The sequence below is a fragment of the Clytia hemisphaerica genome, unplaced genomic scaffold, assembly GCF_902728285.1.
Source record: "Clytia hemisphaerica strain Z4C2 unplaced genomic scaffold, Clytia hemisphaerica genome assembly, whole genome shotgun sequence".
In the NCBI taxonomy this organism is placed as follows: Eukaryota; Metazoa; Cnidaria; class Hydrozoa; order Leptothecata; family Clytiidae; genus Clytia; species Clytia hemisphaerica.
The window spans coordinates 432611-576789 of record NW_027104500.1 but is presented as its reverse complement, the minus strand read 5'-3'; the positions used below and the strand labels follow the sequence as shown (position 1 = coordinate 576789).

At 35.2% G+C, this 144179-nt stretch overlaps 8 protein-coding genes across 9 annotated transcripts; 5 read left to right on the top strand and 3 right to left on the bottom strand.

Annotated features, from left to right (window-relative positions):
* The first annotated feature begins 261 nt into the window (after nucleotides 1–261).
* On the top strand, nucleotides 262–2752 carry LOC136821744 (uncharacterized). Its single transcript, XM_067077956.1, has 3 exons — nucleotides 262–397; nucleotides 817–921; nucleotides 1802–2752. Exons 1-3 carry the CDS (start codon nucleotides 346–348, stop codon nucleotides 2011–2013), a joined length of 369 nt encoding a protein of 122 aa, XP_066934057.1. The 5' UTR covers nucleotides 262–345; the 3' UTR covers nucleotides 2014–2752.
* Nucleotides 2753–6502: 3750 nt separating this feature from the next.
* LOC136821776 (uncharacterized) lies at nucleotides 6503–7804 on the bottom strand. The gene has a single exon (XM_067077989.1). It carries the CDS (start codon nucleotides 7802–7804, stop codon nucleotides 6503–6505), a length of 1302 nt encoding a protein of 433 aa, XP_066934090.1.
* Nucleotides 7805–14304: 6500 nt separating this feature from the next.
* LOC136821774 (uncharacterized) lies at nucleotides 14305–15566 on the bottom strand. The gene is made up of 2 exons (XM_067077988.1): nucleotides 15023–15566; nucleotides 14305–14477 (listed from the first exon to the last, which is right to left on the bottom strand). Exons 1-2 carry the CDS (start codon nucleotides 15564–15566, stop codon nucleotides 14431–14433), a joined length of 591 nt encoding a protein of 196 aa, XP_066934089.1. The 3' UTR covers nucleotides 14305–14430.
* Nucleotides 15567–23778: 8212 nt separating this feature from the next.
* LOC136821773 (G-protein coupled receptor GRL101-like) lies at nucleotides 23779–24537 on the top strand. Its single transcript, XM_067077987.1, has one exon. The coding sequence runs from the start codon at nucleotides 23779–23781 to the stop codon at nucleotides 24535–24537; it is 759 nt and encodes a 252-aa protein (XP_066934088.1).
* Nucleotides 24538–68572: 44035 nt separating this feature from the next.
* Nucleotides 68573–81411, bottom strand: LOC136821756 (uncharacterized). Of its 2 annotated transcripts, XM_067077967.1 has the most exons (10): nucleotides 81124–81411; nucleotides 74103–74239; nucleotides 73767–73847; nucleotides 72056–72197; nucleotides 71577–71769; nucleotides 71132–71162; nucleotides 70831–70894; nucleotides 70515–70579; nucleotides 69404–70014; nucleotides 68573–68845 (listed from the first exon to the last, which is right to left on the bottom strand). In XM_067077967.1, exons 1-9 carry the CDS (start codon nucleotides 81341–81343, stop codon nucleotides 69406–69408), a joined length of 1542 nt encoding a protein of 513 aa, XP_066934068.1. In that variant the 5' UTR covers nucleotides 81344–81411; the 3' UTR covers nucleotides 68573–68845; nucleotides 69404–69405. The 2 variants fall into 2 exon arrangements, with proteins under 2 accessions (XP_066934068.1, XP_066934069.1); XM_067077968.1 differs by lacking the exon at nucleotides 68573–68845 and having other exon boundaries at nucleotides 69319–70014; nucleotides 71589–71769.
* A 19785-nt stretch (nucleotides 81412–101196) lies between these two features.
* LOC136821782 (agrin-like) lies at nucleotides 101197–106089 on the top strand. The gene is made up of 8 exons (XM_067077995.1): nucleotides 101197–101252; nucleotides 102141–102272; nucleotides 102829–102912; nucleotides 103373–103492; nucleotides 104128–104241; nucleotides 104439–104690; nucleotides 105072–105227; nucleotides 105784–106089. Exons 1-8 carry the CDS (start codon nucleotides 101216–101218, stop codon nucleotides 105903–105905), a joined length of 1017 nt encoding a protein of 338 aa, XP_066934096.1. The 5' UTR covers nucleotides 101197–101215; the 3' UTR covers nucleotides 105906–106089.
* Nucleotides 106090–111411: 5322 nt separating this feature from the next.
* Nucleotides 111412–120406, top strand: LOC136821752 (agrin-like). Its single transcript, XM_067077962.1, has 7 exons — nucleotides 111412–111509; nucleotides 111918–112055; nucleotides 117951–118037; nucleotides 118348–118467; nucleotides 119044–119157; nucleotides 119531–119779; nucleotides 120005–120406. The coding sequence occupies exons 1-7, from the start codon at nucleotides 111473–111475 to the stop codon at nucleotides 120124–120126; spliced, it is 867 nt and encodes a 288-aa protein (XP_066934063.1). The 5' UTR covers nucleotides 111412–111472; the 3' UTR covers nucleotides 120127–120406.
* A 10698-nt stretch (nucleotides 120407–131104) lies between these two features.
* Nucleotides 131105–136756, top strand: LOC136821755 (uncharacterized). Its single transcript, XM_067077966.1, has 10 exons — nucleotides 131105–131391; nucleotides 131621–131710; nucleotides 132742–132938; nucleotides 133253–133308; nucleotides 133557–133707; nucleotides 134083–134213; nucleotides 134807–134904; nucleotides 135793–135852; nucleotides 136025–136104; nucleotides 136596–136756. The coding sequence occupies exons 1-10, from the start codon at nucleotides 131233–131235 to the stop codon at nucleotides 136678–136680; spliced, it is 1107 nt and encodes a 368-aa protein (XP_066934067.1). The 5' UTR covers nucleotides 131105–131232; the 3' UTR covers nucleotides 136681–136756.
* Nucleotides 136757–144179: the final 7423 nt, after the last annotated feature.

Genomic DNA, 144179 nt, shown 5'->3' with positions numbered 1-144179 from the left:
AGGCAAGGTGTGTTTTTGAATACGAAAGAAAGGATGCGTCATGTTTGTTCCTATTATCGATAAAAGGTAGAAGAATAGGTTTTTACAATTATGATATAAACATTAAAAATTTTATTAAAACCTTTTAAAACCAGAGAAAATTAAATGTTTTGGAAATGGGAATTAAAAGAGGCGGATATTAAATATTATGAAATGAGAAAAGAGTTTTAACTTAACCAGCCAGATGCACACATGGACATAACTTAACCTAATCCGTATAAAACCCAAGGTAGGTTCCTTCCAAAATAATCAAACACAAATCTTCATAAAGTAGAACGAAGACTTGTAGACCTTGAAGAAGAAGATATGGATTCATCATATTTGTTACTGACTGGCTGTTTGTTGGCTTTTATGCAGTGTAAGCATTTTTATTGATCTTAATTTGTTATTATGTGTATTCTCATTATTAGCTTTGTTCAGGCCCGGTGGAACCGGGGAGACTGGGGAGACTTCAGCCTCCCCACTTTTGAGCAAATGAGATTTTCTTTCTCAAATTCCTAGCAGTTTTTAACTCATTTTGAGCTTTCACCCTCCCCACTTTTATGATTGTTCTGCCGGGCCTGTCGTTGGGGGTGTCTATCTTAGGTAGAGCCTGTGCCCTGTGATAATATAATGCTTATGTATGTCTGCCTTTCGTTTTCCATTCTCAATCAAACAAGAAATCTAAAAATCCAATAAACTACGTCTTGCCAAAGTTATCAAAGTTTTCTTTCTATATTCCATTTTCAGCTAATGTGAATGCTTTTGATGATTTTTGAACACGTCTTGTGCTTTTAGTTACTTCCTCCGCAAGCCTACATACAAACAATGGTGTTGTGAACATGGAAAATTTCGAGCTTCAAGATAGTATCAGCGATGAATCCAATCTCGAAACTCGACGAGGTATACGACCAGCAAATTTTAGCTGTTGTTAATTTATTACAAAACTTTTTTGTTTTTACGAGTTTTGATCGGTTTTAAGTTGTAACTTTTCGTAATTAATCACCCATTTACTTTACAAAGGGCTTATGATGCGTTTAGCTTAACCTGTTACGGCAGGTGCGACGCCGAGTCACGGCTAGTTTATTACTGACAACAAATTCTTTAGCAACTTTTGGAACGATACAAAACGGTCTACGGTCGTTATAATCTTGCCAAGACTTATCCGTTCTTTTAATTCGAGTTTGTATACAAGCTGGTAAATCAAAAATCCAAATTTTTCATCTGGGCCCTTGTATTAGTTTATTTAAAATACAAAAGACTAGGCTGCTGGCATCCACTAACGGATTCGTGCTCCTTTTAGTACCTATATTATACTACCGTGGGGTTTTGTAGACGTCTGCGATTCAGATTAACAAAAGGCTGAATTAGTGGCTAAACGCAAATTTCACAGATCTGGGCATTCTTCAATTGGGCTATTCCAGAAATAGTCTGTACCCCCTATGTTGAGGAAGTGTGACGTCCAGGGTGGTCTGGAAAATAAAAAATCCAGGGTGGTCTAGTTTTTTGGATGTAAAAGTCCGGGGTGGTCAGTAAAATGAGGTTGAAAATCCAGGGTGTTCAGTAAAACGAGGACAATAATCTAGGGAGTCCTGAAAAATTGAAAATAAAAATCCAGGGGGTCACCTTTTTAAAAAAAGACCTCCTCAACATAGGGTATACAATTCTTTTCTGGAATAGCCCATTTGGGAGGAGTGGTTGGTCATCAATTATCCCAAAAAGGAATGGAATGTCTTAATGAGCTTATGTAAATAACCATGAATAACGATTATTTTTTTGACAGATTCGTCTTTGGCAGACTCAAGTGTAAAAGAAGATCACCACCCTATCTCTACTAAAATGTTTTTCAAGCAGCGCTACGTCAAATGTAAACGCACCTATAATGGCCGTCGAATATGTCGTCGATGTACACCGACATGTTATCGATCATGCCGTGATGACGGAGTTTGTGGAAAACCATACTGTCGTGATAGATGTGTAGTGATCAAAGGATAGATTTATATATTTACTTAAATGTTTTAGGATCTTTTGTGAATTTGTATCATATACTGTTTTGTGTAAATTTACCGTCCAAGTTACAGCCACTGTCCACATAACACCCCTGTCTCAGTGCCCCGGTAGAACTTTTTCCCTCAGTGTAGACTAGTAAACCACGTCGTTGTATTTCGCTGCAGATTAAACTTGCAATGGGATCTATTTCTATATATGTTCACTGAATACATGTCTTTCCAATCCACTCTCCCGCGGCAATTTCTATTTTTTATAAGAACTCTTTATTATAAGCACTATTCCCGCGTTGCTGTGTCCAACGAAAGACAGACGCTTGCTAGTCTACCCTCAGTGGGGATGAAAATTTCTATCAAAATGCCAATGGGCATAGAAAATCTATTGTTTCCAGCTCGAAAATTCCAGTGGGGATGGTTTTGGAGTGCAATTTTTTACATTCAGTTTTCAATGGAGATAAAATCATAGAGCAATTTCGCAGTGGGGTTGAAATTGTAGGATATTTTTTCCACCGGGGACGATTTTTTGGCCTATTTTTCCACCGGGGTGGGGGGTCCACCGGGTCTGTGACACAGGGGTGTTACATAGTATTAGAACGCTTGGTGAAATTTATTCCAAACCCATTAAGATATTTCCCGTTAGAAGAACAAATTTCTTTTGCAACTTTGTTAGTAACAAACTATTTTATTTTTATATTCTTTCCAAATGTAAAATATTATCAAAATATTTACACACACCAACTCTTCTTGATTTCAAGACCCCTAAATCTTGATTCTTGTCACTGCCCTTAGGCCTCCATATCTACAAACTTTCAACTAGCCTATTTCATAGGATTCGTGCATCTGTTACATGATTTTTTCTTTACAATTTCAAGAGGAAAAATTTGTGCAGTTTTCCCTTCCAGAAAGCCGTTGAAAAAGATTTCATGAGATTCATGAACTCTTTTCTATTGGGCTTTTCCAAAAAAAACCGTGCATCCCCTGTTGAGGAGGTCCAACCTTTTGTGACCTACCCCCTTGGAATTCCAGGCAATTTTAGGATCATACCCATCTGGAATTCCGGATTTTTACAAATTTTCAATCATTACCCCCTTGGAATTCCGCTTATTTTGAACAGATTTTCGTCTACCCTTATGGAATTTCACTGCATTTCAAACCTTACCCCTTTGCACAATTTTTTTCTGGAAAAGCCCATTGTTGTTGCCTTTGTAAAACTTTCAATCTCAATTCGCCAAAAAGTGCTTAACCACAAAGAGTTGATTACTGCAGCACATAGAAAAATATCATGTAGTCAAAACACGAATCCCATGAAATAGGCTAATACTCGGTGGTCAGTAGACTAGAGTCTACTTCTGGCTGAACTTTGCTTTTTGATAAATTTTGATGACGTTGAGTCCAGTGAAATAGACTAGGAGCATTTGACGAGGTTGCCATTTCGCAAAGACAAATTTGACGGTAAAAATCCTCGCGTAGCTCACAACAAACAACACAGTTGCCAGAATGGTCGCGATAGAGAAGGTGGCATCTTTGTATTGTGAACTATCTTTCAAGCTGTATGTAATAAGCACATAGAAAATTGAAGTTATAACACGGGACTTACTAACCAGATTCCACAACAAACTTTGATGTGAAAACGGCACTTCATTCGATGTGCGGCAAACGGGAATTTTATAGTGTACAGACGATCTATGATTATGCCTAAACTTATGCTCATGAAGATGACTGAAACAAACCCTTAATCGGTTAAGGAGAACAACGCTATCGTTGTCACTAGCTCTGAAAATTCAATTAGCACTGGGTATGAGAATTGCTTGCCTAAAAGATTTAATAGTGGGAAGATTTCGTACATGATCGTCGAGGTTATTCATTTATGCAAAAAGGAAAGAAAGAGGCATGTTAACGCTTGATTCTACAGAAAGGTGCCTCGATTGGTGGTTTTATCCTTCGCCCTGCATTGCGTTCATCCTCTCCTCTCTGGGGAGGAAGAATATTCGTATAATAAGCAGGAACAAAGCCTTTTATTATTTCATAAAAAAATACGAGTCTTCTAATTAACCGCCTGTCTGTCAGGCTTTCAAAGCCCAACTCAAGGTACATTTTTTCTCCGGATGTTCCTCTGAAGCATCCAGTAATTGCAAGACAAGCATCATATTGAACAGACTCAAGTTTTTTAGAGAATGTAGAATTACCAGAACGATCATATACGATATCTTCCATCTAGGTGTGGTCTAACATAGGTTTTGTATATAGTGACAAGAGAATCCCTGGGTAGAAATTTGCGAAGTCTGCGAATAAGACCAATACCTTGATCAGTTTTTTTTATTTTTTCATCAAGGTGACGGTCAAAGGCCAGCTTTTGATCAAGTATGAGACCAAGATGTTTTTGATGATCCTTAACTGCAATGGCTGCATTATTGAAAGTAATTTCTGGGGGGTCAAGTGGATATAACCTCTCGGGTAAATTAATGCGTGTCCAAATTTTCGTTAATCTTTCGGACCCATCGTCACCCCTCCTAGCATAATAAATTATACCTTTAAAGAAGCGTATTAATAATAAATTAGGAAATTCATCTAATGAACACACTCAACAAGGAGATGTTATTCACTTGTTGGTGGAAATAGGACCTAGCCTCGGCTCCTGACCGGGAGCTTAGAGTCTAGGAACATGGGAAGATGAAAAATAAATATATAAATATACTATGAATAAATAAATTATTAAAATATGAATAAAAAGATTAAAAAAAAAAAAAAAAAAAACATAAAAAATAAATAAATCTATAAATTTAACGTATTTCGTAAGATGATTGTAGTGCCTAGGACCGCTGTTACCTGCAAACATAGAAAACAATGGGAAATTTCAAGATATTTCAAGTTCTTCTCTATCCTATCTGACACGACACCTAAAGACCCTATAACAATTGGCACTATTTTGGTTTTAACATGATGGATCTTTCTAATTTCTTTGGCAAGCTCAGAATAGTTGGCAACCTTCTCATCCTCCTTTGCCCGGACATTTTTGTCATTGGGAACAGAAAAATCAATAATGGTCCAATGTTTGTTCACTTTGTCAATAACGATAAGATCAGGCCGATTGTGATCTAATCTTTTGGACGTATTGACTGACTTGTCCCACCAAATCTCAAATTTTCCACAACTACTGACCCGGACATCTTCTGGGGTCTCTTCATACCACCGTACACTATGTTTCATTCCATATTTCTTGCATAAATCCCAATAAACCCTCAAACCCATCCTGTCATGTCTCTTTTTATAGTCTTTCTGAGCTAGGACCGTACACCCTGAAGCAACATGTGCAACTGTTTCAGGGAATTTCTTGCACACTCTGCACCTGTTGTCTAAATCACCACCACTAATCCTCGAAGACAGCCAATTAGTTTGAACAGCTTGTTCTTGAGAGGCAAATACAAAACCTTCAGTCCGGCTATCAACGTATCCGCTTGACATCCAACGAAAAGAGCTCGGATGAGCACCTTCGTTCTCCCTAAACCACTTGCCATGCATTTCCTTCCCTTGTAAGTTTTTAATCCTTTCCAGTTTTACCCTATCCTTGTACTCTAACCCACTTTCTCCGTCTTCATCAACCTCCAAAACAATTTGGGCTGCTGAAACAAGCTTTTCTTCAGATTTCAACATGTACTTTCCTAAACTCAACGCTTCAATGTTAACACAATCCTCAACACTAATAAGCCCACGACCACCCTGACTCCGTTTCAAATACAATCTGCACACACTACCTTTCTTGTGAAAAACGTTATTCATCGTCAAAACCTTCCGTGTTTTCACGTCCAAGTCTTTCAATTCCTTCTGGCGCCAAGCTAAAATTCCTGCTGTATATCTGACCACACTAACAGCCCAGGCGTTAATTGCTGGAAAAAGATTACGCGCATACAATTTTGACCTCGCAAGTAATTTAACCCTTCTTAAATATTCACTTTTAATTATTTCTTTCATCTGGCTATGCTTGACGTCACTCTCCTGCAAAATTCCCAAATACTTATATCCTGACCTTTCAACTTCTTTGATGACCTCCCCTGATGGTAGAACAATTCCCTCACTCTTCACTTTCACACCTTTCTTCAAAACCAACATCGCACACTTATCAAACCCGAACTCCATCCCAATGTCTCTCGAATACTCACTCACAATCATCATCAATTCATTCAACTCGCGTTCACTCTTAGCATACAATTTTAGGTCATCCATAAAGAACAAATGATTGACTTTCTCTGAAGAAGCTTTGAAATGATATCCTAATTTCTCTTTGTTGAGAAGGAAAGAAAGAGGTATCATGGCCATAACAAACAAAAGTGGCGAGAGCGAGTCACCTTGAAAAATTCCACGTTTAATCTGGACGTTGCAAAGAGACTTGCCAGCGCAACTTAGATCTGTGTTCCAGCTTCCCATGCTGTTCGAAATCAGCTCTCTCAGATTGCCAGCAATCTTTGAGAGATCCATGATCTTTAGCAGCCAAGAATGAGCACCGTTCGTCCTTTGACCATCCAATCAGGCACATTACCATCGACTAAACAAAAATCTAAAGATTCACAAAGAAACGGATGAAGAGCAGTTAACTTTTTGAACCAAAATCCTCTGACTCCGTCCGGCCCTGGGGCCTTCCAGTTGGCCATCCTCGAAATACCTTTCTTAACATCAGACGATGTGATCACAACATCACCTTGACCTTCGACACGATCAAACTTTTCACTGACATCTTCTAACCATCCTGCTTTCTCATTAAAATCTCCTTCCATTGACCAGATATTACTCCAAAATTCCCGTGCTTCATCTTCCTTGGGAGCTTTATCAAACTTCTTGCTTCCACTCAGCTCTTTATACAAATACGATTGGTTGTTTTTATACAAAGTGTTGTGACGATTAGTTAAGTTCCTCTCGACAAAAAATTTGATTTTGTTGCTTGCAGCTTTAACTTTTGTTTCAAGAAAAACCGTGACTGCCCTAGTACCTCGCTCCGTAATTTGATATCGTCTCTCTAATTCATCTAAAGTCTTCCTTTTCAATGTTTTCCCGTTCTTAATCTCATTAACCCTTCCCAGATCTTTCCTCCATTGTTGAATACTCCCTTCCAATCTACGTTGCCACCATGGTTTCTTTGACTTCAACTTTTCACCTTTCTCCTTCAATAACCCAAGACGTTCACAGACAATGTACGAACCCGCATACAACAGTCGATTTGCCTTTGTTATGTCCGGAATTCCAATAGCAACAAAGTTCCGCAGAAGTGAATTAACGATGGAAACCTCCTTCATGACCAAACATTTATCAATATTCTTCAGACTTGGTATCTCTCTACACTCATTGCTGTTAAGAATCTGATGGATACGAAAAATAATTTTGTTTTCTTCTTCATTTGTAATACGAACCACATCTCCCTTCTCAAAAACATTCAACCTCTCAACCTGAACTTCCGGTTCAAAATCATCTTCGTGGTCCCAAAAATCATCTCCGATGTCAGATTCTTTACCTACAAAAGACTCAACCGAATGACACTGGCTTGATTTGGAAAAAACTGTAAAATCGATATCAACATCGTCTACTGCTAAGTCATCGTCTTGAGTTGTTTCATTATATACATTATTTACACTATTGTCCTGGCCCGCAGGTTCACCCTCACTCCTCACAAGTCGCTCAATCTCACCCTTCTCATACTCACTCAATAACCCACCCTTTTCGATACTCTTGATTTGAGCCAAGACACTCGCCTGCGAGCGCTTGCTCAAAGCTCTTTCCTCCCAAAATTCCATTAACCTTTTGATATACCCATAGCTCCCCTTCCCTCCACTCCTTACAAAACACTCCCACACCAGGCATCTCTCTTCTTTGGTCCACTTAGTCTTATTTTTCCCAGTCCTATCCCCCCTTTTGCTTAACTCTTTCCCCTGGACCAGCCCCCTTCCCCCCGAATTCGGAACACCTTCCCCTACTTCACTTGTAGTTCTGAAAAGAACTGTTTTAGGTGCTCCAGGTTGGTCCGACTGAGGGTCTTTCCTCACTGGAGACTTTTCATGATTTCTGCACTTGTGCATTATTTTTCACTAAATCTCAGAAATGATAAACAATTCTGGCGTCTATGATCAGTTACCTCACCGAAGTAAGGCGTAGCAGGAGCACGAACGAGCACGTATAGACATCACCCCCATAATAATAATAATAATAATAATAATAATAATAATAATAATAAACCATTTCAAATCCTTTTCCTTTTTTTCAAATTTTATAATTATATAATAACAATGATTTAATGATAACAATAAGAATAACATAATAATCATTTAACTTTTTTGGTAAGAATTTCGTTCCTTTTTTCAGACTCTTAAGACCAAACATTCATTCTTTTCTACTGTTTAAACAAGTTTCAAACTGAAGAGATGTTCCAAAATCGAAAATGACGTAACAGGACAGATCTATCACCTTGTATCCACCTGTATTACTCGTAATCCATTCTTATCTACGCTTTTCACACATTTAGGAAGAAAAGGATTTTTTTGAAATCGAAAGTGACATAACGGGGTTAGATCTATCACCCTGTATCCACCAGTATTACTCGTAATCCATTCTTATCTACGCTTTTCACACATTTAGGAAGAAAAGGATTTTTTTGAAATCGAAAGTGACATAACGGGGTTAGATCTATCACCCTGTATCCACCAGTATTACTCGTAATCCATTCTTATCTACGCTTTTCACACATTTAGGAAGAAAAGGATTTTTTTGAAATCGAAAGTGACGTAATGGGAGAGCTCTATCACCCTGTATCCACTTGTATTACTCGTAATCCATTCTTATCTACGCTTTTCACACATTTAAGACAGAAAGGATTATTGAGAAAACGAAAGTGACGTAACGGGGTTAGATCTATCACCGTGTATCCACCTGTAATACTCGTTATACATTCTTATCTACGCTTTTCACAACTTTAAGAAAGAAAGGATTTTCCTGAAATCGAAAGAGACGTAATGGGGTGAGATCTATCACCGCGTACCCACCTGTATTACTCGTAATCCATTCTTATCTACTCTTTTCACACATTTAAGACAGAAAGGATTTTCCTGAAATCGAAAGTGACGTAATGGGGTGAGATCTATCACCGTGTATCCACCTGTATTACTCGTAATCCATTCTTATCTACGCTTTTCACATATTTAAGACAGAAAGGATTTTCCTGAAATCGAAAGTGACGTAATGGGGTTAGATCTATCACCGTGTATCCACCTGTATTACTCGTTATACATTCTTATCTACGCTTTTCACACATTTAAGACAGAAAGGATTTTCCTGAAATCGAAAGTGACGTAACGGGGTTAAATCTATCACCCTGTATCCACTAGTATTACTCGTAATCCATTCTTATCTACGCTTTTCACACATTTAGGAAGAAAAGGATTTTTTTGAAATCGAAAGTGACGTAATGGTAGAACTCTATCACCCTGTATCCACTTGTATTACTCGTAATCCATTCTTATCTACACTTTTCACACATTTAAGACAGAAAGGATTATTGAGAAAACGAAAGTGACGTAACGGGGTTAGATCTATCACCGTTTATCCACCTGTATTACTCGTTATACATTCTTATCTACGCTTTCCACACATTTAAGACACAAAGGATTATCGAGAAAACGAAAGTGACGTAACGGGGTTAGATCTATCACCGTTTATCCACCTGTATTACTCGTTATACATTCTTATCTACGCTTTTCACACATTTAAGACACAAAGGATTTTCCTGAAATCGAAAGTGACGTAACGGGGTTAAATCTATCACCCTGTATCCACTAGTATTACTCGTAATCCATTCTTATCTACGCTTTCAACACATTTAGGAAGAAAAGGATTTTTTTGAAATCGAAAGTGACGTAATGGTAGAACTCTATCACCCTGTATCCACTTGTATTACTCGTAATCCATTCTTATCTACGCTTTTCACACATTTAAGACAGAAAGGATTATTGAGAAAACGAAAGTCACGTAACGGGGTTAGATCTATCACCGTTTATCCACCTGTATTACTCGTTATACATTCTTATCTACGCTTTTCACACATTTAAGACACAAAGGATTATCGAGAAAACGAAAGTGACGTAACGGGGTTAGATCTATCACCGATTATCCACCTGTAATACTCGTTATACATTCTTATCTACGCTTTTCACACATTTAAGACACAAAGGATTTTCCTGAAATCGAAAGTGACGTAACGGGGTTAGATCTATCACCGTTTATCCACCTGTATTACTCGTTATACATTCTTATCTACGCTTTTCACACATTTAAGACACAAATGATTATCGAGAAAACGAAAGTGACGTAACGGGGTTAGATCTATCACCGTTTATCCACCTGTATTACTCGTTATACATTCTTATCTACGCTTTTCACACATTTAAGACACAAAGGATTTTCCTGAAATCGAAAGTGACGTAACGGGGTTAAATCTATCACCCTGTATCCACTAGTATTACTCGTAATCCATTCTTATCTACGCTTTTCACACATTTAAGACACAAAGGATTATCGAGAAAACGAAAGTGACGTAACGGGGTGAGATCTATCACCGTATATCCACCTGTATTACTCGTTATACAATCTTATCTACGCTTTTCACGCATTTAAGATGGAAAGGATTTTCCTCAAATCGAAAGAGACGTAATGGGGTTAGATCTATCACGGTATATCCACCTGTATTACTCGTAATCCATTCTTATCTACTCTTTTCACACATTTAAGACGGAAAGGATTTTTTCGAAATCGAAAGTGACGTGAATAGATTCTTTTTTAATTACGTGCTAATAAGTACGCGAAAAACTCCATGAGGCTAAATAAGCTTTAAGTCAACACATTATTTCTATTTTGAAACAAAACAATTCACAAGGGGAATATAAAATTTTAATGGAATTGATTGTCTCCTTTGAGAAGTACCAAAAAAGAACGCCAAATGACCGTGTACCTTCCATTGAAAGACCTGTAGGTTTTGCTGTTATGGATGCAGACAAAACATATTAAAACGAAATTGTTAAGTTTAAAATATTTAGATTTTGTAAGATGGAAAAACCTTTTGTAGAGCTTAAAAGTCAATTTTTTTTTTATATTTTTCAGTATTCGTGTTGTTATAACTTGTGATGTTTAGGCAATTCTTTATATCAAATGTAAGAAATGCAACATTAAAATAAGTATCGTGCGTTTATGCGCATTTCCTCCAATTTGTAGTTTCTTCCAAACCTGTGAATAGTGTAGATAGAGTGTGATAAGTCGTTATTAAGGGTGAGAGAGGGTGACAAGATTTTCACTTTCGATTTCTCAAATTTCTAGTTATTGCCAAACCTGTGAAAAGTGTCAATAGAGTGTGATAAGACGTTATTAAGGGTGAAAGGGGGTTACAAGATTTCCACTTTCAATTTCTCAAATTTTTAGTTTCTTCCAAACCAGTGAATAGTGTAGATAATGTGTGATAAGACGTTATTAAGGGTGAGAGAGGGCGACAAGATTTCAACTTTCGATTTCTCAAATTTCTAGTTTCTTCCAAACCTGTGAATAGTGTAGATATAGTGTGATAAGACGTTATTAAGCGTGAAAGGGGGCGACAAGATTTCCACTTCCGATTTCTCAAATTTCTAGTTTCTTCCAAACCTGTGAATAGTGTAGATAGAGTGTGATAAGACGTTATTAAGGGTGAGAGAGGGCGACAAGATTTCCACTTTCGATTTCTCAAATTTCTAGTTTCTTCCAAACCTGTGAATAGTGTAGATATAGTGTGATAAGACGTTATTAAGCGTGAAAGGGGGTGACTAGATTTCCACTTTCGATTTCTCAAATTTCTAGTTTCTTCCAAACCTGTGAATAGTGTAGATAGAGTGTGATAAGACGTTATTAAGGGCGAGAGAGGGTGACTAGATTTCCACTTTTGATTTCTCAAATTTCTAGTTTCTTCCAAACCTGTAAATAGTGTAGGTAGAGTGTGATAAGACGTTATTAAGGGTGAGAGAGGGTGACAAGATTTCCACTTTCGATTTCTCAAATTTCTAGTTTCTTCCAAACCTGTGAATAGTGTAGATAGAGTGTGATAAGACGTTATTAAGGGTGAGAGAGGGTGACTAGATTTCCACTTTCGATTTCTCAAATTTATAGGTTCTTCCAAACCTGTGAATAGTGTAGATAGAGTGTGATAAGACGTTATTAAGGGTGAGAGAGGGTGACAAGATTTCCACTTTCGATTTCTCAAATTTCTAGTTTCTTCCAAACCTGTGAATAGTGTAGATAGAGTGTGATAAGATGTTATAAAGCGTGAAAGGGGGTGACTAGATTTCCACTTTCGATTTCTCAAATTTCTAGTTTCTTCCAAACCTGTGAATAGTGTAGATAGAGTGTGATAAGACGTTATTAAGGGCGAGAGAGGGTGACTAGATTTCCACTTTTGATTTCTCAAATTTCTAGTTTCTTCCAAACCTGTAAATAGTGTAGGTAGAGTGTGATAAGACGTTATTAAGGGTGAGAGAGGGTGACTAGATTTCCACTTTCGATTTCTCAAATTTCTAGTTTCTTCCAAACCTGTGAATAGTGTAGATAGAGTGTGATAAGACGTTATTAAGGGTGAGAGAGGGTGACTAGATTTCCACTTTCGATTTCTCAAATTTATAGTTTCTTCCAAACCTGTGAATAGTGTACATAGAGTGTGATAAGACGTTATTAAGCGTGAAAGGGGGCGACAATAAGATTTCCACTTTCGATTTCTCAAATTTCTAGTTTCTTCCAAACCTGTGAATAGTGTAGATATAGTGTGATAAGACGTTATTAAGCGTGAAAGGGGGCGACAATAAGATTTCCACTTTCGATTTCTCAAATTTCTAGTTTCTTCCAAACCTGTGAATAGTGTAGATAGAGTGTGATAAGACGTTATTAAGGGTGAGAGAGGGTGACTAGATTTCAACTTTCGTTTTCCCAAATTTCTAGTTATTTCTAAACCTGTGAATAGTGTAGATAGAGTGTGATAAGACGTTATTAAGGGTGAAAGGGGTCGACAAAATTTTCACTTTCGATTACTCAAATTTCTAGTTTCTTCCAAACCTGTGAATAGTGTAGATAGAGTGTGATAAGATGTTATAAAGCGTGAAAGGGGTGACAAGATTTCCACTTTCGATTTCTCAAATTTCTATTTTCTTCCAAACCTGTGAATAGTGTAGATAGAGTGTGATAAGACGTTATTAAGGGTGAGAGAGGGTGACTAGATTTCAACTTTCGTTTTCCCAAATTTCTAGTTATTTCTAAACCTGTGAATAGTGTAGATAGAGTGTGATAAGACGTTATTAAGGGTGAAAGGGGTCGACAAAATTTTCACTTTCGATTACTCAAAATTCTAGTTTCTTCCAAACCTGTGAATAGTCTAGATAGGGTGTGATAAGACGTTATTGAGGGTGAGAGAGGGTGACTAGATTTTCACTTTCGTTTTCTCAAATTTCTAGTTATTGTCAAACCTGTGAATAGTGTAGATAGAGTGTGATAAGACGTTATTAAGGGTGAGAGAGGGTGACTAGATTTTCACTTTCGTTTTCTCAAATTTCCAGTTTCTGTCAGACCTGTGAATAGTGAAGATATAGTGTGATAAGACGTTGTTAAGGGTGAGAGAGGGTGACAAGACTTCTGGTTTGGATTTGTTAAATGTTCTTAATGTTGTTGAATAGTATATAATAAATGTTTATATGAAATTTACAACTAATTGTAGTAATTAAAAAAATTCAAAAAAAGTTAATTTAAATAATTTTTTATATAGTTTAACTAGTAAATATTCTAAGAAATCAAGTTTTTAGCTTTTGCTCTTGTCATGAGAGTAGCGTTTGTTCGTGAAGGGTGAAAACAAAATTCTGGATCTTTAAGAATGCGCGTCCATTTGCCTTGGCCATACTTCCTCAGTCCTTTAAGAATAAAATCGTCTTCTTCTGCTGTGAAAGAGCTTTTTGGCTTTCGTTCGGTTGGTGAGCGTTGCGTGCTTTTTGGAGGTTTGGCTGTTGATGTAGGTTTCTTAGGTTTTTGAGATTCGACATTTGGTGATTCGTCGTCTGGTTGAGAATTATCGTTAGACATGTCAATTGTGTTTTCAACGCTTACCTTCCTATTGTCCTGATCGTCGGTGATGGTAGAGCTAGGACTGTTATTGATCAGTATTTTCATGCATTCGCTGGCCTTTCGCGCAACATCTCGAGATTTTTGTTTTTGATAGTGGACTTTTGCAACGTTTGATGTGTGTTTTTGGTCCAAGCTGATGATCGCCTGTTCTTCTGTAGTCAAACGTTCTGCGCTCTCAGTTTCAATAATTTGTCGATATCTCGTTGGATTCACATATTTTCCAATCGCTTGATAGACCATTCTGCCAAAGATATCACCAAGATTCTTCAGCTGTGTACCATTTCCGTTCACTAAAAGATACTGACAAGATGGTTTGAAAGTTGGTCTCACAATTTCAACATACTGTTTCACTTTTTCTAAAACAGTTTTTTCAAACAGTAGAGAGTCAAATGCATATGTTGAGTTTGTTTTAAATTTTGTTTGGTCAATCATACCATCCTCTTTGATCGAATTCATCATGGGAATCGTTATAAATTGGTAAGTCATTGGCCTACTTGACTTTACTCTCAGGAACAGCATTGCAACGATAAATGAAGTGGCAAATGACAAATCCCTAGAGGAATGGTTTTTAGTTGTTATCAGTTTCAGTATCTGTTCATATCTAGTTTCGTGGTATGACAAAACTGTTTGAAGCTCTGCCAAAGTGGCCCAGCTGTTTTTGCTCTCAAGTGTTTCAATACTGAATAACGTGTTCCACTCCACTCGCATTTGTCTCCGTAGGCATTGTTTAGCACGAGATAGAAATACTTCACTCGTCATGAAAACTGAAAGTTTTGTAGAGTCTACTCCCTTGTATCTCATAAAGTCAAGGCAATGAGAAAGAGATTGTAAATATGAAATGATACCTGGTTTACCCATTTTGCATTCGGTTTCAATAAACACAACAAATCTCTCGATAAACTGGACGCAACCAATGCAATATTCCATCATGACTTTGGTCAGTTCACACGAGTCATCAAGATCTGAACAACAGTATTTTGCAAATTTGAGTATTCTCTTGACGATTTGTTCAGCTTGAACTTTGTCTTTTCCACCACCACCAGCACTGCAAATCCAATTAACGAAGTCTTGAGCTAATCCACACTTGTTTGAAAAGGATGGCATATCCCAGGTCTTTGTTCTCAACGGTGAAAGTTTGGTTGCTGGATTCAAAAGCTTCTCTGGAAATTTATCTTCTATCTTGGGTTTTTCGTCAAAAAAGAAAAACCAGCCGTGTTTTTCTGTGACGTGTTTCCGGCAACCTCTCTGACTTTTGTAAGCGTTGCTGTCACATTCACTGAGTGGACAAAGATAAATACCATTGATATCTGGTTGTAATTTCAGTCGTTTGGCTTTTTCGCTGGCACCCTCAACATTCTTCCACTCTTTTTTATGAAACGTCCTCTTCATATTGACTGAGTCTAATGATTAGAAAGAACGAATGATCCCTCTATTTATGCACAAAATTCCTTTGGTTTGATTGCACGATTTCATTGGTTCTTTTCAATGGGTTCAAAGTCTAAATGATACCATTAGTTCCATTTAACATCGTTCCACTTTAAATTGGCACTATCAAGTCCCCGCCAAAATTTGCCTTTTTCCATTGGTTCTTTTCCAAGAGCTACAATTGCGCTGATTGTTAACGGACCAATCAGAAACCCAATTTTGTATTTCTCTTTTGTTTTGGGAAAATAGGAATATAAACCTAATAATATTCCTTATTTTTGATATTCCTTCTCTCTAAAAATTATTTAGTGTTTATAGTTTTTTAAATATGAATAATACAAATATAAAGTACAAACAGTTACTTTATAATTACAACATATAAAATTATTTATTGTAAAAATCTAAAAATTAATTGTTCCTTTTTAAATTTACCCTTTATATTCCTTTTAAAAAGGAACAACACTTATATACAGCATAATATGTTCCTTATAAAAGGAATATATCATTGTATAATATTATTTATTGTAATAATCTTTAAATTGTTCCTTTTCAAAATTACCCTTCATATTCCTTTTACAAAGGAACAACACTTATATACAGTATCATATGATCCTTATAAAAAAGGAATACATATATTGTGTATGATATGTTTCTTTAAAAAGGAATATCATGTGTATAAATTTACTTATTGTAATAATTTTTAAATCATTCCTTTTAAAAATTACTCTTTATATTCAATTTTAAAGGAACAACACTTATATACAGTATGAGATATTCCTTATAAAAAAGGAATATGCAAATAGATATAGTGTATGATCTGTTCCTTATAAAAAGGAACAACACTTATATACAGTATGATATGATCCTTATAAAAAAGAAATATGTATATATATAGTGTATGACATGTTCCTTTTAAAAATTGAATAAATCATTGTATAAAAATACTTACTGTAATGATCTTTAAATCATTCCTTTTAAAAATTTCTCTTTATATTCAATTTTAAAGGAACAACACTTATATACAGTATGAGATATTCCTTATAAAAAAGGAATATGCAAATAGATATAGTGTATGATCTGTTCCTTATAAAAAGGAACAACACTTATATACAATATGATATGATCCTTATAAAAAAGAAATATGTATATAGTGTATGACATGTTCCTTTTAAAAATTGAATAAAACATTGTATAAGAATACTTATTGTAATAATCTTTAAATCATTCCTTTTAAATATTACTCTTTATATTCAATTTTAAAGGAACAACACTCATATACAGTATGAGATATTCCTTATAAAAAAAGAATATGCATATAGATATAGTGTATGATCTGTTCCTTATAAAAAGGAACAACACTTATATACAGTATGATATGATCCTTAAAAAAAGGAATATGTATATATAGTGTATGACATGTTCCTTTTAAAAATGAATATACCCTTGTAGAACATGATTTATTGTTATAATCCTCAAATCATTGTTATAATCTTCAAACATTACCCTTTGTTCTCTCGTAAAAGAATTTCCTTATTTATATTAAATTTTTTTCCTTCAATTTCAAATGAATATTATGTTCTCTTTTAAATGAAAAAGAACATTTTGTTCTAATTTGAAAAGTTCCCAATCAAACAATACCAGCACTATTTGTTCAATCAAAGGGAACTCATTGAATACTTTTGAAGGACCATATTCACGTGCACTGTTGGCCAAATTGTTCCCTTGAGAGAGCATGGCAGAATATAATTTGTCAGAGAATCCTTTGTTCCTCCGAATCAGTTCTGAATTATCAATTAGGAACCTATTCCAAAATCAAAGGGGGGTAATCCCATTGATTTTAGGTAGTTTTCACAAATCCATAATGATGTTTATGTAGATAATGATATATTTCTGGCATTTCCAAAATTTACATTTGGCTCTTCACCTGAAAATTCTGTATATAATATATGTGCAATATCTAGAAAAAAAAAATTGAAAAATAACCTGGTAGTAAACTGAAGAGAAATTGGGGCCGTATAGACAAACAGATAGTGACGAAGCGGTGGGCTAGTATTACGATGTAGAACATAAAAATCGGTGTTACTTGAATTTAGGTTTTGCCAATTTTGCGAAAAACCGCAAAAACCAAAAAATGCTGACGTCAGCAAAACTTGTTTTTTAAATAACTCCAGTTTGGCTAATGGTATGAACATGAAATTTGGACCAAAGTTGCACATCATTAAAAGAATCATTTTGAAAATCTTTTGAAATTTTGCTGATGTCTGCACTTTATTGCAAATTTTCGTATACATATTGCGTCAGCAAAATTTGAAAAAAAGAATTATGCAAAAATGTTTTTTTTGTTACTTTAAAAAAAATGATAGACGCTGTCGTTGTGAAAAATAATTGAGGAATCAAAAATGAGCCACAACGGCAAAGTCTCTATTTTTTCACACCTATATGGACCGACGCAAAGCGAAGGGCGCAAATGGCACTAAAGCGGGCTGGCAGAAAGAAACAACAACGACCTAATAAGATTAATAAGCTAATTTGTATGCTATTTGTGAGATGGCTGTCTTTAATTTCTTGTATTGTTTGATTCAATATTGGTACGCCCTCTTAGAGAATCAATATTGGGTGTTCTGGGAGAATTTATAGCACAATTATTCAACTATATCATAAATTAGTTAAGTAGGCGATATTTTATCGATGGTTAGTATCAATTCATGTGCTTATGCATAAATTGTCCCAGAACACTCAATATATACTCTCTCCCTTTATTCAAGATCCTGGTAACCATGAGTAATCATCCCAGCTGACACTGTTGCATGAGCAAAATTGACTCTCAAGACTGCAAAATTTCTAATGATCAAGTCATATCTCAAATTTGATCACAGCTTTCAGTTTAGGATCTATCTACATTTTCATCATTTTATTGCATGTTCACTTTGCCTTTTTCTAGTAGTTTTTCTGTTCTGCAAATACAAATCCCAATTCAAGTTTATTTATGATAATTTATGCATAGAAATTAATTAATTTATATTTATTTATCAATTTTGTCAACTATGTTTAGTATTTATCCACTTTGCTTTTTGTTTATATATCATACTTCAAAACCACATCGACACACATCATCATTCAGTTGTCACTCAGAATTTGAAGAGTCAACATCAAATATACAAATCACATCATTCTTTTGTTTGCATTTTCACTTTTGACTTCACACTTTGCAGCGCCCCATTCCTGGCATACTGGTAATTATTCATTTATATATTATATTTATTACATTTCAATTTCAAGACTTTTCTATTCACTTTTGTATTCAACTATTGTTCAATTTCAAGTAGACATTAAAGGATTTAGGTCAGTTCTCAACTTTTGTCAACTTTTTGTATAAAAGTAGGCGTGTCATTTATTTTTGTTTAGATTTTGATTTTCATTTTGTATTTACTTTTTAGTTTTGAATCATCTTTGATTACAAATATGTGCTGCGATAAAGGAAAAGTGTGACTCATTTCTTGGTGGACACCCTTCTGTTACAGACACAGCGTTGTTTCAACGTTCATCTAACGTTATATGGACGTTGTGAATATTAGAAAAACGTTGAAAGGACGTTGTGTGCCAGCTGGTTACTTTTGTATTTGCTGAGTTCCTGTAAAGTAGAATATTGATTTGTCATCACAGCGTAGTATTCAGACCATGTGAAACTCACGGTAAGACTTACTATCTTAAGGTCCTGTTACATGGTGGCAGGGCATGGGCAAGGAAGCAACTGCCCCGGGGGGACTAAGTTTGCGGGATGCTGGGTGGATGCTGCCAGACTTTTGGTGGTCAGGCATATATTTATAGGGTCAAGCTGGAGTTTTTACAAGGTTTTCGATGATTCGGCCGATTTTTTCGGAAGCACTGAAAGTCAAGGGTCGGAGGAAGGCGCCTCTGATTACTAATTTTGGTGCCCCTTTAGGAATTTCCAGCCAAAAAGAGTGAGAATACCCAAAAGTTTCATGGCACCTAAATTCCAAGTTTCGAAAATTGCCCCCTAACTTTTTTCGATTCTAGGAAAATCCCTCCCTCCCCGTGACAATTACCTCCGGACAATTGCCCCATAACAATTACCCTCCAGACAATTACCCCCAGGACAAACCCCCCCCCCCCCCCTTGAGACAATTACCCCATCCCCAAATAATTACCCTCGAAACAATTCTTGATCGTTGCAATTAGTTTTTTTGACTATTTCTCTTATTATTCTTTAAAACTGCATATTTGAGAATGATGTATGAAAGTATACGAAAGGATGGTGTTAATAGTATGATTTTTCCGAAAACCACTTCTCGTTGTATTTTCGTGAATAAAGAGCTAACCCAAAAAAGTGCAATGAATTATTAAATAACTATAGGGAAATGAGTTGAGAGGGAATTCAAAAATAATGAAATTGTCTAGGGGTAATTGTCCCGGGGCAATTGCCTGAGGGGTAATAATCCAATGGGGCAATTGTCCTAGGGGTAATTTTCTGAGGGGCAATTGTAAAGGGGCAATTGTCTGGGGGTAATTGTACAGGGGCAACTGTCCGGTTAAAATTGTCACGAGGAAAATTGTCCGGGGCAATTACCCGGGGGGGGGGGGGCAATTGTCACGGGGGCAATTATTTTTTGACCTACCGTGCTACTTGTAAGGGTCGTCCCAGACATAAGAAATTCGCACATTCAGCTTTTTATTAAAGTCTATTCACGATAAGTGTGCACTCTTCTTTCTTTTACCCATAACTTTTGAAGGAATTCTTCAATCTTTATAAATTTGGTATCATTGGAAAGATATTAGTGAGTGGAACAATTTAAATGAAAAAAATCTTCAAAAAAACTCTAAAAACGAAGATGAAAATGAAGAAGAGAAAAATGAAGACATTGTAGAAAGGTGCTATAACTTTCATTTTCACTGGAAAGATTCTTTGATCTTAGAAGGTCATCACTGTGAAAAAATATTTCAAAAATAATCATTCAGTCAAAAGATATCAAACAAAGTTATAAGCTGATTGACGTCTAAAAACGCTGTTTTCTGCTGGTTTCTGCTGTTTTTTGGAGTCAACCACTTGTTAACTTTGTATCATAGCTTTAATTAAAAATGTTGCTAAGACCAACCTTGAAATTCGATTATAGGATTTTTGCTGAATTGCTGAAACGAAACCAGCCGTTTATAGCCCGTTTATATTTCATTTTCGGTACTTAATGCACCCCACGCTGATTCATAGCATGACTATACAAATAAAATTTTGCATTTTTGAAATGTCATGGTATATAAACCGAGAAAATTGAGGCGCACATTTTGCAATGAGAGGCACACGTTCAAAGCTTTATTACAGTTAAGTGATAAGTGGATAGTAGAATACGAGGACATTGTGCAAAGTTGAGCATGATTCAGAGTAAAAGCTTGGGGACACACGAGAAGTTATTTCTACGTTGGTGCAATGCAACATGCTCCATCCCAGCAACACAAGAAAAAATGTGTGTCCCATGGTTTCTTTTATTGTGTGGTGGGACAAAAGGTGAGGGAACTGAACCGAAAAGACATGCTAATTTTGTACCTGGGACAATAGAGCAAAATTGATTCGAATCGATTTTGCTCCATTGTCCCAGGGAAAAATGTGAGAGACACAAATGTTATCAAAAGTGTTGTCGATTTAACTTTTATTGGTAGAAAGAAAAATGGGGGTGGGGACACGAGAAAGCGTTAAGGTTGGTGGGATGAAGCATGTTGCATTGCGCGAACGCGAAAAAAACGTCTCGTGTCCACAAGCCTTAAGTTATTCCACACAGACCCGGTGGACCCCGCCCACCCCAGTGGAAAAATAGGCCGAAAATCGTGCCAGGTGGAAAAATCCCCATTGGGATTTCGATTGAAAATTTCATCCCCACTGAGGGAAAATGTTCCACCGGGGCACTGAGACAGGGGTGTTTTTAGGGAGTTTACTTCGGATTTCCCATTATCATGGAGCAATACGGATACTTAAAGTTAGAAAGCCTTACCCTTTCGAGACAAAATGGTTGGTTTGAACGAGTGACCCAGGCTTAAATGGTCAAATCTCCAAAAAGAGAACCTCCTAAGATACATTTTTTGAAAAGAACGGGAAAGATATACTTTTTCATAAGAACATCCAAAATTTTTGAAGCTTTAGAATATTCTTTTTTATTTTTAAGCCTAAAAATGGTCCTATGGTCTCACTATTTTGTGAGTGTTTTTGTCTATTTAAAAATAAGTAGTTTAGAGTCCGTGAAGCCTCAACATGTTCTTATAACTTGTTCTTAATACTTTTGCCATCAAAGCCTTATGTTCTTATACAGTTTATTGTTACAAAAAGTGTACTAGAGTATGGGCAAGGCTTCTATTAATCTCACTAATGAGCCACTCCAGGGATCTTCAAATCACACATCCACGCAATGTTTTTTTTTTCACAATTCACGCAATTTTTGTTCACGCAAAGTTTTCAAATTCACGCATTTACGCAAACCGCTGGGAGGAAACTAATGGTTGTTAAAACATTTTTTATTCGAAAGGGAGGAAGTCTTCTTGTCAGAAAGGTTCATCACCATTAGAAAGAATAGAGCTATTAATTATAATACTAAAAAGTGCTTTGGTTATTAAGCAATGCGGAAGTATAAACTTCTGTTGAAAGCCAGGAAATAGGATGCAGAAAAAATATTGATGACCATCCCATAAATAGTATATTAATCCAATGATTTCAGATTTAATTGTTTTTACCAATATTTACATTGCGTAGTGTGGTTTAGTGAAGAAAGAGTTTCAGTTATTGCTTTGAAGCTGTACTTTATATATTTTTTATATGAAAGCAAGTAACAAATAATAGTTAACTTATGACAGTTAAAAGACATTGAACTTGGATGCATTTTAACTGAAATCTCTTTCAAATGGTCAATGATCTTTAATATTCGTGTTGATTGCAGGATTGTGGGTTCGTTAAAGTTATAAGCTTAACCCTATTCGGCCTAGGGGGGGGGGGGCTCTTTCTGTTCGGAGGTCAAACTATTGGTAATAGTTCCTGAAATAATAGAGCTTTTGCCCTGAAATTTTCTGTAAATTCCTAACTTTTATTTTGCTTCAAAATAAAAAAAAATTGACACGTAAATATTTTCACACCTTGAGCATGATGACATTTCTGACAGTAAGGTGTCACAAAAATTGACACTTTTCTAATACAAATTTATTTATGATGTCAAATATATCTTTTAAACCGTAATTTATTATATATTTAGGATAAAATAAGCATTTTAAGCTCAGGCAACTTTTTTCTAAAGCCTTTGTTAGAATACAATAGCTATTTATAAGAACAAAGGGAATTTTTGGTTTTTGCTCACTTTGGGCATGATTAGTGACGTGATCAAAAAAATTTTTTGTCAAAAGTTACCTTACGTGACAAGGATCTTGTGTACCAAATTTAATCCAAAAAGACCCACTAGATCAAAAGTTAAGGGGTTTTACAGGAAAAGCTCCCCCCCCCCTAGTTCTGAACCGCCCCTGAAAGCCTAGGTTGAATATGGTTAAGTTTGATTTGAAGATGAAAAGTTAAAACCCAGCTGGCACACAACGTTCTTTCAACGTCAATTTGATGTTCACAACGTCCATTTAATGTTAGATGAACGTTGAAACAACGTTGTGTGTCAGCTGGGAGCGAAAAAAAATCAACTTTCCTTCTACAATCCTTCAAGAAATATTTGAGACAAATGGGAAATTCCCCAGGAAGTTTTGAAACCACAATCGATTTGTAAGTGCTCTAAAGTAGGTTCGAAGGGTAGAGTTTTAACTCTGAGTCTTAACGCTAGACTTAAGACTTAGGACCTTAGGATCTGAGGATCCAAAAGTACAAAAATGGTCCATTAAGGCTCAGAATATAGCCTGGAAGTCTGCCAACCCCTCCCAAATTGAAATATTCGATTAAGTTAAAGAGATAGCCCAAAATCGACTTTTTCGGCTGAACTTTAAATCTCGAAAAACGTCAAAATAACCGGAATTCTTAATATATTTCTTGAAAGATTGTAGTTTTATGTCACGCTTTTCAGTACTTTGTACGATCTTTCTGAGCATATTAACGACTTAAACGATTATTTTTCTTCTCTCTAAATTGATGACAACTTAATAATTCTAATATCTTTAGAAAACAAGAAAAAAAAAAGATATATAGAAGAAGATGAGCTACCAATCCATTCTTTACAAATACGTCACTCTTATACTTGGTGTTTTGATCATGGTCTTTAACTCAATCATGTTGATTTATATTCGAAAATCCAAAGCGCACAAACATAAACCAGCTGGATTTGTTTACGTCATCAACATGGCGGTATCTGATTTGTTTGTTGGAGTTGTTATGGTGATTCTCAAGTCAATGGATCCTTACATCGAAACAACTTTAGCTAATAGTGATTTGGCGCAATTTACAAATCACGTTATGAGGTATTGGATGGTTCGTTTCACACTTTTGGTTTCAGTTTTCAATCTGGTTGCGTTAACCATAGATCGTCTGTACGCCATAAGATTCCCGTTTGACGCACAGCAAATGAAACGCCGTTTTCACATCAAAGTTTGTTGCGGAGTATGGCTTCTATCCCTTGTCATGACTTTGTTGTGCTACATTTTTGTTACATATTGCGTAAAAAACAGTTTGCGATACAAAGATGCTATCTTTCCTATTGCGACGATTCCGGCAACTGTGTTGTTTGTTGTGAGTTACACGATGATTTTTACTGTCGTTTGTCGTACTTCAAAGACCGTCAAAAAGATTGAAGCATCCGTCAGGAGTCAACAAGCACCACAGAAAATCCCAAAAGACAAGGTTAGTAATCAACCATTATCTATTTTTCAAGAAGATTATCACGTAGAGAATAAAGTGTCTACTTTGCATCTATTGTTTCGTTTTCAAAACAAAGTTAAAACACATGCGTATTTATAAACTGTTAGTCGTTATTATACACAATGGGCTTTTCCAGAAAAAAAGCGTACACTCCCTGTTGAGGAGCTCCAACCTTTTGTGAACTACCCCCTTGGAATTCCAGGTAATTTTAGGATCATACCCCTCTGGAATTCCGAATTTTTACAGATTTTTCATTCATTACCCCCATGGAATTCCAATTATTTTTGACGGATTTTTGTCTACTGCTATGTAATTCCACTGCATTTTGAACCATACCCCATTGGAATGGAAATGGACTCTTCAACCGGTGCGCGGTTTTTTTCTGGAAAAGCCCAATTCACAGGGAGAAATGAATACCTAAAGGCTGTACAGTCACTTTTTTCCGTGGTTGTGGATGGTGAAATTTGAAATGAAAGTAAGCACTTTCTCCTCCACTTATAAGTCAATAACGCTAACTTTTTAATTACAATTGATGACTGTACTCTATTGCTCTAGAAAGTCGATTTTAGTAGGGGGCCGCGCCTGGGGTCCCTAACTAAAAAAAAACAAAAAAATACAGCCGCTTTAAGACCAACAAACTGTCAGCTCTTCTTTGTGATTTGACGTCAAATCTTGTCTTGATCGTACTGACTGACGTCGGTATGTTCTTGAACTTCAAGAGGCTGCATTATAATTTGTGTGTTTTAGTCAGAGAGTTGTTTTAATACAATTTTTGCTCAGAATTTTATAGTTTTTCAGATGGTACCAATCATTTTCGTTTGTTTTGACTTTTGAAAATAAGCTATTTCTCTACCCCTTATTATCCCTTGCAGTTTTGCCTATGGCGTCACTACTTTGGTCACAAAAAGTTTTCCCGGGCCTAATCTGCATCGTCCCTCTCAAAATACCTTTGAATATACTGTTCTTTGGAATAGACTAAGAATGGTTAGGTCGTAAAAAAGATGTCACGGAACCCCAGGCTTGGCCCCCTACTATTTATCCCATTTTTTGGGAATTTTCTTTGTGCAACTCTCATTTTAAGAACTATTCATAATGTGGTCCAATTGGGCATGTACATCTGCGCACATCTTTAATTTTAGCTTTACGCATTGTTCGTGTTTTTGAGTTAGCACAATGTGTCATAGAAAGATATATTTACACGATAGTCTTTATTTTTAGATTGCATTTGCACGGCTTGCAGTAAAGACAGTAGCTGTATTCGTTATATGTTGGTTACCTTTGTCAATCCTTTCCATCTACAAATTATTCAGCACAGAAACTCCAGACCCAACCTTTGGTACATTGTTTGTGCTAGCCCTACTTAATTCTTTGATAGACCCATTCGTGTATTTTGCACATTTTCAATGTGCCATTCGAGAACTTTTTGGTTGCTGTATTAAGAATAGGCGCAGAAGCCGTTCAGATACAGCTTGATTTGATTTGATTACTTGATGCAATTTTGATTCATAATCCAAATTTCTTTTAGTTTAGTACGATAAGGGTAAAAGCGGGTTGGTGGCAGTTTACCATTTTACAAATTGGACTTGCTGTTGAATTTAAGAAACTTGAGTCTTCCATTGAATATTTTAAATCCTCACTGAAAAAATTAAACTTATCAAATATATTTGCCTTTGTAAAATATGAACTTAAAAAAAAAAGATTTAATTATGTCATTTTAGAAACTATATTTTCACTTTATATATATTTTTTTCTACAGTTGGTATAAATTAGTGTTTCATTACTATGTAACACCAACATTAAATAAATCGGAAAATAAAATAAATAAATAAAATTTTGAAATGGGAATAATCAAAAGACTTAAGGGATGGACATACTCCAATATATTTTATGTTGTGATTAATTGAACAACGTGTAAATATTGTAATTATAATTTTATCATACTTTATATAATGTATAGCAAACATTTTCTCTATTTTCTCGACTTGGCTGACACTAGAAAAAAGCGTTACTTAAATGTCCGATATGGATAAAAGTAGTAATAGCGTAAAGTTTTCGTTCGTTGTTATCATTAATTTTGCCCTTGCAGTTTAATTATTCGTCCGATGGCACTAGAGGGCTGGCAGAAAATAACAATAACGACCTCAAACTGAAAGCTATTGTTATATTAATTAATAAGATAATGAGACTAATAAGCTAATCTGTATGCTATTTGTGAGATGGCTGTCTTTAATTTCTTGTATTGTATGATTCAATATTGGTACGCCCTCTTAGAGAGTATATATTGGGCGTACTGCGACACTTCATGGCACAATTATTCAACTATATAATAAATTAGTTAAGTAGTTGATGTTTTATCGATGATTAATATCAATTCATGTGCGTATGCATAAGTTGTCTCAGAACGCCCAATATATACTCCCTCCCTTTATTCAAGATCCTGTTAACCATGAGTAAGCATCCCAGCTGACATACAACGTTGTTTCAACGTTCATCTAACGTTATATGGACGTTGTGAACGTTAGATAAACGTTGAAACAACGTTTTGTGCCAGCTGGGGTTGTTACTATTGTATTTGCTGAGTCCCTGTAAAGTAGAATACTGTCGAATTTAGGGACCAAAACGGACCCTTAGGGGGTCTTAAATAGAGGAAAACTCGAACTTTTGTGAATTTTATGACCCTTATTGGGTCTATTTAATAGAAAAATAGGCTTTTGAGGGTCACGATATGGAGTTTCAGCTGATTTACAATTCTTATGGGGGTTGGAATTAGATTATGTGACCCCTTGGAATCGACCCCTTAGTGGGGTTTTGAAGATCCAAAAGAGTGATTCTTAAAGGCGGCATATACCTGTACCTTCCTTTTGCTTAGGTACCCCTCCCCTCGGCAACTGCCCTATCCTCCCCATCAGCCGATTTTTTCGGGCGCACTGAAAGACAAGAGTCGGAGGAAGGCGCCTCTGATTACTAATTTTGGTGCCCCTTAAGGAATTTTCAGCCAAAACGAGTAAAAATACGCAAAAGTTTCATGGCACCAAAATTCCAAGTTTCGAAAATTGCCCCCTAGCTTTTTTTCGATTCTAAGACAATTCCCCCCTGTGACAATTACCTCCAGACAGAATGCTGTATGAAAGTATACGAAAGGATGCTGTTAATAGTATGATTTTTCCGAAAATCGCTTCTCATTTTATTTTCGTGAATAAAGAGCTAACCCAATAATATGCACTGAACTTTCTTATAAAAAGTGCTTGCATGAAAACTCACATGGACTATAGCAAAACAAAATGAAAACAAAAGACAAAATGACAAAAAAAACAGAAATTTTCTGGGTGGTCCGATGAAGCCACTTTTTGAGTTTTCATGATAAAGCATCATTATGATTTTATTCACAAAACTTGTGAATATCTTCAAAAAAACTCAGGAAGTTTTATGAGAACATTAAGGCTAATTGAGTTATACGATCACCATAAATTTTGACATCACTTTGTATACAATTAATTATAGGAAAATGAGGTAGTTTAGAGGGGAAATTAAAGATAATGAAATTATCTATGGGGTTATTGTCCCGGGGAAATTGTCCGCAGCAATTTCCCGGGGGGGGGGGGTAATTGTCACGGGGGCAATTGTCCTGTCATCCTATTTTCGACCTACCATGCTACTAGTGAGGGTCGTCCCAGACAAGAGAAACTCGCACATTCAGCTTTTTATGAATTAAGTATGTTGCTAAGACCAAACTTGAGACATGCGTAAATTAAGTTCAAACCTAAAAAATATAATCGATCACTTTTCATAAAAATGAAATTCGATTATAGGAAATGGTAATTGCAAAAATGCTGAAACGAAATCAGCCGTTTATAGCCCGTTTATATTTCATTTTGGGTACTTAATGCACCCCACGCTGATTCACCATGACTAAGCAATGAAAATTTTGCATTTTTGAAATATCATGGTATATAAACCGAGAATATTGAGGCGCACATTTTGTAATGAGAGGCACATGTTCAAAGGTTTATCACAGTTAAGTGTTAATTGGTAAGTGGATAGGAAAATACGAGGACATTGTGCAAAGTTGAGCATGTTTCAGCGTAAAAGCTTGGGGACACAAGGGAAGTTCGTTTTACGTTGGTGCAATGCAACATGCTCCATCCCACCAACACAAGAAATAATTGTGTGTCCCATGGTTTCATTTATTGTTTCATGGGACAAAAGGTGAGGGAAATACCCAAAAGACACGCGAATTTTGTACCTGGGACAATGGAGTAAAATTGATTCGAATTGATTTTGCTCCATTGTCCAAGGGACAAAACTGAGAGACACAAATATTATCAAAAGTGTTGTCGATTTCACTTTTATTGGTAGAAAGAAAAATGGGGCGGAGACACAAGAAAGCGTTTCAATTTGGTGGGATGGAGCATGTTGCATTACACCAACGCGAAAAAAACTTCTCGTGTCCACAAGCCTTAAGTCATTGTTTTTAGACACCCCTGTGTCACAGACCCGGTGGACCCCCTGCCCCGGTGGAAAAAAAGGTCGAAAATGGTGCCAGGTGGAAAAAATACCCTACATTTTCAACCCCACTGTGAAATAGCCCTATGATTCTATCCCCATTGAAAATTGAATGGAAAGAATTGGACTCCAAAACCATCCCCACTGGAATTTTTGAGCTGGAAATAATAGATTTATTTCTATCCTAATTGGGATTTCAATAGAAATTTTCATTCCCACTGAGAGAAAAGGTTCCACCGGGGCACTAAGACAGAGGTGTTTTTAAGGAGTTTACTTCGGATTTCCCATTATCATGGAGCAATACGGATACTTAAAGTTACAAAGCTTTACCCTTTCGAGACATAATGGTTGGTGTGAACGAGCGACCCAGGTTTAAATGCTCAAATCTCCAAACAAAGGACCTTTTAAGATATATTTTTTTGAAATGAACGGGAAAGATATACTCGTCTTTTTCATAAGAACATCCAAAATTTTTGAATCTTTCGAATGTTCTTAATTTTTTTAGTTTTGAGCCTAAGAATGGTCTTGAAATGTTCTTATTTTCACTATTTTGTGGGTAATTTTGTCCAGTTTAAAATAAGTAGTTTAGAGTCCGTGAAGCCTCAAAATGTTCTTATAACTTGTTTTTAATACTTTTGCCATCAAAGCCGAGATCAAAGCCTTATGTTCTTATAGAGTTTATTCTTACAAAAAATGTACTCAATTATGGGCAAGGCATCCACTAATCTCACTAATGAGCCCCCCCCAGGGGATCTTCAATTCACGCTTCTATGCAATGTTTTTTCGCAATTCACACAATTTTTGTTCACGCAAAACTTTCCAATTCACGCATTTACGCAAACCGCTGGGGGGGGGGACACGAATGGTTGTTAAAACATTTTTTATTCGAAAGGGAGGAAGTCTTCTTTTACGGAAAGGTTTATCACCACTAGCAAGAATAGAACTATTAATTATAATACTGAAAACTGCTTTGGTTATTAAGCAATGAGGAAGTATAAACTTCTGTTGAAAGCCAGGAAATAGGTTGCAGAAAAAATATTTATGACCATCCCATAAATAGTATATTAATCCAATGATTTCAGATTTAATTGTTTTTTACCAATATTTACATTTTGTAGTGTGGCTTAGTGAAGAAATAGTTTCAGATATTGATTTGAGGCTGTACTTTATATTTTTTCATATGAAACGCTTATTAAGCAAGTAATACATAATAATTAACTTGTGACGGTGTAACTATGAAGTCTTTTTCAAATGGTCAATGATCTTTAATAAAATTTGTGTTGATTACGGGGTTGTGAGCTTGTTAAAATTATAATCTTGAGTGTGATTTAAAGACGAAAAGTCAAAAAGAAAAAAATCAACCCTCCTTGTAGTTTCATTTCACGCTTTTTCAATACTTTGTACGATCTTTCCGATCATATTAACGATTTTAACGATTATTTTTCTTCTCTCTAAATTGATGACTACTGAATAATTGTAAAATCTTTAGAAAACAAGAAAAAAAAGATTTATAGAAGAAGATGAGCTACCCATCCATTCTTTACAAATACGTCACTCTTATACTTGGTGTTTTGATTATGGTCTCCAACTCCATAATGTTGATTTATATTCGAAAATCCAAAGCGCACAAACATAAACCAGCTGGATTTGTTTACGTAATCAACATGGCGGTATCTGATTTGTTTGTTGGAGTTGTTATGGTGATTCTCAAGTCAATGAATCCTTACATCGAAACAACTTTAGCAAATAGTGTTGTGGCCCAATTTACATATCATGTTATGAGGTATTGGATGGTTCGTTTCACACTTTTGGTTTCAGTTTTCAATCTGGTTGCGTTAACCATAGATCGTCTGTACGCCATAAGATTCCCATTTTCCGCACAACAAATGAAGCGCCGTTTTCACATCAAAGTTTGTTGCGGAGTATGGCTTCTATCCTTTGTCATGACTTTGTTTTTCTACATTTTTGTTACATATTGCGCAAAAAATAGTTTACGATACAAAGATGCTATCTTTCCTATTGCGACGATTCCGGCAACTGTGTTGTTTGTTGTGAGTTACACGATGATTTTTACCGTCGTTTGTCGTACGTCAAATACTGTCAAAAAGATTGAAGCATCCGTCAGGAGTCAACACAGCAATAATTCCGACATTAACAAAGAACGTCAAAAAGTATCACAGAAAATCCCAAAAGACAAGGTGAATAATCAACCATTATCTATTTTTCAAGAAGATTTTCACATAGAGAAAGTGTCTACTTCGCATCTATTGTTTCGTTTTCAAAACAAAGTTAAAACGCATGCGTATTTATAAACTGTTAGTCGTTATTATACGCAATACACAGAGAGAAATGATTACCTAAAGGTTGTACAGCCACTTTCCGCCGGGGTTGTGATGGTACTTTCCGCCGGGGTTGTGGATGGTGAAATTACTCCTTCTTTTTGATTTTGCAAAGTAGACACTTTCTCCCCCCCCCTTATCAGTAATTAACGCTAAATTACAAAGGATGACTCTTCCATTGCTCTAGAGAGTCAAATTTATCGTATTTTTGTGAATTTGTTTTTTCAACTCTCATTTTAAGAACATTCAGCTAGTACTGTAGTTTCATGTCTATGTACAATTGGACAGCATTATTTTTGTTATTAAATGGTTCATTAGTCAAGGCAACTTTAAGTCACTACTTAAAAATAGATAATTACCGTATCATAAAAACCTGCACGAACTCTGCGATAAACTCCTGTCTTCCCATACATTCTAAGTAAGCATCCATTTCATACAAAGGGTTACATACGCAACGCTAAATTTTGGTTAGTGATCAGTAGGGACTTAAGGGCTCTGACCATAGTGAATTTTTCATAATCGCCGTGATTAAAATGTGTTTTCTGACTGATGTAACCAACCAAACTATGGCATGTTATACATTTTCTGTTAGACAAACTATTCCTGAATCTGAAAATTCAAAAATTGCGATGAAATAATTTGATGAAGAAGAAAATGAAGACTTTTACGAGGAAGAATATTTCAACTTTGAAGAGCTTAGTTTCGGCGAAGAAAAAAAATTTTGAAAATTTTTTCGCAGTAGATGGTGTATCTTTCACCAAACAATAAAAGTTTTTGCGGAAAATTTTTGTAAATGCATTCTTTGTCTCAAAATCTTCAAAATAGTGGTTTTTCATCAATTTTTCATCTGGATTTTGCTTAAAAAAAGTCATAATTTTTGACACATCTTTTTAGAAAAATTTTCCGCAAAATTTAAAATAGTTCAAGTCTTTGCGGACAATGTAAAGAAATTTTGAAACAAAAAGGTTAATTACCCATTAAAACTTAGCGCTTTTTATAAAAGAAGGTGATGCAACATATTATTAACGTCTTTTTAAAGTTCATAACGTCATTTCTGCAATTAAATTCTTATTTACTCTGAAGGGATTTGATTAAAAAGCAATTTATAAAGGCAATTCTTTGTTAAAAGTGTTAAAGAACCTAAAACATAACTTTTATGTTCAAATACTAAAATCAATTTTCCGACTATGGTGAGAGCCCTTAAAGCTGCCTTAACTAATGAGCCATTTCATAACAACCATACTACGGTCCAAATTGGGCATAGGCATCTGCGCACATCTTTAATTTTAGCTTTACGCATTGTTCCTTTTTTTAAGTTAGCACAATGTGTCATAGAAAGATATATTTACACGCTAATCTTTATTTTTAGATTGCATTTGTACGGCTTGCAGTGAAGACAGTGGCTGTTTTTGTTATTTGTTGGCTACCTCTTTCAATCACTTCCATCTACAAATTATTCAGCACAGAAACTCCAGACCCAAACGTAGAATGTACATTGTTTGTGCTAGCCCTACTTAATTCTTTGATAGACCCATTCGTGTATTTTGCACATTTTCAACGTGCCATTGGAGAACTTTTTGGTTGCTGTATTAAGAACAGGCACAGAAGCCGTCCAATTCCAGCATACACATCCGAGGTGCAACTATCAAAAATATCTTACTTTCAAAATGAAACTTTGAAAAATGACGAAACCGCAACGAAAAGTAAAAAAGATACAGCTTGATTTGATTTGATTATTTGATGCAATTTTGATGCATTATCCAAATTTCTTTTAGTTTAGTACGATAAGGGTAAAAGAGGGTTGGTCGCAGTTTACCGTTTTAGAAATTGAACTGGCTGTTGAATATAAGAAATCTTTTGAAATGGGAATAATGAAAAAATTTAGGGGATGGACATACTCCAATATATTTTATTTTGTAATAAATTGAACAACGTGTAAATATTGTAACTAAAATTTTATCATATTTTATAGAATGTAAAGCAAATATTTTCTTAGTTAAATAAAGGAGAAACATTACGAAACATTTATGTTACTTAAAATTAGCTTAAATTCAATTCTTCTAGCATTGTACGCCTTTTTTACAAGAATGTACTTAATAAAAATTATTTATGATGAAAGCGGCCAAAAAAAAAGAATATGGGAGGAATACTACCATCATGGAATTTGGCAACTGAGCCTAAGAATGCCCATTCTTAATGCATTTTAATCTTAAATTGCTAATTATTCCCCAGCAATGGTTAAAGGTTCCACCAAAGTGCCAAATTTTTGCTTGAGGTATGTATAACATTGGATATATTTTGCCTGGGTTTGAATCGAAACCTAAGAATACTACCCTGAGTATCAGAGGTTAAGTTTTCAAAGAATATATTAACCTCTGAAGACCAATAATAGAAATTTTATCGCGCATGTGTCAATCTAATCACTGTAGAAAAAATCAAAGATGAAGAGCAAGTATTACCTTATTAATGTCTAGCAGACTGTGTCATGTCTTTCGAAGAGAAATCTTTTACATGATCCCCAAATGTATAACAGTACTAATTACTACACTATTAATTATGGGAATGTCACTTTTAATTGAATCGAAATAATAGACAGACTTTATGTTATGATTCTCTATCACTGACTCTTTTTTAAAAAGCATTGATGATATTTTTTGTTATGTTTTCAACGACGGGAATAAAAATATCAACTTTGAACTTCATCCAAGATCTTGGATGGTCGTCATGGTTACTTTTGTCTTCGTTGATTGCGCGATGAATAGAATCTCGATTCGTCGGCACAGTGTCAATATATGATTTTGACCTGTGCTTTTCACGGTATAAGAATACCGTAAGAATATTTCAAGATGATTTTTCTCAAAAAGTTAAGAATATTCATGATGAATCGCAAAAAAAAGCACAATTCTTATAAAAAAAGAGTGTACTTTATAATTGATTCCTAATTGAAGATAGAGATAGATCTATATGTTGGCCCCCGTGTTATGTTTATGCATGAACATATAAACGACTGGACATCCATCCCCTTTGTGTTTTTGAAGATAACACTGCTAGCTTCGTTGCCGCCTCGTTAAAATCATAAAATGAAACAATGGATTTTGATGATATACATCAGGGGAATACATTATTAACTACGACAAAACTTCGACAAAAACCTCAATGGTCCAACTCTTTACAATTCTTTAATTTGCATTATGAGGAAGGTAAGAGAGGCAAAATACTCCGTCAACTTGTTAAAACTCCGGCTAATATTTTGAAATTTGGAGTCCAAAGTATGGAATAATTTTAGAAAGTACTAGCCGGTACCCGGCGTCGCACACCGGTTAAGCTGTAGCTGAACGCACTAAAAGTCCTTTGGATGTTGAAGATATCTTCAAAGTTTGACTCTAACCCTCCCCCGGAGATCATTTTCTCGCTTCGCTCGCATTAAATACGCCGTCCAGTTTTCGACAATTTGAGAAAATGTCATGGTAAAGAGGAGCGAAATATAGAAATGACAATTCTTTAGGAAAAAGCGGGAAAGCCACAAAGAATAGTGCAACTTAGTTTTTATCAGATTTAAAAAGATAAATAAGAATGGAATGTCATTAATAAATACGATCGTTAAATACATTCGAAAACATTTCAAACAAAAGAAAAGAATAAATACGATCGTTAAATACATTCGAAAACATTTCAAACAAAAGAAAAGAGAAAAGCAGGATCGGGCAAAGCTGGTCAGAAATTAAAATTACTAAATGTAGATGGGCCTTAAATTTCAAAACAAAGGCTGAATAAAGTCTAAACCAGGCTCTATCCGATCTGTCAATCAAAACAAACTTATCGAGAACAAACCATTGCTTGCGAAATCGAAAAACAGACATATAGACTACGGCTATGAGAGATTCACATAATAATATTCTTATAACACAGGCTCTGAACTTTAACATGCCATTTTCTTAGGTAAAGACATAGAAATAAAGGAATTAAGGAATGAAGTCGGATTTTGTATTTCAAATTTGAAATACAGGCGGCAACGAAGCTCGCTTCAAAGACACAAAAGAAGATAGACGTCCAGTCGTTTTATATGTTCATGGTTTCTAAAATGTAGAAATGAGCGTCTTTCATATTTTCCCATATTTTTCTGATTAATAAAGCAGTAGAAATTTCGAATTTAAGAGTCACGTGATTATGGAGCGGCAGGATTTTCAAACATTTCAAAGTTACCGATAATGTTTTCATTTTAATATCCAATTAAAAACTTCGCAATTACTTGAAAATAATCAATGTATACAACAAAAATGTTGAGTATATGTGTTATCTTTGCCATAACTTTTTTTTTCATTTTTATCAAGATCTCTTCATTCTAAAAAAAACGAATACACGTTTTTTTCATAGGAACTTCCAAAATTTTTGAAGCCTTATGATGTTCTTAACTTTTTGAGTTTTAAGCCTAATAATGTTCTTAATATGTTCTTATCTTAACCATTCTGTGAATATTTTTTATCATTTTCCGAAGAAATAGGGTGTTTTTGAGTCTGCAAAGTCTTAAAATGTTCTTAACTTGTTTGTAACATCTTAGCTGGCGAAACCTTGTGTTTTTATATAATTAGTTTTTATAGAAAAAAACGCGTAGTGAAATGAAAAAATATTATTAGTGATATAAAATGCTTAAATATATCGTTTTATTGGCTAAATAGAGACATCCAACTGATTTATCTGTTTCAAGCGCTGATCAGCAGGACTTTTTTATCTCAAAATGATAATATTCATGGTTCCCAAAAATATTTGTTTAAGTGATTTTTCGGGTAATCAGAATTTGTGAAACGTAATGAAAATCACGATCAAATTCAGAATCAAATCATTAACGGAGATTAAAGATCTACAATCATTTTCAAAATCTATTGAGAATTTAGCTTATTTCCTCGTTTTTCGAAATTTGGATTTCGGCTGAGAAAGTCACTTTTGGGCTAATTGATAAATTTATTCGAGTATTTCAATTCGGGAGGGGTTTATAAACTTCCAGGCTATATTCTGAGCCCAATTGGACCATTCTTGAACTTTGGGATCCTTAGAGTCTTAAGTCAAGCGTTAAAACTGAGAGTTTAAAATCTACCCTTTGAACCTAATCTAGAGCGCTTCCAAATTGTTTGTGGTTATAAGATTTCGTAGGAATTTCCCTTTTTTTCTCAAATATTACGACCATAATTTTACGATACTGCTTGTGATAGTTAAGTATTGATTAGTTTGTTTTGTAAGGTTTTTTTGTGAATAGATTTAACCATTTCTTTGTCGATTGGTCCTTAATCCAGAGCATCCAGAGGGAACTTAGAAAGAAAAAAACTTTTGATAGAATTCGAATTAAATAGCGGTTTTGTGCTTGTTGAAAAGATATTCAAAAGTGGAATACAAAATTTTGAAATTGGAGGTGAAAATTGTAGAAGAAAATATTCAACTTCGTGAAAGACTGTGTTGTGATTACCATTTGTACATACACTATTTTCTTTTTATAAGTAACGATAGATTTTTGATAAGGCTTTTGCTATTCTTGTTTTTTGTGCCACTTTGAGCCAAATTGTTCCTATCCTGTTCTTATTAAAGAGGGGAATTCGAGATATTATAAAATTAACTACTTTAACCCCTATATTGCTTGAAATTGAGTAGTTCCAGGCTCAGCATTATTCTTAGATTGTTCTCATGTTTTGGCGGTTTTAAGCCTCATTATTAAAATTATTTTTATAAAAGAAAAGAAGTGTACCATCACTGTGAAAAAACTATCCAATCAAATAAGATATAGCATAAAGTGTAAATGCCGTATGCCAAACTCATGGACAGAGACATTTAGGGGAGTAGTTTTTCGACGCGTTCTTCTGATAAGTAACGGCTATAAAATAAACACAAATACAATGTCAGGAAAAAGCTCATTGCAAATTACATAACACAAGAAATGGTATAAATCTAAGCCTTGGTACAGAAAAAAGTAACAGAGAATATGTACAAGAAATATCAAAAATATATCACTTACTAAAAACACTGTCACCTCACACCATAACGTACACAAATACAGCTTACAATAAGTGATCCAACATTACACACAAACATTTATAACATACAGAACGGTAGACAAGACTCCCATGAGACTTACGAAACGTTAACAATACACAAAGGACAAAACATTCCTAATGATAATACATAATTATCATATAATTAATCATAAGGGACATCAAAATATGATCACAAACCAATTATACCTATACATAATTCAAATGCTATGATACAAAGGAAACATAAAACTAATATAACAAAAACTACTGTCTAACGGCAGTAACATAAAGTTTATCACAACCTCGTTCCCTGTGTATTATCAGCTTTTTTATGCATACTGGTATCGCTGGATAATTCATCATATGCACCACTGCAATGTCTTCTGACATTACATCATTGACCCAATAGCTCATTGGTTGAAAGTGACGTAAAAGCAGTCAATACGTCACTTTCAACCAATCAGCTATTGGGTGGAACAGAAGACATTGCAATGGTGCATATCATGAATTGTCTGTTTTTCGAACGCGTAAGATTACGTAATTCAAAAACAAAACGTCAGATTTCATTTGTTCCTGGATTTGAAACCATTGCATTGCAGTGTAACTTTGTAACGTCATATTTTTTATGACGTATTGTTTTGAGAGGGGTAACTCACATCAGCCAACACCATATTAGCGAGATTATGTATCTGGAATTCTCTACGGCTACGGTTAAAGCGGCGAGGGAAATGGCGAGTAAGGTAATAAGTAATGGCGGGTGAAAGCAAGTTCAATATTTGACGTACGGCATTATGTCGACTTTGCTTATACGGTGTTTTGGTGTTTTTCCCGTACAGAGCAAAGTAGACAACGACATGTCGCCTTTGGTGACGACTCGTACGGGGAGCCCCGCAACCGTAGCCGTAGAATATCTCCGATACATAATCTCGGTATTATCTAGCGTCAATCAGTAACGTAAAGAAAGCCTGGGATACACGGGAACTAGGTTGAGTTTATCACTGGTTGACTTTAAAAGATCATCTAAATAAACAACAAAAAGTAGACCATCATTTAGTCAACGAGACAAAAGTTTTAAAAGCTGTATTTTTTTGACTGAATGAATAATTTTTTGAAAATTTCTTTGAGTTTATAACCCTCCAAGATTGAAGATTTAATTTGAAGATTAAAGCACGTCCCGTGACAAACCCTTTGGCAGCCCCGCTCATTGGAAATTTTGGCCAAAATTTCTTCCACGTTTGAAAAAATAATCTGGATAATTAACTTTAATTAACTAAATTTAACTTTAATTTTATCTCCATTTGAAATTCATGGAAGACAATCGCACTCCAAAACCATCTCCAATGGATTTTTTGTCCCCAGTGTGGGAAAGATTCTCATTGGGGCTGCGAGACATGGGTGTTGAAACAAAGTTTCTTTTGTATTAGAAAGGATAACACAAACAGTAAGAAAAGGAAGCATCAGTAAAATGTGGATGAGATTTTGCGTAATGTAAAATCCATAAAGTGTATTATCACATTAAGATTATGTATTGTGTAACCTGAGATCAGATTGTGGCAGCCCACCACGCTGAAGCTTTATGGGTGAAAACTTAACAACCTGACGAATATACAATCTCGATTTTTGGAAGGACCGCACTCGTTTCAAATGACTGGGAATGACAACAAAGTTGAATGATTGTGTTCGAAAATAGGGCGCCATAACAGGAAAATTTAGTTTTTGATTTTCCAGTGCACAAGAAGATTCTTATTGTAGAATTTTCCGCGGGAGGACTTTTTGCTCGGATGGTTAATTTTCAAGCGCCTTCATAGGTTTACTGTGCGCATAAGAAAATTAGGACCAGCTGTTACCAGGTTAGTAATATGGAAATTGCTTCGTTTATTCAATAGATCATCATCAATTGCAATCACCACGTTAATCAAAAAATGATTTTTGGAATGAATAAAAACATTACATGATTAATTAGACGATTAAAATATTTTTATTCTGTTCAGCTTTTTCAGGACATGCTAAATGAAAATTCTGGAAATTGCTGACTTATTATTTCGGTATAAGGAAGCTTTGAGCTCTGTTGAAAGCCAGGAAATAGGATGCTAAAAGTCAGCAAACGACCTATAAAAAAACTTCAATACAACTTCCACTAAGTTTCAGAATCAATTCTTTTGGACGAACTTTCATGTGTAGCTTTCGGTAAGGAAGATGAAACGTATCAAAAATAGGATTTTTAAGGGAAAACAGTTATTATGCTATAACTAATTTTGTAAGAAAAATTGCACGATGGTTCAGAATATTTTGGAAGGTTATTTAAACACAAGGGTCTTCATATCAAGTATTTAAATTTTGATTATTGCTAATTAATTAATACATGTTATCTAAAAATGGCAGCCGTATTCTTTTTCTTCTGCGGGAAAAAGATATACACGTTTTTTTTTTATAAGAACAAACTATATAAGACATAAGGCTTCGAGGCCCAAAAATTTAAGAACATTCTAAGAACTTTCTAAGGCTTTGGAAACATGCATTTTCTTAAGAAATTACATCAAAATGCTCAAAAAATACTGAAAATAAGAACATTTTAAGAACATTTTTAGGCTTCAAATCAAAAAAACTAAGAACATCCGAAGGCTTCGAAAATTTTTGACGTTCTTATAAAAAAAAAAACGTGTAACTAAATAGGTTTACCTCTTTAGAAACAAAGTCTTGAGGGTGTAAGTTCTATTGTGAAATATTTCAGAAATTTGGGTGAAAAATGAAAAAAAGAATTCGCTAATATCAACCATCTATTCATAGATCCCTTTCACATCAAAATTTACATTTATCTAGCTTGAAATGGACATATTTCCAGTAGCAAACCAAAGGGGTGTTAGTTATTATATCAAATAGATATGAAACATTTGAATATTTTGATACATCATGAAAACTTGAAAGTGGAAAAAATCAAAATTAGACTTGGAATTGATTTTTTTCCAGCAAAGTATTACATTTAATAATATCTTTTTATTTCAATAGTAATGTTTGATAAACCGTCAATTATTTTTAAGAACGGACTTAGAAATAAAGATCTTTAAACAAAAACGAACAAAAAAATCCAACATGGAAACTTACAGAAATATTCTTTACAAATATGTCACTCTTTTTATTGGTGTTTTTATCATGGTCTCCAACTCAATCATGCTGGTATATATTCGAAAATCCAAATCGGACAAAAATAAACCAGCTGGGTTTGTTTACATCATCAACATGGCGGTATCTGATTTGTTTGTTGGAGTTGTTATGGTGATTCTCAAGTCAATGAATCCTTATATGCAAACATCTTTAGCTGACAATGTTGCGGCGCAAACTGCCTATCACGTAATGAAGTTTTGCATGGTTCGTTTCACACTTTTGGTTTCAGTTTTCAATCTGGTTGCGCTAACCATAGATCGTCTGTACGCCATAAGATTCCCGTTTGCCGCACAAAGAATGGAGCGCCGTTTTCACATCAAAGTTTGTTGCGGAATCTGGTTTGTATCCCTTGTTATAACTTCAATTTTCTATATGCTTATTACATACAGCTTGAAAGATAGTTTACGATACAAAGATGCTATCTTCCCTATCGCGACGATTCCAGCAACGGTGTTGTTTTTTGTAAGTTACACAATGATTTTTACCGTCGTTCGACGTACGTCAAATACCGTCAAGACGATGAAAATATCGGTTAGAAGTAAAAATGGAACGAACAAAGAACTTCAACAATCAACACAAAGAAGCCGTGAAGAAAAAGAAAAGGTGATTTTTTTTTCAATTGTTTTTGCAAATGTCACTCTTCAGCCATACACACCGTGGGTTAATCGACTGTCGCTCCTAGTTTTTTCAAAATGCCTTCAAATTGCTCGCTGGGGTAAAATTGCTTTATTGTCCTCAATTTTCCTCATCTTTTTACAGGTAATTCTGCAAAAAAGAGAAAGTAAAGGAAGGGCTGATGTTGATATTATTGATGTTACTCTTGCTATTTTTTCAGTTTCACAGATTTGATACTAACCAAAAAAAGATTTTTACACTTCTAAAAAAGAGCACTTTGCAACTATGTTTCACGTTAGATTGTCACATGATAAAAAAATATCTTTACAAATTAAATATCATCCTTTTTTAGAGGGCATTTATACGGCTGGCAGTAAAGACTGTGGCTGTTTTCGTTATATGTTGGTTACCTTTGTCAATCATTTCCATCTACAAATTAGTCAGCACAGAAGCTCCGCATCCAAACCTTGAATCTACAGCATTTACATTGGCCCTGTTCAATTCTCTCATCGACCCCTACGTATATTTTACACATTTTCAACGTGCCATTAGGAAACTCTTTGGTTGCTGCATCAGAAACCGCACAGATCCATTTCTGATCCAGGCATCAAGTAGTTCAAGCAATTCTACGAAGGTATAAACATCAATAGTATCTCGATTTCAGAATGATGTTGCGTAAAACAACGAAACAAAAACAAAAAAACGTAATATCTGTTATCATCAACATGAAAAATAATCTGATTGGCTAAAAACGCATACATAAATACTGTATTTCATATTGTACCGTACAAATACAAGACCGCTTTCAAAATAGGGGTTTGGTAAGCGAGAGATCATACTTTGTACAATGATTAGAAAAGCCCGAGGGATACTACCCTTGCCGACCGACGGGGGTGCTCCGCTGAGGTTCGAAAAATGGACCCTACGCGGGACTCGTTTTTTCAAAAAATTTGCCCTGAATGTGACCCTGAATGGGAGTAACATTCCTAAATTTTCTCAAAATGTTCAGCTTTTTTCCAAATTTTCCAAAAAAGGCACCCTACGAGGGACTGATTTTTCTACTTTGGTGTTTTTGCGACCCTACCTGGGACTCGCAGAAGTTAAAAAAAGTACCCTGACTAGCGGCGCATCCCCGTAACCTATTTTGCCTCGGTACCACCCCCGGGTAGAAAAGTTTTCTCTTTGCTTCCAATACACAACAGCTAATGAAAAGAATGTTTTGATCTTTTTAACGGCGATTCGATTCTTTTTCGAATGTTTTGATGTAGTTTTGGAGATCCATGCTCTCTATTCAAACTTACATCACATAAGCAAAAATCCCATTAGAAGCTACTCATTGAGAGTATGACATTTTTGACCCAGTTTGAATTTGTTTACATTTGGTTTGAATTTCGTGCCAAAAAAGTCGTTGATAAGGTTAGCCAATCAGGTTCGCGCACTTCCAATCAAAACAATAATATCACGTGATTTCAACAATTGTTTACACACGAACAGAGTAGACGGGTCTCCCAGCTACGACAGCTAGTTTTGATGTTGATTTCATCTAAAAAAAAGTAAAAGAAAAAATATTGGTAGAGAAGACACAACAAAGAAGAAGAGACACAAATAGAGACAGATAGAGGGAGAAAAGTTTGTTGATATTCTTCAAGTTGATCATAAACCAGTTATCACTACCCTGAGTATCAGAGGTTAAGTTTTCAAAGAATATATTAACCTCTGAAGACCAATAATAGAAACTTTATCGCACATGTGTCAATCTAATCACTGTAGAAAGAATCAAAGATGAAGACCTAAATATTACCTTATTAATGTCTAGCAGACTGTATCAGCAGTATGCACTTTACTATTTACGAATTCCCCAGAAACCTCCAAGTGTAATCGAAGTGAGTTTCTTTCGAAAGAAATCTTTTAAATGATTCCCAAAATGTATAACAGCAACTACTAAACTATTAATTATGGAAATGTCACTTTTAATAATTGAATCGAAATGATAGACAGACTTTATGTTATGATTTTCTATCACTGACTCTTTTTAAAAAGCATTGATGATATTTTTTGTTGTGTTTTCAACGACGGGAATAAAAATATCAACTTCTTCCAAGATCTTGGATGGTCGTTATGGTTACTTTTGTCTTCGTTGGTTGTGCGATGAATAGAATCTCGATTCGTCGGCACAGCGTCAATATATGATTTTGACCTGTGCTTTTCACGGTAAGTTATCAGACTTTTACTCGTACAATGTAGAATATATTTTTTTCGTTCAGAGTTTTCTATATTTTTTTCGCCTAAAGGCTCGGAAAATATGACAAAAAGTCTGAACTCGAAAAATATATCCTATATTGTACTGGGTACCGTGTGATAACTATTACTTATTTTACAGCGTGAGCAAAAAAATATATGATTCACACAAAATATTATTCTACTTGCAGTGTAATTAGTGCTATAGAAATTCTAAAACTTTGATAGCTTCTCTTTGTCTTGCTACAACATATTTGGTATGTCTCTGAAGACATTTTTTTAACTTTCTGACGATACATTACTCAACAAAATTTCTTAAAAATTATTTGTTTTAAATGTTATTTATAAGGAAGTAGAATCTAGTAGAATTTCCAAAGCAAAGTTTTTTCTGACCATATTTTTTTCGCCCACCCTCCTGTACAACAATAGAAGAAAAAAATATTTAAAGTCTGTTTTCAACGTTTTAAAATACATTCCAGCGAAAGTGAAACAGGTTTTGTGCTCGTTTAAAAGATGGAAGAGGAAAAAGAAAGAAGAAAAATTAAAACTATTGACAAGCGGCACTTTAATTACAATTTTTAATCAGGAATAGTTTAAAGAATCATAGCGCTTTTTGTTAAAGTTATTATCAGAACGTAAACGTCTCTTCAGGAAGAAAACACAACAAGAACTACTCTACAAGAGAAAAAAGATAGTATCGAGCGTAAAAAATGCTCTAAAAAATAATAGCGCATATTCAGCATACTATGGTCGCGACAGTGAACTCATTAAATATTTAACACTCCCACTTGACAATATGACAATGACATGTCATCATTGTCACCAAGTCCAAATATCCCTTAAATGAGCTAACAGTAAGTTTCTACTTTTGTACTCCAAGTAATGTTCGCAACTGTTCAAATTTTACTTTTGACAAACTTTTCGTGAAAATGTCAGCAACCATGTCGTTAGTTGGACAATACTTCACTTGAACAACTTTCTCATCAACAGCTTGTCTGACATAATGATATTTTATGTCAATATTCTTCGTTCTGGAATTAAGTTTCGGATTCTCGCTAAGTCCGATAGCACCTTGGTTATCCTCATATAACGTTGTTGGTTTTGTTTGTTTAAAACCAATATCACTTAACAATTGACGTAGCCATACGGCTTCTTGCGTAGAATGACTGAGGGAAATGTACTCAGCCTCGGTTGTTGACAGGGCAACAACGGATTGGACGTTGAGATCTCCACGTTACAGGAGATGTACCGATTTGAAAAACATATCCAGATGTCGACTTTCTGGATGACTTATCACCAGCCCAATCAGCATCGGCGTAGGCTGATAATTCAACATTTCTCGATTTTGACGAAACATAGACTAAACAATGATCCAAAGTTCCTTGGATGTAACGAAATACGCGTTTAACACCTTTCCAGTGTTCTTCACTTGGATGGGACATGTATTGACTCAATACTCCCACTGAATAAGACAGATCTGGACGAGTTCCGATCGACGCATAGATCAAGGAACCGATAGCAGCTTGATAATTTTTCAGGTTGACAGGTTTCTCATCAGGAGCAAGTTTTTCGAAAGACTTTCCTGTCTCCATTGGTGTTGAGATTGGTCGGCATTCGGCCATGCCGAATCGTTGCAGAACATTGCGAAGATAAGCAGATTGATCAATTCGAATGATCCCAGCTTGTCGATCTCTACGAACTCTCATACCAAGGATGTAATTGATCTCTCTCTGATCGACCATATCAAACTTCTCAGCTAGATTCTTCTTCTCCCGTTCGAGCAAATTGATATCGTTTGATGCGAGGGTAAAATCATCGACGTAAACAGCAATAATGATCAAAGAAGTTGTGTCGTTCTCCTTGATACATCTCGAATAAACACACGGGTCAGCATCAGCAACTTTATACCCGTTCAATCTCAAATAACTGTCAATAGTGACATTCCATAGACGAGCAGATTGTTTCAGTCCATGAATACTTTTGTTCAGTTTACAGACTTTGGACAGATCTTTCACGAAGCCTTCTGGTTGCTTCATGAAAATTTCAGCATCTAATTCACCATTCAAAAATACGGTTTTGACATCCATCTGATGTATATCGAGATCTAATTCGTTGGAAATAGCTAAAACAGTTCTTAACGAATTGTACTTTGCAACTGGGGCGAAGGTTTCATCATAGTCATTCCCTTTCTCTTGAGAATAACCTTGGGCGACGACACGAGCTTTGTATTTCGTAATCTCGCCATCTGCACCTCGTTTCTCTTTGAAGACCCATCGACTACCAACAACATTTTTGCCTTCAGGTAAATCAACTAAGTCCCATGTATGGTTTTCAACTAGCGAATTCATTTCATCGTCAATAGCTTTCCGCCAGTATTCAGCTTTCTCACAGGTTGTCGCTTGTGTGTAGGTCTGGGGCTCATTGGAATCAACAGCAACATTCGCCAATTCCCACCAATTGCCAGTGATGACACCTAAACGATCAGGCGCCTTACGATCACGTTGAGCACGTTGAGGAACCTCGACAAGTTCTCCTTGAACAGCTTGATCAGGAACGACTTCTGGTACAGCTTCCGGTACAGCCTCTTGCACGACTACAGGAGCGACTTCAGGAACAAAGTCATTATCGAAATAAAACTGGCATTGTTCATCAACTATGCCCTCTTCCTTAGAATTTCCGGTAACGAGCAGAAACTCCTTTTCGAAGAACAGGACATCATTACTACGGATCATCTTTCCGGTTTCAGAATTGAACAATTTGTATCCTTTGCTGTCATTTGGATAACCAACAAAGATACACGGCATGGAACGTTTGTCAAGCTTACTCTTCTGCTTCTCAGACGGAACGTGAACCATAGCTTTACATCCAAATACACGTAGATGACTAACAACAGGCTTCTTCTCGAACCAGCATTCGAAAGGCGTTTCAACTTTCAGCTTCGATGTCGGACTGCGATTTCGAATGTAGACAGCGGTTGCGACGGCTTCAGCCCAGAATTCTAATCCAAGGTTGCTTTGATGAAGCATTGATCTTGCGAGGTCGAGGATGGTACGATTCATCCTCTCTGAAACACCATTTTGTTGTGGAGAATAAGGGATTGTAAACTCACGTTGAATCCCTTTGTCTTTGCAGTATCGATTGAACTCTGTGGATGTGTACTCTCCACCATTGTCGGTACGAAGACGTTTGACTGTTCGCAGTTTCTGCACTTTCTGACCAGTGGCATTCTCCATCAAATTGACATACTCCTTGAATTTCGACAAAGTTTCACTTTTAGCTTTCATTGTATACAGTACTGTGTATCTTGAATAATCATCAATGAACGTGACGAAATACTTTGATCCTCCGACAGATTCGGTACTCATAGGTCCACATACGTCACTGTGGATTAACTCAAGTGGTTGCTTTGTCTCAGAATCTGAACTCTTCGCGGGAAAGAATTTCGGTGCTGCTTTCCGAGAGCACACCCTTCACATTTGGGATCGACCAATTTTTCAGGATTGATGAGCAAACCATTGACAAGTTCTTTCTCATTCAAGAACTTCAGGCTTTCGTAGCCTAGATGACCGAAACGTTCATGCCATAGATCAATATCATGTCAAGCTTGAGTAACATAACAAGCCTCGTCGACAGTATTCAGTTTGTACAGTTTTCCGTGTTTCTGACCAATCGTGTAATATTTCTCGTTGATTTTCAAATTACATGATTGTCCTTTGAATTCGACTGCAGCTCCTTTCTCGGTTACGGATGGAAGTGAGAACAGTTTATTTTTCAACTTTGGAACGTACAAGACATCATTCAGAAGAATGTCGACTTTCTCTTTACCGTTCATGACAGTCACGCGTACTTGACCTTTTCCAAACGATTGTAGTTGACTATCATCCGCCAATTGAATTTTCAACGGTTGATCAAATTTCTTGTAATTATCAATACTCTTTCGTTCGTAAGTCATATGCTGTGATGCTCCGGAATCAATCCACCATTCATTGCCGCTCGATTCTTGGTTCGACTTCAAGGCAATTTCCGGTTGTTGATCGGTTACAAGGTTAGCCTTCTCTTTCTTGGCTTTCTCGTCGGCTTTCTTCTTGGCGCAATCTCGAGCAAAGTGATTCTTCTCATGGCAGTAGTGACAGGTTAACTCCTTCGACTTTTTATCCTTGCTTTTACGATCTCGACCTTGGAATTTCGGAGTTTTCGACAGAAATGCATCATCACATTTCCCTTTCGATGATGGGCTTTTGAATTTCTCTGCTTCATGAATCAAACGATCCCTAACATATTCCCAGGTAAGATTGTCCTCAGCGATTGTTTCTAATGCGGTTATCAGGAAATTGTAATCATCATTCAAACTACTGATCAGTATGATTACCAAGTCATGTTCAGCGATTGGATCACCAATTGCTTCCAAATGTTCAGATATAGTTTTGACGTCGTTTATATGTTGGATGATTTCAGCACCTCTCTCGAGCTTCATGGAATACAACTTTCGTCTTAGTTGTATCTTACGCGATAAAGTCTTTTGTTGAAAATGCTTTGCGAGACTATCCCAGGCATCCTTGCCAGTCTCTGATGCACGAATATAAATTTGTAGACTTGTAGAAACAGATAAACATACACTAGCAAGTGCCATGTTCTCTCTTTTCTTAAATTTTCGTTTTTCCTCTGCAGTGGCATTGTCACCAATTTTCTCTGTGCCATTGACAATGTCCCATAAATCCTTTCCAATTAGGAACATTTTCATGTTAAATTTCCAATTGTGGTAGTTTTCAGCAGTTAGCTTATCGAACTTACAATCAAGAAAGTTTTCAGCAGCCATCACGAATTATCACAATAATTCAACAATAATCAACAGAGATAATGCACTGGACCAGAATAAACAAAATATCAGTTATCAGTTTGTTGTGGACGTTGTGTCTGGGCCCATAACCTGTTAAAGTTTTTATCAGAACGTAAACGTCTCTTCAGGAAGAAAACACAACAAGAACTACTCTACAAGAGAAAAAAGATAGTATCGAGCGTAAAAAATGCTCTAAAAAATAATAGCGCATATTACGCATACTATGGTCGCGACAGTGAACTCATTAAATATTTAACACTTTTGGTTAAAAGCTTTTGTAAATATAAATTGAGAGTGTGTACATATTGTAAATATATTTAATCAAAATTTTAATGAATGTACAGTAAAGAATAGCTTTTTAATTAAAATAAGATATAACAGATTCGGTTTCCAAAATTAAAATTTGCAATTGAATAGCCTTCATATGATTAAGAGCATTTTTTAGTAATCAAACACATACATTTTGAAACTGAATGCTCGAAAGCGTTTAAAATCTTCACCAAAATCATTTTGATTTACTTTTACCAAAATTTTCCTTAGATTTTTGGTCCTAGATAGGATAAAGTCTATTTATAGCTAGATTTACCTCAAAACCAATATTTGGTGTATTTTTATGAATTTTACCAGATGTTTTGGAATTTTTCAACGAATACTCTTCCCTTTATTGAACCTTCCTTTATACAACAAAAGGTCATCTCGACAGCTAATTACTGTTTTTAATGACTGAAACGGAATTACTGATGTATCATGATAATTATGCTTCTCTTTAACTTGATAGGTCGATTTTTAACGTGTTTGACCATTTTCTGAAAGTAACTTTTTTATTCAATTGACCATAACTTTAGATCTAATGAACCAAATTTTATAAATGACCTATCAAAATTTAAGTTTATCTTTTTTCTTTCCAATGAAAAGGGATTATTCATACTTAAATTTTTAGACCTCGAAAAAATTCACTTTAAAGAGAGAAACTTTTTTGTAGCGCACCCGGTAGTTTTTCATTTCTTTCATACAGGTATAGGATTTTTTATTTAGCCTCAGGCTAAACTTTACATCAAGGGGGGGGGGTTGTACTTTTACGGTGTGACAAGATTGGCCCTTTTTTAGTACGGTATTACGGGATTTGACGAAAAAAGAGACGAGAAAACGGTATTTTAAAATCAGACGGTGACGGTATTTAGGTACATTTTTGCCCTGTACAAGCCGGTGTGAAGTGTTATTATTTTTCCAATTTTCGGGATTCCGGGATTCAGCAAAATTTTGACGGGAAAACGGTATTTCGAACCCCTACAACCCCCCCCCCATCAAGTTTTGTTATGATTTGAATTTATATTTTTAATGACCAGTCTGGTCATTCATTTAAGTGCTAGGCATGTTAGCCTCAACCTCGAAACAAACATTCAAAATTTTGAGCCTGTTTATTTCCATAATCCATATTCTATAAATTTCTCATCGTTTATGCTATGCACATGGTTTAAATTAAGCATCTGCTTAGTGCTAAATTGAGGTTAATGAAGAATGATTTCATCTAGTCTAAACAAGAGACAGCCCCAGGCTTCTAAGCCTTACTCTTTAGGAGTTTTACGCTCGAAACGAAGGGAAATATGACGTAGCCTAGATTTCATCTAAATAAAAGTAAAATAAAGAAAACAAATGGAGACAGATGGAGAGAGAAAGGTTTGTAGATATTTTTCAAATTGATGATAAACCAGTTATCACACTTTTACTCGTACAGTATAGGATATATTTTTCTCGTTCAGAGTTTTCTATATTTTCCTCGCCTAAAGGCTTGAGAGAATCAATTCCTTGAGAAAATATGACGAAAAATCTGAACTCGAAAAATATATCCTATCAAGAAACTTTCTTGGTGTAAATTTGAATAAGTTTGGAATGTTTTTCATGATGCTACGCGTTAAATCGATATTTCTGAACTTTGTTGGTCAACATTTGACATTTGAAGTTTGTTAATTTATTTAAACCGATTTTTTCTTTCATACTAGTAACAAAAACATAAAGTAAATCTATTATATACATATATTGCGTATCTTAAAGGAAGAAATTTTGGCGGGAATTTAATTTGGCGGATGGCCAAAAAAGTTTTTTCAGAGGGAATTTAATTTGGCGGATGGACGAAAAAACTAAATTTGGCGGGAATTTAATTTGGCGGTCGCTTAAAAAATTTAACCTTAAGATCGCGTCAAAACAGCGAAAAAATAGCAAAAACACCTTAAAAGAGATCATATTTTCAAAATGTTTAATTTGGCGGGAATTTAATTTGGCAGATGGCAGAAAAAAGAAATTTTGGCGGGAACTTAATTTGGCGGATTTCAGTCAAATCAGCCAAATTTTCTTTCCGCCAAAATTTCTTCCTTTAAAGGTATCATTTATCATAACTGACCTTCTACTTCTAGGTCAGATGTTTTTTTTTTTTTCATTCAGCCAATTTTTGAACTTTTTTAACTTTTTGAATGTTCTGTATTTCAATCTCTGCCGAAAATGTGTGCATTAGGATTCTAAGATTCGATCTTTTCTTTCAAACCCTAAAATTGCAAAAATACGATTCCGCAAACATTGGTTCTCTTAAGGTATATACCCAATACAAACGACATTTGGTTATTGCCACGTCAGCTGGGCCTTCATGCCGCTTCGGCTTCTTGTCTTAGATTTGGATTCAAACCCAGTAAAAACCTAGCCCATGTTATATACATACCTCAAGTAGTTGTTTGGCACTTTTGTGGAACCTTTTACCATTGCTGGGGAATAATTAGCAATTTAATAGTAAAATGCTTTAAAATTGGGCATTATTAGGCTCAGTTGCCAAATTTAATGGTGATATTCTACCCGTTCTACCTCGTGTACATTTTTGGCGACTTTCATCATATAAATATTCTTATAAAAAGCATGTAATGCTAGAAGAATTGAATTTCAGCTAATCTGTAGTAACAGAAGTTTTTCGTAATATTTCTCCTTTATTTAATTAAGAAAATATTTGCTATACATTCTATAAAATATGATAAAATTTTAATTACAATATTTACACGTTGTTCGATTTATTACAACATAAAATATATTGGAGTATGTACATCCCCTAAGTCTTTTGATTATTCCCATTTCAAAAGATTTCTTATATTCAACACCAAGTCTAATTTGTAAAATGGTAAACTGCCACCAATCCCCTTTTACCCTTATCGTACTAAACTAAAAGAAATTTGGATTATGCATCAAAATTGCATCAAATAATCAAATCAAATCAAGCTGTATCTTCTTTAATTTTCGTTTCTGTTTCGTCATTTTTCATAGTTTCATTTTGAAAGTGAGAAATTTTTGATAGTTGCACCTCGAATGTGAATGCTGGAATTGGGCGGCTTCTGCGCCTGTTCTTAATGCAGCAACCAAAAAGTTCTCGAATGGCACATTGAAAATGTGCAAAATACACAAATGGGTCTATCAAAGAATTAAGTAAGGCTAGCACAAACAATGTACATTCTACGTTTGGGTCTTGAGCTTCTGTGCAGAATATTTTGTAGATAGAAAGGATTGACAAAGGCAACCAACATATAATGAAAACAGCCACTGTCTTCACTGCAAGCCGTACAAATGCAATCTAAAAATAAAGATTAGCGTGTAAATATATCTTTCTATGGCTGTAAAGCTAAAATTAAAGATGTGAGCAGATGTCTATGCCCAATTGGACCGCATTATGATTTTTATGGCTCATTAGTCAAGGCCGCTTTGAGTCCCTACTGATCACTAAGCAAAATTTAGCGTGGCGTAATGTAACCTTTTGTATGAAATGGCTGCTCACTTTGAATTCATGCGAAGACGCAGGAGTGTCACAAAATTTGTGTAAGAGAACAGGTTTTTATGAGACGGTCATTATCTATTTTTAAGTAGGGACTTAAAGTTGCTTTAACTAATGAGCCATTTCATAACAACCGTAATGCAGTCCAATTGGACATAGACATGGATCTACTAGCTGAATGTTCTTAAGATGAGAGTTGAACGAAGAAAATTTCCAAAAATGGGATAAATCGACTCTCTAGAGCAATAGAAGAGTCATCCTTTGAAATTTAAAATTAGAACAGGGGGAGACGGTGCCTACGTCGCAACATTAAAAAGAACGACAAATTTCACCATGCACAACCCGACCGAAAGTGACTGTACTACCCCTAAGTATTCATTCCTCTTTGTGTATTGCGTATAATAAAGAGTTTATAAATATGCGTTTTAACTTTGGTTTGAAAACGATACAATGGATGCGAAGTAAACACTTTCTCTATGTGATAACCTTCTGGAAAAATAGATAATTTTTGATTATTCACCTTGTCTTTTGGAATTTTTTGTGGTGCTTGTTGACGTTCTTTGTCAATGTCAGGATTATTGCTGTGTTGCCTCCTGACGGATGCTTCAATCTTTTTGACGGTATTTGACGTACGACAAACGACGGTAAAAATCATCGTATAACTCACAACAAACAACACAGTTGCCGGAATCGTCGCAATAGGAAAGATAGCATCTTTGTATCGTAAACTTTTTTTTGCGTAATGTGTAACAAAAATGTAGAAAAACAAAGTCATGACAAGGGATAGAAGCCAGATTCCGCAACAAACTTTGATGTGAAAACGGCGCTCCATTCTTTGTGCGGCAAACGGGAATCTTATGGCGTACAGACGATCAATGGTTAACGCAACCAGATTGAAAACTGAAACCAAAAGTGTGAAACGAACCATCAAATACCTCATAGCGTGATATGTAAATTGGGCCACAACACAATTAGCTAAAGTTGTTTCCATATAAGGACTCATTGACTTGAGAATCACCATAACAACTCCAACAAACAAATCAGATACCGCCATGTTGATGACGTAAACAAATCCAGCTGGTTTATTTTTGTACGATTTGGATTTTCGAATATATACCAGCATGATTGAGTTAAAGACCATAATCAAAACACCAAGTATAAGAGTGATGTATTTGTAAGTAATAGATGGGTAGCTCATCTTCTTCTATATATCTTTTGTTGTCTTGTTTTCTAAAGATATTAGAATTCTTTAGTAGTCATAAATGCATAGAGAAGAAAAGGTATCGTTTAAGTCATTAATATGTTCGGAAAGATCCGGAGCGGGGGCATTTACCTTGACGGCTGACAGGGACGTGTTGCTGGAGTTTGAAAAATGGACCCTGTGAAATATGAATGTTTTGTGAATTTGGGACCCTGTCAGAAAGAAAAATTGAAAATGTTTCCCATTTTCCCCCTAAAATGTGGCCAAAGTGACTAAAAATAGACGAGGTCCGTCCGTCCCCGTACCCAAATTTTGCATAAATGCCCCCCTCCCCTCCTTCCGCGGGAATGATCGTACAAACTATTGAAAAAGCGTGACATGAAACTATTTATAAGGAGTTAATTTTTTTCTTTTTGACTTTTCATCTTCATTTCGGAACTAAGAAAATTCGACACTTTAATATCACACTCAAGATTATAATTTTAACGAGCTTAAAACCCCAATCAATACAAATTCTATTAAAAATCATTGACCTTTATAAATTAAAAAACCGATTTAAAAAATATTTCATAGTCATAATGCGTCCAAGTTCAATGTCTTTACACCGTCCCGTCACAAGTTAACTATTATTCATTACTTGCTTAATAAGCGTTTCATATGAAAAAATATATAGTGCAACCTCAAATGAATATCTGAAACTCTTTCTTCGATAAGCCACACTACACATATAAATATTGGTAAAAAACAATTAAATCTGATATCATTGGATTAATATACTATTTATGGATAGTCATCAATATTTTTTCTGCATCCTATTTCCTGGCTTTCAACAGAAGTTTATACTTCCTGATTGCTTAATAACCAAAGCAGTTTTTAGTATTATAATTAATAGTTCTATTCTTGCTAATGGTGATAAACCTTTCCGTACAAGAAGATTTCCTCCCTTTCGAATAAAAAATGTTTTAACAACCATTAGTGGCCCACCCTAGTGGTTTGCGTAAATGCGTGAATTGGAAAGCTTTGCATGAACAAAAATTGCGTGAATTGCGAAAAAAACATTGCGTTGATGTGTGAATTGAAGATCCCTGGGGGGCGAGGGGCTCATTAGTGAGATTAGTGGATGCCTCGCCATACTCGAGTACACTTTTTGTAAGAATAAACTATATAAGAACATAAGGCTTTGATAGCAAAAGTATTAAGAACAAGTTATAAGAATATTTTGAGGCTTCACGGACTCTAAACTACTTATTTTCAAATGGACAAAAATACTCACAAAATAGTGAAAATAAGAACATTATAAGACAATTTCAAGGCTCGAAACTAAAAAGTTAAGAACATTCGAAAGCTTCAAAAAATTTGGATAATCTTATAAAAAAGACGAGTATATCTTTCCCATTCATATCAAAATATGTATCTTAAGAGGTCTTCTGTTTGGAGATTTGACCATTTAAACCTGGGTCACTCGTGCACACCAACCATTTTGTCTGGAAAAGGTAAAACTTTTTAACTTTAAGTATCCTTATTGCTCCATGATAAAGCGAATCCGAAGTAAACTCCCTAAAAACACCCCTGTCTCAGTGCCCCGGTGGAACCTTTTCTCTCGGTGGGGATAAAAATTTATATCGAAATCCCAATGGGGATAGAAAATCTATTGTTTCCAGCTCAAAAATTCCAGTGGGGGTGGTTTTGGAGTCCAATTCTTTCCATTCAGTTTTCAATGGGGATAGAATCATAGGGCAATTTCCCAGTGGGGTCGAACATGTAGGGTTTTTTTCCACCTGGCACGATCTTCGGCCTATTTTCCACCGGGGTGTGGGGTCCACCGGGTCTTAACACAGGGTTGTCTAGAAACAATGACTTAAGGCTTGTGGACACGAGAAGTTTTTTTTGCGTTGGTGCAATGCAACATGCTCCATCCCACCAACCTGAAACGCTTTCTCGTGTGCCCACCCCATTTTTCTTTCTACCAATAAAAGTGAAATCGACAACACTTTTAATAACATTTGTGTCTCTCACTTTTGTCCCTGGGGCCAATGGAGCAAAATTAATTCGAATCAATTTTGCTCCATTGTCCCAGGTACAAAATTAGCGTCTCTTTTGGGTATTTCTCTCACCTTTTGTCCCATGAAACAATAAAAGAAACCATGGGACACGCAATTCTTTCTTGTGTTGGTGGGATGGAGCATGTTGCATTGCACCAACGTGAATAAAAATAACTTCTCGTGTGTCCCCAAGCTTTTACTCTGAAACATGCTCAACTTTGCACAAGTCCTCGTATTCTCATATCCACTTAACACTTAACTGTAATAAACCATTGAACGTGTGCCTCTCATTACAAAATGTGCGCCTCAATATTCTCGGTTTATATACCATGACATTTCAAAAATGCAAAATTTTATTTGCTTAGTCATGCTATGAATCAGTGTGGGGTGCATTAAGTACCCAAAATGAAATATAAATGGGCTATAAACGGTTGATTTCATTTCAGTAATTTTGCAATAACCATTTCCTATAATCGAATTTCATTTTTATGAAAAGTGATCGATTATATTTTTGGAAGTTTGAAATTAATTTACTATCGAAATTTACGCATGTCTCAAGGTTGGTCTTAGCAACATTCTTAATTCATAAAAAACTGAATGTGCGGATTTCTCTTGTCTCGGACGATCCTTACTTCTGGTTGGTCGAAAAAAGGATGACAGGACAATTTCCCCCGTGATAATTTCAACCGGACAATTGCACCAGGACGACTACCCCCAAACAATTGCCCCAGGATAACTACCCCCAGACAATTTCCCCCTGCACAATCGCCCCACAGACAATTGCCCCTAGGACAATTACCCCCAGACAATTGCCGCCATAGGACAATTACCCCCTAGACAATTGCCCCCTGGACAATCACCCCACAGAAAATTGCCCCTAGGACAATCACCCCACAGACAATTGCCCCTAGGACTATCACCCCACAGACAATTGCCCCTAGGACAATTACCCCCTAGACAATTGCCCCCTGGACAATCACCCCACAGACAATTGCCCCTAGGACAATTACCCCACAGACAATTGCCCCTAGGACAATTACCCCCTAGACAATTTCATTATTTTTAAATTCCCCTCTCAACTACCTCATTTCCCTATAATCATTTGGATGCAAATAGATGTCAAAATTTATAGCGATCAAATAACTCAATTAGCCTTAATGTTCTTATAAAATACTTCCTGAGTTTTTTTAAAGATATTCACAATTTTTGTGAATGAAATTATAATGATGCTTTATCATGAAAATTCAAAAAGTGGCTTCATCGGACCACCCAGAAAATTTCTGTTTTTTTTTTGTCAACTTGAGAAATAGTCAAAAAGACTAATTGTAACAATCAAGAATTGTTTCGAGAGTAATTGTTTGGGAATTTATTTTTCAGGGAGGGGGGGATTTGTCCTGGAGGTAATTGTCTGGAGGGTAATTGTTACTGGGGCAATTGTCCGAGGTAATTGTCACGGGAGGAAATTGTCCTAGAATCGAAAAAAACTAGGGAGCAATTTTCGAAACTTGGAATTTTGGTGCCATGAAAATTCTAAAGGGGCACCAAAATTAGTAATCAGAGGTGCCTTCTTCCGACCATTGTCATTCAGTGCCCCCGAAAAAATTGGCTGATGTGGAGGAGGGGGCAGTTGCCGAGGGGATAGGTACCTAGGCAAAAGGAGGGTACGGAGTATGTACCGCCTTTAAGAATCACTCTTTTGGATCTTCAAAACCCCACTAAGGGGTCACGTAATCTAATTCCAACCCCCCATAAGGATTGTAAAAGTGGCTCAAATTCCATATTGTGACCCTCAAAAGCCTAACATTTCTATAAAATAGACCCAATAAGGGTCATAAAATTCACAAAAGTTCGGGTTTCCTCCATTTAAGACCCCCTAAGGGTCCGTTTTGGTCCCTGTAAGGGCCTGACCACCAAATGTCGGGTGGCATACACCCAGCATCCCGCAAACCTAGTACCTCCGCGGCAGTTGCCTCCTTACCCCTGCCCTGTCACCATGTAACAGGACATTAAGATAGTAAGTCTTACCGTGAGTATCAGTGTCTGAATACGACACTGTGATGACGATGACAAATCAATATTCTACTTTACAGGCACTCAGCTTGGCTACATCATGTCTTCCTTCTTTTTTAGCGTAAAGCTCCTACTCTTCGGAATATGAGCATTACTCTTGTTTCGAATATTGAAATTATCCGGATAAATTACATGCGCACTGAGGTTTTAGTGATACAATAGAGAGTTTTGAAACCTAAGCCAATCAGCTGTGTTTTGAACATTCTTTTATTTGAAATCTCTATTGATAAACTTCTTTTGTGAAAGTTTTCTATTATGTTTAAACCTATTAATATGCAGTTCCCTGTGGGGGCTACTAGTGGCCGTCTATAGCAGTGTCTATAGACCAAGAATAAGGCCTAAAAGCCTGTAGCTGTCTATTGTGTAGACTAGGACTCAGCAAATACAAAAGTAACCATATTTACTCATGGCTACGAGGATCTTGAATGAAGGGAGAGAGTATATATTGAGTGTTCTGGGACAATTTATGCATAAGCACATGAATTGATACTAACCATCGATAAAAAATCGCCTACTTAACTAATTATTGATATAGTTGAACAATTGTGCCATAAATTCTCCCAGAACACCTAATATATACTCTCTAAGAGGGCGTACCAATATCAAATCATAGACTACAATAAATTAAAGAGATCCATCTCACAAATAGCATACATATTAGCTTATTAATCTTATTATCTTATTAATTAATATAACACCCGCTTCGCGTCGGTCCCAAATGACTATCGGACGAATAATTAAACTGCAAGAGCAGAATTAATACCGAGTTTATGTATGTGTGTTTTTCAGCGACAAAGACGGTAAGGTTCTAATTTGACTACATCATGACCAACTGAGGACGACGGTAAATCAGCACTTTTACTGTCCTCGATTTTACGGGTCAGAACTGCGGGTTATTCCAAATCGCTTCAGTCACTTTACCGTCCTCAAAAGTGAAAATACATAAACTCGCTAATGATAACAACGAACGAAAACTTTACGCGTTAGTTTAGTCTCTTCGCTTCAATCCAACGACTTCAATCAAATTCCGAGCAAGCCGTTCGACTTGACGTTATTGACGTTAAATGACGTTATTGTCCTATAATCCGGGAGGTTTCCGGGCGGTTAATGATATTTCAGCCCTCTGAAGCCTGGCACTTTAGTTTCCTCAGCACGGGTATGACAATTTGAGTCACAAACCTTTCAATACCACCCGCCGATTGAATCTTTAATGGCATACTTAATGACCGCTTTATGGATAATGATTAAGCTTAACATAAAAAATATGTGCTATTTATTCTAGACGATGCTATCATCCGTTTAAAGGTCAGTAAACGCGGGAAAAAGTTCGGGCGTCAGGGCGGTTTACGGGGAAAAAGTGGCGGTAGAGTTTTGGAACACTGTAAACATCTCCGCCACTGCTTACTCCACCCGAATTTATCACGCCTCTCCTAAACTATTCCCTTTTTTAGTGATCTTGTGTAGACGATAGGATCGTCTATATTCATTCTTGACTCTTTGAATAGTAATGCGATTGAGAATTGTGCAATAAAATACACCTTTTTCCGGTTAGCCGTTTCGTATAAAAAGTCACCAAAATTTCAAGTAAACAAACCATCCCATTGGCTAAAAGTAACAACATAAAAAAAATGTGCAGATTATGAGAAAAATGTGCTTTCTGTCCTTATACTCTGGAAATTCAACCTTTAGTGAGACTGAAATTTGATTTTCTGATTTTTCCAACCCTTAGCAGGACTTTGGAAATCCAAAAAAGGTACCCTTAAGGGTACATACCGTACCCTTCATTTACCTAAGTACCTCCGCCGGGGTACAACTACCCAGGAAAAGATACAACTACCCAGGAAAAAGGTACAATCACCCAGTGGCGTTGTGTGAAAATTTTTCTAGAGGGGCTAAAGTCAATTTTTTTAAAATGGCACCCCCGAACATTATCTAAATGCGAATGGCATCTATTTAGGGGGGGTTTGTACTTTTACGGTGTGACGGGATTGGCCCTTTTTTAGTACGGTATTACGGGATTTGACGAAAAAAGAGACGGGAAAACGGTATTTTAAAATCAGACGGTGATGGTATTTAGGCACATTTTTTGCCCTGTACAAGCCGGTGTGACGGTGTTATTATTTTTTCAATTTTCGGGATTCCGGGATTCAGCAAACATTTTGACGGGAAAACGGTATTTCGAACCCCTACAACCCCCCCCCCCTATTTAGACTCAATGCAGCTTAATTCGAATCGAAATCCCCTTAATTTGAACAACTCTGTATTCACTGTGGGTGTTCGAGTTATGGAGACTATTTTTTCAATTAAAGTCTGCTTCAAAAGTATTTGTATGTTAAGTAACCTTTTGAACAATTTCTTACGCCCCTACCCACCAGTTTCTAAACTTTTACTAATTCATTTGCTTAGGCATAATGAGGAAGGAAATATTTAGTGAATAAGAGTAGATATATCTTTAATGAATGGAAAAGGAAAAAACAGGCCCCACCATGGTTGGGGCCGATTAAAAAATCTTTGAAAATCGGCTGCAAAGATACCCTAAATCACTAAATGAAAGTAGACAAATTTGACACTTGCTAGAGTGAAAAGAAAGAAACAATGTGTAATGCGAGCGAAAAAATTGATATTTTATGATTTCAATATTGTTGTCAGCAAAGTGGTCTTGGGGCGCAGTTAGATTTTCATTTAATAGTGCTATATTGTACACAAGAAAACTTGTAAATTAGCTAGATTGCAAAGAAGTTACCAATTAGCTTTATTGCAAGCGAAGCGAGTGCAAAAAATTGTAAGTAATTTAAAATTATCTCAGTAAAATTGGTCCTGGGGCGCAATTTAAGGCGCATAAAATATGATTTTTAAAATTGGGGCGTTTAAAAAAATCTCTTTTGGCGCCCCTTCAAAAAAGCTCCACTGGGGGGGGGATGGGGTGCCACACTACGTTACGCCCGATCCCTGCCACAATGCCACTGCAACCACCCAGAAAAGTACGATCAAAGTACATTCACCCAGAAAAAGGTACAACCAATCATGAAAAAGGTACAATCGCCGAGAAAAAAGGTACAATCACCCCAAGATCACCAACAACCACCCATAAAATTATCATCCTTGTTTTTTTTTGTTTTTTTTCAAAGAAAGGTTTTTGATTCAACGAATGACAAAATTCGAAAATTTCACCTAAATAAGACGGTAAAAAAAGTAATACCTATTCATAATTTGAAATAGAATGCACGAAAGAAACTATAAATTTTAGGTATTTCCAGGTTATATCCGTGTTGAGAAAAAGCGTAAAAATCTTTTGATATGATTCTAGCCAGAAATATGCCCTCGCGTTATCAGAATGGGTACACTGGAAATTATGAAAAAGTCGAGTCTCGAATAAAAATCTAAGAATATTTCTAAGCATTTGTAATTTCAAACTACGGTAACTAATTTAAGACTGAGTTAAGCGTTAAAAAACTCGATCCAATCCTTTATTTACACTTTTTTAAATACAATGGATGCTATCTATATCAGTTTCCTGACGATATCTTCTTAAACTCTATTGAAATTAGGCACTTCAGTCACGTGACTAAAAATCGTCGTGAAGATTTAGCGTTTTTTATAAAAACAGGGTTTTGGATTTAAAAAAAGAAGATGTTTCCACAATTTTACCCGATAATTTTTCCAATTCTCTTAAAACTAGTCATAGCTTTCACTAAATGCCCCCAAAGAAAGTTCATGTCATGCACTTATAAAGCTTTTAATGCTTTAAAAATTAAAGCATAAAAAATAATCAGGAATAATTGATTGATTAAATTATTTATTGATTGGTTGAAAAAAAATCATATTCCATTAACAAAATACTTGAAGAATTCATGCAGCTTGACAATTTGATAAAATTCAAGGAAAAGCTGGAAAAGCTTCTCAAAAACATATTTCGAAAATCATGGTGTCATTATCTTACTGACTTTCACATCTCCTTGTTTGTTTGTTTTTTCTTACAACAATATACACGTTTTTTTTTTTATAAGGAACACGTTTATAAGGAACTCGAGGCTGAAAATGGTTCAAAAAATAAGGAATTGTTAAGGAACTGCTCAGGCTGAGAATAAGTGGATTTGAAAATAATGTACCTTATTGGGACTAATTTGACCAAATTTTGATCTTTCAAGGGGCAAAAAGTTTAAAATTTCCTCTATGTAGTAAGGAACTCGATAAGGAACTTTGAGACTGAAATTCTTTGTAAAAATAAGGAACTCCAGGCTCAGAGCAAAGTTAAGGTTCCTTATAAAAAAAAAACGTGTATGTCATGATCATTCACTAAATAGACCTTTTCCGATAATGCTGCAGACATCTCAGATTGTAGGCAAAATATTTAGCGGTGAATAAATCAACAAGGTAACCAATCAGAAATAGCTTGCTTATTTTTCATTGGCTGCTATATATTTCAACAATTCTCTTTGCTACTTTGCCTAATAAACAATAGTAAGATGATAAGATGATAAAATTTATCAAAAAGCGCCATCTGAAATAGACCAATCCTAGTTAAGGCCCGGGCTCCACTTGCGTACACTGTGATTGCAGTCAATAGAAAAATAAAGGAATGTCATTGCGGTCCATTCAGACGTACAGTCGAAAAGTTAAAATGTGCCTAATTTTTTTTCAAGTGCATAGTACTTTTTCATGATGCAATCTTTTCTCCAAGCTGAAAGGATTGAAGCCATTAAGATATGATTGCAGCGCAGACAATGAAGAGACGGGCCTTCAGGAAACTAGACTTTTTGAGTTTTTAGCTATATCATAGTATAAGAAAGCCGCGGCTGGAATGATAACATCTGTTGTTCTATCTCTGTCGTATTTGATGACTATTTTTTTATCAAGAGATCAGTAATGTAGCATCTTTAATGGTAAATTTTATTGGTTTGTCGTTAATACTTACTTCTCAGTGTGTTTTAGACATGAATGATATGCCCTTGATAATTCACTTGCATTATAAAATCATTGTAAAGGATAGATCAACAATAAGATATTTAAACAAGCACAAAATGGCTGGGCTGAAAGAACTCAAAAATAAACAAAGTGCCTCGAGTGCCTTCGCAATATTTCAGTGAAATCTTTTTAGAAATCAATGAAAAAGTACATCTAGATAATACTGTGAAAGTTTCAAGCCAGCACCTTCGAAATTTATCATTCAAACTGACAAGAAAGTTGTCATCTTGAATATAGTTCTTATAATTTCAATTTTGGCGAAAAACTATTGCTTCCACAAAATACCCCTAAAATATGTCCAAAATTAGTTCAAGTGTTCTATTGGGTACAGATTCAAAGATATCTAGCAACAAAAAAACTTTTTGTGAAGGAAAGTAAGAGAAAAATTTCAAAAACTATCTACCAATGATAAACTGAGCATCTTGATGTTCTTATAAAGCTCGGAGACAGAGATAGAACAGCAATTAACTGAAAAGACAATGCGGTAGATATTCCAGCCGCGGCTTTCTTATACTATGGCTATATACTCTCACTTTATGGTGTTCCTGTATGACTGTCTGTGTGCCTAGTCTAACCAGCGTCAAACGCCTTAACTTTGAAAGCTAGAATTGGAGCTATTTCACCAAACCCATGGGGCGTAAGTTATTTAGGCTATCACAACTGCATGAAAACGTTGAACGTGCGCATGCAAAGTTAAACGAATGTAAACAAACTTTTTTCAGGTTTTTAAAATAGGTTTACCACACTGAACAAACAGTGAAAACACTCTAAGTGAAGTAAATCTATTTTGAAGACCAAAAAAAAACATTGATTGACATTTAACACATTCAACCACTTTCGGATTCAACTTTACTTATGTGTACATTCAACTTTTTTGTACTTTGCCAGTATCTTGTTTTACTAAGTTAAGAAGGACTTTCTCGAGTTACGACCATATGATGGTCTTTAAAGCTCAAGAAGCTCTATAAACAATAAAGCTAGTTATTAATATAATAACAGACAAAGATAAATTACAGTTTGAACAAAAATATCAAATGTACATTTGAAAACTTGAGCAAACTTCTAGACTCCAGAAAAAGAATTGAAATCATTACTGAAATGAACTTCTGACTAAATTACAGTATTTAGTATTCAGTTTCAAAGACAAGAAACAAAATTTGACATACAAAACACTTTTTCCAGTCAATGAATCAGCTCATCATCATAACCAGTCTGCCATTTTGTTTGTTTTGATTTGCACAAGTAATATTGTAATTCGTGTTATGGTGTAATCACTATGATTTGCACTTCTATGATTTGCATTTATAACACTCGCTTCAGCTTTTCAATGCTAAATCAAAACTAATAAAATGTAATACGGAATAATGGTAGTAGCATATAACGTAATATGAAAATATGTATAATATTTACCGGTGTATAATTTACCGCCATATTTTTGCGGAACACTTAATTGGCCGGAAAGCCGATTACGACAAACAAAAACAATTCGCAAAAAATCGAGATTCCAGTCCAATATATTGCGTGAAGCTATGAGTGCCTCCTCAGTCGCTGCGCTCCTTGCGGGGGCAATCAGGATTGCGTGAATACGTGAATGCCCGGTCCGGTGGGGCTGGGGGTCTGAGATATATCCATTATAAAAGCACCATCCTTCCAAAAGTAAGCTGTTCTTTGAAGGATAGCCTTAGAATATCAGCATGCTTACATGTGAATGGACTTTAATTGCAGCAGGTTTTCACTAAACGTTTACTTCAAACCTTAATTGAAAAAAATCAAATGATCTAAAATCAAACCAGTACTGATATCATATCTATGCTTTCTAAAAACCATTGTCGGAACATTGATTTTAGTTTTTGAACATAAAAGTTATGTTTTAAGTTTTTTAACACTTTTAACAAATAATTGCCTTTATAATTATTTTTTTAAATCAAATCCCTTAAGAGTAATTATGTATTTAATTGCAGCAATAACGTTATGAACTTTAAAAAGAGGTCGAATAATATGTTGCATCACCTTCTTTTATAAAAAGATTTAATGGGTAATTAACCTTAGAATTTGAAGCAAATAAGCTTTTAGAAAAATTTTGCGAAAAAATAGTTTTAGTTCAATAAAAAAAAGATCTAAAGTCTATTCACGATAAGTGTGAACTCTTTTTTCATTTACTTATAACTTTTGAAGGAATTCTTCAATCTTTATAAATTTGGTATCATTGGAAAGATATTAGGGAGTGGAACAATTTGAAATAAAAAAATCTTTAAAATAATTCTAAAAATGAAGATGAAAATGAAGAAGAAAAAAATGAAGATTTTGTAGAAAAGTGCTATAACTATCATTTTCACTGAAGTGAAACCTTGATTATCGAACGTTATCACTGTGAAAAAATTTCTCAAAAATAATCATTCAGTAAAAGGATATCAAACAAAGTTATAAGCTGATTGACGTCTAAAAACGCTGTTTTCTGCGGTTTTTTTGCTGTTTTTTGGGGTCAATCACTTATTAACTTTGTATCATAATTTTATATTGAATAAATATTTTAGTGAAATTTCTTCACAGTGATGACCTCCAAAGATCAAAGAATCTCTCCAGAAATATTATATTTCACAGTAAGAAAACCAAAGAAAATTTTATGTATTTTCAAAATGAGATGAAATATTTTGCATTATACTTTCATATATAAAATATTATAAAAAATGTAAAAATTTAAAGTAACTTTAGGAGTTTTTTAAATAATGTACGTGCTAAAAAGTAAAAATCTTTCAAAACAGGGAAACAATTTCATATCTTCCGACAGAATACAAAAAAAAAAATCTCATTTTTATATACTGGGAAACATTTCATACATAATCTGAAAGAATGTCGATAGGAAAAAATTCCCCTAACAGAAGCCATTTTATGATTTCCAAAAGCATGCTGCAAGAGCAAAAAATGTCACATACTTGGAAACAATCAAAATTTCCAAAAAAATGTCAGCAAGAAAATAAATTGTCATGCCAGGAAATCACTTGAGTTTTCTTCCTTTTTTAAATGCATGTGAAAGAAAATGTCAAGTTCACGTCAAAAGTTTTCCACGTGTTTTGAATGCATGTGTAAAAAAATCTCCAGATTTATCACAAAAGTTTCCACGTTTTAAATGTACATACCGTCAACTGCTTTAACTTGGGACGATTGGTCAAAACATGGGACTGTTTGATATCTGGTCTGTATTTTCACTAACTTGTTAAATCTCTTTGACAACAAATTTGTTTTGATAACTCCACCAAGTTTATCAATCATACTTCTTTTCATAGCATGTCACGATAACTTTCACTGATAGCGCCGATTGGAGAATTAGAGCGATGGGATTAACAAATAACGCGTGTGTAACTTGCCGCGCGAGTGACGTCAAACGCTCCATCGTTTTGCCATTTTTTTAATACGCCGTTCATTAACTCAAATCAAATGACTTTGGAGGTTCGGTGAAATGGTGGCCAAATTGCCTACCCATGTTTTGTCAGATAGTCCCAAAATTCACGACAAAAGTTTCCACGTTTATTAAAAACACACGTTGCAAAAGATCTCTAAATTCATAATTAAAGTTTTCCACGTTTTAAAATCTCCAAGTTCAAGAAAAATTTTAATTGTACATGTGAGGTGATTTCAAATTATTTACATCCATATTCAATGCAATAAACCTTTTAAGAAGTATAACATAACATTCTTCATATTGGGGCCGTGGTGTTCAGGATCCGGTTATCAATCAGCTTTAAAATTTGAAATTTATAACCGCAACGAGTTTTCACTTGTGAAAGTTGATAAAATGTCCTGTTTTTCCAAGACCAAGAGATTGTATCATCTCTCATTCCAGCTCATTCCAAACCAACAGAATGTAAACGAAACATCCAATCCAGAAAGGAATATTAAGAAAAGTTCACTATCGACCATTCCTTGTGACAATCGTACAAAAATCATGATCCAATTCAACTCATCAAAGCATAAAAAACAAAAAGCAGTATGGTCCGATCAACAATACGCTTCTGAAACGGCCGACGTTATGCATTATGCCCGATCGACAAGGAGAATAGAGCGCCGTACGGATATTTACCACAGACGTTTCTTGAAGAAATGACGTCTTCCACCTCGAAAAAAGAACATCCTACTGTTTTTACCGCCGGAGCTTGATTTAAAAAGAGACTCATGTACAAACAAAACCGAGCGCTAGACTTGAAGGAGAAGGAGAAGGAGAAGGAGAAGGAGAAGGAGAAGGAGAAGGAGAAGGAGAAGGAGAAGGAGAAGGAGAAGGAGAAGGAGAAGGAGAAGGAGAAGGAGAAGGAGAAGGAGAAGGAGAAGGAGAAGGAGAAGGAGAAGGAGAAGGAGAAGGAGAAGGAGAAGGAGAAGGAGAAGGAGAAGGAGAAGGAGAAGGAGAAGGAGAAGGAGAAGGAGAAGGAGAAGGAGAAGGAGAAGGAGAAGGAGAAGGAGAAGGAGAAGGAGAAGGAGAAGGAGAAGGAGAAGGAGAAGGAGAAGGAGAAGGAGAAAAAAATTACCGTTTTAACAAATATTTCCTATATAGATAGGGAAATATTTAAGAAAAGGAAAACGCTAACAAAAAATTAAAACAATAAGCTTCCAGACCAGAATTTTGTATACAGACTATGGCGGTACGCATGCTCTCTAATATTTTCGATGCTAATAATAGTTCAATTAACTTTGCGAACAATGAAATTTCAAAATATCTTTCAATTAATCTACATCTAATTAGTCACGCATGGGTAACGTCAAAAATAATTATTCAAAAGCTTAATGAGTGTGTACCAAACTTTTCTTCGCTGATTGAAAAGATAAATCGAAGCTCGGTTTGTTATAGCCTGTACAACTACCCTAAGTATCAGAGATTGAGTTTTCAAAGGAAATATTTTTACTCTGTGGACCAAGTAAAGAAATTCTATCGCGTGTGTGTCAATCTAATCAATGTAGAAAGAATCAAAGATGAATAGCAAATATTACTATTAGCAGACTGTGGGTGCTTTTTCACTGAGACTGTCTGGCGAAAATCGATTAGCTGAAACAAGGAAAATTGATAGGAAAACATTACTGACTCCAAAAAACAGTTGTCAAAGAGTTTATAACCCTTTGAATTTGGAGTTAATTGCAGCATGGTTGACAAAATTTAATTGAAAATAATTATAAATCAGTCGTTTTTATAAACAGTTCTCCGACAGTGGAGGCAGTTCTTTCATTTTATGCAAAAACCAAACCATTTCACTGCTGATAAATGTTGATGCTCTGAATGTTATTTTATTGCAATTTTTGACGTTAAATCTGAAATCTTAATATGAAGCTATCAAAATCTGATGTTAAGCACGAATCTTCATTGTAAAATTTTTACAACCCTTAGAAATTTATGAAAAGGACTGTTGATGAGAACCACTTATCTATCTAGCGTAGTAAAAAAGCACCCGGGGTTCTTTTTAAAATTTTAAATATTAAATTTAGTATGAATTAGGACCCTAACCTAAGAATGAGCAGTAAGAATATTTTAGGATGATTTTCCCAAAAAAGTTAAGAATATCCATCATGATGAAATGGATTTACACCATTCTTATAAAAAAAAGCGTGTATTAACTAACTGTAATGCGGTGAGTATTCATTCCCGTAATCTAAAACTTCTACTCATGGAAGTATTTAAATCTACTCATGGTCTTGGACCACGTATCATGCATGGCATATTCACAGCATTGCAGTCACGTTATAAGCTCCGTTCTGGTCATACTCTTTCTCTTCATCTCTATAAAAAATACAATAGTGCCCGTGGTGTGAACACATTTGACTTTAGAGCTGTTTTAACCTGGAACAAACTACCATCCTCTATTAAGTCGCTTGAAAATTTAGACGCCTTTAAAAATACTCTAAAACTAAAAGATGTTTCTACCGTGGCTGATCTGGTATTTCGAAGTTTTTAGTTATTTTGCTTTTGGTGGCCGCCTTTTTAAGAGGTGAGCACCAGTTATAAAGGCCGCTTATCGTCTTTTTTAAAAAATTAATTGACTGTGGAGAAAAAACAAATTCCAAATCACAAAATTAAGCAGGGAAGTGTTATATTTTTGCGCAGCTCGAAAATTACAAAACTGCACAAAGAATATTGCAAATACACCTTTTCGACAGTAGTCGCGCGTGTTTAAATCTCGATCCGATCCTTTTTTGATACATTTTTTCTATTGTCTATAGGTGCGAAAAAAGGACTGGGATGGTTTTAGTGGGATAAAGCGGACAAAAAAATACCCGCGCAGAAATTGGCGGCTACAGTCGAAAAGGTGTATTGGCGCAGGTATTACAAATCTGCGCATTTATTACAAATCTGCACACAACGTCGGTAGATTCATTGTGATATATTTTTTTCAAAAGAAGGTACAGTATAAAGAAGTATGAAAAATGCGAAATATTGAAAAGAAAATAAGAAGATTAAAAAATATTTACAAGTAGATATATTTTATTTACAATTAAATATTTTGAATTAAAAAAAAAATGCTTTGAGTTTTTGGTTCATAGACACATCAGCTCAATCCAATATTTTATGCTTAAAATTCACGATGGATCCATCAGCTTTAGGTTTGGTCTTCAACTACTTTTATTTTTGAGCTATCTGGAGATCAATAACAAATGTGGAGTTTTATTAACGTGACACGCTGAAGCTTTAAAACCTCTGAGAAGTATATATGCATGCATATATTTAGAGCTTCAGCGTACTGAGTCAGAAAGTGCAGAATCTGTTGTCAGGTTATCTGGAGATAAACAAGAACAAAAAAGACTAAAGTTAATGGCGAAAAGGACTGTTAGGGGCTTCCAGATCGTTCTACCAGTTTCACACTTTTTAAATTTTTCACTTAAGAGCTACAATGGTTAAAAGATGCAGGTTTAAAAAGGTTTTTGTACTTTGAGAATTTTCAATTTTCGATTTGAATTAGTAGATAGACCTTTCCGTAAATTACGTCACGAACATCACTTGCCTCGTATTCAAACAATTACCATGGTGATTATGTCTCTCGAGACATTAAATGATTTATTTATAAATAAAAAATAGTTTTAATAAAATCCGCTGGGATTTAATCACCATGGAAATAATTTCAAAACGAGGCAAGTGGTGTTCGTAATGTAATTTATGAAAAGGTCTATTGTTTAGTATGAAAAATAAAATGTTTACAGTTAGTGGAGGATAGTGACGTTAGGAAAAGATTGTTGTCTATCTTCATCTGTTTCATAGATATGTGAACTGTCGCCGACCGAATCGTTATCATCGGAGTCACTATTCTCATCATTCGACGAATCGTCGTCGTCACTGTCATCAATTTTTTGTTCTTCCGTTGAAACATTCAAATGATCGAAATCAGTAAATTTGTATTGTTTGCTCTTGCGCTTCAAACGTTTCAACGTTCCATCGCCTTTCATTTGTTTGTAGTTTTCTTCACATTCCCGAACGATTTCATCACACTCCTCTTTCAGATCTTCTTCTTTCACTTTCTCTGGTTCCACTTCCGGCCCTTTTTCTGATCCCTGGTCACTCATATCTGATCCCGAGTTTGTATTCGATAAAATCCGATATTTTCCGTCTGGAATATCGGAATCAGTATCGGAGCTCGGTTTTCGTTGGAAATCGACTGGTGATTCATATGGTGATTCATATAGCGCATTCTCTGCTTGTTTCTCGTTGCCCATTTGATGAACTGGCCGTTCTGCAGGGACGGGTCTTTCCGCTACGTTTTGTGATGATAAATCAACGATAGTGTAAATGTTTATACCGTCATCATTTGTAGGCTGAAAATAAATATGAAAATCTTAAATAAAGATATCCATCTTCTTATGTACACCCATGTGTCACAGTATCGGTGGCACCTCAGCTCCCCTGGAAAACATGGCCAATATTTTGTCCCCAGTGGGAAGAATACCCAATATTTTCAGCCCCACTAGAAAATTGACTTTCTTACCATTCACAATTGAAATTCAATGGAAAAAAAATTGTACTCCAAAACTATCCCCGCAGGATTTTATGTCCTGAGAACAGAAGAACTTCTATCCCCATTGAGATTTCGATCAAAATATTTATTCCACTGGTAAAAAAAAGTTTCACCGGGGTTGTGAGAGAGGGGTGTATATATACAGACTTTTTGTACAAGATTGCCTAAATCTGTAAAATTGACCTCCAAAAAATAAATATTTTACTTTGGGAGGTTAAATTTGTCAATACTCTTGAATGAATTGTATTATATCATAATCACGTGACAGAACTTTCTCAGAAACAAATTTTCGATCTTTACCCCTTTTGAATCTTTTAAAGAATCGTTGTTGTTTGGTTTTTTTTTCGCTTTGCCGTCCAACGTATCTGTAAGAACAAACATTTGAAATAAAATATTTCAAAACGCTCGAAAAAAATGACAAAGAACCTTCAAACGGTGATAATCATTAAACTTGAATAATTTTCGTGATTTTACTGCAATGGGCAGAGGTATTCTAGAATTGTTTTGTCCTTAAATATATTTACATATATATCTCTTTTCAGGGGGGGTTTAAGCTTGCTTGTAAGCAAATAATAACGTTAAACTAAGGCGAGGAATGATATTCCAGTCTACTTACCATTTACATATGCTTCGTTATACATTCCGAAAGCTGAGTCACCACTAAGTCTTGGATCTTTGAACTAAAAAACCAAAAGTTACAATTCATTACATACACGATACACGACTTTGACTATCTTTTAAGATAGTTTACATTGGCTCGTCAAGTAGTTCATTTTTTGATTAATGGCCAATTTCATCTTAAGGAAACTTCCGAGAGAGATTTTAGATAATACAATGTTTTGGATCTTTCAAAAAAAAAGAATCAATTTAGACAGATCAACGTCCGAAATATTTGCACTGCATGTTGCTTTACTTACATTATAGCTGTTCTCTCGTTGCTTCTTATCCCTGAAAATGCGAAGAAAAATATGAAAAAATGTTAAAATTTCAATTCAGTGCTCAATTCACAGGTTTATAGGTTAATTGCAGAAGGAGTAGAACCATTTCTGAATCATTATGACAAGAAAATACAGTCGATTTTAATTCGATCTTCAAGGGACGGCTTAGAATTTTCTTCGAAGTGCAGAGTGATCCTGATTACAAAAAGTATTTTATACGATTTTCCAGCTGAACCCAAACCAATATTGCAAATTGAACAACAAGAATCCGAAAAAAAGGCCCGAATCGGAAAGAGTTGATGTACTTTTGTTTTCACTTTCAGACTTTCAACACAATCTGCCTTTCAGCCTCTTATGATAAAGACGGTATAAAGTTATAGTACTCGAGAAAGAAACTTTGAAAATAAAAGACAAAAACTGAAACCTTTTTTGTAACCTTTTGTTAATGCACAAAACGATGATGCAGATGAGGATCAAGAAGATAGCAACTGGGATGACGACGTAAAATATCATGTTTTTGGAGTCCTCATCGGGCGCCATGGTAGAAATGGGAATGGTAGTAGTAGGCGGTAGTGGCGTGGTGATGAAAAAGTAGGTTGTGTTATCTGGAAGGGTGACTGTTTAAAGAAGGAAGATATTAATTTTAATGGGTTTCATTCTTTGATGGGCTCCAACTCCTTAGAGAAACTTAATTTAATAAATGATTAGAATTTTAGAATTCAATTATAAAATTAGTCTTTGAAAGTTGACGTAAAATGGTGACATAAAGGTCCTGTAGTATGACTTGGATTTGTAGATAGCTAAGGCATTAAGCTCTGGCACTGGCACAAGATTTAGCACTAAATTAAGGGGTTTATTAGTGTCACCAATAATCTAAAAGATAAAGGAAAGAGGCCCACTTACATTCTCCATCTAGCTTCACCAAAAAACTGTTTTCCTTTTTGGTTGCAAGAACCTCATTCTCTGTTTGGTTTTCTTTCATGCACCAGATTTGTATTTTACCAAGCTTCCCTCTCAAGTTGAATGGAATATTGTCAATGTCAATCTACATGGTTCAAGTAAAGATATTTGATTACATTGATTTTATTAACTCTTTTCTGATCAGAGGAAGACGGTTTCCATCACCCTGGCCTGGATCGTACTAAAAACTTTGAGTATTGAAACTTTTTAAACTTCGACAAAAACATATTACAACAGGTTTTCTGAATTTTACGATTATAAATCGGTTTGTGGGGGCATATCATAAAATTTAGCTTTAAAATCTCAAAGTAATAACGATTTCATTTTGGCTTCAATCGTTGAAAGACACAAGTGAATTTTATTTTCATTTTAAAACACTTTTTGGATGCTTTTCCTTTAGTTAAAAAGATGTTAAAAATTTTGGTCAGTGGTCAGACTGCGAAAGACGGTCATAATTTAAAACCCATGTGTCACAGACCCCGCAGGACCCCATGCAATTAGAAAATTGATTTTATTTTTATCCCCATTTGAAATTATATGGAAAAACTGCACTCCAAAACTGGATTCGACCTGGGAAAAATAGAAATTCTACCCCTCCCCCTGGGATTCTGATAGAAATTGCTGTGATAAGGAGTACCACCAGGGCTGTGATACAGGGGGTGTTAATATGTATGAAATATCTTACGATCTAAATCTATGATTTAGTGAACTATACGTGTGGTCATTTTAGTGTTAGTAGGAAAAGTAACTTCTTAATGAACTTTCCATAGTTAATGAACCTAATTAAATGACCTTTAATGATGTTACGATAGATCAGTTTGCTATAAGCTAAATTGTATCAATTTCTTTAATTTCATAAGCATTTCTTATGCAACAGGTTATTAATTATACTGTTTTGTCTTGCTGAGAGATTTTACGTTTGTCCAATTCGCGCTCCAATGAGTCATAAAACTGTCTGCCTTTTTAACTAATTAAACTCTTAGAAGTAAACGGCTTACAAAATTTGAGTTTTGCGAAATAAAAAATTGTTCAATAACTATCTTTTAATGTAGGACTAATCGTTTAATTTTCATACTCCAAAATATTATGATTAAGAAGTTACTCCCACTCCTAGCGTTGGAAAAATAAAAATTTTGTAGGTGACATCAATATGATTTTGAATGAAATTATACTAAACGCAGTGAACAATATCATTCACGAATTCCGGTAATTATGGATAACATGATATTACCATGTTACAGCATGATGTTATTCTTGTTATGATTTCCTTAATTTTTGAAACTTCCTTGTGGCCAAGTGGTCAATATATAATATGCTTTAGAAACCCACTTTACAAATCAGGAATATTATAGTACAATTGGAGTCTCTTTAACTCGAAACTCCGAAACTCGAAACTTTCATTACTCAAACCTTGTGTCCGTTCGAGTTATGGATATTCTTCTGTTATTTCTTAGAACAATTATTTTCCCTGATTCCGTTATCAATATCTTAACTTTTGAGCACCCGTCTAGTCAATACAAGGAAGTGAGAAACTTCAATGCTTCCCAGCAGCTAACACGCAATGTTGATTTTAACGTCCATCTAACGTTATATGTACGATGTGAACATTAGATAAACGTTGAAACGACATTGTTTGCCGACAACGCTTACTTACCATGAGTTTGAGATAAGAAGAACTCCAAGTGATGTTTGCTTTCTTTTGAAATAGCTCTATCATCTCGTGTTGTTGATTGACCTAAAATCAAAGCAAACAATCTCAAAGATTTTCTCGTTTAGGTCATAAAATTTAGCTCTAATGAAATGAATATCTTTCCAGATTTCCAGTAAACACCCATCAACCCTGCTTAGCCACACAGTCGGTTTTTAGGGGACTGTTAATAAAATTACAAGGAATAATTATTCTCCTATACCTACGATTACTTAACAGCCGTCACCTAAAATAACGAATCTTTGCTATCAAGAAACTTGTAAATGATAAAAACAAAATTACCCGAAAAGCCACCATCCAATCCGATATAGAACAATTCTCTTTGGTTTTTTGCTCGATCGATTCAAGAGGAAGTTGGAGTTCCATTGTCAATGTTTCGTTCTCACCTTTAATGTATCCTTTGCCACTGTTTTTGCATACTGTAAAGAGGGAAGAAAGTAATTTTATCAAATCTGAATTTTCTTTGTTCTATCTGCCCTTGAACACCCCTTCTCACAGACCCGGTAGGATTTAGTCAGCCAGCGGGGATAAAAATAACGGACTGAAACTCGATGATACTCCCATATTTTCCATGCCTAGGGATTTCAATTATTTTGTTAGTCAGAAAATACAGTGGATATAGGAAAATAGCATAGCATTTTACTGTAAGGATTGGCCTATTTGATTATCATCAGTGGGGACGAAAATTGGAGGATAATTTCACACCGGGGACGATAAATTGGACAATTTATCCAGTTGGAAGGGTTCCCAGTGGGTCTGTGAGAAAAGAGTTCCTTGAGTCACATCTTGCATCTTAACAATTTTGAAAATGGATATCCTCAACGTGGGGGGTACGGATTTTAACTGGAAAAGCCCAATGAATGTGTAAAATATGAAAGATTTCCGCTCAAATTCATGAATCTAGAGTGTCAAAGTATACTTAATTGCAGCTTTACTTGAATGATTATTTGTGCTCAAAGCGAACCGATAGATTTGTGTGAATTTCAAGAAAAAATTGGATGAAAGTGCTGACTTCGATCAACTAGAGATCATCCTCCATGGTGAATCAATTTAGGACATAGTTTAAATCACGTTTTTGTACTACGTAAGGGAGAGGCTTGTTGCTAATTCTCATTCTTCGTTTACGCCTAACGCTCGGATGATCTTTAAATTTGTTTCTATGTAGGTATGTTTTACAATTTTTACAGATTTCCGTTTATTAGTGCATTGGTGACGTCCTGCTACTTTAAACTTAAGCAGTTAAAAACCTTTAATAAGGTCATTTAAAGTTTTTTACACAAAGTTATAGTAGTTAAGTTGATATAGAAAGATCAGGGCGGGCACTCCCGGGGGAGGCACGTGCGAAATTGGGAACGGAGACGTGCTGCTGGTCAGGGTCCCTTTTTTAGGCTCTGAAGATATCTGACAGGGTTCCAAATTTACTAATTTCAACATTTTTACCTGGTATGGTCGTCTTTTGGTTATTCTGGATAATTTTCAGGTTGGACATTAGAAAAGTTTTCAATCTTTTGTCTACATTTTGCCACTTTTTAGGGTGAAAATGGGAAATTTTTTTCGATTTTCTCACAGGGTCCACTTTTCAAACTCTAGCGGCACGTCACCGTCGGCCGTCAAGCTCAGCCCCCCCCCGGGTGGGCACTGCGCTATTCTGATCGATTATAAGTGATGTACCTTATGGTATATGGAGCAAGCACTATGTATCAACAATTGAAAGTTGCTATTCTTTTTTTTTTTTTCTCAATTTCTGGAAGGCAGTATCACTTTTAATCTTACCTGACTCCTGATCGCATCCTTATCTAATCCGAACATCAAGTTCAACTCTCCAATCCGATTTCCTGAAAAATTTTCATTCTGTTTTTGTTTTACACTTTGTTTATACATAAGTTGCGTCTTAATGAAATGTTTACCTTGCATAGATATAATGTGATATGAAAAACATTTAGGTGGTGCAATTTTACCACATGGGTTGTCCATAGGAGTACTAATTATATTCAGGAAAGTGAATTGAAAGAAATTTTCAGTTCTTTAGTATCCGCTAGAGTATCGGGAATATGTTTGTACCATTCGAGTAGGAATCGATATTTTCAAAAATTGAAATTTTTCATAAATCGTTTTATAATGACTGCCATGGCGTATCTCAAATTATGGTAGCGATGAAAATAGACTCCTACACAGCTTAATTTCCTATATAACCTATATTTCAAAGTTCCAAATATTTTTCACCCATGAGGTGTAATTTCCATATTTGAGCTAAAATTGCGCAATACCTACACAATTCTGACTTTGTTAGTCCGAAATTTCAAATAAATAATGAGGAATAAACTAAAAAGTTCGGGTACTACTTTTGGGGTATCTTTTGGCATTAATATTGAACTTGAAGCTATAAAAGTATTTCCAAAACACTGTATTTATTTTTGATTTGTCAGAGAAAAACTTTACGGTACTGACAATTAGGAATTGGCAAAACGTCATCTCATTACTAGGCTGAATTTATTCTCATGCTAAACGACCTTATCATTCAGAAAATCTTATTTTTGCAATAATGCAATACCGAAAACGAAGAAAAAATTAATTATTTTGGATTACATGAAATGAAAAAGTCTTTCTCTTTTGGATTTTTTGTTCAATTAGTGCCAGGAAATAATTAATGAACCTTTGCAATGTTTTGTTTGCGATTGACGTCAAGATTTTGTATCTAGTGAACATAAGAAAATGAAGCAGTCGATGCAAATGAAATGTATACACATTTTTTTAATAAGAATATCCAACATTTTTGAAGCCTTCGGATATTCTTAATTATTTGAGTTTTAAGCCTAAAAATGCTCTTAACAAATGTTCTTATTTTTATATACGGCCCTTTTTAGGCTCCTTTAACGCTGGCCCTTATTACGCCACAGCCTGATTTTAGGCTTACGCTAATTAGGGCGGTAAATAACGCCAAAATTTGTTAGAATGGCTATTTATGCTTCAATTTACATTAAAATATCATTTTTCAGTAGTAATCTGTTGAAAATTCCATTGAAAATCACTGATTTTTGCAAAGTTTTAGATATGGAGTAAAACAATGGATAATTTTTGTCTTCAAATCATACTAAAATCCTTTAAATTGAGAAATAATGATAAAAGATTAACGCCACTTTTAAATAAAATTTGCAACATTTTGGCCCTTTTTACACCAGCCCTTTTATTACGCCAAGGTCCTAAAAATAACGCCAATAAGGGCCGGCGTAAAAAGGGTCGATAAGGTAGTAAAGCTTTTGTGATCAATGCTAAGATCAATTCATGATCGATTTGGAAACAAACACAAATCCAGTCACCTGAAAAATTCTCTTTAATTATTCCAAAGCACCTAATCAAAGACATAGAACTCTTCAGCACTGATATTTTAAAATTTCATAACATAACCCGTCTTTCCTATTTTAATCTTTCCTTCTCCAGGAAGCTATTGAAGATTGTTTACTTCTGCCCCTTGTCTCCGTCAAAATTGTTTGCAAGTGCAAATATGTCAAAATCTTGACGACATAATGACAAACGGTTAGCTTTCCAAAAATATCAGAAATTTAAGATTTCCTTTTTACAAGGACAATTGAAGAATCTATTATTAGTCAGTTTTCGATCAATCTCTTTCTTAATGAAATATGTTTTTTTAATATTTTGTTTTGCTTAACCTAATTACCATTTTTCCGACACTGGCACGCTATTCATCCAAAGCCAGCCGTCACCGAATGTTATAATAACGTCAATCTAACGTTGAATGGATGTCAGGGGCTTCAGATGGACGTTGTTACATCTTCTACACTCTTTTTTTGTTTATAAGAGCAAGTAAAATTTTGCTAAGGCTCGATGACTGTTCCTATTTTTTGGCACTTTCAGCCTCAAATTTTTGTTATCTTGTTCTTATTTATAGGGTGTAATTGAGGTATTTAAAGTGCTATACCCAATTTTTACTACTTTGGCCCCTAAATTGTTTGAAATTAATTAATTGGCATTGTTCTCAGCGTTGTTCTTAAATTGTTCTTTTTTCTTTGCGATCTTAAGCCTCATTGCTCTTATAGAATTGTTCTTATAAAAGAAAAAAAATGTGTACAGGCCATTCACGTCAAATACTAAAAAATTTTAGACCGTCATTAGCTTCCACCAAAGGAACAGAAATAAGAAAGGAAGCTCATCAAAGAGTTTTTCAAGGAAACTTTTGTACGTCAAAGCGTTTTAAATGAGGAAGCAATTCAGTAAAGCTGGTATTGTGAAAGTATACTTGGACCAATTTAGTAGAATACACAGAATTTAAAAGAACAAACCCTATATGATGGGAACCTTAGGCTCTGGACTCTAGAACACCAAATTTATTAGGAAACATTCGCAAATTAGTGAAAACAAGATCATCTTAAGGCTTAAAACTTAAAAGGTTAATAAGAACATCAGAAGGTTTAAAGAATTTTAGGTGATTGTTATAAAAAAAGAAACGTGTACAACTTTAGCAGTATAATTATAAGTGCAATATATAATATAGAAAATCAAGAACGGAAAAAAATGTTTTTTTACCCGTTCTTGATTTATAAGAGTTAACAAAAGGTGATTATCACCACTAAAGACTTTTAATATTGATTTAATGACAATTTTCCCCAAATTTTTAACCTGCATATCTCATCAAAAGTGAAATTATTCACTCTTGGTCAACCACAAATAGATTATTGGAAAAATGTTGTTACAAACCGCTAAATACTACCTAATTTTTTAGTTATTCAAATTTGCTGAGTGAACATTCTAATTAACGAAACATACCTCGCAAATTATTTCAAAATCTTTATACCTGACCGAACAAAAAGTTTTTGAGAATCTTTTTCGCGAATCAAACCTTTTGACGACCCTATATCGCAACCTTCAAATAGGCTGTTTTCGTTATTTTGTCTTTCTTTGGAGTCAATTTTCTAATTTTTCGAACTTCTATCAAAGAAGTTTCGCTGATATAAGAAAAAATTGGTAATTAAAACGTTATTCTACCAGAGGTGGGGGGGAGGGTCCTGGACACCGAAATACCGACAGTTTTTCACAAAATTACCGCAATACCGACACATTTTTTACGAAATACCGACACCGACATTTTTTTCAAGCTGTCGACAAAAGATGAATAGTATTTCCAAGTAGATAAAAAATGTTATACAACATTTTCCTTGATATCATGTTTTTTTCAAAATTCTAATATGACATATCACACTGGAGGGATTTCTGAGAAATAAACCTTGATTTTAGCACCGTTTCTCTGACGTTTCGAGAAAAATTACCGTATCACCGATTAAAAATTTAACATTTTCCGTCACCGAAAAGCATCTCAAACACCGAAATACCGACACATTTTTTGTTAATCACCGAAATACCGACGCAAAAAAGGTCGATACCGACACACCGACAAACTGGTACGAGGTTGAATTTGAGCAGAAGTTCAATTTAACAATAGGTTACATTTTTAATACTGTACACGTTTTTTGTTGTAAGAACATCCAAAATATTTGAAGCCTTCGGATGTTCTTAACTTTTTGAGTTTCAAGCCTATTATAACATGTTCTTATTTTCACCTTTTGTGAGTAATTTGCTCCATTTTCCTAAGAAATTGAGTGATTGAGAGCCCACAAAATGAAATTAATTGAAATGTTCATAACTTGTTCTTAATATTTTGGCCATGTTCTTATATAGTTTGTTCTTATAAAAAAGTGTGTGGCTCATTATCCATACTCCTAACTGTATAATTTAATCGCTTAATTAAAGAGGTATGTAATGGCTTTCTCATAATATATGTATTATAGAGAATGAAATATCTAATAAACTCAAACTAATCGACTCGTTAGCAAGGTATCTGTTAATTACAACCTATTGACCATAAACTAATTGTATCATAAAAAGTATTAATTTTACAAGTATTTCATAAGGTTCAATATGTCTCTGTTTTTTATCAGTGTTCAATTGAAACTCTTTGTTTTAGTCACGCAGGGAGTTTCCTAAAGAGCTGATAAAATCGGGTACCCTGGAGTTTATGGATCAAGCTGACATGCAGCGTTGTTTCAACGTTCATCTAACGTTATATGGACGTTGTGAACATTAGATAAACGTTAAAACAACGTTTTTATGTGCCAGCTGGGATTCCAGGATTTCTCGCGAATGAATCAACGCAGACGTTTAAATATGATAAAACCACCACATCTATATGTTGAAACACTTCCCATACAGTATTGTGATGAAATGCGATATAGATTTGAAAAACTAGGAAATAGATAAAGCAATAGTCAGAATATGTCACGACATGATAGTCTTGTATTCTTACGCATATGAATGTATCTTTTTTTGAAATACCTAATCCATAACCTTTTGAAACTGATAAGTACTAAGCTATACATTCCATCAACCTTCATCTAAGTGCTATTTTGACATCATTTTAGCCGGTTGATATTTTCAAATTGAATAACGTCAGTTTTGTGCAAATTTTGTGGAACAATAGACCTTATCGGAGTTTTTGATTTTTCTAAAAAAGCGATGCATTGTGGGATTGTTTCGAGTGTATTACAATAGAATTTCCTCAAGGAGTTCCTAAGAGATTTCTATTGTAACACACTCGAAACAATCCCACAATGCATCGCTTTTTTAGAAAAATAAAAAACCCGATAAGGTCTATTGCTAGAGAAAGAAGGATTGTAAAACCACAGTGATTATGTAGCTATTACAATGTTATATTTTTCATAGGAGGGAAAAAGTGAAATTCAGGCCGTTCTGTACTTGAATATTTGGGATGAGAGGTTTCAAAGTCAATCTCTTTCATTAAGATAACCCAGCTGCACATAACGTTGTTTCAACGTTTATCTAATGTTCATAGCGTTCATGTAACGTTAGATGAACGTTGAATTAACGTTGAGAGCCAGCTGGGATGCGGGTTACGCTATACGTTTCCTTGCACTTTTCATTTCATCTTCCTTGACCTACAGCAGGGTCCAGACTGGATCTTTATAATGAAACCTCCCCCTTTAAAACTCAAATTGACTGTATTTAGAATGCATGCGAAAGAAAGATACCGCCCTCTTGGCATAAACAACCGCCTTGCATTAGATACCCATACAGGGAAAATGGGGAAAATACTTTCCTTCGTAAATTTAAGAAAATTTCAGCGTCAACCAGTTTGGACATAACATAGTTATGTACGTTGAGTTTTCGTGCTATCTGAGTTTTGATTAAAGCCTTATGTTTTTCGCTTTTTAGGCCAGGAAGAATGCTTTAAACGAAAGATTTGAAAACAGTTAAAGAAGTATTTGACACTTACCTTTACAAATCTGTTTGAAATTAGTACATCCATAACTCTCATTGTTCAACACATGGAAAATGGGTTTATCTAAACGACATTTGCATCCATCAACAGTCCCCAATAACCCTTCTTCACAATTTTTGATGGTATCACCACCTGTTAAATTCCGTTTACCAATAAACTCCAACCCTTGACATAAGCAAGGTAAAATCAAAACGAGCGATATTAAAATCTTCATGGTTTGATTTGGTTAATCGACGGACTCTAATTTTTCAATAATTCTTTAAATTTCTATAAAAAATGCCAGGTACTGAGTAAAATCATATTATCTTGTGTAGAAATTCCTTTCTGTTGAGATACTTAATCGTTTCCTAGTTATTGACTTGAACTTATGTCAAAGTAATGCGGAAACTTATATCACGAAATTTTTTGCCGTCTCACGTAAAGCAAGAGATAAAAATACCAACAAAAACAACAAATTGAATTTTAGTGAAATCTAGAATCGACGCTTTCACGGTATAAAAAGATTTAAACAAGTTAAACGATAGTATTTGAACAGATTCTAAATCGCCACACACAATATTGATACAATCCTAGAACTGCGAGTTGTCAAGCCACTCTCCAGCAGAACTGGAAATCGCTCTATTGCGTGTCCTTACTGTATCGATATCTCGCCGTATCTGAAGTGCTTGAAACGATAGGAAACACTTTCTAAAACAACAAAAGCTTGGTTACGGATATACCTTAATTATATAGCCACGTTTTTAACGAGCTTTATACTAATGACATCATTAAGCAAGAACAATAGCTTCATACAAAGTGGAGAAGAAAAGAGATGAAAATAAAAGATATTGTAACTTTTGGCAGACTTTTTCATTTTGGTTTAGTATATTTTTATTGTATCTGTTTTTTAACATGATGAAATTTTTAGCGACTATAATTAATTGTTTCCAATAAGACAATACCAATTATTTTTATTCGCCCACTATTACTATTATGTGACATATATTTATTAATTCTGATATTACAAAGCCCAATATATCAATAATTTTGTTGTTTGTAATATTACATAAAGTAATTTTGTAATTTTCGCTAATTTTCTGAGTGTTGACGAAATATTTCACGAATACTGTAAATAATTGTGGCACCTTTTTTAGGCTATGAAGTTATCTGACAGGGTTCCAAATTTACTGATTTTCAAGATGTGTGTCTGACAAAATCGACTTTGGTTATTTTGGGCGATTCCCAGGGTGGAAATCAGAAAATTTGTTACATCTTTAGTTTACCTTTAGTCATTTATGCCACTTTTCAGGGTGAAAAATGGAAAAGTTTTCGATTTTTCGTTCCAACATTATCCTAAATTTACCAAACATTTATATAAGACAGGGTCAACTCCAGCCGCATATCTCCATCGGTCGTCAATATGCCCCCGGGGATTGAGAACTGCCTACCTACGGAGTTTATATAAAATGCAGTGTTACGGAAAAAAGAAACTTTTCACCATTTTCCAAGTTCATATCTTCTTCTCAAGAATAAAATTCCTATGTATGCTTAATGATGAGTAGGTGGATCGAAACTGAAGATAACTTTCTTAATCATCGTGTCCAAGCACGTTTCTTCGGAGAATTCATTGAAAAACGAAACGTTTGGCTGAGACATTTTCATTAAGGATGTTTTGACACTATTTTGTTTTGAGAAAATGATCAAAACACTGATTGGCATAATTTGTAAGAGACAACCCTTGCAAAATCAATAACAATAATAATTGTAATGAAAAAGATAATGATGAATTTTACTGCTGACCCATTAAGAATGACGCAAACTTTTCATCAATTTCCTTCAAAACATGTTTCTTGGCTCGTATTTCCATGAAAAACAGCATACATTTTTATAATTGTCACATCAAAAGGATGAAAGCTCTCGGGTTTGTTAAATTGGGTATATCTGAAAGCTTTAACCAATGAGTGAGTTTAAAAACCCGAACGAAAAAAAAGTGATTAGAAAGAGAATAGTGAAGCCTTATGATTTGTTACGCAACTTTTGGAATGGCGGATATTGCATCTAGCGCTCCCATTGTTTTCAGGCGGTATAGAATTTTCGAAATCTGTACATGTATTTAATTTACAATCAAGCTTTTGTGCGATAGGCATCGATCAAATGAGAATCAAGTGACTTTATTTCCCACCCTAGAGTTTCATCTCTAGCTCCTTCGGGGCTTTAAACTCAATAAAGTCAACCCTATATTGAATTCACATTGACAGAAATCCCACATTTCTTGATTGTAACTGTAATTTGTCATCACGATAACAAATTATATGTCAGAGATCTTTATTCCCATTAAACAGGGGTTGTCATTCTTCATTTCCTTTCCATTCAAGAAATTGTAACGCGAAATCATTTTGGTGTATCCTGTACACAGTGCCATTCATCTCCTTTTGACGTCTAGGATTTATCATGATCTTCCTCGATGTTTCACTGTTTTGTTTTCCATCTTTGTTACTATGTCAATACTTTGAAGGTTGATCTGAGGATCATGTTTTTTTCATTGTTCTTTTGCAGTGCTAAACACCTTTTCGACCGTAGTCGCGCAATCAGGCGTGTGCCACTTTATTATTTAATTTACCACCCTAAACTCGATCCAATCCTTTTTTTACGCTTTTCTCTATTGTATTTAGGCACGAAAAAAAAAGACTGGGACGGTTTTAGGGTGGTAAAACGGGCAAAAAAATGCCCGCGCGGCAATTAGCGGCTACGGTCGAAAGGGTGTGTTCTATGTAAAATTTGATGGGTGGAGCTGCTAACTTTAAAAGCAAAAGAGTAAATCAAAATTGCTGACATCAATTACTTTATTACTTATCAACTCTAACATGCTCCAATTTCAGACCATATAATGCGTTTTCGTTAGTGGTTAAACAGCGTAAAGTACAAAAAGTAATGTATACGAAAGGGTTGTACTCAAGGTCGAGGTTTGGAATGGCTAAATACGTCGTTCTTAATTGTCGTATAACTGTCATTTTTTCTCGTTCTTTGTTGTTATTCATCAGGGAACATTGGGTCATTACCAGTTAGGGGTTGGACTCGAAAGTCACAATTTAGGACCGAAGGCTGATAGGTTTACTTGAATTGGATATTTCAAACATCAAGTCTTGATCACCAAAAACTACGGAATGAATGTCAACGTTAAACACTAAATGCTTATAGCTATTATTACTATCAACACGTATACAGCATGCTGTGGTCGCAATTATATAGGTTTCGATTGACGTTTTGATTTTATCAAACAAGTTAAAGGAATTCCAAAATAGATTTCTGACATTTTGTAGGCGAAATAAAGTGACAGAAATATACCAGTACTAGAGCGCAGTCACCATGAAAGTACTGATTTAGTTGTCAACACCACCTAAATCATAGTTGAGAACGGTACTTTTCTTCTCATAGTAGCTATTAAATTACTATCAAAATCCAAATGGGGATAAAAATGATATCTTGCTCGTGTCTAAAAACCAGAGGAGATGATTTTGGAGTGCAATATATTTTTCCATTGAACTTCAAATGGAAATGAAAAGAAAGTCAATTTTCCAGTAGGGCTACTAAATTTGTAGGATACTTTCTCCACCGGGGCAAAATTCTGTCTAAATTTTATTACTTGGATAGGATTTTTGACACAGGGGTGTGTATGAGCTAAATCATGAGCTGAATTCAGCATTTAGACAAAATAAACCATCATCATCGTGTATTATCACTCCCTTCAGTTTATGGCGAATCTTATTCTTGAAAATTGAAATTTCGTCTCCAAGAGCATTAATGAGGGGGAATGACGCTTGAATATTATTGCTGAAATGAGCAAATCCATTTCGAAGATATGTGAGGACATAACTGTTACGTTATTGCAGTGTTGCGATAGAGATTTAAATTATCAATCGAGATCGAAAGAAAAATGCCTTTCTTAATATAATATATTAATGAGTGACAAAAAGCCAGGGTAATTAATTAATGACGCTAAATTGATTTAATTAAGGAATATAACATTTCGTCAATACCCTGCCAGGTCAAATTTGTTGAAGAATGCCGCGCAATCTTTGACGTTATTCCCCACACCAAGGCATTTCTCTGTTTCTGTATAAACCACATCATTGAAATTGTTTTTTTCCTCAAATAGAAATCAACAGCATTCATCGTATCTCATTTACCTCGTCCATTAAAAGTCATTATGGCCCATCCAGAATTTTTTTGGACGTAAATAAAGGTATGACGACTTCTAAAGACGTATTCAAAGATGAGCTAAATGAGATTTTGATTGGGCCAGGACTTGAACAGGGAAAAATGTTTGTAGGAAGAATTCAATTATTCATCCTTAATAACCGATTTCAAGTCTTTGTAATTAGCAGCAAATTAGAAGTATCAACTGGATTACTAGAAGTTATGGATGTTTATTTTGTTAATACTTAATTAACAGGGCTTTGTTAAGCTACTGTCGAATACAATTATAATAGATTCAACTCTTGTGATATTATACCAGGTGCCAACCAAAGTAAAGATTTTCTACAAGCCTGTAAGCAAATTAATGTATTTGAACTTTTGAGGACGGTAAAGTGACTGAAGCGATTGGGAATAACCCGTATTTTTGACCTGAAAATCGAGGACGGTTTAAAAGTGCTGGTTTGCCGTCGTCCTCACTGAGTCAGGATGTAAACAAAATAAATCAGAACCCTACCGTCTCCGTCGCAGAAAAATACACATACATAAATAATTTGGTATAGGTTATCATCAACGTGACTGAAATGAATATTTATGAAAGGATTTATTACTCATCTGTTACTCTGGAGGGCGGGATTTCTTTGGCGATTCTTTATAGCCAACGTTTTGAGCTCCATTTAGTTTGTGTGTCGACCTCATCAAAGCATTTTCAGTGCTTATGGTAGAGTGTTAGCGCTCGGAAGTAAAAACAAACAATAAACTATAATTTAGTAGGATTTACAAAAATGAAGTATTATTGAGCTGAAATTCATTAAAAAAAGTAGAGTCAGTACCCCAGATATCTGCTAGAAAGGAAATCCTACCAAAACTTGCTTCACTTTTCGATAAAGGCCACAGATCGAATCTAACCATTCGAGCTTTACAGATCTGTGGTCAGGACAGGGCTATTTTTTTAGTTTTGAAAATTACAAAAAAGATTTTGTTTATTTCCCTATAGTAACAAAACAATGATGGTGGCTGTTCTGTGAAGCAAGCAAAAAAATTTAATTTCTCTTAATTATGATTAATTTTTTCTTCCTGTCATTTCGTCATTTGAATCATTCATTTTTCAATGCTCAGTCAAAGCCAAAACGAAAATATCAATGTTATAATCAGTTCCTTGCTGCCCTGGGTCACAAATTAGGGTTCTTCCTTTAAAATTTCCGAAAAATGACGTGATTGGCGCCCCTTTTTTGGCGCTCTTTTATTTGGCAGGATCTTAACAAAAGGGCGTTTTATTTCTTCCCCGAATTATAAAAGGGAGTCTCCCGTTCATGTCGCCGTAAAAAGTATTTTGAAGATATTGATAGTTACGCAACTGGCTCACAACGATCTTAACGATCAAGTAACGTTATTTAGACGTTAGGAATGTCACATGAACGTTGTTTTGACGTTGTGTGCCGCCTGGGTATATTGACAGTTCCAGTCAGAATCAATTACATTTTCCAATGACATACGGGTGATGATTTGTTATAATATTTCCTGTGATTGCGACATCGTTCACTTCATTCATAATCGAAATAGTATTTTTCCTTGTCGTTATTGGATTCTAGTCTATATATTAGCCGCAATATGGTAAAGTTTCAATAAATTGACATGGATTCGCAAAAGCTGTCTCACAGACGTTAACATATTTATCTTAACATTTCAGGTTTATTAAATATTTCCTTATAGAGGGATATATTTGTTAAAATAAAACAGGCATTTTTCTCCGCATTTTACTTTTCCAAGGTTTAGAAGAAGTCATTTTCGTGAATTTGTACATGAATCAGCCGAATAGTAGGGTGAAAAATCAACATATAATACTAAAATCCAAGTAAAGTCCACCTAGCGAAAACTAACGAAAATCAAAAGTTGTCTAGCCAATTTGGTTACTGCATTGTTGTTCTCAGTCTGGTCCAGTTTGGATATACTCCGTGATCACTAATATAACATAAGTGGTATAATTTCTGTAAATTACAATACCGGAAATGTAGTATGATATGACTTTTACGAATTTGAGAATATACTTAGGTTGAACCTGACAAAGGAGGAATAAGATGAAAATGGTGTAACTGATATACGGCTTCAGACAGTGTGATAATTTGAGCTATCAAGGTGTTGTTGTAAGTTGTCCTCTTCAACCTCGTGTTCGCTGCAGTGATTTATAAAGTTTTTTTATTCAAATTCTTATACTACTATGCCTTCTCTTCCTCAGATAATTGTAATGGACCCTCCACTGTTTTTTTCAGCCAAAAAAACACCCATTTCTATTTATTAACACCCCCTCCCGATTATAATATTTTTCTTAAATGTTGGTCACCCCGGCTATTACTTTTAAGCGCAAAAAAAATTTTGGTGAGCAAGGGAGTGATTTTTTTAAAGTGAAATCGCGAAAATTAATTCACTTAATCCTAGTCATCTTATGGAGGGGGTTTGAAGGGGTTAGAAATACCGTTTACCCGTCAAAATCTTTGTTGAATGCCGGAATCCCAAAAATTGAAAAAAATAATAACACCATCATACCGCTTTGTAGAGGTTAAAATACCGACAAAATAACAAAAAAATAAGGCTAATTACCGTCACCGTCTGATTTTAAAATAACGTTTTCCCGTCTCTTTTTTCGTTTCTTCGTCAGATCCTGTAATACCGTACTAAAATAGGGCCAATCCCATCACACTGTAAAAGTACACAAACCCCCCTCTTTTAGGAGTAATCCTGTAAATACTGGCAATTACATAAATGGAATTTTGAAATTCTTAGAGACTCGTGTTATCTTGATGTTATCTGAGAATTTAAAGCACTTTGAAATCTTTTGAGGACACCAAATATCTTATCAATAGCAAAGGAAATATTTATCCGCATTTTTGCGGCTCTTGTTATATTTTTATACAAAACAAGTTTGCACTCTTAAGGCCGGTCTCCACTTTCGTGCGACATGAGCAAAAACTTTTTGACGTTTTTGTAAGGTCATTGGTCGGTTGAAAAATGAAGCAATTCAATTGGTCGAAATTGACGTAACAGATGAAAAAAGTAGAACTTCCTTCAACCTTTTTTTTGTTCGTGCGAAACTTTTTTATGACCGGCCTTTAAGCACTGATAAATCTGTCTTTCACAGGTCATCATCATCTTTCCGCCGCGATGTACATGATTGAATGGATGGCGCTATCGCTAAGGATTATGGTCGTGATCGTGGCCGCACATGACAGTTCCATGGTCACTATCAACCTCGTTCCCTGCTTAGTATCAGCTTTTTTATGCTTACTGATAGCGCTAGATAATCGCATGGCTGACTGACTGACTGATAGTAACGTAAATAAAGCCCGGGATACACGGGAACGAGATTGGGTCACTATAATAAAAAGTTAAATTTCTCGATCTCTGAGCCACGAATTTCTGAGGATGCACGAAGACAATGACCATTAAGAGCTCTGACCTTTGATTTTTTTGACGGACTTTTGCGAAGAAGAGTATTTCAACTTTGAAGAGCTTATTTTCGGGGGACAAGCTGGAGTTTTTACAAGCTCTTATTTGATTTGGTTGGTCGTTAAGATGTAATGAAAGAATCTTATTACTTTTTCTAAAGAACGCGTCATCTCTATCACTTTAAATGACCAATTAGTGAAGTATCTTGTAAAAACTCCAAGGCATCTCCTTTTCGGCGAAGAAAAACATTTTGAAAAAAAAATTGCTGTACATAGATCGTGTATCTTTAACCGAACTCAAAATAGCTTTTCGAAAAATTATTCTAGAATAATGCTTTTTCACCAATTTTTCATCCCAATTTTTCATAGAAAAACAGTCATAATTTTTGATGCATCAATTTAGAAAATTTTTCCATAAAATCTAAAACAGTTGAATTCTTTGCGGACAGCTTAAAAAAACTCTAAAACAAAAAGATTAATTATCCATTAAAACTAAGCACTTTTTGTAAAAGAGGGTGTTGCAACACATTATTAACGTCGTAACGTCATTTTTTAAAATTTAACTCTTATTACTCTAAGAGATTTGATCAAAAGGCAATTCTTTGTTAAAAGTGTTAAATTAACCTCAAACGTAACTTTAATGTTTAAATACCAAAATCAATTTTTCAATTATGTCAGAGCCCTCTTAAATTGAACACGCGTAGACTTTAAGAGGGTACAGATGGGATTAAGGGAGCCATAGAAAGATTTCTTACTCATGTTAGAAGTTGTGTTTACGTTCCGTCGATATTCTTTTCTAATTTGCGAACGAAACACGCTTATGCTGTTTTTAGTGGTTACCCATCCAAGTATCATGGATTTGCGATCAAGTTCCTGAAATACTGTAGCATGTTATTATATAACTGGTAAGGTCATCATAAACTGTTTTTCTTCGAAAAGGAACGAGTCTCAAACATGTTGGGAAAAATTAAATAGTAAGCCACATTAAATTGAAAAATCGTAAAAAATTGTAAAGGAATTCTTTTATTTATTTTAAAATCGTTAAAAATCAAACGAGCTTTAACCTCAATTCTTTATGACGTAAATGCTTGACCAAAGCAAAATCATAAAGTGTTACCAATTATTAATCAATAACTTTGTTGAATACTCAACCTCAGTGGGGATCCACAGTTGATTAGTTTAGATAAAATTTTTCCTTCAAATGAAATATGTGGGACTTGTTTTGGCACCCCAATGATATTTCATGCTGACAGAATGGAAATAGGTTAAAAAAGCCGTCAATCTAATTTGTGTAATTAGATTCCCCAATTTCTGAAGACGAAATAATTTGAAACACCAAACACTTCTGGCAAAACTAATTCACTTAGTCTGTGGATACAAATCGAATTTGTTTTGTTATTGACTGATGACGTCATAGTATTGATGATGGTGTCACTGCGGATGTAGACAGGAGACCCGTCCTATATTTCTATTTATATACAGGGAGGACGGGTACGAGCTGTGAGGCAGATTTCTGCCTCATAAGATTTACAGTGGGGAATTCGAATTCGGCGCTGTCCTCGCTTACTAAAAAAAAAAAACGAATTTTGGAACTTGCGCTTTCTCTAAGAAAGTGTGACCAGTAGAAGAATAACAAAATTTGATTGGATTGTTTTCAACCGTTATCAGGATCTGGGAAATTCAAACTCTCAGCCCAAACCATGCTATATATTTCGCCATCAGTATATAAAATAAGAAATCATAGCATGGATCTCCAGGCTATACTGGATACGCCTGTGGATGAGCCAAAAAGTATTTTTAACAACAAACTTTAAAAAAAAGTTTAGTGAAAAGATAAGCCGTAAAAACCAAACTCATCCTTTGCCAAAAATTAAAAAAGATACCATCCACATAACTCACGATTAGATGGGAAATTTAGCAAGAAGTCTCCCTAAAACTTCAAATCAATACACGTTTTGTTTTTATAAGAACAAACTTTATAAGAACATAAGGCTTTGATGGCCGAAAATGCTAAAAAGTCATTTATTTTAGCCCATTTAACTTTAAGAATCTATTTATTTGTTAATAGTCGAAATAATTATTTATATTTTATTATCTTATTATTTTTTTAAATTATTTTTTATATAGTAGGTCCACATCAATGCTTGTAGCAATGACTAAATTTTAGAACTTCTTGACCAAATAAATTTTACATTACATTAGAAAAACAAGTTAAAAAAATGCTGGTCACAAAATGGAGAAAATAAGAACATTTTAAGAACATTTTTAGGCATAAAACCGAAAAAGTTAAGAACATTCGAAGGGTTCAAAATTTTGTATGTTCTTATAGGAAAAAAGGTGTACTCAAACCAATTTGTCAACTTGTCAGCAAGATAAATGAGGCATTTAAAAATCATTCCATTTCATGTTTTTGTATTAAAAATAGTATAAATCGAAAGAATTGATTGAATGAGAGTCAGGCTTATCTTTTACTTTACGCGTCGGAAATCCGTTGCAAAACTCTTCTCGAAATTGAATTAATTAGCTGGATAATTCTTTAATTACAGGGCTGCAGTAATTTACCTGTGAACTCTCTATTTCACTAATTAGCTTGAAAATATTTCTTGAAAATTATTATGTTTTTCAAAGAATATGAAAAGTTTATACCCAATTTTACCATTATTTTTGCTTCAGGGAGAGTTTTTTTAAATGAGGTCAAAAAACGAAAGTTTCCTATCGGACGGAGATATAATATAAAGTCTATTCACGATAAGTGTGCACTCTTTTTTCTTTTACCTATAACTTTTGAAGGAATTCTTCGATCTTTATAAATTTGGTATCATTGGAAGGATATTAGTGAGTGGAACAATTTGAAATAAAAAAATCTTTAAAAAAATTCTAAAAATGAAGATGAAAATGAAGAAGAAAAAAATGAAGATCTTGTAGAAAAGTGCTATAACTAAAATTTTCACTGAGGTGAATCCTTGATCATCGAACGTCATCACTGTGAAAAAAATTCTCAAAAATAATCATTCAGTCAAAAGATTTATGTCAAAATACTGGTCGTGTTTTGCAAGGTCCAGTACACTTTTACACAGCCTTCGGTGTTGCAATCTATGCAAGTTTTACTCATTCTATCTTACGCTCTGTCGTGATTCTATCTCACCGAGTTCTTAGATCTATTTTGTCGCTTACTTTACCTCTAGCCACCAATAGTACTTGAACCTTAGTCTAGTCTAGCTTATAACATTATGTTAGTATTTTTTTTTTAAATATATTCGTTAATTTTTTATAATAGCACACATTGCGATGGCCTCAGCTAGCATACTCAGATACTCGGATTTGTTTAGGTTTTAGTCTAGCTCTATCACTATTCACATTTTACCCCTTATACTTCTTAATCCTAATCATTTTATTCGTCGTACTAGCCCACCGCTTCGTCCCTATCTGCTTGTCCGCATACGGTCCCAATTTTTTTTCAGTATACTACCAGGTTATTTTACAATTTTTTTTCTAGACATTGCACATATATTATATACAGAATTTTCACGTGAAGAGCCAAATGTAAATTTTGGAAATGCCAGAAATATATCATTATTATTATTATTATTATTATTATTAAGATATCAAACAAAGTTATAAGCTGATTGACGTCTAAAAACGCTGTTTTCTGCAGTTTTTTGCTGTTTTTTGGTGTCAATCACTTATTAACTTTGTATCATAACTTTATATTTAATAAATATTTCAATGAAATTTCTTCACAGTGATGATCTCCTAAGATCAAAGAATCTCTCCAGTGAAAATGAATGTTATAGCACTTTTCTACAAGATCTTCCTTTTTTTCTTCTTCATTTTCATCTTCACTTTTAGAATTTTTTAAAGATTTTTTTATTTCAAATTGTTCCACTCACTAATATCTTTCCAATGATACCAAATTTATAAAGATTGAAGAATTCCTTCAAAAGTAATAGGTAAAAGAAAAAAGAGTGTACACTTATCGTGAATAGACTTTAATTCTGCTGCGATTTAAATCCTATATAGAAAGGGCAGATTTTCTCGCTCATATTTTTACCATTAAGATATTCACTTGCGAATAAAACAATGGACAAAAAAGCACTAATAGATTGAACACCAGTTTGATAACAAATCGATATATCAACAAGCCAGCTCAACGATTTCTTACTATAGAAAACCTAGTGAGATCCCCTCCCACTGGAAAAAGTGGCCAAAATATCGTAACGTTACGATACGTGAGAGCCTAATTAGGCTCGAATTTTTGCCTCATCTGAAAATAATCAAATAAAAAAGTTCTCGTTTTAAAATGTTGCACTATTTTTCCATTTCTACTAAATTTTCTGGCTTTAAAACAATTGAATTCAAATTCCCAGCCATAAAAGCATGGAAGCATCAATCCCAGTCGTATTTTCTTTACACCAGTAGCTGAAAAAAATCTTACTGTGAAAAGGGGTGTATGGAAGAGATAAAAAAAGTTTGTTGAATTTTTTTCCTTACCATTTCGAATGCATCTAAAGCAATTTTATTGGAGCTCAATATATCAAGACTTTAATAACACTCCTTTCTCACAGAACCGTTAGGGTTTTTCAGCCGGTGGTGGTAAAAATTACAGACTAGAAACTAGAAACCATATTTTTTATGACTGGGGATTTCAATTCTTCGGTTTTCAAGTCGAAAAATTCAGTGGGGATGGGAAAAATAGTATGATATTTTCCAGTGAGGATTGGTTTATTTGATTATTTTCATGGGGACAAAAAATGGAGAATAATCCCCCAAATAAACAAATCCTCTTTACAAAGAGCTTTATTCTTTTTTCCATACTTCACATTTCTTAAATTCTTAAGTTAATATTTTTGAGATATAGAAGATATTAGAAAATGTCCAGGAACTTATATTTTTGGTTCTGCTAGGCAAGAACAAATTAATTTATTATTCTGCAGGTCTGACCGACATTGTTTTTTCCAAAATCGAAAAAATGATGATATTGAATTTGCTGATCTGCACTCTGAACAAACATCAAGAAAACACCTTGGTGTTGGGAATTTTTCATTCTCGTGATCTTTGCTGGCGTCTCTCATTCTTCAAATTCCAAGGTCTAATTTCCTGAGCAATTTTCAAAGAATATTTTGAACATTATTTTTGATAGCTAGCGGGAGAAAGCTTCATTCAAAAGGAAACATTTTGATACTATCCAACTTGTTCAGGATAACCTGTCGAAATGGATACTATTATTTATAAGAATCGAATTCCTTTCAGTTTTTTTTGTAGCAGAAGGACTCCCGTTTATTCAAAAAGAAGTCATATTTGCTGTTTTAAAAACGACGGTTTTACTGAAATCTATCGCTCACAGTCTCAGTGGAAGTTTTCAACAGTGGAGATGAAAATTTCTATTGAAATCTCTATGGAAATTTCTATGGAAATTCTATTGTTCCTGGTTCAAAAACTCCTGTGGAAAGTACATTTTTGGATCGAAGTTCAAATGGGGATAAAATAAAAGTCAATTTTCCAGTGGGGTCGAAATTTTCGAGGCATTTTTCCCAACGGGAACAAAAGTTTGGTCATTTTTTTCAGTGAAGGGGGTCCGACCGAGTCCTGTGACATGTTGGCGTACTGAATTTCTTACAACACTTTTCTTACAGTGAACAGATTATGGCATAAAAATTTAGTATCACATTATACATATGAAGAACGACTTCCTTTTGGCATCGCATACCATTTACTACACCATTTACTTCTAATTTCCTGATGAAGTGATTACAACCAAAAGATATCATCAATTCTCTTACATAACCAACCCAAATAGAAAAAAAATCATAAATGAAGCTAATTTATTCGGCATCATTTTCCTATAAGCATTCTATTTTTTGTATTTAATGGGAATCAAAAAATTGCCATTCTGTACTTTATTAAATATTACTTTTGAACGAATAAGATGCAGCTAAAAGTAATTCCTCGTTGGAAAGACAATTTTAAGCAACCTGATGTAAAAATTTGAAGAATTTCCAAAGAAATTGAAAATGAAGGAGAAATATGAAAGATAGATATTGCGTCAACTCTTTATTATAAATATGAAGAAAAAAATTTAAAATATTTCTCCATTCGGCCAAAATCTCTTATAGTACCTTTTTTCGCTTTAGACCCACTGATTTTTCATATTTCTTTTGGGTTAGAATTGATAGCCCTTTTGTAATAGGTCCGTTTCGACCATTCTTAACAATTTATTGCCTATTTGAACTTTTTTCGGAGGTTGTAACCTTTGATCCAATCACTCCTTTCTAAATAGGTGTTCCTCCCTTTCCAGTAGGAATACATAGAGCTACTTCAGTCTTCCTTATCATGTGTACGCAACACACAGGTTATTATAGTGATGCTTGATGATGATTACACTCAAACAGTCTGCTAGGGCATAAGCACTGGCCAGCTCACACATAGGTACCTGGCCTATATCTCCCACACTATTTCATCATAATTGTGTTGACCTATGGGTTGACCTGGAAGAAGGTAAACTGATTTCCAAAGTAAGCCGAAGTACGTCGAGGCACAGTGAAATTGAGCTCGGGTCGCATGTGCTAAAGCTGATAGTGATGACTTGTATACCTTTTCACCTTTGTGGATTTAGGGGGATGAAATAACTTAAATTTCGATTGCTTTTCACCAAGTTGCTTATAACATACACTGCTGTGTACAATGTTTATACCTATCAAATTATCTTGCGGTAGTGAAAATAACTTTGTTTAAATCAATTTTCAAATTTCATCGTAATAAAACGATTTAGATATTCGACTTTTTTTTCTATATGAGTCGCCGATATAAGTGGTAAGCTAATTTACTTTCAAGAAGATTAGCTCTTTTAAATATAGTTAGCTTTTGTACAGGAAGCCTTGAAGAGGTGATTTTCATTCTCGAGAAATTGTCCTCAAATTGCAAATTATCTACCTGCTCTAGCTAACAAACTTTTTCATTGAACATTTTTTGAAGGTGAATCATCTTATCCCTGTCTCACAGCAAAGAGATAGAAAATAGTTTTCTATTATTGTCTCTTTGCTCACAGCCCCGGTGAAACTATTTTATACACCTTGGGACAATTCCATTGGGGATAGAAATCATATTTTCCCGAAGCTAAAAAATCCAATGGGAATAGTTTTGGTGTTGTAATTTTTTTACAAATGTATGAAATGAGAGTCAACTTCTAGGGGGGGGGGGCTTGAATTGTTTGGGTATTTTTCCCACCAGGGTCAATCTTTGACCAAATTTTCCAGTCAAACGAAGGTCTCAGCGGGTCTGTGACACAGGGGTGTATCATCGGTTTGCCAAGAGATTCATTTGCTCATATGGAAAAATACGGTATTTAGACTTTAATTTCCTGAATGACGAATTCTCTAGTGGATTTTTCACTTTGTTTTACTTCTTCAAATTTCAGGTTTTTATCAGCCAAATTTTGACTATTCAGTTTCTTGGTAAGTTAATATAAAAACGGCATATAATCGAGAACAGACAATTAAATTGGTTATGCACCTGCAGTCCTAGTAACCAATTTTTGTATTTGACATTATTTCACTAAATGGAAAATGTCAAGAATATGATAATGGTGCAAAGAAGACAACAAAACGCCTAGAAAAGAATAAAATAATTTTTTTAGCTTTCACTTTTATTATTAAAATTCATCTGGCCCAGCAAAAAACTCTTTCCATTGTCAAGAAATCTGCCGTGTTATTTTTAGGGGGGTTTCAGGGGGTACCCGATTCCGCAATTCCGCCAATTTTTTCTCCAATTTCCGTCAAACCGTCTTAAATTGAATCAAAATTCCGTCACCGAAAATTCCTTTGAAATTCAATATTTTTGTCGAAAATTCCGCAAATTTTGAATATCTTTTACCAATTCCGAAATTCCGCAAATGTTTTTACTAAATTCCGTTTTTCCGCACTAAAATTGCCTAATTTTCTGCTCCGCCAGAGAACCCAATTTCCGTAATTCCGTCTAAATTTTCGCCAAACTCCGCCACTCCGTCCGAAAAAAGGGCCAATTCCGCTCCTCCGCCAACCGTGAAAACCCCCCCCCCCCTTTTTAGAATTCTGAATCATGAAACTAACGATAACAATATACAACTAACCACTTGTTTACGCATTTTCCTACACACCGAAAATTATTATTTCTTCAATTAGTGAAAAGTTGCGGTCTCATTGTAATTTCTTTTACATTTTACTGGCCATCAAACCTGTATTCAATCTGTTCGATTTTTATGATAGGCGATGCTATCCTCCTTTAGATGAATAGTAAAAACGGGAAAAAATATATGCGTGGATTTTACAGCCGTAATGGGTGGTAAGCGAAAAAAAAAGTGGCGGTAGAGTTTGGAGCAGTAAAAATCTATCTAACTGTATACTCCGCCCCGGGGCCAACCGCCGTTTTTTCAAAACTATCCTGCCTCCTAAGTTATTCTAATCTGTGAAACATTGGATAATTGTATTGTTTCTTTCGAATGATTGATTCTAAATTTAAAACCAATACACGCTTCTTCAAAACATTTGGGCAGGACCTTCAAAATTAATTCTTGACCGAAAAAGGTTGCCATGATAAATTTTATCAATGATGAAGATCCGAGATTGAGTTATAAGCAAATCTCGTGACTGATATTGGTAAGATTTAGTTTCATTCCATATTTATAATCATCAAAAACCGCGATGTCAACCAAACCAAACCCATGGTCAAATGACCTTTTCTTTGGCAAGACATGGCTGACCTAGAAGAGTCGGCTAAAAGGCAAAACATTTCATCAGAATTTTATGACTGTTTCCAACAGTAGGTACAGGAACTCTTCATTTCAGAGATATAGTTCGTCTTAGTAGGGGGGCTAAGCCTGGGGTTCCGTGACATCTTTTCTACGACCTAACCATTTTTAGTCTATTCCAAAGAACAGTACATTACAAGATATTTTTGAGAGGGAGGACGCGGCTTAGGCCCGGGAAAACTTTTTGTGACCAAAATAGTGACGCCATAGGCAAAACTGCAAGGGAAAATAAGTGATAAGAAAATACCTGATTTTCAAAAGTCAAAATAAACGAAAATGATTGGTACCATCATATAGAGCTTGAAATTCTGAGCAAAAAATTGTATTACAACAACTCTCTGACTAAAACACACAAAGAAATACAGCTGCTTTAAGACCAACTAACTGTCAGCTCTACTATGATTTGACGTCAAATCCTTGACTTTAATCGTATGACGTCGGTATGTTTTTGAACTTCTTATGTGTTATAACTCTACAAGTATAATTCCTCAAAAACCACTAGTGATGTCAACCAAACCAAGCCTATGGTCAAATAAGCTTAATATTACTATCTGGTTACTATAACCCCTAATCATGAAAAAATTGTGCAATGATATTCATATTAAGTTGTTCGAAGGAGATTTTCTTTAAATAGCCGGTGTTCTCAAGAAAACGCAGGGAAATGAGATTCAATACACTTGTCTTCTTTAGATACCTTAAATCCGGCATACTGGAGAAGTGGGACGTAGGACGGGGACGTTCAAGTGGGACGTTAAGGTGAGACGCTAGTGGGACGCTAAGTGGACCGCTCAAGTCGGATGTTTAGGTGGGACGCTCAGATGGGACGTAAAGGTTCCACTATCGTCCTGCTTGAGCGTCCCACTATCGTCCACTCAGCGTCCCACTTGAATTTCCTAACGCCCCTCGTCCCACTTCTCCAGTGATTCCTTAAATCCAAATCTTTTCGAATTTCGTTTTCAAATTTTTATCTTTAGATTTATGAATCATGGTACTTTTGCATGTAACAATTAATTAGCTTGTTTACACAGCTTCCTACCCACATAAAATGATCATTTTTTCGAAACACTGAAAAGTTGAGGTCACATTTTTATTACACTCCAGTGGACAAAGGTCAAACATTTATTTTCGATTCGATAATCTTTGATAACCTTTTTATGAAGTGTATATGAGTCAAGGTCTCTTCAAGGTCTTACTATAAATGGAAAGGACACAATCAAATATCACTTTCCTAGTTGCACTGCTCTTTTTTTAGGACATCTATCCATTCAATTACTTTACTTTTCGGGTTACATTTGAGATGACTAAATCAAAGATAGATTTATCTTAAGCCGTTCGTTTTTCAATAACCCAACCAATCAGCAAATATTTGAAAATAATAAGACACTCTCATATCTCCAGATATGGGATTATCTGATACTCAAATGGCGGTTTTTGGCGGCCGTCCATGCTAAACCTTTAAAGGAGCGGGCCAATTTTCCATCGGAGAGGAATGATATACGGCCTTTGATGTGTCATATCCCCATTGGAGTAAAAATTTTCAGAATTGCGGAATCGGGTACCCCTTGAAACCCCCTCCTTATAGAACATGAAAATTTTAATCCCTATCGAGTTACGGTCCCTTGTTGTTATCCCCACTTGCTGATAAAACCCTACCGGGTGCGAGAAAGGGGTGTAATATCAGATTGTTGTACCGATCCTTATAAAGTATTGAAGCACTCTGTGGCTGTAAGATAGATAGGAGTCGATCCTTTTATTGATAGGCCAGTAATCTAGGACCTTCCGAAGTTTCTCGATTGTTTTCAAGGTGTCTGCGAGTAGCCAGCGAAGCTATCTATGAACTGAGAGAAACATTAGAAGGGTCGGGTGGCACCTTGACGACCCGGCCATCACTCGCCAATGACAGTGTTGAAATTCCTAAGTAACATTGATCAGATATTATCGAGTTGGTTTGTAACCATTGGTAAAGGTACAGAATGATAAATTTTGTACCGTAATGCACAAACAATTGACTTACATTCGAAATATGTTTTCAATAAAAAAATGAGGTGTTGGAATGCTTGGTTTTTGATAAAATTTCTTCGAATGACTTTTATGACAAACATTTGACTTCCAATTGAAAGATGAGTAATCAGGTGTTGAAAACCGATGAGAGCTTGGTTTTTAATAAAGAATATGTTTTTTGAATAATCGGAATTCATTACAACGAAAATGGCGGCAAAACGCTTCGTTGGAAAGATATTTATTAAGATGCATTTATTTATTTGAAAGATATATTTTAAAATTTCCCAATGTTTATTTTCTATATATATTCCACTATATTTTTTCCGTATCGACAGGTAACAGACGGTGGGACCTACGCTCAAAAAAATAGCATCCCAACTGGCACACGACGCTGTTTCAACGTTGATCTAACGTTATATGGACGTTATGAACGTTAAATAAACGTCAAAAAAACGTTGTGTGCCAGCTGGGATAGACTCAGCTCAGGCAAGAATGAAAAGATATAAAGTTATCCTTTTTAGATAAAAACTTCGCGTCTGGCATCCCACTGTTGTGATATAATGATGTTACGATTCCATCCAGGAATAGGATCTTTTCCTTACAAGCTACATAGGACTTCCTCCTTTTTCAGTGTGTAACGCTTAGTATCATCCAGACACTGCTATTTCTGTACACGTGACACACAACAATCTTTCCAGGACAATAGGTTTTAAATATTTGAGACCTTTCAAGTTTTTTCGCATGTGTTGAAAGGCTTGTTCAAAACACAAGATTAATGACGTTCAAATCAAAAACAAAATGTGGTTAAGATAGCCATTACTGGACTATTTCCTTAAATTTTTCAGTCGGCTGCTCTACTACAATTGAAAATTGTTAGGTAAGTTAGGTAATGGCTAGTGATTATGACGTCATTTTATACAGATTTTTGCGTGTATATTTTTGTATCTAAAAAGGTGCGAAATTATGAAGGTGGTGTTACCTCACCGCACATATTTAAAAAGAATTTCATGACTTTTGAGAGCTTTCTTAGTGTTTTTTCTTTACTCCGACATTCTATGGTCAGAAGGAGAGGATTATAGTAATTTTGTGATTTAAGTTTGTTTGGATGTTAGTTGACGCTCTGTAGTTCGATTTGCAAGGGATATTGAATTTTCATCGAATAAGGTAGCGTATCGAATAGAAGAGCGCCGTTTATGAGAGTTTTCAGTTGACGGTGAATTAATTATGGAAGCGTAACGAAAGTAAAACGTCGAATTAGAGAGCGTCAACTGTATTTTTAGTATTGTTGCGTTGTGTTAAATTTATGATCTATTACGATGCGGATTGAAATACTCTGGAGTTCTGCTGATTGATTCGACCTTTGGAGACGTTCTTATTTGTGGCGCACATATTGTTGATGCAAGGAATCCATGCTATTGACTGGGAATAACGAAATCCTCAATGATGAGCTAGCCAAAGTCTGTCTTCCGATCCAATAGCAATGAAACATTTTAAGATGTATCAACACAATTCTAATATAATTCCATTCTCCCATCTTTTAGATTTCCGCCAGACTTGCTTGTTGGTGTGGATGACCGATAGACCTTTTTTCCTTATTTCCTGAAGTATTTGATTCTTCAAACACCAAAATGATTTATAACGGTGTATTTTATTTTTATTTTCAGAGACATATTATAAAAAGAAAATTATGCATGCATCTTTGGTTTTCATAGTTGCACTTCTAGGTAGTTCTTTTACAACGTTTCTACTTCTGTTCATGAATTGTAAATTTACAATTATTTCAAAAAAGGGTGTACTGCCCTTTCCGATTAACGGGGTGTGTCAATGAGGATAAGAAAAGGGGTGGGAAAGTGAAAAAAGTAAATTTTTCCAGCGGCACATTCCCAAATCTTTATTTGTATAAGTAACCCTATCCCCGGAAATATTCCCTCCTGTTAACCAGGTTCGTACCCTGAGTATCAGAGGTTAAGTTTTCATATATGATTTCGACCTGTGCTTTTCACGGTAGTTAAATCACGGTTTAACTTTTATTTGATAAGCGCTATAGTATTGGAATGGCTGGGTGGCAGCCCTCTGCCAACTGAGTCTACTTTGCTAACAACCACGTGACGTCATGTTCATAATGGCCATCGCAACTCCCTGTTCAAGTCGATGCTTTAACTGAAAGCTGACAGGATGAAATATTTTTTACCTCCCTCCCTCCCTGCAGTTATGGCTGTAGGCGATCCTCACTTATTTATACTAATATTGTATTTATCGGGAAAAATTTTCCCCAAAACTTATTATTCGAGGATTAGCCATAATTTCATGCCAAACTTATATCTACCGACTCAGACTTACTTCTCAGCCGTCTGACTACTTGATTGGTTTCTACCCCTAATCTAGGTCATAGGCAAATGGAAAGTTAAATCAGGTCTTTTTAATTCGAGCCTCAGTAACTCAAATGTTTCCTTAATTTTAACAAGTTTTATGGTTCCTTTACTTAGTAATGTCTTATTACAAATTTCATTAACTCGAACAAAGTTGTGCTCCCAGTGGGTATTCAAGTTATAGAGACTTCGCTGTAGAAAAAATAACCCGAATCTTCCTAACTATCCATAAACTTTTGTTAGATATGGTTATTGCCAAAGAATGCAAAGACAGATTGAGCGCATACCGATGTACATTATTCGCAAATCATGGTGTATGCACCAACAAACGACAACTTGCTGAAATCTACTGCCAAAAACACTGTGGATTCTGTGGTATATTATTCTAGGATTAAACCAACTTATATTAAGTGATTGATTTGCTTTTGATAATGATGTCTCCCTCGATGAAAATCTTTTTTCGGAATTTGATTTTGGACTAAGAAACATCACTTGTTAAAGTATGGATTTCAAGAGTTTCACCTAGCCTTTTTTGATTTGATCACAAATAGAATATTTTTCTAATTATAATTGTGCTTTTCCAAAAAAAAAAATCGTATAACTCCTGTTGGGGAGATCCATTTCCGTTGCAAGGGGGTAAGGTTTGATACGTGGCGGAATTCCATAGGGAGATACAAAAATCTGTCAAAAATAACTGGAATTCCATGGGGGTAGCTTTTTAAAATCCTACTAAAATTCAGAATTCCAGAACCTGAAAGTGCCTTGAATTCTAGGGGGTTAGAGCATTTCCAGCCACAGAGGGATAGATCTCCTCAACAGGGGGTATACGGTTTTTTCTGGAAAAGCTCGTTGTCTGTATAGCTCGTACTGGTACAAGATTTTCCCGAAGAAAATTGACTTTTCGCTAAATCACAAATACCTAATTTTTCAGGTGAAAAATGTCATTCAATGAGATATGGATGTTGTAATGATGGAAAGACGCCTGCCAAAGGCCCTCATTTTTATGGCTGTAAAGGTTAGAGAATTACTTTTACTGAGTTTGATTGTTGGCTTTTTTTTCAAGAATTAAAAATGCCACTGAGGATTCGTAAGTACGTGCTCTTAGACTCTAAGAAGCCGAATATTAATGTACACTTTAAAATAAAAGCCTTCAAGGGGTCCTGTTTCTCGTTTCTATAAACAGGCTAACTCTACGGATGGAGTAGGGCTGTAGTTTTAAAGAGGAGCCGATATTTATGGCTTTGGTATTCTGTCTCTTTCGAAAATTTCTCGTACAGTAACAGCTATAAGTTAGATTTTTATTTTTTCGAACTTTCTTGAGAGCTTTGTGATTCTATATACTTCACTGTATTTATCATTCACAATTTCTCGAGAAATTTACTCCTCATCAAATATGGTAACCACCCTAAATATGCTACTACCCTAATCTCGTCATCGGCTCTTGTAAAACCTTTGTTGTTTTAATTTCGCCATAGAATCATGTGTTGACACTGGAAGGCCGTACTTTTGTCAATCCATTGTTCGTATCGGGTTCTGTGGACGGCCCGATTTTCAAAAGTATTCGGATATGTGTTTGAACTCTTGCAAATTGTGCCGTGAGTAAAGAATTCTTTTCTCTGTTTTTTTTAGTTGTTTTCATCTTTTCATTTTCTAAAATTTTTGAATTTTCTTTCTTCTCAGATTATAGTGCTCTGAATTATCTTTCCAACAGTATACAAAATGTAATTCGGTAGATTTGAAGCATTTGTTCGAAAGATCGCAAAACAAGAACTCTTAAAAGCACATTTAAAGCGAACTTTAGGTACTATAGTTTTTCAAAGAGTTCAGCGTTGCGTTGCGTTCTATTTCACATCCCTTATTTGACTTTGCAAAAACCAAATTTAAGGAAAAGAAGGAGATATCATGGAATATATCTTTTCGACCGTAGCCGCCAATTGTCGCGCGGGCATTTATTTGTTCGTTTTACCACCCTAAACTCTATCCAATCCTTTTTTTACACTTTTTTCTATTGCTTTAATGTGTGAATCAAAGACTGGATGGTTTTAAGGTAGTAAAACAGACAAGAAAATGCAATTAGCAGCTACGGTCGTAAATGTGTATTGTTTCCTAGGAAAAATGATTGTATCTAAGGGTGGATGCAACTGAAAGGATTAGCTGGGTTACTTCACAAATTTATTCTTCCTGGTTTTTTCATTCCATTTTGTTTCAATCTTGTCTCTTCACTTTCCAGGACCTTGTCGTGACGTGAACACAAGAAAATGTAAACGGTTTGCACGTTCAGGAAAGTGTGAAAAGAATAAAGCTAAGACTTATAACCAATGTCGAAAATCCTGTAATGTTTGTGGTAAGACGATATTTTCGTAAATGTTTAGAGACATATTCATTAAGTTTAAAGCTCAAAAGGCTCAAAGAGAAATCTTCAAACTTTTTCAAGCAAGAAGAAGTGAAACCTTCAGATTTGCACCACTTTTCTTTTCCTAGTTATGTCAAGATTGATAACTTATGTTAATATTTTGAATCATTTTTCAATTTTCTCTCAAGGTAAAAAGGACCCTTGTCAAGGCTTCAAGTGCACAAACGCTAACACAAAATGTCGAGTTGATCATTTAGGAGTACCGTATTGTGGGTGTCGAGCACATTGTGATCCGGACGACCATTATACCGGAACAGTTTGTGGAAGAGATGGCAAGGAATATAAGAACAGATGTCGATTGTTTCATGCGAATTGTGACTCGGCATACCCTGTTACGGTTAGGAATTATGGGAGGTGTCAAAGGCAAAAAAGAAGATCAGGTGAAAATTACTTACACTTGCTTTACCTTTTTAATTGGATAGTTTTGTATGCAATCCAGCCGTCGATAATGCACAGACAGATCTAGGCAGCTGGCATCCACTAACAGATTCATGCTTCCTACATTAACGGTGATCTTGAGCCCTGCATTTCAGACTAAAAAAGACACCAATAAATTTACACTCAAAATTTGAAATGTAAAAAGGCCATGCAAAGGCACGCCCATCGTCGAAGGCCCCATGATTGAACTCATAAACTATTTATTGTTAAAGGATAACAAACATTAAAACTTTAATACGGCTTATTGGATTCGTTTTAGAGTGAAATTATTTTGGATAACTTTGTGAGGGTTCCAACATTTTAACATATTTCTATTTCTTCAGGTTTTCTTGGAAATTCTTTGTTGGGAAACTCCATAGACAACAACTCGATATATCCCTTAAGGAGGTCCCTTGGATGTGAGAACTCAGTCTTTGGATGCTGTATAGATGGACGCAGCCATGCCAAGGGTCCGAATCTCAAAGGATGTCATAAACGAAGTAAGTTTTGCTTCATTTTAGCTTAACATATTTGTAGGTATAAGCCTCCTTTTTACAAAATCGATCCATTTTTCCTTTACCTCTTTTTTGGAAGAGTTGCTCAAATATGTGAGTGATACCGAAAAACTTTTTTGGCCTACTTTTTACTTTCTTATAAACCTAGCCTTGTCTTTTCTTTTCTCCAAACGAAGTTGACAATGTAACCTCCCATCTGACCTCCGATTTAGGTCTTCAGTTTAATGGTTCTTTTTTGTACACACGAGTTATCAAATTTGCTTTATGATAAAATGATAGCGGGTATTATTATAGTGGGTAGGAGCGACGGCCAAGTAGTTAAAGACGTCAGCGTCTGGAGATTCGTGGTTCGAATCCCCGCTCCTCCCAATGTTCCGTTCAGTTCTTAGATAGCCGAAGCCGGCTGGCAGTGGACCCCGTGAAAACAATCGAAAGACTGCCTAAAAGTCCTAGATTACTGGACTATCCACGTAAAATATCGACTCTATCTATCGACTTTATCTATCTACATTCTTATTTCTTCATTATTTTCATTCTACAGAATGCAAGGACAAATCGAAACATCTTTGTAGACGTTTCAAACCAGACTGCAACAGCCCAAACACGTGGAACAAAAGCTTGATGCGCATGCGTTGTCCAAAAACGTGTTACTATTGTTCTTAGTACAACCAATGGGAAGCGAGAAAAAATTAAATAAAAAATTTACGAAGAAAGTACAAAGAGGATCCTACAAAATACTGACACTAGAATGACGGTCCTAGAACGTCGTTGTAAAACGTGGAATATATTTAAAAGAACACCAAACGCTCTACAAATTATACCAAGAATAACACTTGAATTTAAATTATGTTAAAAGGTTTTTTTATTTACAGTACCAGCTCTGAAAGGATTTAATTGGCATTAGAACCAGTATGAATATCGAAAAGCTCAAACAAGTGAATAATATTCATAAATAGCTGGAATCGGTTCAACCCAACACTAGGCAGGTCGGTCTTGTCATCAATTTATAGCTGAAGATTATTTCTCTGAATATGCTAGCCTAAAACCCTTTCCGGTCAACAAGAGTTGTTAGACGACCCTGTCTCACAGCTCCGGTGGAACCTTTTTTTCAGTGGGGATAGCATTCCTATTGAAATCCCCATGGGGATAGAAATTCCTTTGTTCCAAGGTTAAAAAATTCAGTGGCAATGGTTTTAAATTGCAATTTTTGAACATTGAATTTCGAATGGGGATAAAATAAAAGTTTATTTCCGAAGGGGGCTGAAATTCTAAGGTATTTTCCCACCGGGGGTGAAATTTTTGTCAATCTTTCCATTCCAGTGGGGCTGGGCTCCCAGCGGGTCTGTGACACAGGGGTATTGTCTTCAAGAGGAATGTCAAAGCATGTACATGTCATAAGTCTGTAAAAAAAAACCCGCAATGATAAACATACTGGACAAATATACACGCATTTCTTTTTATAAGAATACACTTTATAAGAATGTCCATGATGAAAATGGCCAAAAAAATTAAGAATATGGTAAGAATATCACCATCATGGAATTTAGCAACTGAACCTAAGAATGCCATTTTTAATGCCTTTTAACCTGTAGGTTGCCAATTTCGATCTTAACCTAAGAATACCGTAAGAATATTTTTGGATGATTTTCGCCAAAAAGTTGATGAAATGAAAAAACACCATTCTTATATAAAAAAAAAGCGTGTACTGGTTATTTTGGAATTTTTATGTCACCGTGTCAGCTAAGTCTTTGACTTGGTTTTTCTGATATAAGCCTTTTCAGTATTTTATATTCGCAAAACATAATTTATATAAGATTTAATTGCTAATAATACATTTTGTATGATAATTGTATAATAATTTTGTACTATTTTGTAACTCCTTGCAATAATATTTAAAGGAACATTTACCAATTTACAAAGTCGAGTTGAAGCAAGGGGATGTTAAGCCGAAGAGCCTATAGCCATCTATTCCAAAAGAAAACTACAGGTTGACAGTCGTAATTTTCATTTCCATGAAGAGTTTTTTGCAAATTTCAAATATAATTTAGACCTGCATTCCAAGATTAGCAGTTAGTCGTCTTTTAGAATAGCTCTACATAGAAAAACATTGACGCTATATCTTGCCAAAAGTCTTTTTTAGCACCTTACAATTTGTCATCGAACGAAAGCACACCTATATGCTACTGCTTGTCCTGTCTACTGTAGACCTTGGGTAAGTTTCACTTCTCAAAAATGGGAACCTGGAAACACCTCCTGGAAAATGGAAAAATTTGCAAAAAAGACAATAATAGTTCTTTTCATGTCTTTAAGTGAGGGTGGACGAACTAGTATCAATCGTTTATCCCCTGGAAGTTTAAGAATAGCTTTTTATCTCCTGGAAAATTGGAAAAACACTTCATTAGACCTTCTGGAAATCTTTCTCGGATTACCCCCTGGACCTGGAAAGGTTCTTCCACCCCCTGACACGGTTATAAAATATAATGGCCTATTACAGTCACTTATGCAAAGAAGTTTCCAGTAAAGTCGTCACCTGAAATCTTTTACATGGCAGAGTAAATGCTGGAGGACTACGTTAATTCCCATAATTTCAGGTACTTCCTGCAACTCAATCAATACAATACCGAATGCATCACTGAGCTTCAGACTTTGACGAAAGGAAAGAATAATTGGAGCTAGAATGAGACCCGTCCGTGCAGGTCTAAGTGTAAGTGTAAATCCATCGAATCACAGTTTTGAGAAAAAATATTTACAAATAAAAAACAACCCTGTGAGTGCAACACCGCAATGTCATTGCCACCACAGCGAGCACAACGAGCGTAGGTGACTTCCATAGCTTCCCCAGCTGGCACACAACGTTGTTTCAACGTCCATCTAATGTTCATAACGTCTATATAATGTGAGATAAACGTTGAAACACCGTTGTGTGCCAGCTTGGTCGCGAGGTTGTGCAGATGGTAAACATTATCGCCGTCCTTTTTTTTGTTTTTTTTTCGTACACGGCTATCCCGTATTTATAGTTTTCCGTATAAAGGGGGTTACCGGCTCTATCTTTTGATTATGTGTACAGTCGTGTTTAAATAAATTACAGATACATAGATATATAATTATAGAGATATTTGAGATATGTGACCTTCCATGTAGCAATTCATTCGATTACCGATAACTTTATAGATTTTACCGATAACAATAGATTTATTTGCCATAAGATTGATTTATATCGGTTAAAATTCCTATCCATAATTTTTTTACCAATAAAAATTTACCGGTATATACATTGGTAAAAAATTTACCAGTAAAAGCTTATCGGTAAGTGGCTAGCCTAGAAAATCCCAGAACTGCAAAAACGCTTGAGTTCACTTCAGTCCTCCAATGCTAACCTGATAACAACCGTTAATAATTTTCTTACGTGCACGGTAAACCTCTGAAGACACTTGAAAATTATACATCTGAGGAAAATAGTCCTCCCGTGGAAAATTTTACAACTTAAACTGATACGGCGCCCTATTCGTAAACACAATCACGCAACTTTGTTATTGTCATCCCCAGTCCTTTTAGACGAACGCGGTCCTTACGATTTTGAGATAGCATATTTGTCAGATTGTATGTTTTCACCCATCCCGTTAGAGCTTCAGCGTGCGGTGGGTAGAAAACAACCAAAATCTGATCTCAGGTTATCTAATGCCTGCTGGTCATGTTTTTTTTCGAGTTTTCGTCAAATTAACAGTTTGGTTCTAACACATACAGATCCGCAATCTGAGAAAGTTTACGTTTGTGGGAATCTTTTGACTACCTTTCTTAATATACTATTAATTGAAATCTTAAACAAAATTGAAATGCCATACTTTTTTGTGACTTTTTTGAGTCAACATTGAAATTTCTCAGTAAAAGCTTAGGGAGACAAGAAGTTTTTTTCGCGTTGGTGCAATGCAACATGCTCCATCCCACTGTTTACTTTTTTTTTGCATCTTTCTCACAACTTGAAACGTCGTAACGACACGTAATTGGCAATTAAATAGAAGGATCTGACTCTCACAGGAAAATTTTAATTCTCTTTTGGGAATCGGATGAATGATTTTCGATATTAAGAAACGCAATTAAAATGTTTTGAAAAATCATTTAATCAGGGAAGGAGGGTGAACAATAATATTATTACTGCGGACAAAGCTAGAACATGACAAATCAGAAAAAATCAGGTACTTGTACAGGGTGTCCCTAATTAAAGTATCGAGTCGAAACACAACTATGAGTAGAAAGTTTTATGTGCGTGTTCACAAAATTGTATTTTAAGCTCTCCCTCTTTTTTCTTTGTCATTACGATTAATTTATACGTTGTAACTACCTTTTGTAATAAGCCCGTGTGATGGAGAACGTTCTTATATTTTAGCGATAACACACACAAACTTTTCTACTCAATCGCATGTTAGGGTGTCCCTAATTAAAGTATCGAGTTTGAACATGCGATTGAGTAGAAAAGTTTGTGTGTGTTATCGCTGAACGTTCTCCATCACACAGGCTTATTACAAAAGGTAGTTACAACGTATAAATTAATCGTAATGACAAAGAAAAAAGAGGGAGAGCTTAAAATACAATTTTGTGAACACGCACATAAAACTTTCTACTCATAGTTGTGTTTCGACTCGATACTTTAATTAGGGACACCCTCTTTGTCATTACGATTAATTTATACGTTGTAACTACCTTTTGTAATAAGCCTGTGTGATGGAGAACGTTCTTATATTTTAGCGATAACACACACAAACTTTTCTACTCAATCGCATGTCCAAACTCGATACTTTAATTAGGGACACCCTGTATATCCAGTGTAAAATAAATCCTTGCTATGGTCGTGTTCAGACCAAGGTTTAAAGCAATTAGGTCTACATATTTCTTTTATATTTCTTTTGTATCTAACGGCACGCTCCTCATTAGTTAAACCAAAGTTTTAAAAGGAATCATCCTCTGGTTTAAAAAAAAAGTTTTTACGATGTTTTTTCTGAATAGAAGAAATCAGAATTCGCAAGTGAAAAGCATACTCCTTTTGTAAATGAAGAAAAAAGAACGTGAAATTTATGACGCTCGGAGCATCTCTAGCAGTAATGGCTTAAACGAATACGAATTAGTGTTTTGCAGAGGGATTCCCTGAAATCTTTTTTGTTTCAAAGTATCTCAAGAGAGAAGATGACATGATTTCAAGTTAGGAAAGGAGATTCCTCGAGATCGCCAATCGATGATTACAAAAGAAAAGTGATTATGATTGGATTCCCATATCAACAAAGTACTACTTAAACCTTAAACTTAAACTTTCAGATCTGAAGACGACCTATGAGTTCCCTTGTTAAGGATTCCTGCATGAAAAATGAAACTTAATCCATGAATAGCTATAATGAAAAGCATTAAAAAAATTCAAGTCAAAGTTGTTAATCAGTGATTCTATCCTAAGATATTGACATCGAAAGTTCCAAATTCAAGACATCTGCACTCTGTGGGTTTTAACCAATGAAGTATAAGCCCGAAGGGCTAGAATCGAATCTCCTTGGTAGCGATTTGAAGCCAACAAATTCTACCAAAGTTGCGCGGCCTTGAGCGACCCGTCTGTTTTTTACACAAATGACAGATTGAAACTAATATTTACCGCTTAATTTCGAAAAAAATATCCCACGAAAACAAAGGAATTGCTAGATTCAAACCATCATCAAAAATACGGCGTGTATTTTAAGGCTTCACTTTTTCTTGCCTAAGAAAGGTTAAAGATTCCCATCTAGCCCTTCGGGCTTTAAACTCAATGGTTTTAACTCCAAATAAACACCCTCATACAAATAAATATATCTTCAAAGGACAAACAGTATTTTTGTAATTTATTCTTTGTGTATTACTGTATTATTTTCATCTTTGAGGCTCTTTTTTATTTAGACCAAACGGTTTGATTCAGAAATTCAAAAAAGTATTCAGTCTGCTGTCTCAGACTTTAATTTGTTTATTTTAGACTATAAAATTGATATGGTGGGTGGCATTTAGTGTAAGCTATGTCTAGTTTTAAAAACTATTGTGGGTACATGAACTCAGATAGTATTGATTTTATCTAAATGATCAAATCATTTCGGATTCGTGGGATGATACAAAAAACCGCGACGAAGATGTGGTGCATCATACTCCAAAAACTTGACTGACGAAGTCACAGGTATGGCGAAAGTTTAATTTATAAGCTCGCCTGGTGAAAGAAGTAACGACAAATGGAATGGTGCTTGCTCTTATTCGCCTTTCTTGTGGGTATGTTCTTTTCTTGAAATTCAACTGGGTTTATAAATGGTTTCAACTGTGCGCTGTTTTATTTTGTTTAAATACCCTGGCACGTATTTCTTTATTTTTACACCGACAGACGGAAAAAATATGCCTGGTCTTTGAGAAAGAGGTGTATAATTTGAGCTCAAACTAACTTAGTTTTATCAGAACGAAGTAAATTTTTGATGAAAAGTTCTTAAACATGTTCTTATTTTCGCCATTTTTTGAGTATTTTTGTCCATTTTCTTAAGAAATCGGGTGTTTTAGAGTCCGCAAAACCTAAAAATGTTGTTAATTTGTTCTTAATATTTTCGCCATCGAAGCCTTATGTTCTTATATAGTTTGTTCTTATAAAAATAAAGTGTAATTCAGAAGAGTGTCAAATTTTTCTTTCAGGTCTAAATTTGGTAATATCACGGGAATGCAAAGACCTTTTGAACGCATACCGATGTACATTGATGCAGAACCATGACGCGTGTACCAAAAGACGTTTCCTTGTCAGAATCTTCTGTAGAAAGCACTGTGGAGTTTGTGGTAAATATGTTCGCTTTATTTTGTAAGCATGCGGAAATTCAGTAGAAAATATCCAAAATATTCTTATAACCCTATGCCTGAAACTTGAACAATATAATTCCCTTGATTTATACCTCAAGTGAGGAAAACCATTGAAAATGGTAATTTCAAAGGAACACTGATTCTTTTCCGTCTGCCTGGTCATCAAAATAATTTATGCAGTCCTGCAGCCAAACAATTAACGTGTGGCAAAAATTTGTTTTGGAACTACTAACAGAGAACTTAAAACAGGGCGTCTTAATTACATGTGAGCTCCAGTTCAGAAAAGCCCCGTCTGTGCATAGCACTACTTCGTCACATATCCTTACTTCGTCTCCTATTGTTATTTTCTCTTTTACGTCATAATATATGCATGAATAATCGCATAAATTATTTCTGATTGATCTTGAGATTAGAGGTGGTTTCTACTTGCTTTTTTTTATTGTATTGTTCTGTAACACCTTTATAGCTGTTGAAATTGAACAAAAAAAATTGTTCTTTCATTCTTTCATGTGAAGGTGTTAATAAACAAATGATACAAGAAATAGTCTATGGTTGATCTCTCTTTTTTTTAAAGGTGTTAACAAGCAAACTAATAAAGTGAATGGATGATCGCTTTCTTGTTCCGTCTAGCAAAAAGTAATACAAAAGGTTACAAAAGGTTGAAATCTCAATGTCTGAACCCTTTTTTTATCAAAAACTTTGTAAAGAACATACTGTATACGGTTTCTAAGAAGCGGCACTAAAAAAACTAATAAAATAGGAATCGAATTTGAAATTATTTTTCAAATAATTTTAGATAAATTAGTTTTCACATTGATCTATCTGTGGAAGTTTTAAAAATCGAAATTTTTTCAGCTTGTTTCTTTCGTATCTCTAAAAGTAATGATAAAGTCTCCTTATAACAAGTCAAAATGTAGAAGAAAGAAGTTTTTTGATACATACATCAACCAGGTCACAAGTTCTGGGACACTTTCGTTTTCGACAGATCACTCTATCCTATCCTGATCACGGCTGGGATCCCTTAAATTCGGTCTTACCGGTTAAAGATCGCCGTAAAAATTTTAATAATATTTTTAGGGTTAAGATTCAAAAGAAAGAACACCCTAAAGCTTTAAAAAAATTGAATGTTTTTAAAAAATCTCAATAGAAACAGGTATATCTTATTCTGTCTTGTCGGGCGTTTCGGCCGCAAAAGTGCAAGGTAGCAACTCCTCTGCACCTGAACTTTCAATATATCGTAAAATTCTTTAAATATCGAAGAAATTTTTGGACGAATAATGGAAGTGAGGAGAGCTTTTAATGAAAGATATGATTAAGTAACATTTGATGGGGTTTTATGCGAAAAATATCTGAATGTTTAAGGAGTAAAGAGTTGCGACCAAGTAGTGTTTGGTGTTTTTGGTCCAAACTATGAACATTTCTAATGAGAAAAAAGGCGTAACGAAGTAGTATTAGGTGTTTGAGGTCCAAATTAAGAAAAATTCTTTCGAGTAAAGCAGCGTGACCAAGTAGTGTTTAGTGTTTATGATCCAAATATCCAAATTAGGAATATTTTTAATGAGTAAAAAGTAGCGACCAAATTATGAACTTTTCTTATGAAGAAAAAAATGTGACCAAGTAGTGTTTGGTGTTTTTGTGTGAAAGTATGATCATTTCTAATGGGTAAAAAGGCGTGACCAAGTAGTGTTTGGTCTTTTGGTGCAAACTATGAGCATTTTTAAGGATGAAAAAAATGTGATCAATTAGTGTTTGGAGTTTTCGGTCCAAACTAGGAATATTTCTTATGAGTAAAATGGCGTGACCAAGTAGTGTTTTGGTGTTTGGATGCAAGTATGATCATTTCTAATGGGTAAAAAGACGTGACCAAGTAGTGTTTGGTGTTTTTGTTCCAAGTTATTAAAATTTCTAGTGAATGGAAAAACGTGACCAAGTAGTGTTTGGTCTTTTGGTGCAAACTATGAGCATTTTTAAGGATAAAAAAAATGTGATCAATTAGTGTTTGGAATTTTTGGTCCAAATTAGGAATATTTCTTATGAGTAAAATGGCGTGACCAAGTACTGTTTTGGTGTTTGGATGCAAGTATGATTAATTTCTAAGGGGTAAAAAGACGTGACCAAGTAGTGTTTGGTGTTTTTGTTCCAAGTTATTAACATTTCTAGTGAATGGAAAAACGTGACCAAGTAGTGTTTGGTCTTTTGGTGAAAACTATAAGCATTTTTAAGGATAAAAAAAATGTGATCAATTAGTGTTTGGAGTTTTCGGTCCAAATTAGGAATATTTCTTATGATTAAAATGGCGTGACCAAGTAGTGTTTTGGTGTTTGGATGCAAGTATGATCATTTCTAATGAGTAAAAAGGCGTGACCGAGTAGTGTTTGTTAGTTAAAACTATGAACATTCTTAATGGGTAAAAAATTGACCGAAAACGTTTTTTATTTGTGCAATTTGTAAAGTTTCTTGAGTTAAAATATGTGAAATACCTACCATATACCTAAATTACATTTCTTTAACTGACCAATCAAATCACTAATATATATGTAATATTTTGAAGAGTGAGTGCACGATGAACAATCGTGATTGAATATCTAAAGAAATGTCTCGAAGAAACCATAATACGCATGCGCAGGTGCTCTACACATTGTCAGAAAAAAACTTCTGAAGCAAATGGCTTTTTTTCGTGACGAAATAAAACAAGAAAGTATGAGAAGAAAAAGCAAAATTATTATTTTTTACGTTTTTATTCTGCTTTTTGGAAATGTAATCAAAACCGAGAACCGTCTTATAGAATACGGCTATAGAAGACGAAGATTATGAATTATTCGTCAATATAATTCAAAATGATGGTCAGAATATGGTGAAAGGAAGGGAGCGCACAAACCAGGACAAAAAAGTGGCACGGTTATATTTATCAGGGAATTTGGACATCGAGCTTACATATAATCCTATAAAAGAAGATGACGAAGAGATGTTGGTAAGTATTTTTTTAAACTCCGTTGTAAAATTATTTTGATAATTATTCTGGTTTGACATTAATTAAAAGCAAAATGTTGATGTGTGGTCAAAAAAATGTATCCTTACTTGGTCATGACGATGCATTGCGTAAGAGTTCTTTAAAAATTTCGCAAAAATTTATATTCCCACTAAATGGTCACGTGATTTAAAAGTTAGATTTTGCAGATCAGTCAAAAAGATTTATCCTTACTTGGTCACATGACTTGAAAGTTAGATTTTGCAGATCAGTCAAAAACAATTTATCCTTACTTGGTCACATGACTTGAAAATTAGATTTCGCAGATCAGGCAAAAAAATTTATCCTTAATTGGTCACATGACTTGAAAGTTAGATTTTAGATTTTTCAGATCAGTCAAAAAAAATGTATCCTTACTTGGTCACATGACTTGAAAGTTAGATTTCGCAGATCAGGCAAAAATAATTTATCCTTACTTGGTCACATGACTTGAAAGTTAGATTTTGCAGATCAGTCAAAAAAAATTTATCCTTACTTGGTCACATGACTTGAAAGTTAGATTTTGCAGATCAGTCAAAATAAATTATCCTTACTTGGTCACATGACTTGAAAGTTAGATTTTGCAGATCAGTCAAAAAAATTTATCCTTACTTGGTCACATGACTTGAAAGTTAGATTTGCAGATCAGTCAAAAAATTTATCCTCACTTGGTCACATGACTTGAAAGTTAGATTTCGCAGATCAGGCAAAAAAATTTATCCTTACTTGGTCACATGACTTGAAAGTTAGATTTTGCAGATCAGTCAAAAAAATTTATCCTTACTTGGTCACATGACTTGAAAGTTAGATTTTGCAGATCAGTCAAAAAAAATTTATCCTTACTTGGTCACATGACTTGAAAGTTAGATTTTGCAGATCAGTCAAAAAAATTTATCCTTACTTGGCCACATGACTTGAAAGTTAGATTTTGCAGGTCAGTCAAAAAATTTATCCTTACTTGGTCACATGACTTGAAAGTTAGATTTTGCAGATCAGTCAAAAAAAAAATATCCTTACTTGGTCACATGACTTGAAAGTAAGATTTCGCAGATCAGGCAAAAAAATTTATCCTTACTTGGTCACACGACTTGAAAGTTAGATTTTGCAGATCAGTCAAAAAGATTTATCCTTACTTGGTCACATGACTTGAAAGTTAGATTTTGCAGATCAGTCAAAAAAAAATTATCCTTACTTGGTCACATGACTTGAAAGTTAGATTTTGCAGATCAGTCAAAAACAATTTATCCTTACTTGGTCACATGACTTGAAAGTTAGATTTCGCAGATCAGGCAAAAAAATTTATCCTTAATTGGTCACATGACTTGAAAGTTAGATTTTTCAGATCAGTCAAAAAAAATTTATCCTTACTTGGTCACATGACTTGAAAGTTAGATTTTGCAGATCAGTCAAATAAATTTATCCTTACTTGGTCACATGACTTGAAAGTTAGATTTTGCAGATCAGTCAAAAATAATTTATCTTCACTTGGTCACATGACTTGAAAGTTAGATTTCGCAAATCAGGCAAAAAAATTTATCCTTACTTGGTCACATGACTTGAAAGTTAGATTTTGCAGATCAGTCAAAAAGATTTATCCTTACTTGGTCACATGACTTGAAGTTAGATTTTGCAGATCAGTCAAAAAAATTTATCCTTACTTGGCCACATGACTTGAAAGTTAGATTTTGCAGGTCAGTCAAAAACAATTTATCCTTACTTGGTCACATGACTTGAAAATTAGATTTCGCAGATCAGGCAAAAAAATTTATCCTTAATTGGTCACATGACTTGAAAGTTAGATTTTTCAGATCAGTCAAAAAAAATTTATCCTTACTTGGTCACATGACTTGAAAGTTAGATTTTGCAGATCAGTCAAAAATGATTTATCCTTACTTGGTCACATGACTTGAAAGTTAGATTTCGCAGTTATATTCCCACTACAAGGTCACGTGATTTAAAAGTTAAATTTTACAGATCAGTCAAAAAGATAATCCTTACTTTTTCACATGACTTGAAAGTTAGATTTTGCAGATCAGGCAAAAAAATTTATCCTTACTTGGTCACATGGTCAAAATATGTTTTTCATTTACCTCTTCGCCTATCATTTTCACACCTAACGACGTAATTGCTTTATGTATTCTAGAAAAATATATCTGTCAATCAATTTGCCATATTTTATTCAAAGATATCTGTCAATCAACTTATTAGCTTGCATAATAGCATATGTTACGTCATGTTGTTTAAATGATTAACAATAATCTAGTAGAAACCATGTATATTTAGCTGTTTAATTTTTAAGCATACATTATGACGTAGAAAAGAAAATAACAATAGGAGACGAAGTAAGGATATGTGACGAAGTAGTGCTATGCACACCCGTCCAATACACCTTTCCCGTAATTCGTAAAACTAATGCGCGTGCATTATTTTGATGCTCTCCACCGTTTGGGCTCTGGAGGTAATCAAACCCGTTTTTGCCTACGTTTCCTCAGGGATAGTTGGTTTTTTGAGCTTTTCTTAAGTTCTGTCGAACAAAATCCCCTCAAATTTCATGATATTATACCACCCTTAAAATCTTTTGCCAAAAGAAGATCGCTATCAAAAGTTAGAAACTGAAAACCCACTTTCCCTAACCCCTCGCTGGCAAAAACGCATTCGTTTACCTCCCAAACAATTTTATACACAACGGTGGAGCGCACATTTTCCCGGGCCATTTCTGAGAAGTTTGAATTACGGGAAAGGTGTGTTAGCTTAAAATAAACGCGTTGACCCGTTGACATAGGCATCTTTGGTGAGAAACATGTTGGCCCCTATCGGGTAAATAAGAAATATTGACGACGCTGTATCCTGAATTCTTTACTGTTCAGGTGATGTTAAATGCCGCTCAACACGGTACGGATGTTGCCACGATGGGAAGACACCTGCTAAAGGACCTTACTTTCAAGGCTGTAAAGGTAAGAAACTTTTCTATTCTCCTCAATGCTATTCTCAATGAGGAAGACATTTCCGTCATTGGTCCTTAAGAGTTAGAATATTGCTACTCAAAGCCATCTTCAAATACCTAATTTTATAGCTAAAGACTATCGCTCCATTGGTATTCGAATGAAAATTTACAATAATACCGCTGAGGGCTAGAGCTCGATCAGAGCACTAGATGCAGGAGAAAGCTAAAAGTATTAAAAGAAGCATCGAGCTCCTTCCCAAGTCCATTCACTTTACCCTTAGATTATATTTAGACTAACTATTCAATTCCTTATTTTTCAGAGCCATGTCAGGATGAAAGAAGCTCATATTTTTGTCAATCCATAGTGAGAGCAGGCTTCTGTGGGAAACCTCGATTCAAACAGTTTTCAAATCTGTGTCTCAACTCTTGCAGGATGTGTCGTAAGAAATTCCCATTTTTCCTAATGTTCGGATGTGCTTTTTTTATCCCTCACCAACCTCGGTTTTTTTCCAAATAAAATCATTCTCCTGAAAACTTATTTGCGTCTTTTTTCACCTGGTCCTGAGTTTCCATTACATGTTATCTCACTCGAATTCATTACTAATCTTGTTAGAACAAACCAATTGTCAGGTAGAACGGACTAGACGATGGTAAGGACGGACCAATATTTCCAGGGTAATCCGAGAAGAATTTCCGAGAGTGTAAAAAAGTGTTTTATCTTTCCAGTGGGTAAAAAGATTTTCTAAAATTTCCATGGGTATCTACAAATTTCCTAGAAATATTTATTTTTGACTTGAAAGGGTTTGTCCATCCCCCCTTCCCACAATGTATAGATTTTTAGCGGAAAAGCCTGATCCTAGACCTAGGACAGTGGAGAGTCGTTGGACGATTGCCCAGTCTCAAAATTGCAACTTTGGGGACTGTGAGGGGAAGGGCATTTCCCTTTTCAAAGCCATTTCCAGTGATTCTCAACCATTTACATCCAGGATAATAGTTTGTATATTCTTCATTTACAGGACCATGCGAAGATTCAGCCTCCACAGAATGTCCGTTCTTTGCACGTCGTGGACGTTGTGATACAGACAAATCAAAAACGTATAATCGATGTCGCAAATCTTGTCATGTTTGTGGTAAAGTCAATGTTACGATTCATTATAATACCCCAGCTGGCACATAACGTTGTTTCAACGTTTATCTAACGTTCACAACGTCCATATAACGTTATATGAACGTTGAAACAACATTGTGTGCCAGCTGGGACACAGTTTCTTACTTACTTAGAGATAAGATTTACACATATCCACTTTTCTGATTTTTATAACTTATTGACTAAAATATATCCAGAAATGTGGTTGAAACTACCTTATTACACGAATATTACTAGTCATTTTACTAACACAAATTGAAAAGGTTCGTGTTAATAAAAAGCCTCTTACTGTTATTAATATCAGCCGTGGTGTCCTTGAAAAAGCAAATAAAATTTTCAACTCTATTTAACTCTAGGAGTCAAAGACCCCTGTCAAGGCTTCATTTGCACGAAACCTAACACAAGATGTCGAGTTGATCATTTAGGAGTACCGTATTGCGGGTGTCGAGTACATTGTGATCCGGGCGATCATTTTACCGGAACAGTTTGTGGAAGGGATGGCAAGGAATATAAAAACAAATGCCGATTGCTTCATTCGAACTGTGAAATACCAAATATTGCTAAGATTCAGAACTATGGAAAATGTCCTAGCTTAAATATAAAAGGTAAAACGTTTCATATTTTTCCTATAAATGAGATCCCAAAAAGTATCACAAACTGAAAAATTTAAAATGTCATTTTTCCGTGTTCTATTTAACGTGTTATTCATTCTACAATATTCCATAAGCTAACCTAGCCATACTCTATGGATGTCTACTTATTTTCTAAAGGCTATCTAATCAACATTACCTTCGATGTTTTTTATAGTTTTATGTTTTTCTCATTCTTAGAACCCTGCATTGACCAAAGAAGTCGGTATTTTTGTCAATCGATCGCACGAGCTGGATTTTGTAATAAACGTCACCTTCAAAAAACTGTAGATATGTGCAAACATTCTTGTAAAAAGTGCTAGATAACATCATCTGATGAGGAAGGAAAACCTATAAGGGCACTGGCGGATTTAGACAATAGCGCAAGTACGTCGGAAACATGCGAAGGAGTAAAACGCTCGTTAAAAGACAATGAAGTTACAATTACAAATCTCTTCATCTGATAAGTTCGACAGGGTTGAAAACCACCTGAAGGGGATGCCTCAATTTAGAATTTCTAAACACTCAAGAATTTGTTAGAACCTTGTTCAAAAATGCAGAATGAAGAGCCAATAAAAGTTTTAAGTAATTCAAAAAGGGAAACATTAGAATCTGTTGTTTCTTTCTGGAACTACCATTTAATTTTATCCCCGTTGAAAATAATCAAATAAGCTAATCCTCACTGCAAAATATCGTGCTAGTTTATCCATCCCCAGTGAATTGCATGGGTCGATCCCCGTCGAGTTTTTGTCCGTTACTTTTACCCTCAGTGGCAGAAAAAATCCCACCGGGTCTGTGTTTTGCTGTGACTTAGAACTAGAAGTAAAAGGTTATCAAACCTCACGTACACAACCTATAACCTAGAAAATAATGACCAAAAATATAATAAGTGATCACATCTTTACTACCAACCTTTTTGCAGTAAATATTGTAAAATCATTTTTGAATCTATGTAAAGAAATTGTATTTTCTATTATTTCATGCAACAAATTTGGGTTTTAACCAACCGTAATTTCGTTTCTTTTTATTTCTAATTTGGGATCAGGTCGGGTTAGCGTGGTACATGGGTATAACCCGGACAGTGAAAGCGACTGTCCCGCTTCGCGCCCAACAACAATTTTACAGACCAAAAAATTTTCCGTCACTTTCGACTGTCCCGCGTCGCACCCAAAACGACGATTTTTGACTGTCCCGCTTCATACCCAAGACGGCGATTGTCGACTGTCCCGCTTCGTACCCAAATTGGAATTATGCCACACCCTTCCACTGTCCCGTTTCGTACCCAAATCGGAATTACGCCACACCCTTCCACTGTCCCGCTTCGTACCCAAATTAGAATTACGCCACACCCTTCCACTGTCCTGCTTCGTACCCAAATTGGAATTGTGCCACACCCTTCCACTGTCCCGCTTCGTACCCAAACAAAAATTGTGCCACACCCTTCCACTGTCCCGCTTCGTACCCAAACTGGAATTATACCACACCCTTCCACTGTCCCGCTTCGTACCCAAACAAGAATTGTGCCACACCCTTCCACTGTCCCGCTTCGTACCCAAACTGGAATTATGCCACACCCTTCCACTGTCCCGCTTCGTACCCAAACAAGAATTGTGCCACACCCTTCCACTGTCCCGCTTCGTACCCAAAGTGGAATTATGCCACACCCTTCCACTGTCCCGTTTTGTACCCAAATCGGAATTACGCCACACCCTTCCACTGTCCCGCTTCGTACCCAAATTGGAATTACGCCACACCCTTCCACTGTCCTGCTTCGTACCCAAATTGGAATTGTGCCACACCCTTCCACTGTCCCGCTTCGTACCTAAACAAAAATTGTGCCACACCCTTCCACTGTCCCGCTTCGTACCCAAACTGGAATTAAGCCACACCCTTTCACTGTCCCGCTTCGTATCAATTGAATAAAAAAAAATGAAAACCACACGGGTCAAGCGTATAGAAAGGGAAATAAGTGGCTTCATTTCCCATCCAGGAGTCTCGTGTCTAGCTTTTTGAGCTTGTAATTTAATGGGTTTCGTAGCCGAAGAATCCTGCTTTGATAGAGTAAGTTATTTTCAAATCACAAGACCTTCCTCTGATAGTCGAAACACATCCTGTCAACTATTTGGCCTTTTCTCAACGCCAAGAAAAGTCAATGTGCAAATAGGTTACACGCTTTTTTTATAAAAATGGTGTAAATCCATTTCGTCATGGATATTCTTATTTTTTTTTAGGAGAATCATCCTAAAATATTCTTACAGCATTCTTAGGTTGGGATCCTACTTCAGACTAGATTTAACATTTAGTACAGACGTCTAAAGAATAAAATGGCATTTTTGTGAAAGGAGTTAGCCTTACTTGAGGGTAATTGACAATTTTTAATTGAAAATGCTCTAAAAATGGCATTCTTAGCTTGAGTAGCAAAATTCCATGATGGTGATATTCTTAGCATTATTCTTAATTTTTTGGCCATTTTTATCATGGACAGTCTTATAAAGTGGATTCTTATAAAAAAGCCTTTTTATTGACAGAAATCAAAGTTGAAGCCTTCAACTAAATGAAGTAAAATCCCGAAGGGCTAAAAGCGAATATCTTACGTAGGATTTGAAGCTGCTAAATCCTACCTAAATTGTGCGGCCTTAGTTGGCTCGTCTTGTTTTTATACAAATTCCAGGATGAAAGTGAAATTTTTTTGCTATATTAAAAAAAATATACCACTCGAAAACAAAGAAAACGCTAAATTCAATCCGTCGTCAAAAACACATTGCTTTCATTGTTTTAACCTTTCGAGCATCTATGGATTTTTTGATAACTTTTGAAATATTTATCCAATAGATCTTTTCATAAATTACGTCACAAACATCTCTTGCCTCGTTTTGAATTTATTGCCCAGCGGATTTTATTACAACTACTTTCTATTCATAAAAAAATCATTTAATGTCTCAAGGAATATGATCATCATGGAAATACGAGGAATACGAGGCAAGTGATGTTCGTAACGTAATTTATGAAAAGGTCTATTGACTTTAAATCTTGTAAGTGTGCACGAAATATGAATTGGCATCTCAACCTCGTCCCGGTGTATTCCATCCTTTATTTACGTTACTGATTTACGTTGCTGATTGATTATTATCTAGCACCGCGCCATCAGTAAGCATCAAAAAGCCGATAATACGCAGGGAACGAGGTTGTTGGCATCTTTGGTAAAAATTCTACCATCATTGATTGCCATTGTCACCTGATGACGTCATCATTCTTGAAAATACCGAAAATATTCTCTAACTTGTTTCATTTATTGCCTTTAGTGTCATACTTTTGATACGAATGTAGATTATAATTTAAATAATATTTTAATGGTCTTTCTGTATATATTTTTCGTGTAAACAATATTTCGACCTGCTTGGTGCAGGTCTTCGTCAGGTCTAAACAATACAAACGGTTGAAGGCGCTACCTTGACTTTTTTGACGTCAAAAAAAGTCAATGTAGTGTCTTCTCCCTAATGTGCGAGAGCATTGGCTTCCAAAACCCAGATGTCACATACTGACCATCGTCTAAATTAAGACCATGGTCACTATGTGGTGCCGTCTTGTTTCATTTAATTTTTTTGCTCGAATTTTGTAAGGTAGTTCCAAATGACATGTTTTTTCTGGGCAAAAGATCAATTTTTTGCCACCTGTTGGCATCGTGTATATTACAGAACGGCCCAAATATGCCTTTTTTGCTTAAATCAGCCCTAGGATACTGCAATGACTGATTAGTAAATGTTATTGACTTATTATTTTGACAAGTGTTAGGTATTGATAGTACACATTTGCGGTCAAATTTCAGCAAAATCAGACGATTATGTAAGGGCTACTTAGACTACACAATATATTGACGAACAATATTCGACAATATGGTTTGCGGACCGTAATGTACGAAGTAAACAACTGGTACTCTATTATAAAAAGGAATTTTCTTTCTGTAAACAATCCCCCTTTATTGTTGGAATATTGCAAATCGAGCTGACAATATATTGCCGACACCTTTTCAATATATTGTCGACATTCAGCAATATATCATCAATATATTGCCTGACAATATATTGTGTAGTGTATGTAGCCCTTAATAGTTTATTTCAAGTTGACGAACAGGTAGCAACAAAGGCTAATAAAAGTCAACGCTACTTTACAATTTGTAAGGTGATTACAGTTGAGGCACAAGGGCCTCTAAACCGTTCTTGTACAAAAAATCTTTTTAAAATATAATTTTTCACGAGGGCTTCCTCGTACCCTCCATTTAAAATCGTCATTCGATCTGGCTTTATTCATCTCGTCTGCTCTCTTTTTCCACTCTTTGATTTGTTCCCTCTCCATTTTTGTCAAGTCGTCGGTGATACTTAATTTCACGTACTTCGTAGTGGTGTTGGTGTTGGTGCTGAGAGTGAGTATTTCAGGTAGGATACGGACCGATCTGTAAAATTTTGCACACTGTCTTAGATGGTCAATATTTACGACTAGGAAGAATTTCAAGTCAAAAGCTCCAGTATTTCCTGAGTTCCAGCAGGCGATGAACGTGTATTTCACAGATCGTTCTGCAAAGTGCCAAATACTCACCGGAACGAATATATTTTGTTACTGTTATCTCTTTTCTTCGACAAATCACCCTTTAGCGGAAAAAAGTGAACCAGTCAAAACATGATTTCAGTCAAGTTTACATTCTGGTCTGTAAAATACCAACCAGACAGACCCTCCAGAGAAAAATAAATGCTTACCCTAGTATAAAAGTGAGAAGATGCTCGAACTTTAAGTCGAAGGGCTATGCAAACAGTTAAAATAATTACTTATCAAATTTCAGCCCACTAATTTTAGTGTTGGAGATAGCACAGAACCATTTTAGAAATCTAAACTAGAATTTCCACTTCTTATTATAATGGCACTAATATTTTTGACGATTGATCTGATCAGGCAGAATTATGAATTCAGTTTTTTTTACAGTAATCTACATTAATTTAGCTGGGTAACGTTACATTGCCCTTCCAAATGAGTGCGCAGTGAGTTCCCCGATTTTATTGACCATTCTCTGACGTGGATTTTGATCACGTGATCAAAGATGATGGGGAAAAAATATCAACCTCAAAATTCAAAACAAGCCAGCTTACACACCAGGGTGATAATCAACTGACATTGATGGGGTTTTTTGACGGAGTTTACGACTAGCTGATTCACCTATCTATGAACTGAATGGAACACGGAAGTAGCAGGGTCTCCTCAAAGAAAATTGTAAGCAAATTGATCCTGGGTCATAAATGAAGATATCTTAAGTGTCATATTAATTCTCAACTTCAGTTGAGCTAAAAACTGGGAAACTCCTTTCTCTGAGAAAAAACCTTAGCGCAGCCTTGAGACTTCAAAAACGATCAGACTTGGCTGAAATTTGGCACACTTGTTCCTTGGGTGAATATCTGGAGTTTTTTCATTCTTATAAAAAAAGATTTTTGGGATCTGGGCACTAGCTTTTTTGTTTGATTTGCTAAAATTTGGCCTTTGAATAATTTGAAGCTACTGAAGTTTAACTGAGTGCGTTGCGCACGTTTTACTCTTTGCATATTTACTCATATCCGCCTCAGTAGCCTTCTTCGTGTGTAAAAAAAACCGCGGGAGTACGTTTTGTTAACTGTTAGCAGTTATTTTGTGCGTTTTTCAAGTCTCTGCGGTGGAGCGCAGAGCTATTCTAAACCTTTTGAGAAATTGAAAATTTGTCCTCTTTTAATTTTATCGAAAGTCTCAGTCGGGTTGTGGCCTCCATTATGCTTTAAATGCCTTAAAATTGCAATTTTATACCAATCGACGTAGAATTTCACTTTGATTAAAAAAATCCGAAAGAAAAGCATAAGTTTTTATATCAAAGTTATCTTATCAAAGGCTCTTAAAGCCCAGTACTCACTTGTGCAAAAAATCGTGTTTAAGTGCGTCTAAGTGCGCCTAAGTGCGTTCATCAGTTAGGCGCACTTAAACGCTGAAACTATTTTATATTCGCGTTTAAGCGCGCCTAGCAAAATCAAGGCGCGTTCATGGGCGTATATGTGTGTCTAAATGCGCTTAATTTCGTTTAGCAAACGTACTCACTAGAAAGCAAAAATGTGTTCAACGCACTTAAGCGCACTTAGACGCACTTAAATGCGATTTTTTGCACAAGTGAGTACCAAGCTTAAGCATACGAGTATACTCGTATTTGGCAGCGAATGTGTTAAAATTCGAAATACCTCAACTAAATGACGTTAGATTATCCTCAATGCAATGGTAACTTTCGTTTTTCAAAAAGATTACTCCTATGCATGGAGGTATAAAGAAACAGGAGAAGTATACTATTGTAACCAAGCTCGCCCTACGATTAAAAAAGTTACGATGTATGCATGCTCATATCTTTAATGAGCTCTTTTATCCATAGGTGAAATCTTATTGGCTCATTTAAGCTTTAGAAATTAAATGAGACGATATTCATTGTTTCAGACATCAGAGTAAGAAAATATTTGGACTAAAAAAAGACCTGTAAACTTGGCAATCCTTCATCAAATGATAAGATTTTTTGATCAATGTTTTCTTTAAGGTGAACTCTATTGCTTGATACTTTCCTCCAAAATTCTCCAGCGACTTTATGTCTACAAATTGAGTCTGAAATCGTGTGTGCTTATAAAGGACTTTTCATTTTCTGGCTTGAGAAAATATCTTTTCAAAACAAAATTGAACGGATAACGAAATGGAACAGAAACTTGTTTCGCGTGGACGAAGTTTTATTTAATTTTCGTATATTAAAAGGCTAGAATCTTCATACTGATAATTAGAATGTTCAGAGCAAACTTGAGTTCTACTAAAAAGTCTTATTTCATCGGGTGAGCTTAGAATTTCTTTTGATACATTTTATAAAAGAAATAAAAAAGACTTTAACAACCAATTACCGACATATTCAACTCCTGTTTTTCTTTATACCTCCATGTCATATGCAACTATTTTTTCGATATACAGTGGAGTCCCTATCACTCGATCATGCGCGGGGAACACAAATTTGTTCGAGCAAAGGAAATTTCGAGTTATGAAGAAAGGTTAAGAGACATTCAAGTTACAGAGATTCGACTTAAACAGACTCCACTATACAAAGTTTAGATATGCTCAGACGTTATAGTTTGTTTCTCTCTGAAACAAACCATCTCAAAAAGCTGTGTGAGCATCAAAATTCAAAACGTCAAGAAACATCAGAAACCGTATTCTTTAAAATAACATGAACATATAAATTACTGGACATCCATCTCCTTTGTATTTTTGAAGATAACACTGCTAGCTTCGTTGCCGCCTCGTTAAAGTCATAAAATGAGACAATAAATTTTGATGATATACCTGTTGGGAATAACTTGCTAACAACGTCAAAACTTCGACAAAAGTCTCTGTTGTTCTACTTTTCTCAAGTCTTTTATCTATATCATGACAAAGATAACCGAGGCAAAATCATCACCAGCTTGTCAAAATTGCGACTAATATTCTTAAATTTGGACTCAAAAGTATGGAATAATTATAGAGAGTATGGGATTCAAATAATGATAATCTTGTGACACAGGCTCTCAACTTTGGCATACTATGTTTTTCATGTCACAAAAAAGATTATTGGAGTGACAAAAGTGATTCAAAAGTAAACACGTGTTGAAATTCTGCATTTCTGCGTTGACAAATGTTGATATAATATATTGCAAACTTACTAAAACATTTAGAATAATTCTTTTGTGAATCATGATTAATGTTCAAGCTCTATGAATCCTTTTACCTAAGTAATTCCAAGAAATGAAATTGTGACGGAATATTGTCAGATTTTTTATACCAATTTTGAAATACAGACGGCAACGAAAGTCGCTTCAAAGACACAATGGAAGATAGACGTCCAGTCGTTTATATGTTCATGAAAATAATGATGATTCAAGATTGGGTACGAACCAGGACAATGGAAGGGTGTAGCCCAATTCTAATTCGGCCACGAAGCGGGACAGTGGAGGGGTGTGGCACAATCCCACTTTGGGTACAAAGCGGGACAATGGAAAGGTGTGGCACCCGCTTTGGGTACGAAGCGGGACAGTGGAAGGGTGTGGCACCCGCTTTGGGTACGAAGCGGGACAGTGGAAGGGTGTGGCCTAATTCCAATTTGGGTACGAAGCGGGACAGTCGACAAGCGTTGTATTTGGGTACGAAGCGGGACAGTGGAAGGGTGTGGCACAATTCTTGTTTGGGTACGAAGCGGGACAGTGGAAGGGTGTGGCACAATTCTTGTTTGGGTACGAAGCGGGACAGTGGAAGGGTGTGGCATAATTCCACTTTGGGTACGAAGCGGGACAGTGGAAGGGTGTGGCACAATTCTTGTTTGGGTACGAAGCGGGACAGTGGAAGGGTGTGGTATAATTCCAGTTTGGGTACGAAGCGGGACAGTGGAAGGGTGTGGCACAATTTTTGTTTGGGTACGAAGCGGGACAGTGGAAGGGTGTGGCACAATTCAAATTTGGGTGCGAAGCAGGACAGTGGAAGGGTGTGGCGTAATTCCAATTTGGGTACGAAGCGGGACAGTGGAAGGGTGTGACGTAATTCCGATTTTGGTACAAAACGGGACAGTGGAAGGGTGTGGCATAATTCCACTTTGGGTACGAAGCGGGACAGTGGAAAGGTGTGGCACAATTCTTGTTTGGGTACGAAGCGGGACAGTGGAAGGGTGTGGCATAATTCCAGTTTGGGTACGAAGCGGGACAGTGGAAGGGTGTGGCACAATTCTTGTTTGGGTACAAAGCGGGACAGTGGAAGGGTGTGGTATAATTCCAGTTTGGGTACGAAGCGGGACAGTGGAAGGGTGTGGCGTAATTCCGATTTGGGTACGAAACGGGACAGTGGAAGGGTGTGGCATAATTCCAATTTGGGTACGAAGCGGGACAGTCGACAATCGCCGTCTTGGGTATGAAGCGGGACAGTCGAAAATCGTCGTTTTGGGTGCGACGCGGGACAGTCGAAGGTGACGGAAAATTTTTTGGTCTGTAAAATTGTTGTTGGGCGCGAAGCGGGACAGTCGCTTTCACTGTCCGGGTTATACCCATGTACCACGCTAACCCGACCTGATCCCTAATTTGTAAACTCAAGCGAAAATAATTTTATTTATCATTTTACTTTCATCTCTTCTTATCACGTTAGTGGCTATCAGTAACATTTCTTTCCAAATTCAACAACTTATTTGATCGTTCTTCTGCGGTGGCACTTTAATGAAAATTATGACTAGTACATTAATACTCTATGTGTAGTATTTAAAGTATCAATATTATAGCGCTTGAGCAGGCACAAGAAAAGTCTCTTATAAATAGATAGACTGCAATAAGATAATAGCTCCTGAAGTAGGCGGGAGGGTGTTCATCAGTGATCTTTCAACCTGTGAATGGTTTCGCAGAGCCTCCCTTTTTAAAGCCTAATATCACGTGGCTATGAAGCGCCAAAAGAACAATAATAAATTCGTTTAATGAGGTTGCTAAAACCACTAATCAATTTATAGGTTTAGTTTTCTTTTCAGGCGAGAGACCACGATGAAGTCATAGAATATCTTTTAATTCATTCAAAATAAAAATTAATGTATCTCTTCATAATTAGAATCTTCTGAGATTACATCACGGACCCAATAGCTGATTGGTTGAAAGTGACGTATTGATTGATTTTACGTCACTTGCAACCAATCACCCATTGGGTCCGTCATGTAATCTCAGAAGACATTGCAATGGTGCATATCATGAATTTTCATTCAAGCCACTTTAGAAACCTAAAACCGCGGGGGAAATATCATGAGAGTGCAGATGGAGTTTTTACAACATACTTTAATAATTGGTTATTTGAAGTAATAGAAATGATGCGTTTTTTGGAAAAAGTAACTGTTTGTTTTATGGTTAACGACCAACCAAATCGAATAAGAGCTTGTAAAAACTCTCTTTTAAATATCATGATATTCTAAGGTCCTGAATTTATAATTCATAATTCATAGGACCTCCACCCCATCGGGGTAGGTAAAAATGACAAAAGGGAATCACCCCAAAGGAGGAAAACCGATTTTTGCGGCAAAAAAACGGCTTCAGTCACTTTTAAGAAAACCTTTGCTCTAGCTTTTGCCAAAATTGAAGAAAACTAATGAAGCAATTTTGCACAAAGTCCAAAAAACCCTATTGTTAGGCATTTTCCGGCCAAAATCTGTCCTATAATTTTTCTCGAATACCGGGTGCTGTCACATTTTGGGTATTGCCGTCTTGCATCATTGTATAAAAAAAACAGAAATAACTAGTTTTTCATTTTCCTTTTTTTTCTCAAATTTTTTACTTCATAATATTCCACTCACGAATATTATTTTAACGAGCACAAAATCGCAATTTGATTCGAATTCTATAAAAACTTACAGCCATTTTTGTCTCCAGCTGCAAATTATTTCGAGACAGACTTTAATACGCCAATGCCGAGGAAAGCTGGTAACAGACGAACGGACTGGCAAAGCAACGGAAGACGGACATTGTATAGGACCTCCAAGGTAGGTCCAAAAATGAAAATAAACCACCCAAGGATACACTCAAGGAATTTAAAGTGCACAAAATTTAGCAAAATTGTTTTTGAATTCATTTTGTCCAACAGGTTTGATTAATTCATCAAATATATGCAGAATAAAAGCCTTCGCTCATGTTAAATATTATCTTTATACCACACCTTCCTGGGAAAACTTTTTCGCAAATAAGTAAATTCGCAATTCCATATTTGGCGAAAAATAGTTTTCCGGAATGGGCTTTTAAAAAATTTATTGCGGGGAAAAATTTTGAAATTCAATTTTACCGCTCTTGTGATTTTCAAAATTGAACTTTTCCTCCCCTTTGGCAATTTCATCCTTGTCCGTAGAAACTGTTTGCCCTATTACGAAAATCACTTCCCAGGAAGGTATAGTGGTCATTGACCTTGGTTGCTGCACAGGCGACTGAGGTTCGATTCCCACTCGCAGCGGTTTACTTGGCAAGTGAATGAACCTTCGCCCCGGTCAACCCATGCCATGTGAGGGGAAATTGGGTAGTCAGTCCAAGGTGCTGACGGGGGGCGTCTGGGGCGCTTTCTGGCTGAGAGCGTCTATAGTTGCGAAAATAGGCCTCAAAGTCTCCTGCAACTCAACCAAATAGAAATAGAAATAGAAGAATTGACGTCAATTTTGGATTTAATATGTGACGTCAAATAAAAAATAAATCAAAAAAAAAGTTATAAAAGAAGTTAACAAAAGAAAATCTTTATCGACTTCCGACCCACCTCTGGCTAAGTCAGAGGAATCGTATTTGGCCTGTAAAAAGTTATTGCAACAGTTACAGTCATCGAAGTTATTGTATTATTTAGCAAAGTTATAATATTGTTGAATTATAAAGACAATGAACACTCAAGAATTAGAGTGTTTATACAAAGGTTTCTCCTTGGGGCGCAGCTTAGGCGAGGGTGCTAACGGCAAAGTGAGACTGGCAACATATGCCAAGTTGAACGTTCCGGGCGACGCCCTCGCTGCAAAGTTGCGCGTCAAGGGTACCAACAAAGTAAGTTTAAATCTTTTCATACAGTTTTTCTAATAAATGATTTTGCGTTACTTGCAGAATTAAATTCTTACCAAGTAAGAATTTTTTAAGATTTTTACTCCTCTTAAAAATATTTTTATTGACTATTTATTATTTTACAGATTATTTATTTGTGCTGTAATTAGAAAAAAACATCATTAGCGTGAGGATCTTTAGTTTCTATGGATAACTTACTTCGTCTTTTTTTAAGGTGGCTATTAAGATAATGCCCAAACGAAACGAAGCCGAGATTTCAAACGAATTCAAGGCAATGAGAAGAGCTAAAGGCTCTGCAAATATTGTAAGTATAGCCTTTATATTACATATTATCATTTTTTTATGTTTTGAAGGTTAAGCTTCAGTACGTTTATCATAATGTTTCTGTAGTGGAAACCACAATCATACACTAAATATTTGAGATAAAGGGGAGTTCCCGGTGTAATTTTGAACACCACGATTGATTTTTAAGCGCATTAGTTTTAACTCTGAGTTTTAACATGAGACTTAAGACTTACGACCTTAGGATCTCAGGATTTAAAAGCTCAAATTTGCTCGAATGAGGCTTGGAATATAGCCTAGAAGCCACCAAACCCCTCTAAAATCGAAATATTCAATGGAAGAAAGTGGAAGTGCTAAAATAGCAATTCTCGCCCGAACTTTAATTTCTGAAAAACGTTAAAATACACTAAAATCTCAATATATTTCGAGGGTGATTGCAGGTTGGGGTTTACTTATGCAACGGATATACACGTTTTTTTATAAGAACAAACTATATAAGAACGGCTTCGATGGCCAAATTATTAAGAAAAAGTTAAAAACATTTTAAGGCTTCGTGGGCTCGCTCTAAAAAGCTTGATTTCTTAGGAAATTGCACAAAAATACTCACAAAATGGTGAAGCTAAGAACATCCTGAGAACATTTTTAGGCTCAAAACTCAAAAAGTTAGGAGAATCCTTAGGCTTCAAAAATTTTGGATATTCTTATAAAAAAACGTGTACCTTTTTCACCACCATGAGTTCAAAATAACCAAAATAAAAATAGCTCTCTTTTTTGGAAATTTGGGAAGATGGCAATTTCTTTGAGATTAGTTATATAATGAAATTAATCCCCATTCGCAAATTTATGTGCCGAGTAGAGTCCATTTTTCGAAGCTCAGCAGGACCCTGTCGATCAGCAAGGAGAGTAACTCCCATCATCATGGCGTTCTTATTTTACAAGCCTAGTGAAATTTAAGCTACTGCACACGTGCTAGGCCTGGATAAATAAATAGGTTACCCTGGAAGCTGAGTCGAGCCTTTTTCATTAATGATAAATCTATACTTTTATACATAGGTCGAAATTTACGGCAAATTCAATGGTATCGAAAATACCTATCTTATCATGGAATTCTGTCATGGTGGCGATTTGACCAATCATTTGGAAACCGTTTACAAAGATTCTCCATATCTTAGTGAATCCAAAGCTAAAGAATACTTCAGGAGTATTGCAACAGGAGTCAAATATTGCCATGATCATGGCATCGCTCATCGGTGAGTTACTTTATAGTTAGCAGAGTTCATCAAATAACTTCCGTCAGTACAAAAATTCAGCTGTACTCGCTCAAAAGTATTTTGTATTTTTTACGTAGTATAAGTGATTTAAACATAAAACGAATTCGCGCAGTAGTTACACCAATCGGTCCTATTAAAATACTTTATCCAATGGTATTTTGACTTACCTTGTCTATCCAGACAATTGTGAGTTATAGGTATAGTTATATGAAATATGTTCTAAGACTTCAAACAGCACAAGCCTACGATTACAGTAATTTTAAATATCATTTTCTTTCCCGATTCTATTTTAGCGATCTCAAATTTGAGAACGTCTTAGTTGACCGATATGGAGTTGTAAAGCTTGCAGGTAAAAATCTTTAAAAACTTAACTACATTCTGTTCGAAATTTTGGTTATCTATCGATCCATCGAATGAGCTATTCCATATTAAAAACACCTCCGTATGTTAAGAATTTCAAGCTTTCACAGAATTTTTGGCTTTTCCACGAATGAAAAATATGATCTGAAGGGTTAATTTTTTTCTGGAATGGCCAATTACGTCGTTTACACAATTTTCACCACAAGCATTCACATATTCCGTTTCTATACGTTTTAGATTTCGGATCGGCCGAATTTCCCGATCACTATCCCGATGGTCTCCTAGACACATTTATCGGCACACCTTCGTACATGGCCCCCGAAGTCGTACTCGGCTACCTCGATAAAGGCCAAGCGTATGATGGTTACAAGGCAGATAGCTGGAGTGTGTAAGTTGTCCAAAGTTCGTCTTTTCATAAGTACGCTAAGTTTATGCAAGTAAAACACTTATCATAGCACTCATTCTGAAAAATAAAATGAGATTTTGTCTAGTATACCGACCGACTGCCTAACGATCTGCCCGTAGAACAACAAATTAAATTTGTCTCGCCTAAAAGAGGATTTCAATATTGAAAATCCTGGAATACATATTACAAACTATTTTAAATTACACTATTGATATTACTGGACTTTCATATTCGATTTTGCTAAGCTTGTAGGTTTAGAACGCCATGATTCTGGGAGAAACTCTCCTTGTTGACCGACAGGGTCCTGCTATCTTATGGATGTTACTATATTGCATGGTATTATTTTTCTCCTTCCAGTGGAATCATCCTGTTCAAATTGTTGACAGGCAAACAACCCTACGCACCGTTGCCATGGCAACTACTCTACAATTTGATTCAAAAGAAGACTTTCAAACAACGTCTTCCAGCGGATGTAAACCTAACCCCAGGTAATTTGCGATTCGATTTTAGTAGAGGCAGATCAGCTTATAAAATTTAAATATCCTGCCCTGGATTTGCGTCTGCATTTAACCGATCGGAATCACCTGAAAAGGCCGGTAATTTGACCACTGTTATGCTATTTTAGTCAAATTCAAACTTTTTTCGAGTATTGCCGATAGAAAAAAAGAAGTAATTTTTATGAAAAAACCTAAATTTTCCTCTTCGTCGGTAAAATCGCTTACATTTCCTAATTCGCCGTACCAGAATTAAAAAGCTTCCGTCGTGCCTGCGTATAAACAAGAAAAGACAGCTCAAAGATTTCTTCTCAATAGACGATAAGATTGACAAAGACTTTCAATCCAAGAGCAAATAATTTCTGGAAGTTCCCATTGTCTTTAAAAAATCTTCTTTTTTTTATGACTTTTTTTTTCTCAATTTTATTCACCGGCTAGTTGGTTGTCTGTACACAGACCCGATAACTACGGCTAATTTCAAAATTCATTGTCTTAGAGACGATAAACGTGAGATACACTCTGGTACAGAGTAGCTAGTTGGGAAGACATATCTAAATAACCATTATATTCTCTTACCTCTTGAATAGAATGTATCAACCTTCTTGGAAGACTTTTAGACAGAGATGCGAAAAGCAGAGCATCACTTCAAGAAATATTGGAACATCCGTGGTTGAAGTTGGAAGAGGTAAAGAAGGTAATCTATGGGGGCGTACGGGCTTTGCGATTTCCGAAATACCGAATAATTTAGCCAAAATTTCCGAAATTTCATAAAAAAATACTTGCAATTCCGATATACCGATTTGTTGGGTATTTTTCCTCGTTTTGACTAATTTTCCATCAAATTTGATTTTTCATGTATGAATTCAGAAAAAGGGTGACAAAAACTTTATAATACCGAAATTTAGAAGCAAAAATTCATGGATTTCTGATACCGAAACAATTTAAGAATTCCAAAATACCGAAAGAATTTTCTCCGATTTCCGACATTCTGAAGAAAAAAGGTTCGATTTCCGCAATTCCGAAATACCGTACGCCCCCACATCTATAAACTCTGATTTTCTAGTGATACCTTGAAAAAATGTTCTCGTTAGTTTTCAAAAGCCGAGATGTTGAGATGTTCAATTAATTACTACAGTTAGGTATCTTATTTTCCACTTAAGTACGAAAACAATTAATGAGCCTTGTAAGGAATCACTGTTTCAATTGCCGTAACTACTACCAAAATACTACTTTTTACTCAACACTGTAGAAGAGAATTTTACAGGTGAAAACTCTCAAAGAATCTGATTATCCCTTTACATTTTTTTTATTAGAACAAACATTATAAGAACATAAGACTTCGATGGCCAAAATGTTAAGAACAAGTTAAGAACATTTTAAGGCTTCGTGGACTCTAAAAAACTAAATTTCTTAGGAGAATGGACAAAAATACTAAAAAATAGCGAAAATAAGAACATGATAAGAACGTTTTTAGGCTTAAAACTCAGCCTCACTTACAAGGATTTTATTGTTTTGTTTTTCATACCTCACAATTTTTACACAACTTCAAATTAGAAAAAACTTCATTTTTTAGGTCGATGAGAAAAAGAAAAATGTTCCAGTAAAGTTGATGGATGAAAAAAGGCCCTTGCAGGTAAGTAAAGTTAACTTTTATTCATTTTTTACACATTTTTTTTTACACATTTTACCCCAATTTTCGACTCAAGGCTGGACTTGCCAAGGATTTATATTCGCCACAAAAAAACCTCGCCTCACTTTGCCTATTATTATTTGTTAAAGTGCTTGAATTTACTTTTACATTTCAGGTCCAAAAGCAATCGCAAGACGTTCGGGCAAAAAACGGAAATAACGCATTAAATACTCTAATTGTCGTCAAAGGAAAAATGTAAGAAGGAACATATTTATTTGGACTCCGATTCTGCACTAGATATTTTTTTCCCAGGAAAATCACGTGATATACTTTTAACCAATAAAATTTGATAATTTCGAGAGGAAAGTGAACACTAAAACACTTTCAAAACCAATGAGATATATAGGGCTAAAAAGGAATTCTCGACCACTCCTAGGCAAGGGGAAGTCAATAATATTTGCGCTGAAGTTCGGATAACAGATTGATTCTAAGTTTTTCTTTGTTTTTCTTGCGTGGCATGTTTTTAAAAATTTGTTGGTAATGTTACTTTTTATCTACAGTGGAATTCGTGTGAAAACCACGCGGGCCAAGAAAACTTATGTTTGAAGCCTACATAGGATATTCGGTTCCAGCTCTCGGCTATATTAATACAGGTGGTTCTGAAATAGCATGAAAGCAATTTAAGGATTATTGACATACTAGATGAGGCAATTAAATGAAACTCGTTCTTTTCATTCTCATTTTAGCGTCCACAGAGATGAGAGAAAACCATTCAGACGAGCATTCTATCCTAATGGCCATCATTTCACTCCACAAGAATGGTGGGAATGACTCATCATAACCACACCGTCAACAGCAACAATAAAACCCACAATGCAACAAAATCCACATAACTCCAAATCAATCTATCAATCCCTCCAAAATTATAAAAAATATATTTATTTAAAAACAAAAAAAAACATGTAAAATACCTTTATCTATACTTCGTTTGGAAAATGTACCTACTCTCTAGCCCTTTTAGCCGTACTGAGGTCGAACCTGGGTTCTCGTGAAATATATTCATACGACTAAACTAAACTGTTAACATAAAAAAATAATAAGCTACATGCTGAATGGACCTACCTGAAGATTTATGTAATGAGGAAATAGGAAAATATGGCAACAATAGTAAGAAATGAGACCAAAAAAGTAAAACAAGTTCACTTTCCAATCATGACATATCATTCAAAATAGATTTTTGATTCTGTAATCAAGCGTAAAACGAAACCCTCTAATAGATACTGGACTGTAAAATACCAGTCGTATTCAAGCTCAAAAACACTTTCAAATCATGAGATGTAATTTGAAAATCATTTGATTTTTTATCAATCATTGACTATTATTAACCATTAAGTATCATGGTCTGTAGTAGTATCTATGTGGTCAACAGGTTACTGGATCAAAACGATAAAAATTTTATTCGAATTATTATCAAAATATCTATCATTTCAAGTTCGTTGTACTTTTCGATGATGAAATATGTATCATGAAATATTATCGGATGCAGGGGTAAATAAATATTGTTGCACGGTTCCCAAAAAAGGGAAATCAGTGGCTTCAGCCACTTTAAAAAATCCTTACTCGCTGTAATAATGAAGGTAAAGTAAAGTGGGCCCCTATACATATTTTCCATTTTTAATTGCTTGCATTATTCCTTTGAGTGAGTAGTTTGAGCTCAATTGTTCTGCACTATTATTAAAATTCGCCATTTTTGATTTTCAAGCCTAAAATGTTTTTAGCATGTTCTTATTTTCACCCAATTCTGAGTTTTTTGCCCATTTTCCTAAACAATCGGGTGTTTTAGAGCCCGCAAAGCCTTTTATATATAACTCGTTCTCAATATTTTGGCCGTCCGAAATCTTTAATGTTCTTTTTTATAGTATTCTTATAGCCATGAACATATAAACGACTGGACATTCATCTCCTTTGTCTTTTTGTAGAAAGGGCTGCTAGCTTCGTTGCCGCCTCGTTAAAAGCATAAAATGAAACAATAGATTTTGATGATATACCACTTGGGAATACCTTACTAACAACGTCAAATCTTCAACAAAAGTCTCTGTTGTTACTCTTCTCAAGTCTTTTATCTATATCATAACACAGATAACAGAGGCAAAATCATCGTCAGCTTGTCAAAACTCCGACTAATATTTCTAAATTTTGACTTAAAAGTGTCTAATAATTTTAGAGAGTGTCACATTCTAATTTCGATATTCTTATTACACAGGCTCTCAACTTTGGGAAGCTATTTTTCAAGTCATAAAAAAAAATTTTGGAGTGACAAAAGGGATTCAAAAGTATACACGCAGTTGAAATTCTGCATTTCAGAGTTGAAAATGTTGATAAAATAAATTACAAACAAAAAAATTTGAAAATAATTTTTTATACATTAAGAGAAATGTTTAAGCTCTATCGATCTTTTTACCCAAATAATTCAAAGAAATAGAATTATGACGGAATGGTCGGATTTTTCATACCAATTGTGAAATACAGGCGGCAACGAAGCTCGCTTCAAAGGGGGGGGGGGTTCAGGGGGTACCCGATTCCGCAATTCCGTCAATTTTTTCTCCAATTTCCGTCAAACCGTCTTAAATTGAACCAAAATTCCGTCACCGAAAATTCCTTTGAAATTCAATATTTTTGTCGAAAATTCCGCAAATTTTGAATATCTTTTACCAATTCCGAAATTCTGCAATTTTTTTTGCTATATTCCGTTTTTCCGTACTAAAATTGTCTAATTTTCCGTCTCCGTCAGAGAACCCAATTTCCGTAATTCCGTCTAAATTTTCGCCAAATTCCGCCACTCCGTTCGAAAAAAGGGCCGTTTCTGCTCCTCCGCCAACCATGAAACCCCCCTTCAAAGAGACAATAAAAGATAGATGTCCAGTCGTTTATATATTCATGTTATAACAAAACGTGTAAACGCAATGAATGCATAGCAAAAATGAGTGATTGAAAGGTAGCTTCCGAGGCCTGTCATAGCAAGAGGGGTCAGCAGGCCTAGTTTGTTTCCGGCGAAAACTGAAGCGCCATTTATGCATTGTTGGAGTTTTCTGCTGTTTGGACTAATAAAATGTCAGAATCGTGAAAACTCCGATATCCACCAGTAATTGATGATCAGCTTAGTGATGTTTTCCAGTCGTAAAACACAAAACCCCAAAATCGCACCGCCATTCTAAAACAAATAGCTTTCACTAAATGCCCCCACATAAAGATCATGTCATGCACTTATAAAGCTTTTTAATGCTTTAAAGAATAAAACATTAAAAAATAGCCAAGAATAATTGATTGATTTATTTATTGATTGATTGGTTGATTGATTGAGGCATTTGCTTGAAAAAAAATTATATTCCATTAACAAAATACTTGAAGAATTCGCAACTTGATAATTTAATAAAATTTAAGGAAAGGCTGGAAAAGCTTCTCAAAAATATATTTCAAAAATATATTTCAAAAATTATGGTATCATTAGCTTACAGGTTTTCACATCTCCTGTTTGTTTTTTTCTCCTTAGTTTCTTTCTTACAACAATATATATCGTGATTATTATTCACTAAATAGACCTTTTCTGATAATGCCACAGACATCTTAGATTGTAGGCAAAATATATAGTGGTGAATAAATCAACAAGGTAACCAATCAGAAATGCTTGTTTTTTTCATTGGCTGCTATATTTCAACAATTCTCTATTGCAACTTTGCCTGATAAACAATAGTCAAGAAGGATACTGTGTATGAAATTTATCAAAGAGTTCTGCGCCATCTTAAATAGGGTGAAATAGAAACCAATCCTAGTTAAGGCCCGGCCTCCACTTGGGTACGCTGTGATTGCACTTATTCTCAAACAAAATCTTCTATTTTATTGGTCAAAAGAAAAATAAAGGAATGCCATTGTGGTCCATTCAGACGTACAGTCGAGAAAAGTTGAAATACGCCTAAATTTTTTTTCAAGTGCATAGTACTTTTTCATGATGCAATCTTTTCTCCAAGCAGCGCAGACAATGAAGAGACGTGCCTTCAGGAAGCTAGACTTTTTGAGTTTATAGCTATATAGTATACTTTCACTTTATGGTGTTTCTGTATGACTGTCTGTGTACCTAGTCTAACCAGTGTTAAATGCCTTCGGGAAGGTCCATCCTAACTTGGAAAGCCAGAATTGGAGCTATTTCACCAAACCACTGGAGCGTAAGTTATTTAGGCTATCACAACTGCATGAAAAAGTTGAATGTGCGCATGTAATGCAAGTGAGGTAAATCTATTTTGAAGACCAAAAGAAAAAGTTTGTTTACATTGATTGACATTCACAACATTCATTCAACCACTTTTGGATTCAACTTTACATATGCATACATTCAACTTTTTTGTACTTTGCAGGTATCTTGTTTTACTAAGTTAAGAAGGACTTTCTCGAGTTACGACCATATGATGGTATTTAAAGCTCGAGAAGCTCTATAAACAATAAAGGTAGTTATTAATAAAATAAAAGACAAAGATAAATTAGAGTTTGAACAAAAATATATTGAAAACTTGAGCAAATTTCTTTAAAGATTCCGGAAAAAGAATTGAAATCATTGCTGAAGTGAACTTCTGACTAAATTACAGTAGTTAGTATTCAGTTTCAAAGACAAGAAACAAAATTTGACATACAAAACACTTTTTCCAGTCAATGAATCAGCTCATCATCATCATAACCAGTCTGCCATTTTGTTTGTTTTGATTTGCACGAGTAATATTGTAATTCGTGTTATATCATACACTGTTATGATTTGCATTTATAACACTCGCTTCAGCTTTTCAAACCTAAATCAAAACTAAAGTAAAATTGTAATATGTAATAATGGTAATAGCATATAACGTAATATGAATATGAAAATATGTATACTACCGTCCCGGAAAAAACCGAACATTTACGGAAGAGACTAACTACGGGGATGCTTGGGCGACAAAACAAACGCAACAAAATTTCGAGATTCCAGTCCAATATCTATGCGTGAAACTACGAGTGCCTCCTCGTCGCTACGCTCCTGCGGGGGCAATGAATCCGTCACCGACGAATTTTTTCGGCAACTGATGATTTTTTCGACGACGATTTTTTTTCAGACATCATATTGTTTGTTTTTGCGGACCAAAGTGGAAACAGGTTGGAGAGATGTTGGAAAAAATCAAAATGGCCTCTGACAGTCTGATGATCTGATCTGAAACATTGGGAAAAACATCAACATTCCAATCTAAAGGAAAATCAATTGTAAAAGGGGTTACGCACGATACGAAAGTCTCGTGTTCGCAAGCGAAAGGTTTTTTGCACTACATACCGTAGGATTTCTAAACTTCCTCCATTCCCAGCGAAATTTTCCGATTGCTAGTGTACAACGGGAAAAGACCAAAACACAACACCGATTTTTGCCGGGGACGCCTAGATAAAACAGCGAAAGATCCCGGAAATGGGGCAGGTATGTTTTCCCCGGGAATGAGAAAGCTAGCCATTCTACGATACAATTTTAAAAAGTAGTACCCAGCCGTTTGCGTGATGCACGATCGGGAAAAAATTCGAGGCATGATTTGGCTATGATGAACGAACCTTTTTTGGTAATTTTCATGATCGTCACGAGAGCAAGGAAAATTTCTATCAATACATTTTAATCATGCACAAACTCTGGTGAACCAAAAGAAAGTTGATATTCTATTTTCAAAACAAACTGCTTTTTTGAAGTCTTTTTAACTCAAATATCTTTTATAAAATTTCGATCTAAAATAAGAACATCATAAGGATTTTTCGGTATAAAAAATAAGACTGTGAGGCTCAACAGAAATTTTTGGAACAAAATAAGAGTAACTCAAGCATGTGGTAAACAATAAAATTGTAATCAAATAAAGGATATTATTTTTTTCGTGAAACTCATAGGTAGGCCTAGGATTGAGATATTAAGCAATTAAAGAATCGAACAGTTAAAATCGGGTATTGAAATACGGCTTTAAACACAAGCAGTCCTCCCTAGGGGAACCAAAGAGAGTTGAGCAGAGACATGGCATATCAGTGATCATATCAGTTTTTCGAATAGGAATAGACTACAAAAATAAAAGGTAAACACAGTGAAAAGACTAACATAAATGACAATTAAAACACAAACCTATAAAATGAATATACCTAATCAAATTTAATTAATTTCCTGACAATGAACGTCTAAAAACAATACATATGTAATAAACCAAAATATAGGAACTAGCATAAAGTCAAACTAGAATATAATGTGAATAAGGGACATGTGTGATAAAGAGGGCTGACAGAGCAAATCATAAAAGCAGCAGTACAGCTAAATGAAGAACTGAAAAGAAGGCTTTAAATGGGAAATCTGAGCCCATAACAGGGCAGACACAAATCAAAACAAACTGAAATATCTAAACTCTGATATACCTTTTATACATAATATCAGACACTAAATTAATTAATTGAATTTGCACCTTCAAAACAAGAGCAGGACAAGAATAATTTGTGTGGTTAAAAGAGAATAAAAATAAGAACAAGCCAGGTCACAACAAAAAAATTACTGTTTCAAATAAAAGAGACTGTAAACTAAGAATCTTAGAAAAATCTCTAAGAATCCAAGAAATTCAGTCTCTCGCAGGATCAATTTTCAAACTTTGGCTCGGACATACCCATCATCTAGTACCCCTGGTCCTTGGAAAAATCTCCCAAGCCTGATATATTTTGTTTTTTTTTCTGGCAGAGCCCAATCATTTATAATATACAGCTTTTAGAGAAGAAAAAATTATCTATTTAAAAAGCTCAACCATACAAATTTAGTTATCATCATATAAATATATGGTAAGGTATTTTAATTCACATAAGCTAAGAAAACTGCATCTGCATAGTTAAACAGCATTGAAATATTCTGCAACGTTGTATTTTTTCACAATACTTTAAAAAGGTGTGTTGCTACATGTTTTTTATAAGCATTGCACTTGTAAGCATATCTAGGCTCAGATATGGGGAAAATTAAGCATATGCTAAAGCATTACCTTGAGCCTATGAAAAAAGTATAAGCTACTTTGTAGTATAGCTACTTTATTTTTTTGTGAAGCTATTGCAAAGGTAATCGAATGTTTAAATTAAAAAATTCGAATGTTTCATAAGAATTCGAATGTTTATAAAAACTTCGAATGTTTACTGTATGTAATTTATGTTAAGATTAAGCAACCTTCAAGCATTCTCTGAGCCTGTTTTTGGATTTTTATATGCCTATAAAAAGACAAATTTATTCTATGCAACATTTCAAGTTAAAGCTTTTGATTTAAAATTGCGATTCAAAATAGTGATTTAGGTGTACTTTTTTGCTTGACGTGTTGATATGTTTAGAAGAAACACAGTATGCAGTAAGATAAAAACTAAACGCTAAAAAGTTGCCACTATCAAGCTATTGTGCTGCTATTTTTTGGAGTCATTGCGGGAAGTTTCTCCGCTGCCAATAGATATTTTGCTATAGATGCAATGTCATGTTCCGAAAATCCAGTGTGGGCCTCATAAACCAAACAACAAAACATTGAATAAGGTTTATTTGAAGTAAACAAATCCTTTAATTCACATTTATTGATTGTCCGTCCAGCTGTCAAGTATCGTCCCTCAAACATCAATAATAATCATATCCAGCCAGATATCATAACATACTTTTTTATCATTAAGCATATGAATGTACGTGTACGGTAATTAATATATTGTACTTGAACAAGTTGTTTTAGCTGACTTGATTATGCTGGGTATGGCTGTTCTAGCTGATCCATTCCAGAATAATCTTGAATTTAGGAAAATCAGTTCTCAAAGTTCAAAACAGCGAAATTCGTCGAATCTAGTAGCTAGCCAGTTTCAAAATTTGAAGAATCACAGTTCCTGCATATATCTATTCTGTTTTACTCTGTGTGTTTTTGGTAGCTGCAATGCAAGCAGTCACATCACAATCAATTCTGATATCAATACAATCAATAAAACCATCATGATACTTTTATGGCTGGTGCTGGTCTGGTGGGAGGCAGGGAGGAGCTAGCCTATTTTGAATATTCTGCTTCTTGATATTTGTCGGTTTGTTGGATGGAAAAACACCAGGATGAAAAACAGCAGTACTTTTTATGTTGTTGATAATTTAAAAGCAAATTGAATCAATTCAATCTAGTCAAGGCAGCAAGAAAAACCCTGCAAATCGGTGACACCACAAATGTTTCCAGATTTTTGGTTTTGTTGACAAAAATGTTTTGTTTACTTTCTTGTTGTCGGGGGGAAACCCGATTTGCCGATTAGCGACTTTC

What these genes read in the sequence shown, in the direction of transcription:
- LOC136821744 (XM_067077956.1), top strand. Translation starts at nt 346, where the DNA reads ATGGATTCATCATATTTGTTACTGACTGGCTGTTTGTTGGCTTTTATG. An exon ending in TTTGTTGGCTTTTATGCAGT is followed by an intron (nt 398 to 816) that starts GTAAGCATTTTT and finishes TTGTGCTTTTAG; the next exon opens with TTACTTCCTCCGCAAGCCTA. An exon ending in CAATCTCGAAACTCGACGAG is followed by an intron (nt 922 to 1,801) that starts GTATACGACCAG and finishes TTTTTTTGACAG; the next exon opens with ATTCGTCTTTGGCAGACTCA.
- LOC136821776 (XM_067077989.1), bottom strand. Translation starts at nt 7,804, where the DNA reads ATGGAATTTTGGGAGGAAAGAGCTTTGAGCAAGCGCTCGCAGGCGAGT.
- LOC136821774 (XM_067077988.1), bottom strand. Translation starts at nt 15,566, where the DNA reads ATGAAGAGGACGTTTCATAAAAAAGAGTGGAAGAATGTTGAGGGTGCC. An exon ending in ATGCAAAATGGGTAAACCAG is followed by an intron (nt 14,478 to 15,022) that starts GTATCATTTCAT and finishes CCATCTTGTCAG; the next exon opens with TATCTTTTAGTGAACGGAAA.
- LOC136821773 (XM_067077987.1), top strand. Translation starts at nt 23,779, where the DNA reads ATGAGCTACCAATCCATTCTTTACAAATACGTCACTCTTATACTTGGT.
- LOC136821756 (XM_067077967.1), bottom strand. Translation starts at nt 81,343, where the DNA reads ATGAAGATTTTAATATCGCTCGTTTTGATTTTACCTTGCTTATGTCAA. An exon ending in CTTCTTATCTCAAACTCATG is followed by an intron (nt 72,198 to 73,766) that starts GTAAGTAAGCGT and finishes TGAACCATGTAG; the next exon opens with ATTGACATTGACAATATTCC. An exon ending in AACGAGAGAACAGCTATAAT is followed by an intron (nt 70,895 to 71,131) that starts GTAAGTAAAGCA and finishes TTGGTTTTTTAG; the next exon opens with TTCAAAGATCCAAGACTTAG.
- LOC136821782 (XM_067077995.1), top strand. Translation starts at nt 101,216, where the DNA reads ATGCATGCATCTTTGGTTTTCATAGTTGCACTTCTAG. An exon ending in TTTCATAGTTGCACTTCTAG is followed by an intron (nt 101,253 to 102,140) that starts GTAGTTCTTTTA and finishes AACTTTTGTTAG; the next exon opens with ATATGGTTATTGCCAAAGAA. An exon ending in AAAATCCTGTAATGTTTGTG is followed by an intron (nt 104,242 to 104,438) that starts GTAAGACGATAT and finishes TTTTCTCTCAAG; the next exon opens with GTAAAAAGGACCCTTGTCAA.
- LOC136821752 (XM_067077962.1), top strand. Translation starts at nt 111,473, where the DNA reads ATGGAATGGTGCTTGCTCTTATTCGCCTTTCTTGTGG. An exon ending in CTTATTCGCCTTTCTTGTGG is followed by an intron (nt 111,510 to 111,917) that starts GTATGTTCTTTT and finishes TTTTTCTTTCAG; the next exon opens with GTCTAAATTTGGTAATATCA. An exon ending in TTACTTTCAAGGCTGTAAAG is followed by an intron (nt 118,038 to 118,347) that starts GTAAGAAACTTT and finishes CTTATTTTTCAG; the next exon opens with AGCCATGTCAGGATGAAAGA.
- LOC136821755 (XM_067077966.1), top strand. Translation starts at nt 131,233, where the DNA reads ATGAACACTCAAGAATTAGAGTGTTTATACAAAGGTTTCTCCTTGGGG. An exon ending in AAGGCAGATAGCTGGAGTGT is followed by an intron (nt 133,708 to 134,082) that starts GTAAGTTGTCCA and finishes TTCTCCTTCCAG; the next exon opens with TGGAATCATCCTGTTCAAAT. An exon ending in GGATGTAAACCTAACCCCAG is followed by an intron (nt 134,214 to 134,806) that starts GTAATTTGCGAT and finishes CCTCTTGAATAG; the next exon opens with AATGTATCAACCTTCTTGGA.